The following is a 138,233-nucleotide window of genomic DNA, read 5'->3' on the forward strand; positions in this document are numbered from 1 at the left end:
ACGGTTTGGGCGTCCATCCTAGGCGCCAGAGCCACTCCGACGGTAAACCGTGAATTTTAACGGTGACTTACCTCGTTTTCCGTCGACGACGACGTACCTCCGGCGTCCCCCGCATCTCCGGCCTGCCCTCCGGTCTCCCCCGGCGAGCCAGTACGGCTCCACATTTTTTAAACCGAGATTATTTCAATTTTAGAAAATGGGCATAATGGTCACACCAAGTCATATTTGTGGGCTTTATATGGTAATTTGCGGGCGATGTTTAGCGATTCACATGGCTAGACCCTATGGTAGGGAACTATCCCTACACCCCCACAAAACACAGCGTACCATTACTCCCCACAAAGGCCACAATACACCCTACTATCCTAAGTAAAAAAACTGTCAGTAAACTCCCTTACCCCACACACAAAAAAAAAAAAAAAAAAAAAACAAAAACTTTCATTTCATCTCAATCTCTTTTCATTTTCTCTCTCCATTTTCTCTCGCATCTAAAGCTCTAAAACTTCAACAATGGCAGATTTCATAGACGAAATCAAACAATTGAAGCAAATTTCACCAAAAAAAAAACAAGCGGAAATCAAAAGAGTAAGTATTAATGTTCATGTTTATAGCAAAAAAAATAAATAGATATAAATACAAACCCTAATTTTTTGAGAATTTGTTTGTGATTGTGTTCCGAGAAACAAATTGATAGTTTAATCGCTGAAAATGTATCAATGTAAGTGTTTATGTTAATTATTGATCAATTTCAAAGCGACTATTTAATTTCGAATAATTAGTAATATTTTTTTTTGAGGCAAATAATTAGTAATATTAACATATACTTGTTTCAATTCAATTTTCGGTTCGGAAAAATCTATTTCAGAGAAGAAAAACAATGATTCTTCAGAAATGTAAATATATATTTACTCGAACTTTTAAAATTTACAAATATTTCTTCAAAAAAATTATTTATAAATAAATATATAATGTAAAAACAGTGATGATGAAACACCTCTACATAAAATTAGAAAAAGAAAAAAAAAAGTGAGAAAAAATGTCCTATTGTAGATCCAACACTTTTAAAAGATATACAAGCATCGAGTGTTGCAGTTGAAAAAATAATATCTCGAATGCATAGGTAAATTGAACAATTACAAAGCACTATACGTTCATTTCCATATAATGAAATTATTCACGTGTTTACCTATAATTACATGTTAATATGTATTCATTAACATATTCTAATTTGATTTTTTTTTTAAATATGTGCTAATGATTAGTATAAAATATTATGAATGCATACAAAACTTGAAATACCATTCATTTAAATGTTAATTAATAGTTTATATATCTGCTTTTACATTTATTAATGTGTTCATGATTTTAAAATATAGTGAACATTTCTACACACATATATGAACATTTATAAAATGCATAACAAACAAAGCTAGATTGTAATTTTTATACTTCCTCCGTTCTTTTTTTTATTGCACCATAAGCTGGATTGTAATATATGAACATTTATTAGTATAAAGTGTTTCACGCTTGTCAATGCATTACTTTGGCTATTAATATCTTTAATTATACTTTTGTGAAAATTATAAAAAATTGATATTTGAAAAGTAGATTTCAAGACGAATGTAACTAGATCCCACATGACTATGTTTTTCCTAAAGGATAAATCACAAAAGATGGTCAAAGAAGATAAAGTGAATAGTGTAAAAGTCCTTATGGTGCAATAAAAGAAAAACGGAGGAAGTACCATTTTAAGTGAAATGAAGATAGTATACCTACGTACAACTCAAGATACACTTTTTTTTTTAACAAACTCAAGACACACATTCATACATAATTACAAAAGTATGTTCAAATATAGATAACTAAATGTTCATAAATATAACGCTTAGTTATACTTATACATTCTTATCATAAAATAAATGAAGTATATATAAACCATCAATTCAACTTTGAAATTTCTTAAAAAGCTGGGCAAAAAGAGAACAATAAGTCGAAAATCTAGGTTTGTGCCTTTAAAGCTAACATTTTAAGTAAAATTTAATAAACAAGTTATAGTATTTAGTGTTCAATTTTGTAGCACATAATGTTCAATTATATAACACTTAATGTACTGTTTATTTTAATAACAATTCATTTTCATTAACATGTAGGCTAAATCACAAGGTTGGGGATGCAAATTGCAATACACTGCTCAACTAATGCTACTGAAGAAAAACCATGAGTCTAAGAATAATAGAATAGCATCAAGAAGATTTGCAAAGGCATAATATAATATGTTCACTTATGGATAGATATATGTCCATAGCTGGTTGATAAAACTTATACTTCGTAGATATTATTTGTTTACAGAATTACTCTATGTGATTAACTATTTAATTTTATACGTTTAAAGTTTGATACGGAGTAGATATTATTTGTTTATAGAATAATTCTTACAATTTTATATGAAAATTGCGGATTTTATGTAAAGTATTATGTTAATCAATTTTGATCATTCACAAAAGCTAAATGATTCTTTACAAAAACTTAATGATCATTTTTAAAAACTAAATGCTTAATTACAAATACTAAAATATTCACTTATAGAAGATTTTAAAAAAAATTAATATTCAATAAGAAGAATAGTACTTAATAACAAGGCAAAAGCTAATGAGCGCCCCCGGGGCGTTAGATAAGAGAATTAAAGTGCAAATATTAGAGTAAAATTAACATTAATTGCACCGAACGACGCATGATTTTGTCATGAATTCCTAACTTAATACTATTTCAACCAATATAATTTAACCTTATCTAACGCCCCGGGGCGCTCATTAGTAAGATCCTAATAACAAAAGGTTAAAGATATTCTTATAAATATTAGAACCATTTGAGCATTTATAGGAATTTTTACATTTTTGGAAGATAATGGGAGGAAGTTGAGCACTCGATCTTTTGAACACTAGTAGCAACTTGATTATTTGCTTGACCATATAATTGGAATTTGAACACATTTCATAAACTTCATCAGCAGTTTTAAATTGTTTCGTTCCCCACTAACTCAGACTTACTTGCTTCTTCAAAAATAATAATATCCTTTTTTCCCACTGCAATAATGTAACATGTAATAAATTACATTAGCAATAATGTTCAATTATAATGATGCATTTGGTCAATTACAGTTGAATTACCAAATGTAAAACATAAATGATCATCTATCTTCATATAACTGAACATTATTTCTGAAACTACAAAATAGTGATAATCATTAAAAAAAAGTCACATGTACAACATATAATTCCATAAACACAAGTATATATATAAATGAACATTTATAATTACATAAATGAACATTATTACAACAGAACAAATATAAAATATATTCACTAGTTAAAATGTATATGAGCATTTATAAAACAATGAAAATAATTGAAATTCACATGTACAACATAAGTATTCAAATACAACTACAATAAACATATACAAGTATTTTAATACATAAAAAATACATTAAATATAAATGAACATTTACTGTTACAGAAGTTATCATTATTTTAACTAAGATTATTTTTTTACGACGCACAAAACTGGTAAAAATAATCGAATAGCAAAATTAAAACAACAATATATACTCATACGAAACGCACAAAACTGGAATAAACAACAATCAAAAATACAAAAAAAAAACCCCGAATTAGATGAACAATACAAACTAAATTATTAATCAACTAATAACAACAATAACAAAACCAAAGCATTATCAAAATTAAAGTCAATACAACAAAATCTATGAAATCAGATCATTATAATCATCCAATTACAATTGTAAAACAAAGCATTATCAAAACAATTGACTAATTATCATTAAAAGTAAGAATTACTTATATTGATCTCCATGAAAGAAGAGAGAGAAAATTGAAAAACAATAAATCAAAAAAAAAAACCAAGAGAGAGAAAATGAAATTGGTGAAAAAGAGGAGAGAGAAAATGAAATTGGTGAAAGAAATGAGAGAGAAAATGAAGTTTATAAAAATATTTATATACAGTACTTATTTGAAGGTAAAGAAGGGAAGGAAAAAAAATTATGCAAAAGTAGCTGCTTGATAAAACGACGTAGTATAGAAAGGGGGTGTAGAGAAAGCTACATACACTAGAATCTAGTTAAAAATTTGTAAAGCTAACGCACTACTTATTTTCTGCCTACTAGCCATGGCCGGCCCTTACCCAAAATCTGTTGAGGCCCATATTAGTTGAAATGGTTATATACTTGTAGTGTGCTTTAATGCCATAGGAGGTTGTTTAGCTCAATGGCCAGGTTATGCGCTTGTGTTTTGTTGCTGGAGGTTCCAAGTTCGATTCTTATGAGAGGTCTTTTTTTATTTTTTGGCATGCATTTTTTCTTTTACATAGACAATTTTTAATATGCTCATTTTTAGTATATATTTGATTTTTTCCTCAAAAAAAAGTATATATTTGATTTTTGTATTTGACAAATATTTTGTATCAATCTAGAAGTGTCACAAATAAAAATTTGGGAAAAAAAACTTAATTGTGTACACTCAACTAATATTAAAATTTATTTTGGAAAGAAATTTGTATTCTTAAGATGTCGGATCAAATTGCATTTAAATATCATATTATGTCGTTAATCTCCTACACCAATTAATTTTTTTTATAAAAGTAAGCATTTTATCTATGTTTGATATTTTCATTTTGAAACAATGATTTAAAAGGAGGGCCTAATCATATCTTAACTACACAGGGCCTCCGTAATGATTGGGACGGCCCTGCTACTAGCAATGCAACTACTCCAGATAAACTGAACTAGTTTCTCTCTCTTCCTTGCTTGTAGAAAGTCAAAAAACAGATCAATCGTCGACGCCTATACTTGAATTTAGAAAGGATTTGGTTTAAGAAAAGAAAGATTGCGTGGGATTCCCAATTCTTGGTTACTTGGGCATTTTGTGAAAGTAAAGATCCAGATTTAAGTCAATTACTTTATGAGTCTTATTCCTTATAGTCACAACTGTGATGCAAACTTCAATTATAACTATGAAGCAAACTTCATGATTCGCTTTTTTCTTTCATACGGAGTTTTTTCTCGAGTTTTTGAGTGCCATGTGGGATTATAATTTTTTAACACACCATATAGGATTATAAATATTAGTTATAGCCAATTAAATAAAAGATTTGTGATTTCTGTTAGAATTAAATAATTCAAGTGTCACATAACCAAAATTGGAGAATAAGATTTTAGAGTTAATTAATTAAATATAAAATATTATCTTTTGACATTAGGAATTTTATCTAAATATATAACCACAGATTCTTATATGTGGCTGGTCATACAGTGTAACTAGCCATCATAGGAGTTATTTCGTTAGTGTAATAGGGAATACTTGATCATATCAATGTTAAAGAGATTACTTGGTCAGTGTTACAGGGGCTACTCGGTCAATATTATAAGGATTACTTGGTCAGTGTTATAGGGGTTACTTTGTTCTTTTATATGTGGCCACACGGTGTGGCCAACAAGACGAATTGATATATAACAAATGAGAGAAATTTACTATTATTTTAAAATAAAAATAAAAATATTAAATGATATATTAAGTAAAACGAATAAAATAATACATTTTATCATATAAATATATAAAATATTTGTTTTAAAAATACAAACAAAACGTGCGATCACATGGGTTTATCTAATTTATAGTATACAACTAGTTTAAGGTTCCGTGCAATGCACGATTTTTACTATGTTAATTGAACAAGAATTTTAAAAAAATCAATATTTTAAATTGAAACAAATACTTGAATTTCTTTTCAAAAAAAACTAACTTGAATTTTATGTTATATTGATATCAAAAGTTACTCGTATTGATCATTAAACATTTAAAAAAAACACAAATTTCATGATTATAGGATTTTAGATAAGAATAAAATTTTATGTTATTTATAACCCGTGCAATGTACTTATATACTCCATATGTCCCTATTTTGTTGGCATGTTTTGACCGGCACCATATTTTATAGCATACTTTGACCTGCACGAGTGTTTTATACAAATTTAAGCGACTTATTTTTTGTGCAATTAATAATCAAGGTTATTTTTATGTTTATTTTATATTTATAGTAATTGAATTGTAGTATTATTATTATAAATAAATAAACAAATATATAATAAAAGTTAAAGTGTTAATCTTCTTTCAAAAAAAAAAAAAAAAGTTAAAGTGTAATCCTGGTTGGAGCAAAAAACTTTCAAATGAAAAAATACGATGTAGAATGATACGGAGTATGGGAGTAGTACATTATTCTAATAATATTACTTTATATACGTAGTATATGTTGTTTATTAAAGAAAATACGTATTTTAAAATATATGAAAGATATGTTAAGATATTTTCATTGAATGCATATAGAATATACTTAAAATATAGTTGCCAAATTAAAAGTTAGAATATTATAGGATATATCAATTAATATGCATGAAGATTTGAAAAAAAAAAAAAAAAAAAAAAAAAAAAAAAAAAAAAAAGTGAAAGTAGCAGGAAATTTTTTAATCAGACTATGACAAGTGTCATGTCAGATTTGCTTTTAGTATTATTTAGTTGATTGATGCTTACCCATAACGCTATGACTTTATTGGCTCCTAACTTCCCATCCCATAATAACTAATTAATTGGCTCATCAAAAATTTAAATGCAGAATAAATGGCATGGCTTTCTTCGAAATTTTTTAATCAGACCATGACAAGTGTCATGTCAGATTTGCTTTTAGTATTATTTTATTGATTGATGCTTACCCATAACGCCATGACTTTATTGGCTCCCAACTTCCCATCTCATAATAACTAATTAATTGGCTCATCAAAAATTTAAATGCAGAATAAATGGCATGGCTTTCTTCGAAAAATATACTTTGAGCGATAGTTTGTACTTCCTCTATTCTTTTTTATTTGACCTGTTTCTTTTATCACGCTTGCCAACGCAAAACTTTAACGATCAATAACTTTTATTCTCCATAAGTTTTAATTATAAAAGTTATATATTATGATAGTAATTATTAAGACAATTTCAAAAAGATCTCACATGAATATGTTTTTCCTTACATATTATTCATAAAAGACGGTCAAAAGAGTGGTGGTGAATAGTGTAAAAGTCAAAGCGGGTCAAGTAAAAAAGAATGATACTAGCTAGACATTTGGCCATAATTTGGGGCCACATTAAAAGGTAACGATCATACAATACTAAACCACAAATCCACAACCCTTAACCTTTCTCAAATCTCAAGGACCAAAATTACATACTCCTGAATTTTCTGCAATACCAGAGAAACGATATACAGCACCAACAACAGCCAATTAGAGTCTTATTAGAGAGTTTGAATCCTATTTCAGAGACTCGGAGGTTGCGCTTTCACAATTTTTGGAGCCCATATAAGAAAATATGATAAGAGTAAACAAATTACTCCTGCATAGACTTATATTAGACCCAAGTATATGTGAGATTTGTGATAAACAAATTTCATCATCATCGAGTATAATCTAGAATGAACTAGCCAGAGGTTGTAAGCATGAAGGTTGGAAAACCTGCAAAACACTCAAATGCCATGGAAAACAACTGCCTTATCATTATTCTGGATTACAGAATGAATGTATGGAGGATTTGTGAGCAAGCATGTGTATGCGAGGCAAGACCACAAATAAGAACAGATACAAATGTATCCACAACTACGAAAAATTTAACTTGATCTTCCAAGGAGCCCAAACACAATAGCATCAACTATACAGGATCGCCAGAAGTTTATTGTTTTAGCAAAGCATTAACATATAATACCTAATGAAAAAAAGGGCAAAAAAGAAACACTAGAAAAGTTGGAATCCCGCATAGGCATCCACTACATATCATGTTCACAAAAACTTCTCTATGCTGGAGGTTAAAGTGGATTTGGGAACAGCACCAATAATTGCTTCTTTCTTCTCGCCATTCTTGAAGATTATAACTGTGGGAATGCTTCGGACTCCATAATCAGATGCGATGGTTGCACTCTCATCAGTGTTAACTTTGAACACCTTAAGCTTACCAGCAAACTCCTTCGACAACTCATCAATTACTGGTTGGACGATTCTGCAAGGCCCACACCATGGAGCCCAAAATTCAACCATGACAGGTAAATCCGACTCCAGGACTAGAGATTTCCATGTTTCTTCAGTTACAGAAGGCACTGCATTCCTCCATCCAAAAGCAAGTATAATTCAGGGTGATGTTTCCTTAAGTATATACTAGTAATACTACTAACAAAGTAGAAGATACATATTTTACTCAAATACTTAGGCACGTAATTTAATAATACTCTCAAATTGGTACAATAACTAAAGTAGTCTTTACAAAAAAAAATCCTCAGAATTTAGTGCAATAATTAAATGAAAGGATAAATGACATCCCAACAGCTTTTAATCTCCACACCCTCTCCCACAGTTACTTGCTTGGCTTGTGAGGAATACTAGAAAATTTGGTACAGCAGAGATGGGGGAAAAGGCAATAAAAAGAATCGATCACTGATATTGGTCGTAAGCAAAGAGTGGTGTTTGCAAATGAATACCAACAGGCAACATACTATAATCATCAACCCTCACCTAAACTGGTTGCTCTCCCAAAAAAGAGAGGCAAACATAAAAGGAACCTTTAAAGCATCCCATTAAGTGACTACACTTTAGTTCCACATCCTCCAGACCTCCAGCCTGGTCAAAAAATAAAGGCCAGTGATACATGTGTGTCAAGAATTCTAAAATAATTTCGGACTAAAGAACACACCCTAATAAGTGAATCCAGTTTATTAAAATTTTATAATCATAGATTGAAATCAGTTTTAGTTAGGAGTCTTAGGATGCTTGTTTGAGTGTCCTGAATAAACCTTAAATTGTGAAACAGAGAATTACAGATAAGAGCGTTTCACCTCCAACAAATCTAACCCATTACAATCACCCAATGAAACCTCTAACAAGTAAAAAATAACACCTAGTCAAACCTTTTCTCTATACTTTATTCAACCTTATTCTGGCAACAGCGGATTAATAGATCAAGCATAAGGAAATTAAACATATATAGCCCATAACAAACACACCATCAAACCTCTAACAAGTAAAAGCAACACCTAGTCAAAGCTCTGCCTATATTTTACTCAACCTTCTAGCAACAGTAGAATAATAAATCAAGAGTAAGGTATGCTAAACAGATCAGCAAGGGGGCAACAAAAAATTACCTAGTAATATCGTTTGATCCGTATGTAGTATGAAACTGACATCATTGTCACACTATATTATAAAAGTAATACTAATATTGACTCAAAAGAATAGGCTACATTTGTTTTGGTGGGTAAAGCTCATTAACTTTATTTATAATATGACCCAAATTGTAGTTTGATTTGTAATGTGAAGTTTTCTAGGCTTTCATGAAATATATTCCAAACAGTTACTCAACTGAATTAATATGAAACAACGAGATATTGACAGTTTAATTTCAAAAGATTCAACTATAAAAGTCAAAAGTGGCCTGTTAATCCATTATCTTGTAACAAAGGGAGTAAATAGTAACTAGGAACGATACGAATACTATAGCTGAAATTACTTTAAATTTTCTATAAGTTTCCTATAAGAATATATTTTTATAAACTCTCTCTAACATTCATAATAATGAACAACTTTAGAGGTTACACACTTTTTTCATAATTTTAGATACCATATATAATTTTTATTTGGAAAAAAAGAAAAGTATTTATGGAATTTTTTGGACATAAAGTAAACCATTGCATTGATAAATTGTGACAGAGCACAGAATTCTTTGTACATAATTATTTATTACATTGAGAATATAGGTAATACGAAGTACTATTACTTTCAGCCAATTTTTCCAAATTTTATGGTACTAAAATGTACTTTGTATTTATGAAGGCCCCATAACTCTAGCAGAATCTTCACTCAAGAAAACAATATATTTTTTAGGTTAAGAACTATTAAATTTCCAACAGAAGATAGATGGCAGGAAAAGAAAAAGAATCAAGACAAGTCATGGCCCTTCAATATTACTAATTTGAAAGGGATTAAGTAATAGGACATATGAATTCTCGTTATAGCTCAAGTGACCTATGTTCTCATCAATGCTCTTCCTTCCCCCAATGTCATACATCTTATTGTTTAACATTTTAATTCAACATTCATAAGCAAGTCCTCTAGGCCCCTAAGAGCTCACCATAGCAAAGCAATGCATCTACCCAAGATAAAAAGGATATAACTTCAACAGCAAACATCACGGCAACTGTTACGTACTCGGTGCACAAAAGATGATATTTTAAGAAAAATTAAACAAAAACACCTCACATTGGTACATACTTGTGGGTCAGTAAAGGTGAAGCTCTTTTATTGCCTATTGTTTGTCAAGCCCTACAAGGAATCACACTTCTAAATTATGAAGTCCAAAAAAGTAATGTTTACTTTCCCCAAAAGCATCCACTCAACCATTAGCCATGTTTTGGTACAGTGGTAGTGTGATACTACATTTTCCTAGTATGACTAACACATCAAATTCTTTATCTGTTTTCATTCACTATTAATTTTAAGCAATGTGCATATTGTAAATGATAGCATAATGCCCAACAAAAAAAAGCTAGTGACATTCTTAAGCATCCAAGTTATTCATATACAACAATTTAAACAGGTCACGTAGATTTTCCTAGAAAATTGCTGAGTAATGCACTCCAATAAGCTTATTACTTTTATTGTCACAATATATCTACAATATATATTCTGAGCAAAGGTGCAAATAGCCAAAGAAGGTTACTGTTGGCAGGTTGGAGAAGGTGGGCTACTGTTGATTATCTGATGAAAAAAAACTATTTAGCAATTTAGGTGCCCAAAACTTATGCTTCAAGTACAAAATTTGGAGAAGATGTGGCACATTTATTCTTTCAGCAAACACCCCAAAGGCTGTGTTTTCAATTTAAGGACATGTTTGGAACGACAAAAGTAAGGGCCGGAAACTGATTCAGGCATCAGATTCCCTTATCTACTGTTTGGTAGGGACACATTGATAACCATTTCTGTTACTTGAAGGTAACTGACTCCTCTCAACTGTAGTCATTCTGCCACCCACAGAAACAATTTATGCTTCCTAACTCGAAACCGAAATCCTTTAAAGTGAAAGCCTCCCTCCTCCTATTTTCACCCTTCGACCCTCTTCTCTTAATCTCCTCACCCTCACCCTCCGTCTCACATCTCTCTTTCTTTCATAGTTGAATTCCAGAAAAGTTAAATGTTATCTTTTTGCCACCTTACTTTACTATGGTATGTGGGCCATATTTTGTTGTGTGTAGTGCCTTTGCTACTGCTAGCAGTGGAATCTAGATTATACTTTGTACAATTGATTCCATTTCATTTCATAGTTGAACACCTTACCAAAAACTCCATTAAAGTATTGGCTATATCTAGTGTAGGAATGTGACCATAGGAACACATGTTATTCTTACACATACTTCAATCGGCCATTTGCTGAATCTTTTATTAGAAATAAAGAGAAAAGGAAAAGTGGTCAAAATTTTGACAGGGAAATTAGATTCTCACTGCAATAAATTGTGACTACAAGCAATCCTATGAGACAGTGAGGCCAGGAAAATACATACCGACAAAATCACACCAAAGACCAGGTGAAATGTACAGCTTATACCCAATCAAATCAATTCCAACAACACATCTTCAGTCTTTCTATGCCATCCTATGACGGAGTCCAATGTTTCACCATCGACCTCAGGATGCTCAAACCTCAAAGGATGCCTAACACTTACAACAATATCTTTAAGTCCAATATCTAATAGTAACTATAATAATATGGCTTCTAATGAATGCTCTTCTTTCCCACAATGTAGCATCGTATTAAATAGGACTTTAATTCAGTGTTTCCTGGGAAATTTCCATTCCCCCGCCCCCCCCCCCCCCACCCCCCTTCTCAACTTTTCCAAGTAATTCCATTTCATTTTGGACTCGGGCATGGGCTTTTCAACCCATCAAATAGGCTGTGCAATTCATCATCTCTAAAATCAAAATCAGCCCATGAGTCTTCCAATATTTCCTCCTCCTCCTCCTAGCAAGAATGTCCAGTCCAATAACTCAATATTTAAATAATCTTCTACTTCAACGGCCCAAGCAAGATCAACCTTTTCCACATCATAGAGGATAGGATTTAAGGGTTTTCTAAGTGATGAACCATTTGCCCTTCCCACATAGATGGAATTTGAAAGATTGTCAAACAAGCTATAAACTTAGACTTATATCACTTAGATCTGATAGTAGCTTACTTGAACAACAGTTATGGATAACCCTCTTTTACTCTAATTGTTGTGGTTAAGGAAGGGATAAGTGATCCATTTGAACTAGCTTATTTGCTGTCCATCCTTATGGTGAACATAACGTCTATTCAGCAACAATTTTTCCATACAACATGCATAGACTCAAAGAGGCAATGATGATCAACGATTTGGTAGCAATGAGAGTCAAATGATTGATAGTAATCAGTGACCAGGAAGTCTGGTGAAGTCCTTTGAGTCTTTGACACCACTCTTTTTAGTGAAACACTTCCTTTCTTTACTACTCCCTCTATCCCTTTTAACTTTCCCTATTTCCATTTTTGGTGTCCAAAAATGTATCTACCATTTCTTTTTATGTTATAAATTATTCTCATTATGCCTTCATTGGAAAATGTGTAAACACAAATATCCTCAAATTTTCCCTAAAAATGTGCCCACTATGAATAAAAGAATTCATGGGGACCATCAATAGTCACTAAGTTCCAAAATGACTTAAAAGCAATCTCTCCTTGTCATAGATTAACTTAAAAAAAAAAAGAGGGCGGGGGGGGGGGGGGGAGGGGAGGGCCAAATTTACACTTTAATCTTTCAAATTACTTAATTCATATGAAAAACCCAAACGAAAAAAATAATGTGGGACGGAGGGAGTATGACTAATCAGACCATTTTCCATGTCCTTTAGAACCTTAAATTCAATACTCACACTGTCACACCACAAATTCTAAGAACTCACCAGGGTTTAACTTCAATAGCAACAGCAAACAACGCAGCAATGGTTATGTACTCAATACACATAGATGAGATTATATATTCAATTTAAAAAAAAAAACAGTCTCAAATTGGTGCATAACTAGTGGAATAGTGGATCAAAAGAGGTGAAACTCTATTATGGAATCGCACTTCTAATTTATGATGTCCAAAAGAATATTGTTTACTTTTCCTAAAAGCATCCATTTGCCATGTTTCTGGTACAATGGTACTACCTTTTCCTAGTATGACTAGCAAATCAAATCCTTTAATATTTTTTCCTTCACTATTATTTCAACACAATGTCCACATTCTAAATGATGGCATAATTCCAAATAAAAGAAAGCTTGTGACATTCTTAAATATCCAAGGTCTTCATGCACAAAAATACAAACAAGCCACCACAGATTTTCCAAGTAAATTACTGAGTACTGCACTCCAATAAGCTTAGAACTGTTACCATCACAGTATATCTACAGTATATATCTTGAGCAAAGGTGCAGATAGCCGCAAAGCAAAACATATTTTGACTTTGCATCATAATGGATAGATCCTTTCTCAGTAACCCATACTTAAATTGAACACAATATGGAAAGGCTTGCACTTTCTAGAAATCAAATATCTACTTGGTTGGCAGGTTGGAGAAGGTGGGCTACTATTGATCATCTAATAATAAAACCTATTTAGGAGCGCCCACAATATACGCTCCAATTACAAGGTTCAGAGAAAATATAACACATTAATTCTTTCAAAAATTATCTCAACGGCTATATTTTCTTCACTTTAAGAGCATATTAGGAACAACAAAATAAGGGCCAGGAACTGATTGACTGCCTCTCTCCTCCTATTTCCACCCTTTGATCCTCTTTTCTTTATCTCCCTCACCTCCATTTCACCTCCCTATCTCTTTCATACTTAAACTCCAACAAAGTTGACTATTATCTTTTTGCCACCTGATTTTATACGATGTGTGTAGTGCCTTTGCTAGTATTGGAATCTAGATTATACGTTTCATTTCATTTCATAGTTGAACACTGAATCAAACACTCCATTGTAGTAATACTTATTTCTAATGTGAGAATGTAATTTTAGGAACACATTTTATACTTAAACATAACTCAATCAGTCATTTTCCGAATCCGTCGTCAGAATTAGAGAAAAAAAGATGACTGGTCAAAATTTTGATAGAAAAAAATTAGTTTCTCACTCAATAATTTTGTGACTACAAGCAATTCTTTATGAGATAGTGAGGCCAGGAGGAACTGTAGTGACAATATCACACCGAAACCTCATAAAACCATACCAGTTGAAATGTACAGCTTATAACCAATAAAATCAATTCCAACAACACAACTACGGTCTTCCCAAGCCAAAGTCCAATCTTACACCACCAACCTCTGAATGCTCAAAGGACACGTAATGCTTACAACAATATCTCTAAGTCCAATTTCTACACGTAACCATAAAAAAATTGCTTATAAGAATGTTATGCAACCATGGTATTTGCATACAAAACACAAACATGAACCATAAGAAGTCATTGACGATTGTTTTCCTCATTGCAACTCAAAATCAATTCAGATTACGAAGTACAATTTAAATCAAACATGAACATTGACATTATCTATTCGTATATGATAGTATTATCATCAATTATTGACTCCACATTTCCTAAGCTAAATCTCATCCATTCAATCTACACTTTGAAATTTTTGATCATTTCATAACTGAAATTTAGGTCAAATAACATATCATATCATTGTATTCTCGTATCATATCATTTCAGCATTCAGAATAGAAATTCCAGGTCATATTCAAACTGAAATTTAGGTTATATATCACTATAATCATAGTATAATCAGCGATCAATTTTCACATTATAATTTTAGAACGGAAACATAGGTCATGTCACAGTAAACTCATCGAAATATTCCTAAATTCAGAATCGAAATTGAAATTTTAGGTCATTTTATAACATTCAAAGCATCGTAAACGCCCAAACTAAAAACCTAGCGACAATCAATCCAAACTCCAAAAAATTAACGAAAATGGAGAAGAAATTATATCATACTCACATTGAAAAGCAGTATCAGAGCTCTCGCAAACGATTCGACCAGAACGAGGAACGATTCTAGCGAGCGAACTCACCGATCTAACAGCGCGAGTTGAGAAATCGGAGCTGATCTTCAAGCCTCTGAACTCTGGTAATTTGAGAGAGGAAGAGGAGAGAGAAGAAACTGAGGAAGAAGATGAAGTAGAAATCGGAGATAATACAGCAGAAGGAAAAGCTGAAGCTCGAGGAAGAAGGAGAGAATCAAGCATAATCGCCATGAAAATGGAGGAGAGAGAAAATGGAGGAGAGAGAAAGAGATCTGCGTGTAGAGAGAGAGTGGGGATGTGGAAATGTGGTAAGTGGATGAGGCAAGGTTTTCATTGTGTTTGTTTTTTGGTATTTAAATTTTGCTGTTTTAAGGAATTTTTTTTTGGAATTAACAATAGCACACAGGAAATTTACAGATTCTACGATCGCAACAGAATGGAAAATTTTTAATTTGACAACTCTGTTGAAATTGACGTTATTAGTTGTTTCCCCGATTTTGAAAATGATATTGGGTTGGGCTGATTAATCTACAATAGGACGTGATCCATCACATCACAATACGGAGTAGATAGTAAACACATAGGATGAAGATATGTCTATGGATCACCTTTTATTGGATGAAGTAATATAACATTCGACATGACTCATGAGTTCGTGATACGTTATGTCACAATAAACCACGATAAAATAAATGATATTTGGGTTAAACCTACAAATATGACACGGTGGCGTGGGTGGAGCCATGCCAATGTTGCCCGATTCGAATTTTTTTTAAAATTGTTAGACATTACATAATATTGTAGTTATTTGATTCGATTGTGGGCCGAGCCTAGCCAAAGCACAAAACACAAGGCCACAACCATCTTTACAACTAATTATTTATTTACTCCTAGACTCTAGGGAAGCTGCATACACTAGACTAAGGAAAAATTTGTATCTTTTTAACTTTATCCAACTTGCAAAACTGAACTTGAATAACTTATTAAGTGATCAGAGTAATCACAACTTTGATTAATCTGTATTATCTAATAATCCGAATTTCGATATGCGTTTTCCTCCAATAGGTCTATATGTTATGAAGAAGTTTACAGAAAGTTGGACTCTAACTTTGACTATAAATACCATGTACGACTGTACGAGTAGTATGTATGAAGTATCCATATCAAACGTTGCTCTCAGAATCACATGATTGGGCTGCGTCAATCCTCCAAAAATATGAAAATTCATTTTGAATTTATTGAATTTTGACTAACCTACTGTCTGTTTCATATTTTGGACTTTATTGAACATTTAGATCAGATTTCTTTGCTTATTTAAGCACGCATCAAGGTTTCAAAAAATCAGATTTACAGGACCACTCTTTTTTTTTCTTTTTTTTTTTTTTGGTAATTTAACTTAATTCTACATTGGCAGATTAAACTTTTCAATAAGTATAAAATAATCTACTTTTTCATAAAAAAAAATTAAAAAAAAACACACACACACACAATCTACTTCCTAGAGGGTTGAATTATTTGAGGTCATCAAAAGTATGATTAATTAGAAATTCTTATGAAACAATAATACTTACAAATTTTCTTACAGATAATCATATAATATAGGAACAAATTAATACAAAATTTACTAATAATTAAAGGTAAGGAAAAAGGAATATTAATAACCCTCCTCACAAGTCACAAGAGTATAACACAAAGTGCTCTTACCTTTGTTTCTATAATTGATACGGAGTAGTTTCTAACAAATTATTCCATAATATGCTCAACCATTGATCCTAATGATCCATGTTTAGTTGATTCTAAAAGTTGAAAGGAACTGATTCTAAAAGTTCAAATTTAACAAATTACTCCTTTTTACTAAATGACTACACGTTTTTTTTTCTTTTTTGTTTTGCAAATATGCTGGTTTTGTTGTGTTACATGTGCATGATCATTTTAGATGATGTTAGTTTTGCTCAGAAAAATTGTAGGAATCTCAGGGTATGTTATCCCTTATCCTTTTACTAACTCGTCGAGCATTGCTGTGTTGGTTATCTTGGATGTTCATGGTCTTATGCTCAATTTGGACTCGGCCGCAATGATTTGCGCTTTGCTTGAGTGAGTATCTTGAATTCTCATGTCAATAACGACGATCTCAAGCAAAGCATAAATCAGTTGGTAAGTCTAAATCGACCACAGAATGAATTTGAAGCAACCAAGCAAGTCAATACCCCTAAGTATAGGAATCTCATTGTTTAGCCGAGCAAGTCTGATTAATGTCTGTTTAACTCTAATTACACATTACACTATAATCTCTCATAAGTTATAGTACTTGCCACTCCTGAAGAGAACCCCTCTTCTCCCAGCTAACGTCCCAATATACCTAAAAACAGATTGGCATCGAACAGCTTGAATTTAAAGACATAATAACTGATGAATTTAAGGTCGATGTTTCGGAAGAGAATGCAGTAAAACCATTAAAGAGATTTATAGAAACACATTACAAACATGTTCACTGATTGGGTTTCAACATATCAATGACAACAAATAGCACACCTCCATCTCAAATGGCTTTATTACATCGTGTATAGAGATAGAATTGAAGCTAACAAGAAGTTATGTAATCCATTATAAACTGAGTAGAAACTGTCAAAAAGGGTTCTTCACACAGTTCTTACCTATCTTACTTCCTATATTCAGTGGAAAAAAAAAAAATCCAAAGCAGTTCATCAACAAATATATTCTTCTCTTCAATTGTCTAAGCATAAGGACAGCAAGAAAACCAAACCTCACTAAAATCACACCGAGTCAGTCTGTAATTCTGTGATGACACTCTTGTAAAACTATGATAAGTTCTTTTCACGCATGAATCTTTCTATCTTTTCTACATCTTCAGGAACATCGACTCCATGAGCTTCATGCTCAACCTTTATAACCTGAGGATTAGAGATATCAAAGAATGAACAATTGAGTTCAAAATTCAGAATGCAGCAATAGAAAAGGGTGATAACACAATGACCCATCAAACACTGTCATATTTATTGTTAATCTCTTTTGACGAAAAGATTAACAATAAATATTGTTAATCTTGACTGTACATATTTTTAATAATAATAGTCCCTATTCTAGTACTTCAGTACTTTGTAAGAGATGCACAGCGGAAAAAATTAGAAAAGAAATACACACCCTTGAACCAATCGAATTGTGCAGTCCGTGCTCAACAAAATTAAATTTGAATAAAAAGCTAAATCAGTTATTATTTTATAATTTTTTGATATGGAGCCACATCAACTTAAGCAAAAATATGGATTATAATAAATGAATGGAATTTGTAACATGATAGAGCACCTCCCCCCTCCTCTTCAATAACCCCCCCTCCCCCAACCACCAGACACACACACACACCAACCTTCAGTTTATAGCCGTTCTCAAGGACTTTGAGTTGTTCCAGATCTTCTTCTAGTTGCAATGGTGTAGGTGGCAGATCTGGATATATTTTGAGGAATTCAGCATCATAGCTCTGTAAATACATGGAAAAAAAAAAGTGTCATAGACATACAAAAATAGAAGGATCTAAATTAGTCTGTACTCCTCTAGCAGTATCGTCTGTGAAAGGCATATTCAACGTGTCATTGCCATACCTGAATACCAAGATGGAGCAAATATGGGAAATCCGGATTAACCTGCCCAGATCTAGAAGAATAGGCACAAGAAAAGTTCATTAATAGAGCAAACAGAAACTATGAAATTTAGGAAAAGAAAAAGATCAGAAATGGTACTTGTTATATGGGATAAGTCCTCTGGAGAAGTAGATAGCATAACCAAGATTGTCAACAACACATTTCACACGGTTTGTGTCAAAGGCATCCCCAGGCTTTAAAGGTGTGACAGCAGTGCTGAAGACTGCATCTGGAGCAGACTGCAAGGATCGGGAAAGTACATATAAGACAAACCTTACAAACATGAGCCTGCACATTATCACTGGCCAAGAAAGCATATGAATCATATTTTTCAGTGTGCCAGCAAATACTGGGAAGCTTACCAACAAGAATGTCCTAGATTCACATAATAATAGGATGATCGGAATTGAATTTAGTGCACAAGAATAACAATATTCAAATATGTACATCTCTCATGTACTCCTTTGTTCAGAAACAATTATCTCAGTTCTGAGTTCAATGTGCATGCAGAAAATGCTTTTGACACAGGGTAGCAAAAGAAATTAAGGTGGATTTTACAGTCAATATATAGACATGGTGGACATATGTTCAGCTCACCTCAAGAAACTAATGTTAGATCTTGAAGATGTTAAAAAAACTAACTACTTGCCCGAGAGGCTATAAATGTAATAGCATGCATTTAAAGTTTTTTTTTTTTTTTTTTTTTTTGGGTCACAACTGTAATAGACTGAATTTCTGACTTAGTATTTCGGATTTAACCAAGCAAATGAGTGAAGATAATAGCTTAATGTTTTGATTGAATGGCTGAAAGCTAACAAAGGTAGTAGGTTTAACCTGCAAATTGCCTACTAGCAACTTGAGGCTGCCACTCTCCATTTCCAATAACCCAATTCATGCCTACCCCCTCAAGGCTAGTCCTCTTTCTTTATATACTACATCAATACTACCAGAACTCCAGAAGTACCCTAACATTAATTACTATTTGTCTCATCCTACAATGCATTACACTACTACTCCCAGGCTCCACTACTCGTTGTTGCACCCCCTCCCTGTAAACATTAATTTTGTATTTTTGTTTGTCCCTTGCGCCAGTTGTGCACCTCCCTGCTGTGATGTGGCTGCTTGTTTGCCTTTCTTCCCCTTCCTATCATAGAAAACGTGTATTGGTGGCTTGAGTGCAAGAAACAGGTCCATTACAACAACATGCAACTACAAGGTACCATTTAAGTAGTTCACATCATGTCAGTGATTCGAATCTCAAACTACACGCAAAAGACTTTAAAATGAGTGAACACAACAAGAAAATGGGGAAAAAAAAGGATATTTTTTACTCCTATGTTCCCTTTTGTTTGCCCCATTTTCCTTTTTTTTTTTTTTTTTTTTTTCCGGTATCTCATCAGCTCCGCCCAATCGGAAAAAAAAGTAGCCAAACCCCAATGGGCAAGGGTCCGATTGGGAGTAGTGTAATGAACCGGCCTAAGGGAGGGGCATTACGGGTAGTCTAATAATGTTAGTAGGGCATCAAATTTAGTATAAATAAGGGAGAATATGCAATGAACTGAGAGATGCCACCTCTGGTCCTAACATATACTAGGAGAAGAAGACAAAAACAACCCAACCAAGATAGAGAAGTGCAACACCGCACAGCAACAAAAAAATCAACAAAAAAAGGTGTTCACATGAGAGATAAGACAACAATTCAGTCTAGAATCTTCCTAGCCTCAATCAATCAATCCAAGCCTTAATCCCATAAGTATCAGTCCAATCTTACTACCCCTCCATGCAAAGCTTCCTAGCCTCAATGTAAATAAATAGGGAGATAGAAGAAATGATTAGGCAGGCATTGGTGAGAGATTTCTAGGAGATTTGTGACCTAAAGTCACTAACATAAAGAGTGGTAGCCAAAAGCTACTAGTTTGCAATCAAGAACCAATCTTTCCCTCTCAAATTTCCAGTTATGTTGTGTGAGCAAGTTAGCAGTATTTTGAGTTTATTACAAGCAGCAAACACATTAAAGGGTAACACAAGCAAGTTTATCCAAGAAAGGACAGACAGAAGGAACTACCAGAGGCAGATACAAATTTCCAAAATAGACTCCGGTAAGAAGAGATGAAGCATCTCAAGGAAGCAGGGAGACTATGAAATACTGAAGCCAAAGTAGTAGCTATTACTCATTCACTTTTGTTTTCTACCTGGCACTTCCACAGATTTGAATGCACCAACAACAAGCTATTAATTTGCACACACTGCATTTCGTAAAGTACATATAGAACTTTATGAAACGAATGATTCGTGCAAATGTTTGCAAGTGAAGCAAATTGCTGATTCCTAATCGGCTATATATAATAAAAAAGAAACTAGAAAAATCAACACAATGACATTAAGAAAGGGAAAACCTCTGAAGGATCATGCAGCAATAACAGGTGAATAATTTGTTTTCTTGTTCAGTTCACCTTTATTGTCATAGTTGGCATACTTGGCGAACAATGCACATTAAGCCGATTGAGGAGTACTAAAAATGGTCACTGGTAGTATATTTAAATAGAGTTAAGCATTGAATGCATAGAGTAACATTAAGCATATAGTAAAAATATCTGTATTAAAAAAGTAGGGCAATCAACAAGAAAAAGAGTGATACAATAAAAGTGACAGAGAGGACTCCAGGGGGCTAGAATAACAGAGACAAACCTGCAGAGCTTTAACTATCCCATCTATTATCTCAGGTTCAATCAAAGGCTCATCCCCCTGAATATTGACAACAATGTCATACTTCTTGTTGAGCTTCTGAAGTGCTTCACTGCAACGCTCAGCACCTGCAACACATACACATCATCCTTAGCAAATCACTATGAAACTTTGACCTTATGAAAATTGATTAAGTAATACTCCATTTTTTTGCCAACCAAAAATGAAATGAGAGACAACTCCTGACTGATACCATTACGACAAGATTCGGCGGTCATTATTACATCTGCACCGAATCCTCGGCAGCATTCTGCAATCTTATTATCATCTGTTGCCACAACTGCACAGAAAATTTTCTAATCTTATTCAACATCAGAAGACCAACATTCAGCTCTCACATTCTACAACACTAGATAATCTGTTAAATAACCAAGTCAAGAAAGTTACCAACTTGATCCAACATAGAAGCCAGCTTCGCTCTTTCATATGTCCTCTGTGAGAATGAAACAGCAGGCAGACGTAAAAAGTCAACATACAAGAAAGTCTCAATTTGTGACTAGAATAAACAACAAAGAAGAAATTTTCCTATGACTAACAATATAGGATTCATTTCCTCAAAATAATAAACTATTCAATGCAACAGCTGTGTTACTAGTCTGTCACTAATCAGAGCAAGCCACCTATGCTTTATACAAACAGAAGCCAGCAGAGGAAAGGACAGGGTCTGAGACCTTTGAGCACTATCTCAACCAAGGTGGTGAGGCACAACCACACCACGCAGCAGCAACTTAAAGCTGCAGCCACTAGTTGGCACATTGGGATAAAGACAAAGGGTAGTAAAGTTAGTAATTAAAGCTGTACTATTTAGCTAGGTCCTTTAAATAGGAGAAGGGGGGTAGAGAGAGGGGCAGGCAGAAGTTTGTATCGAAAGGAAATCTTAGAGAGTCATGGCCTAAAGCCATTGTTAGAGAGTAATAGCCTCAAGCTATTTTGAAAGTAATAGCCTAAACTCCTAAAGCTATTAAACCTATCATTTTGTAAACCTTTTGCCATTTCCAATCAATATTTAAGCTCCCATCTTATTATTTCTTCGTATTCAATCAATTTACAAAAATCAGATTATCCAGTTTAATCAAAAAAACCAATCTTTTCTCTCTATTTTACTGTTATTTGCGTAAGTTAGCAGTAATCTCACTCTATTACATAGTCTACTCTTGATGATACACTAATATGGGTCATGAGTGAAATTCGATAATGGACAACTCGACAATTCAAAATGAATCTCACATTACTCTGCAATGAATGGATATTAGGGGAGAGAGACACTTTACGTAGTATAGTTATAATTAAGTTTATAGTAGCTTGAAGTTGGTAGTTTGTTTGTTAAGGAAAAGCTATATAAATAGAGCTAATTAGAGAACGATAATTATGCTGAATAATGTAGAATGTTTTGGAGTAGCTTTAGAAAGCTATATTGGGATAGAATCCACCTCTCAGAAGTGGAATTATCATACAAAAGTGCTGTAATCCAGTTTATTAGTCAAAAACTCACCATCTTCTTCCTATTTTCTGCCATATGATGCTAAAGCTATGTTAATTCATAGCACACTCAACAAAATAATTTAGGAAGGGAATAAACAAAAATGAAGAACAATTTAAGATAAAACCTCTCATATTAGAATGAGGTTAGTGGAAGAATTTGGATAATATTATTCATATTACTTGTACAACTGGAATTCCATGATTTAGCGAGAATTGTAGGAATAGGACAACTAATCTTATGCTAATAAAAATAATATTCAGTATTTCAGTTAGCTTAGCTAGGCTAGTCTTCCTGAGCTGCTGCAGCTCTCTCTCTCTCTCTCTCTAAAATGAAGTTAGTCGAAGAATTTGGATAATATTATTTATATCACTTGTACAACTGAAATTCTCAGATAATTTATCTGAGCATAGATAATTCTACATGGTATCCAAGCAGAAAATTTGCGATCCTTTTCCAAATGTTTGCCGATTTTTTTTTTTCCGTTCTCTTTTTGAGATTGAAATTTTCTAATCATATCTCAAGTTTTCTTCGATTATTTTTTTGGAGGAATTTTTTTGTAGTTTCAACAAGTCTAATTCTACATGGTATCTGAGCAGAAAATTTGCAATCCTTTTCCAAATTTTGCTGCTTTTTTTTTTTTTTTTTTTTTCTGTTCTCTTATTGAGATAGAAATCATCTAATCATATCTCAATTTTTCTTCAATATTTTTTTGGAGGAATTTTGTTGAAGTTTCAACAAGTCTAATTCTACATGGTATCCGAGCAAAGATAATTCTACATGGTATCCGAGCAGAAAATTTGTGATCCTTGTCCAATTTTTGCTGTTTCTTTTTTTTTTTTTTTGAAAGATTGAAATCATCTAATCATATCTTAATTGATCTTCAATTTTTTTTTTTTGGAGGAATTTTGTTGAAGTTTCATCAAGTCTATTGAATTTGTCTTGAATTCATTTGCTGTTTGCATTTTGATTGTTGAGCCGATCAATTTGATACACATTATACGAATTTGAAAAATTTACAGTTGATACTCGAATGGAATTCTCGGATTTGTGTTCGATCTTGAGTTGATAGTCATAATCATGAGGTGTTTGAAGAGAATTGAAGTGTGTCTAGTCTTCTTGAAATTATTGAAGAGTTTTCAAGATTTTCTAAGTAAGAGATAATGCCGAAAGTTTGAGAAGAAAGTAGAGAACCTCATCAGACATTGAGTATGAGTAATTGCTTTAATGGTCCTCTGTTTTTAGCACCATCTGATGATTTTGACTACGCCTCTTGTTTCTGTGGTATATGATGACAAGAATTTCTTAAATTGGCCTAGAAATGTTAAACTTATGGTAGCTTAAGGAAATATAAACAAATTAGGATTCATATAAGGATTCACTTATAAACCTGGAGAAAGTGATCCTAAGTATCATCAATAGCTAAGGTATTATTATATGGTGATTGGATGGCTGTTGAACTCAAGGAAACCAGAATTTTATTGCGATTTTTCTCTGTTTGAGTCTGCTGAGAGTTTATAGAAGGATGTGGAGGAGAGATTTGATCATGGTAGAACAACATGGACTAATCTTCTTCACGATAAAGTTCAAGTTTATAAGACCGTGACTGTAATTCATGTTGAAATTCAGTTTGGAAAGAATATTTAGGCAGTAATATCTGATATTGGTACTGAAATTGTGAGAAAGGGATGTTTGAATTTGTTATTGAACTAAGGGATTATTCATCAAAGAAATATTGTTGGTGTACCACAACAAAATAGGAGGGTTGAGATAAAGCATAAACATTTGTTAGAAGTTGCTAGCGCATTAAGAATTCAAGCTAATGTTCCTAAAAGATTTTGGGGTGATTATATTTTGGCTGCGATCACTTTGATTAACAGAATGCCTTCTTCTGTTTTGAAATGGAAGACCCATATAAAATCTTGTTAGGAAAATTACCTACTTAAGGGTATTAGGATGTGAATGCCTTCTTCTGTTTTGAAATGGAAGATCCCATATAAAATCTTGTCAGAAAAGTTCCTACAAACAAGTCTTGCAATGCTGTTATTTTAAAAAGGATTCCATTTAAGTTTTCATTGGAAATGTGAATAGTCAAGGATCCCACTACCTATGAAGAGGCAAAGGGACATCAAGTGGCAAGAGGGTATGAAAAAGGAGATATATGCATTGGAAGTCAATAGGACATGGGATATTATTGATCTGCCTAAAGGAAAGAAGAATATTGGGTGTAGATGGGTTTACTACTAAATTTAATCCTGATGGTAGTGTGGATGAATTGAAGGGCAGGTTTGTTGCTATAGATTACCAATAGGTAAAAGAAAAAGATTTTAAATAGACATTTAACCTGTTGCAAAACTGGCAATGGTTAGGGTTCTAGTTGCTTTAGCAGTTATGAGGTGGCCTTTGTGTCAAGATGTGACCAATGCATTTTTGCAAGGTTTATTGAGGAAGAATATACATGAAACCACCTCCCGAATGCACTTGAGCTGCACCAAAAGTTTGTAAACTGAAGAGAGCAATTAATGGGTTGAAGGCTTCAAGAAATGGAATGAGTTATGTAAGTTTTTGAGTGGTATTGGTTTGTCCAATCCACTCAAGTTAACTCTATGTTCACTAGAGAATAGGTCAATCAGTTTCTGATTCTATTAGTGATATATTGATGATATGATTAATACTGGAACTGATGGACTCAGATTAATAAGGTGAAAGATCATTACATAAAGCTTTCACTATCAAAGACTTCGGACAATTGAAGTACTTTCTAGGTTACAACTCTTTCTCAACAAAAGTATATTAGAGATATCATTGAAGAATTGAAGTTAGAAAATTGTAAACCCACTTTAAAGCTTTCTACAGAGTATGGTGAGGTGAGGTGAGGTGTTGAAAGAACCTGAGGTGTACAAAAGGTTGGTAGGCAGACTTTTATATTTAGGAATCACAAAACCAGATCTGAAGTATCTATTTCGCATTTATCTCAATTCCTCAATTGTGCTAGGGAGTTGCATACTACTGATTTGGAATTGTTCTATTTTGCTGATTTTGATCTCGTTTTGAGAGCTTACTCTGAGCACATTGGAGTTCTTGTCAATTAGTAGCAGATCTTTAATCACGTATTGTGCTTTCTTGAGTTCAAACTTAGTTTCATGGAAAACTAAAAAGCAGAAAACAGTAAGCAAGTCTTCCGCTGAAGCTGAATATAGGAGTATGTCAGCTACCGCAGGTTTGTTATAAGCTTTGAGAGTTGAAGTTCCAATCCCAGTCATCATGCATATTGATAACAGATCAGCAGAATATATTGCACATTCCACGTTTCATGAGCTCACCAAACATATGAAAAGGGATTATCATTATGTGAGAGAACAAGTAGTAGAAGATTTTACTGAGACAAATTATGTTCCTAGTTCCATGCAAAAGGCGGATTTATTAGCAAAAGCTCTTTTACCTGTGCAACACAACAGCTTGACTTCCAAGCTTAAGTCCATCTTGAAGGGGGTGTAATATTATAATATTGTTATTTATATTACCTGTACAGTTGTAATTCACTGATTTTGTGGGATATAGTAGTAAAATTAGGACTGCTAATCTTAACGTTGTACATAAATTTGATGCTAATAAGAATAATACTCCGTATTTAGTTAGCTTAGTCTTCCTGAGCTGCTGTTCTTCGATAATCTCTCTCTAAATTTTGAAATTCTCAGACAATTCTACATTTAGAAACTCCTAGAACCAGCAAAATTTATTGATGAAAGACCCATTTCAATATATTGTCTTTGTTTAACGGTAAGGTACATAGGGAGGGCCCCCACCCTATCACAGGAATGGGGGGGATGAGGAGTCGAAACCCCAACCAATTGGGGGGAGATGGATCCATCTCCTACATCCTCAAGACCCATTTCAATATATAACACTTGTAACTGATAAAAACACCCATATAAGCCTTCTGATCACTTCTATAACCCTCCAACTAACAATTATCAGATACACCCTGATTTCTAGATTATAAAGTCTACCGTTGGTTTTGTATACAACGAGTGTATAGTAACATATTTACAGTTATCACTATATCAGGTAAAATTCAACCATATGCAATTTTTTTTTCTTTTTGAATAAAACCATTAGCAAAATTGGTAAAATAAGTTTTTCCCAAAATTCTAAAAAACAGAAATCATTAAGATAATAAGACAAATGTATAAAAACACCAGTGTTAAAACTTAATCCTCATGATTTTTCACCATCCCAAAATATCAGGATTATCAAACAATAATCAAAATGTACTATTAAATTCAGCAGTAACATCAACAAAAATCATAACCCAGATCCAGTTATTAATCAATGATTAAAAACTAACAACAAAACTTTACAAAATTCAAAAAGCTGAAATGGGGGCAAATTAATTTGAATCAAAATTACCTGGATCATAGGTTTGCCAAGAATATCAACAAGAGGTTTCCCCTCAAATCGAGAAGAAGCAAATCGAGCGGGAATAATTCCGATAACCCGGGACCTAAACCTCCGAGATCGACGGAAGTAGAAGTATGTGTGAGCACCAATGGCTGCCGCAACCGCTGCTCCAACTACCAATCCATGAACAACCCACGATTTTGTGGAGCTCGACGATGATGAAGATGAACAAATTGACATGGGATTCATTGGATTTGATTGAATTTTTAATTTCTCTCACTTTGATTAAGGATTTATGATGATACAGTTATGGTTGTCGGTGCATATTTGGGGATTTGTGGGAGAAAAGTGAGAAAAGATAGTTGACGAAATAACCTTGCAATATTCAGTACCTGGGTTCGATTTACCGTATTTATTTCTCCATTTTCAAGTGAGTGTGATTTTGATTTTCAGTACCTTCGTACTCTTGTTTATTTCACCATTTTCAAATGAGTGTCTCCACATACAACTGTTGTATGTGGACCAACTATTGTATGAAAATAACAACTGAGCATTAGTTAGAAAAATGAGTGAAAAAAAAAATTGGTTTTAAGCGCCATCTAGCATAAATAGGCGGAAAGAATTTTATTGGCGCCTAATAACAATCTTGTTACTGAAAAAATATTTTACGTTACTAAAAAAATACAAAGTTGGTACTAGAGATAATAGCGTCCTAGTCAGCATCATTAATGAAAAGAGATGTTTATCGTAATAATCAAATAATACTTCATTAGACGATATTTTACAAACTACAAATCAAAAAATTATTATAAAAAATCAATGAAATTAATTTTTAAAGATCTTTCTATAGACATCCATATCGATATATTTTCGAAAAAAATTATGAAGTTGAACAATTTTAACCTTACTATAGTTATTATTATGAAGTTGTTATGGTTACTACAAAAATTTCAAACATACCAAAAATATACAGATTATAACTTTATTACATATAAAGTAACCGTATAAAAATAAATAGGTGTTAAATACAATCATAAAATTATCAAGTGTTATTGTTTGTTTGAAATGTTTTCTTATAGTTTGTGTAGTTATTTTAGCAAGGTTATCAATCTTTGAAATCGGTAACTCAAGGGGCAGCCTCTTAATACTCTAGAACAAGATATAGTGTTTAACATCATTGTTAGTTATTCCTTAACCCCCTATGTGTATATGTTCCTAGAAAATTACAATTTCATGAATATGTATTTGGTTGTAATATAGGATGGATTATTTCATAACGTTGTTTTTGTAATTTATGTTACTTATTAATGTGTATATTTTGAAATTTCATATTAAGAAAAAAAATTTAAACATACCCAAAAAGCAAAATAATTTGCAAAGTTCTTGTGACACTCTATATTGCTAATTACTTGATTGAATTTACTTAAATAATTTCGAGTACTTTTGTAATAATTGTCATTCGTTGTATAATTACATTTAGAACACAATTGCTTCGATATTTCTCTCACCATAAATTATTTCAAGCAATAACACATAATCAAGGTCGCTATAAGTACTAAAAATCAAAATTACTTTACTAAGTTATAATCAAGTGTTATAAGGTTTAATCTATACATTTGAGGGTTTAATTCAAATAATAATACATACGAGGTATATAGTTTGAATCAGATCACTATGGGTTACACACAATCAAATCACTACATGTTTTCGACTTCTTTCTTGAATCATAAAACGTTTCCGAAAAAATGTAATTTTACAAAAGATATATAATTTCAGTTACTATATTTTCATCTTTTGTTACTATTATTTATGGACGATTATAAATTTCATATTAAGGAGAATGGAAAAAAAAATGGCATTAAGGGAATGAATTTGAACCTGGTACCAAATTGACAAATTAGTAATTTATCAGTAATCAAGTAACCAAGATTACAAGATATTCACCATGTTAATAAATTATTAAATTAATTATTTATTGCTCAATGCAACTTCGTTTATTGATCTTTCACTTACCAAAAATTTTGTTACCAATTAATTAAGAAATTAGAGCGTTCGTCATATTTTGGGGTTTTCTTCCATTTTCGATGTTCTAATATTTCAGCCATTTTTGACATTCTAGTGTTTCTTCTATATTTAATAATTAAGATAAATAATAATGTCAACAGTTGTTGTCGTATTTATGTCCCATGAATCATATTATTTAATTATTAAGGTTTTATCTTTCAACACTCTAGAAAAAAAATCTACACTCAAATTAAATTTTAATGGAGACAACAAACAATTAATGGAGGACAAGATGAAATAAAAGACAAATATTTTACAAATTAGAAAAAAAAATACATCGAGTAGTTAATTTCATTGTACAGTATAAAATTAATTATTCATGTTCGACAACGGTTAGTCTTTTTTTGGGGGTTATATAATTCATTGAATTATACTCCATATGAAAGAAGAATATGAAACCTAACTCTTTAAAAAAAAAAAAGGAAAGAATCTCAGCTATACATGTGAAGAATTTAAAAATGATTAATTTGAAGAACATGAAACCCAAACAAATATTGAGTCAACATTGAAAAAGAGTCGAGTAAATGCAAAGAAAAAAAAAAGCTTCAATGGACAACAATGGAGAAGATGAATAGCCCAAATTTAAAAAATAAAAAAATAAATAAAAATAAAAAAATAAAAAAATGAACATCAAAAGAATTAAAAAAAATATATGATACATTAATTTTACATTGAAAATTACAACTCTATTTGAAATTCAAATTTTACTGTTTGAAAAATCATTTGAAATTCAAATGAAATGTGAATATGAATGAGAATTGGGGCCTAATTTTTTGCCCAATGTGAGAGTGTCATGTCAAATTGTATGTGGGGCTCACATACAATAGTAGCATGTGTAGCCTTTGTCGTGTCTTATTTTGATTTTTGCATTATCAGAGTGATTTTGTACGCACTCTCGATGCATTTGGAATGTGGGAATGGGAGTTTGGGGATTAAAAGGTGGAAATGGGAGTTTGGGAATTAATTGTTGGGAATTCAGGAAAATATGTCAATACCTTTCTTTGGATAGTGGGTGGAAAAATATATAGGGAATAAATAACAATTTTACAATAATACCCTTACTAACATTTCCTTTTCATTCTTTTCAATAATGGCAAAAATGTCATTTTAAACTCATTTCCATTCCCATCCATTTATATTACCTATCCTCCCTAGGTAATAAAATGGTGGGAATTCACCCCTAAATATTCTCATCTCCAAACCTCTTTTCATTCCCATTCCCATCAAACAAACAAGACTTTTTATTTCAATTGGGATTAAAACTCCAATTTCCACCCTCAATTCCCACATCATAAACCCCCCCTCTTTTATTTTTGTAGGTTAATCAATTGACTTAAATGTAAAAAGATTTTTAAGTGTTACATTTTACTTATCTCACATATAAATTTATGTTAATTATTGACTTGAATATTAAAAAAATGTAAGTAGGGTGACAGGCAAAAGTCTTATCACCTAATCAAAAGCAATTCTTAAAATCACTAACTAAAATAGATAGGGAAGTAGGGTCGAATCTACAGGAAAACAACGTTTTATCTAAGAGAAAAATCAATAATAAAAGCCTAGGTCAGAGGTTTACCAATAATTAATACTCTGGGATAAAACATAACAATCAATAATTAATATTGCAAACATAACATGATTAACAGGCTCTCGCAATTAATTAATCAACATAGATCTAACAAGCTCTCGCAATTTACTAGATCTAAGTTATTATTGAAAATAGTGTTTAATAACAAATTAACATCTGCTCGATTCATCAATTCAATATTGCTATACTTTTACAATCAAATCACATCTGCTCGATTCATAATCTAATTACAAAGAATTAAAACAATTCAATAAGAAATTATCATGCAATATCAATAATCAATAATAACATATTATCCCTTCATATTTATTACGGATCCCCCAAAAACCCCGGAATTAAACTACTCGCACATAATTAATATTAAACTAAACAAAACAATTAAATTAAGCATGATTAAAAGCAATAATATTAAACTAAATATGAAAACAATAATAAAAAGAACCTAAAGGAAACAATAATAATCAAACTAATACGAAGTAATAACAAATAAAAGTCAACATTAACTAAAATCTAAAACTAAAACTAATCTCCAACCCCTAAAAGCCAGAAGAACGCTCGGATTAGCAAATGAACAATGTTTTTCAAAAGGAATAGTGACTTGACGGCTATACCCTCGATTTTTTTTTCTTTTTTTTTTAAAAAATTTTCGAAATTGCCCTTGTTTTCAATCAATGACTCAGGCCTTGTTTAGTTCACCTTATTTTTACTTAATTAAGAAAAAATAAGTTCAGATCAGATCAGATAAAAAAAAATAAGTTCAGATCAGATCAGATCAGAAAAAATAAGTTCAGATCAGAACATCGTTTTATGTGCGATTTTTTATCGCTAAATATTCTTAATTTCATAATGAGAAAAATTGTGAAAATTACATATTAATAAACTACACATTATTAATCTAACAAGATCCCACTTGATATATTTTTTCCTTATAGATTATCGTACACTTAAGGTCAAAGTTTGGTCAAAACAGACAATCAGATCAGACCAGACCAGATCGGCAAAAATAAGGTGAACCAAACAAGGCCTCAGCCTTTTTTTTTCCCCCTTTTTCTGCTCCACCATGCATTTTTGCCATTACCTTTCTCTCTCCATCTCTCCTTTATCTCATTACTAAAGCAGTTTGCGAGGTAATTTTTTTTTCAAATATTTCCTCTATTTGATTTTGTGGGTACAATTGAAGTTACGGGTTGATGTAAGGGAAAATGATGGTGGTCGAATATAATTTGTATAATATGCAGGTACTTAGCCCTAATTTTTATTTGATTTTTCTTTTTTTATTATTTGTTTATTGAGGGAATAGACTGTTGCATAGGAACTATTTAATTGCCTCTTTTTATAGTTGTTTGAGGTCAAACCATCATCGTTTCCATGTCAAAGTTTGAAAATTGAAAATTTAATTTTGTTCAAGTCACTTAAATTGTCTTTTGGTTGTGTTATTTGATAAACGAAACAAAACTAAGTCTAAAACTAAGCTAAAAAAAACTACCTAACCTACGTACTACTACCCCTTTATATAGGAAAAGAAATCCACAAATTCCACTCAAAATAAAACTCCAAAAGCAGCCCACGTTTACCACTAAGCCCGGTAATTCACGCCCATCAGTTAAGGGATTGGGCTTTTGTTAACAAAGCCCAGCTGACTTTCAAATCAGTGTGAATGTTCAGCGCCCGATCGGGCCCGGCTATTTAAGCGGTTCTCGAGTCTAGTTTGATTATTTGACTCTTTTCATTTGGGCCTTCGACTTGGGTCTTAAAATATTCGATCATAAAATACGATGAAACTCTAATATTTTCATAGTGGCTCAATAAGCTCATGAATCGTCATAAATCTGTAATTTTCTACAAAATAATACCAACTCTACAAAAACACTAGAAAATATATATTAGTAATAAAAATAGCTCAGCAGAGCTCAAATAAGAACAAATATGGCCATGAGAAGGGGAATAAAAATATATATAAAATAAACTCATCATAGGATATTTAGCGTATTATAAAATTAAAAGAAATATAGTGTGCTTAATACTTTTTTTAAAGAGTAAAAGATGTTAATGGGAAAGAAGTAACTAAAAAAGATATTAGGGTGTTTAAGTATGACCATCCATGCGATGATATAGAATTAAATACCCCTTATGTTATTTTTAATACTACATTTGGGATTTGTACAGTTGTTGAGGCATAACTTGAATCATCAATATTTTTAATTAGATATTGATTTATAGAAATTAATTTTAAAAATAGCAAGAAACTTTAAGTCGAGCTTTGATCCAACATTGGCCGAGCCAAAATCAAATTGTTTACTAACAACCTTGACTTGTTAATATCTTATATTACTTGTCTTCTTTATTTTAATTATTAAATTTAAACTTTACTATAAGTTTCTTTCCTTAGAATAAAAGTACTAACTTATTATTGTGTAATATCTAGAATACATACTTACTAATAAATACTCCCTCCGTTTCACTTTGTTAGTCCCAATTATTTTGGGCGTTTCATTATTATTATAACACCCCAATAATTCCCCCTTTTTGAAATTATTTAAATAAAATAGAGGAGAATCATTGACATGTTAACACCACGTGTTAAAACGTTAAGGCTTTATCAAAGTATCGCATCGGAAAAACTAAACTTAATGTAATCCCCTATATTTTTAAATAATTTATAAATGAAATTTTATTTTATTTATAATATTTATTTGTATTTTTCCAGAATTTTATTTTAAAAGTTTCAAATTATTAATTTGGGTTAAAAATTATTTTAGGCTAGATTATTTTATGAATCTATATCTTACAATTCATGATCATAAAAACAAAGCTAACCCATTTGTTTATTTGATTGGCCCATTATTTTCATGAGGCCCAATTCTATCCTACAATCTCTCCTATAAATACCCCATGAATCCCCAAATTTTCCCCACATAAAAAGGCTAGTCTTATTTTCTTTCTCCTTTATTTTTGTCAATACTCCATAAGTGCACGCTTTCCAGAGTTTTATTGTTCATCCATGTTTCACTTTACGTGATTACAAGTTTAATTAATAGCCGACTCATTCAAGTAAACCATACATAATAATCATACATATAATTCACTTTTAATCTTATTTAGGACAATGATGATCGCATCACAAATTGACCTTTAATTCCATTAAACTTCCAAGATATCCAAAATTGTTGAACATAGTCAACCCACCTAGCCATTTCGGCTTAATCCACCTTTACTCAACATACTAACAAGTCATGCTTGAGAAATAATTAAAATAATAATAACCTCATGGAATAATAATGTGGTTAACAAACCAATCCAATAAAAATATGTTTGTATCAACATTCCATACAAACAATTAATCCAATATAATTAAACATACATGCTTGCATCCATAATTCCATACAAACATATCAATTCACCAAAACATGTCTAATAAACATAAGCACGTGAATTAATTCAATGTTTAACCAAATAAAACCCATTCAAGTGTTCTCTAAACATGAAACTAAGTTATTTCCTTTTGGTACCTAAACATGATACTACTTACAACGAAGTAAACATGTACGTACCTCGTATAAACAATCCTTTGTGTCACTTTTAATCAATTGAAAGTTTTCTAGGGAATAATCACTTCCTAGAAAACAACCAACAATCATAATTTAATACCCAAACAAATTTCCAGCAATATAACTTGATTTATAGGTCACTAAAACTTCCTTAAAAACATGTTTTTATTCTTAATTAATCATTAGAAATTCAATAGGAACAAAAGCTCCAAATTAATTGATCATTAGAACCCTAAAATCCCAATTTAACTAAATTAAAACCCTAGGTTTTAATATCACAAAATCTGAAAATTTAACAACATTAAATATTTGAAAATTATAGTTTAAACCATCAAAAATATAGTTTTGATACTAAATTAATCAATTTCAAACAATCAAAACTAAAATCCAAAACAAATTAACAATTTTAAAAAGAAAAAAAAAGAAAATAAAAGAAAACAAAGGAGGAGGAAGGAGAGGGAGCCACGGTGGATGGGTGGTGGTGTTCGTTGACGAGCAGGGGGCAGCGGCCTGTCAGGGATGGCGCTGGCAGATGGCTCATGTGAGGCATATTAGTGAGCAGCAGCTCACGTAGGAATGGAAAAAGAAAGAAAAAAAAAGAAAAACAAAGGAAAAAAGAAAGAAAAAAAAATAAAGGAAAAGAAAAAGAGATAAAATAAAGAGAAAAGAATTAAAGATTAACCTTTTTGTGTGCGGAAAATTTGGGGATTAATAGGGTATTTATAGGAGCGAATTATAGGGTAGAAATGTAGAATTAGGCCTCATGAAAATAATGGGCCAATGAAATGAACAAATGGGTTAGACTTGTTTTTATGATCATGGATGGTAGGATATAGGTTCATAAAATAATTTAACCTAAAATAATTTTTGACCCATATTAATAAATTGAAACTTCAAAATAAAATTCTTGATACAAGTAAATATTATAAATAAAATAAAATTTCATTTATAAAATATTTAAAAATACGGAGGATTACAATTATAGGGTGAATAATTTTCATAATATGTGAATAAACTATGTAATTGGGTGTTTAAAGAGTCAAATGATTTTGATTGGTTAATATATGTGTTAGTGGATTGCTGATATGGCTAATTCTTCCGATCAATATTTATTATAGGTGATTTAATTACAACCAATTTCCATTAAAAAAAAAACAGGAAAAGACATAACATTAATTACAAAGATGCAATCAAATTCCAAATTACTAGGTTCCTCCTTTTCTTATTTTAAGTGATTGATTCCAAAGGGGACTAACAATGTGAAACAGAGGGAGTATTAATTAAATAGAATAAAATAATTGAGCTTATTCACAAACTTTGAGTCGAGCTTGACATATCTCATCTCAGCTCAGCTCGTTAAGATCTCGAGCCAAACTCAAACTCAAGTTGACTAAAATGGGCGATAATAGACCTCACATGTTCATGAATAGTTTGAGCTTATGTATATTTCTATTTTACAAAAATATTATAATAAGGGTTTAAAGATGTTTTTTTTTTTATTTCGTCCTATAATCTTTTTTTTTCTTTATTTACTAAAATGTTAGTAGATTATATTCTGATCTCATCTTCTTTACTTAGTGGCGGAACCAGGGGGCACATATAGGTAGAGCTGTGAAGTATGTTGATTCTTCTGAAGCTAGGCTTAATAAGTTTGAGTGGTGTGTTTCTAGTTGTAATTTAGCTACAAGTGTAAAGCTATGGATGGATATTCCTACTAGATGGAATTCTACTTCTTAATGCTTCGTCGAGCTCTTGATCTTTCACCGGTACTGAAAATTGTTCGGTAGGATAGAGAGCAATTATCACTTGGCACTTACTGCTCATGAATGGGAAATAGTAGAAAAAATGTGTGATTTTCTTGAACCCTTTTATGACATTACTAATTTGTTTTCCGGTCTTGAATATCCCACTTCCAATCTTTATGTTGCCAACATTTGTAGAATTGAGTCACTATTAGTGGCTGCTTCTAAAGGGGATGATCCAAAACTCAAAGAAATGGCAGATCTTATGCGTTCCAAGTTTGATAAATATTGGTCTAATTACTCTGGGCTATTATCTTTTGCTGCAATTCTCGATACTCGGGTTAAGTTGAAATTTTTGAGACATCTTTTCAAGGATTTGTATGAAGCTCACATGGTTGAAACAAAATTTCAAGAGGTGTATTATGAATTTGTTCAACGGTTTAACCATTACAAGGAGCCTCTTCCTACTTATTCTTCCCAAGGTAGTTCAAATTCAGATGCATATCGTCCACGCAAGACTAGTAAAGTTTATGCGGTAATATAATGACAAATATTATCATTATTCAATATGTAAATCACTTTTCTAGGTTATTCTGTTTTGATCTTTTTTATTTGTTTTTCAGAATTTTGTTACTGATGTTGCTAGTGGTGACATGGGTAAATCTGAATTAGAATTATAATTAGAATTGCCTTTAGAACCTTGTAAGTTATATTTGATTTTTTTAAAATGAATGTAATGTTTTTGAATCTTTATAACACTATTATGTCTCTTACTCTGTTATCTGTTTGTTTGCTTATCTTTTTGCATGTGGATGTCACTCACCTTCATTGGCTCATTGGTTTAAAACCTCAAATTAATTCAAGCCTACTGCCTGCCTGAGCCAAACTGTCGCTTCAGCATTCTAGTTTAAACTCCTTACTTAGTTTATATTCTTGTTTAATTGTAACCACCTTGTTTTGGTGATGATGTATTGCACACTGAAAGTCTGTAAATGATTAGTCAGGTTCACAAAGAAGGAAGAAGTCATTGATGAGTGGGAGTCGAATCATAGGAAGAAAGCAGAGTTAAAGCTAGAAATGCTTCAGGTATAAAATGCCACAGAATTCATTATTTTGCTAATTCTTGTTTAATTTAACTTATGTGTGTTTTTTATTTTAAGCTTAGTCTAACAGCAGGTTGATTTTATATGGCACATTCAAATATACTAATGCTAATAGGTGTGTTTCTGGGGTTAAACAGAGGAAGCTAGAGCAGAAACAAACAGAAGCATTGCAGAAGGTACAGAAGAAATTGCAGAGGCACCGCTTTAAGAAATTAATTTGCAAGCTTATTTTGAGAATTCTGATGTGTTTATTATGGTTTTTAGTGGGATTTTTTTTTCTGCCAAACTGTGGCAGCTTTTGCTTTCTTTGAACTTGGTTAATTGATCAATGTATCTTGGCTTCTAATTAATTCATTTAATGCTCTTTTTATATAAAAAAAAAAAAAAAAAAAAATTGACAATAGCAAGGCTTTACCACTCATATTCTGAAGGATTTACTTGAACAAATAAGAGAAAAAATCTAAAACTAAAGTATATTTAATCCACTTGGTTATAAAGATTGGCACAGCTAAATCTATATTTTATATTCACACCAACACACACTTACAAACCAAGAAATGAAAAACAAATTGACCTCTGGAATTGCAAAATCAAAATCTATAAATTTGATCAATAGCAATTAGTGAAAAACTAAGTTCGATTAAGCAATTATACTTGCTCAGTTCAACTTTATGAGTAACTTTTTGAATATATGCTTTTAATCATATCAACCACCATTTAACTATATGTGCTAGGAATAACCAAACATTGATCCTAATCATCTTATAGACCACAAAAATTTAGAACAATAATTTCTAAATTGTATCTAAGTTATTATATATATCTACGTCTTTGTGTATAATTTAATTATATATATATCTATTCCCTCTATATATATATCCTTTGAAAGATTGAGGGAATATCTTCATTCCTTATTATTAAGAAAATAACTGCATATATACAATGTATATGTCTTTGTCAATCATCATAGGCTAAACTTTAGCTAACTATAAACAGATAATTATCATTTTTATCAAGCTAATTATTTCCTTTAACTATATAACAATATATATGGCAACATATTAGGGAACTATAGCCTATAATTTTGGAAGATAATTATCTCCGTTGACTGTATATTTAACTCTTATTTTAGGAATGATGCTTCTTTTCTTTGCTGGCCTTGACCGACTTGGTCTCCCTGCATCCAAGACAAAATGCGTTGATCAATATTAATAAGGTGGTCTAAATTGAATTTAAGGTGATTTGAAATCAGGTTAGGAATAATTTGGGTTGAATTTAGGTAGTGTTAATAACAAGTCGTGTTGATTTCGGGTCGGTTTAGTAACAGATCGGTTTGAATTTCGGGTCGGGTTAGTAATAGGTCTGGTAAAATTCAGGTCTGGCCAATAACAATTCGGGTTGAATTTGGGTCGGGTCAATAACAAGTTGGGTTGATTTCGGATCGAGTTTGTAACATGTCGAGTAGAATTTCGCGTCAGGTTAGTAACAGGTCGGGTTGAATTCGGGTCTGGTTAGGAACAAATCGGGTTGAATTCAGGTCGGGTTTTCGGGATTTGACGGTTAAAACGGGTTTGGGTCAATCTCGATTCAGGTCGGGTTCGGTTTAGGTCAATAATTTACGGGTTACATTCGGGTCGGTTCATCTCCAGGTCAATTCATATTCGGGTTCGGGTCTCAAAACCTGGGTTAACTCGGATCTAGGATTGGTTTCAGGTCACCATTTTTTCGAGTTCAGACGGGTCGGTTAATAATCAGGTTCCAATCAGTATTTTAAGTCGGGTCAAATTTTGCCAGCTCTACATATAGGTATAGTTGTACACCCATTACCCCAAAAAATTGATATAAAAGAGATTGCCTGTAACATATAACAGGTCTCTTAGGGTCTTTATATACACAACCAACCCACCAAATCAAACTATCAAAGTGCGCACTACTTTTTGTTAAAATGAAAGATACCACTTAAGCCAAGATCTGGTCTCTTAGATATTGTAGTATTTAGATGTTTTGTCTTGTTTTCATTTGCTATTAGTTTTTTTCATCTTAGGATAATTCTTTTTTCACATTAATACACTACTTTATAGTGACCTTATTTATACTCCTTCTTGTCGGGGAATTATTCAACATAGTATACACAAAGACTAATATAATAGTGAAATAAATTAATACTTGTCGTAATATAGTTTCCAAAAAATAATAATACTTCATATATTACTTTTTATTTTTACTAAGCTTAATTTAGTACCCTCATAAATTCCTAAATCCGCCACTGTCTTTCTTATAAACTAAAATCTCAAATGTTAATATTTTATGTAAGCATACTTTAGCAAGCATATTATAAATGTGCATGTACTTAAGAATATAGAATTTTCAAGATTTTAAAAATATTAGGTCCTATTCACTTCACCTTGAAAAAAATAATTTCAGTTCTGTAAAAATAATTCCAGTTAGTAAAATTCAGTAAACTTAAAGAAGAAATATAATAGAAAATCAGTAAAAATAATTTCAGTTTAGCAAAAATAATTTCAGTTCAGTAAAATTAATTTCAGTTCAGTAAAAATAATTTAAGTTCAACAAAAATAATTTCAGTTCAGTAAAAATAATTTTAGTTCAACAAAAATAAGGTGAAGTGAATGGGGCCTTATTGCACATTTTATTATTTTATAAGGTAATGTTATACATAGCTCTTAGGGCTACGTACATATAAACATTAAATACACTTTTGAAAATTGTATAAAATTAGAAATTCATGACAAAATATGCGTAAATTAGTGTAACTAGTTTATTTTTATCATGATTTTCTAAATTTAAACAATTTTCTAGAGTATATTTAATGCTTATATGTAACCCTAAGGGATATGTATATCATTTTCCTTTTTTAATATGCACATTACTGAAAAAATGGTTAAAAATATGTGAACAACATTTGTATAAGGTTATTTTTTTATATTTTTTTCTACAGTGAGAAGAGAAAAAAATGCATAGGTTTTTTTTTTTTTTTAAATTATATATATATATATATATATATATATATATATATATATATATATTATCCTTATAAATCAAGAACATAAATATTTTATATTGACCATATTAATAATAAATGCGTTAAACTTCAGAATTAGAAAGAAGTATTTGTCCCATAAGGAAGGAAATTTGGAGAATATATATTTATCAAAAACTACGGAGTAATTTGCTTGATAGAAGCCTTAACCAACTATATCTTTTGCACATAGCATATTATAAGGAAAAATTACTCCATATCAAATATCAACTTAAAATAGGAAATATAATACTTTGTTATAAAATCTGATTTGGCCTACGAAGTAATTTGCTTGATAGAAGCCTTAACCAACAATATCTTTTGCACATAGCAAATTATAAGGAAAAATTACTCCATATCATCAAATATCATCTTAAAGTAGAAAATATAATATTTTGTTATAAAATCTGATTTGGTCTTAAAATACGAAGTATATGATACTAGATAGAAGCCAGTGCGATGCACTGTTTTTTTATCTAAGATTTTTAATTATTTGATTTATTGTATTAAATAATTTCAGACAAATTTACAAAAGTTTAATATTTATTTTTTTACTATAATTTATAATGAATTTATTAAATATAAATAAATTATAAATATGATATTTTTTCCGTATATTAAATCTTTAATGTGAAATGATAAATTTTTAATAATATAAATCCTAAATCATTATTCATTGTTTTACCATATCTTTTATTTCGATAGAATCACCAACCTCGTCCACAACCAACCTACTATATCAATGGATAAATTGAACCGTGAAATGTTAACCAAACTGAAATTGATATAAATTAAATCTTTACTTTTATATAAACTAAATCAATAAATTTACCAAAAATGAAAAATTGTTGCGATATAAAATCAAATCTATGCATTGGAATTTTTTCATCATCTCCAAAATTACCAAAGCCATCCATATATTAAGTATACAACATCTAATAATCGTTAAATATCCTAAATAAATACAATGTAACTAATAATTACAAATATAAATTTAAACATAAGATTTTGAAAATTACCCGGACATTGATGACCTAAAACTAACACAAAATTACTAACACAAAATTCGCTTGATGGGGTTTTGTATTGATACGAAATTTTATTTGTGTCGTATGATGTGTTAGATCTGAATGTAAAAAAACATTTAGTAAATAAAACATAAACATATAATCATTGAGTATCCCAAATTAATACAATGTAAGTAATATTAGAAATACTAATTTAAACATAGGATTTTAAAAATTAAGCTAAAAATTACCCGGCCATTGATGACCAAAAATTAGCACAAAATTACTAACACAAAATTCGCTTGATAGGGATTTTTATTAATACGAAATTTTGTTTGTGTCGTATGATGTGTCAATTTATAATAATAGGTATCACAAAATTTAATTTAATTATAATTAACGAATAATTTGTATTTCTTATCATAAGTACTATCAAAATTTATCTTATAATGATAGGTATCAAACTTTATTATAAGCGTTTATCATTTAAATATTTCTTAGTATATTTTTTTTTTGATTTCTTATACTCGTAGTATTGAATTATTAAATTTATCTTTTCCTATATTTTTACTTCATTTTTTTTCATTAAAATAATTTGATTTGTGGATTATAATCTACGTGACATTAAAAATTTAGATGTATCAAATCTAATTCGTTACTTTTATCTAGGTGGCAACATAATTTTTTAATTCAAAAATAAAATACAAATCTTTCTTCTTATTGGTCGAAATAAGTATATTTCTTACGTGGCGCTCCGAATGCTCTCCAAAAATGCCTACTTTATTTATATATATTAGATTACTGTAATTTTCTTAAGATCTTTATTATATATAGAAAGAAAAAAAAACATTACAAATATGCATTGCTCGCTCAATTATATAAGCACCTAAAGTCTTAAACAATTCCATCACAAAGCAAAATTTTTTTTTTTCATTTTTTCCCTAACCCCCTCAATTAACCAAATATTGTGACTACATTTTGCTTAATTAACGAGCTTATTTTTTTCAATATGGCCGAAAAGTCAGCCTTTGTTACCTTGTTTCTGGTGATAGTTTTGGTGTGTATGTCTTACGGTGAGTTCAATTGTCTATTCTTTAGATAGGCATATATTTTTTTTTTTGACATTAAATTTATATGTTTCTTACCTAAACATAACTAGACCATATGATCGCAGCAAATTAATTATGTACTATCTTCAGTTCGCATTACTCGTATAAAAGATATTTTATATTTTACAAATAATACCCCTTTATTGCGAGTAATAAGAATCGGAGATAGTATATTATTAATACATATGTTTATGATATATATAAACACTAAATTAATTTTCTAAATAGATACTCTTTATAAATATGGTATTAATGTATTTATAATAAAATCACATGTTATTAATTAGTCATTTATGTAAACTTAGCTTTTTATGTTTTTTTGTTAATTGTGACAAATAAATTATTATATTTATATAACAGGTGGCATGAGCAGAGAAGTTTCTCCATTGATCAATACAATAACGAGTGGGGTGGAACAAACGTGCCCAACAATATGCGTAGGCATGGATCAAACTTGTTTTCAGGAAGATTGCAATAGTATTTGTAGTGGCTGCCCTAATGGCGGACACTGTTTTAGTAGACAGTGTTGTTGCTTTCCACATTAAACTTAGACTAAAAACATTGAAATTTAATTTATGAATCAAATAAAGATCATCAAGTTATGATTTACAATTTCTTTCTGTTTTTCCTACTCTCTTTCATATTGTCTTTATTCTACTCCATCCTACGTACTGTTTATGGTATTAATGTATTATGCATGTGAGTTAATTACTAAATAATATTTTTGAAGCAATTAATTACTAAATAGTTAAAGCCAGAATAATTTTTCATTAAGTTGAAATATACGTAAATATATTGAGTCGATGCAACAAAATCATTGGATAATTTGGCAGATGTATGGAAAGATAGAAATAATTTGGAATATTACGACTAAGATATTTTAATTTGATATTACGGAACTTAAATGTAAAGCGTATTTTTCCAATACAAAGTAATATAGGAGTATTTTTCATTACACAGTAATGGATAAAAACCGTTATACGAAGTCTAGGTAGATAAAATTATAGAAAAAGTTAGAGTGTAAATTGGACTAAATATTTACAACTAATTTAGGTCCTGTGCATTGTATGGTAATTACTTATAAGTTATTACAAAGTATAATATTGTATATACATAGATTATGAAGTATAATATTGTATATACATAGAATATATATAGGGGTGAGCAAAGATCCAAGGTACCTGGTACCGGATCTGGAACCGGTTAGGACCTGTCGGGTTCGGACCCAGAACTGGTCTCATCGGTTTCGGGACCGGGTTCAAAATCTCGGACCCGGTTGTAACCGGTTCCGGTTCCAAAACCTAAAATTTTGGACCCGGTACCCACTGGGCACACGGTTGTATATGATACAGTATGTGGATTGTTTGTGTTTTTAAGAAACTAAAGAGTTATGTACAACTCATTCTAATTTCTAAGCCTAATTGCTTATAAAACTCTCAACCCACTATCAAACAAAATCCTGAAACTTCTAGATTTTTCTTTTTGCTCTACTATACCGGTTACCCAACATATATTGTACAAAATATATTTAAAAAAAACAAAAATATGTTGAACGTAACTAATCAGTAAAATAAAAAATATTAATATTTAATATAATTAAAATAGTTTAATGTATATAAAAATATAAGTATTAAACGCTAAAAGTAAAAATAAACCAAAAAAAATATTATGATTTTTATTATATTTCAAAACTTATATATATAAGTGGGTACTCGAAATCGGAATCGGTACCTGCTGGAACCAATTCCAATTCCTAAATTTTAGGACCCGGTTGTATCGGTTCCAATTTCGGTTCCAAATTTTAGGAACCGGTACCAACCAATTCCGGGTCCGGATCCTAAAATTTTGACCGGGTATTCGGTTTGCTCACCCCTAATTATATACTCAGATAACTTGACAAAAAAACATTGTAAAAAGATGTCATATGGGACTCATAATCTCATACCATTCTTAAGGAATCAGAAGTATATTTTTAGAAAATTAAACTAATCATGATATTTCTATAACATTTGTATCACTAATTACGTGAAAAAAAAAATTAAAAAAATAAAGACATACTAGAAGATGACATGTATCATTATTGGTGTGTTTTTTATTATATAGTTATTGATTGATTTATTAAAAGCTTCTTACCTGACTATTACAAATTAAAACTAATCATGATATTTCTATAACATTTGTATCACTAATTTTGTAAAAAAAAAAAAAATTTAAAAAATAAAGACATACCAAGAGATGACATGTATCATTATTGGTGTGTCTTTTATTATATAGTTATTGATTGATTTATTAAAAGCTTCTTACCCGACTATTACAAATTAAAACTAATCTAGGTAGATAAATAGAAATACTAAGATTTGTACCCAAGTAACAATAACCAAACTACAACCTGTAGTGTATGATCCACTAATATGGTGGAAGTGGTCGATCCATTGTCGGAAAATCTTGATTTCTGCTTCCCTTTGCTCTATCAACCATTTTGTATCAACATAATTGATGTTTGGGGTGGTCAAATCAAGACAACTAGTACCTAAAAAAAATTTGGGAAAATGTTAATACACAATGGTTTAATTAAAAAAAAATCAATCAAATTAAAAACTTACATAATGCTACATACCTTTTGTCGTTGTAAGTACAACGATGGTATCAGATAGATCATCCAAAATTCTGTACAAAGTAAAGATTTAAAGTTATTAATATGCTAATTATGAATTTAATTAAAAATAATGATGAATAGGTGATGTTTTCTTACCCTCCACTAGAGAAAGGATCTCTCAACCCATTGGAGAAGATGATGTTTCCTCCAAATCTCGTGAGAGACTCAACAAGATTCTGAACAAGAATTTAAAAGTTAATATAAATCAAATAACACTATATTGGAATAGAAAGGTTTTGAAATTAAGTAATTGTGATATGAAATCAAGATTAAGTACTAAATTACAAAAAATATACCTTACTCTTGAAAAAGCTAATGGGAGTATGTGGATTCGGCGAAATTCCAAACCTTGACCGACATGATTCTTTGAATTTGACAAAATTGAACGGTCGAGCCGGAAGCATTGTATCATTTTCACATCCGATGGGGAAGATTAGCTCAGAACAACGCTGCGTCAAAGCATTATATTATAAGTTAATATAAGAATATTTTGTTAATTACTACCTCAAAAACAAAGGCTTTGTGAATTACTACCCCTGAAAAAAAGGGTTTATAATTATTACCCCTAAAATCGATTAATTCAAGTGATTGCTACCCTTTTCCCTAATCAGTCGCTAATTAGGTGAGAAAAAGCTCTTAATGACATTATTATCCAACTAATTTATAATTAGTTGTTTTTAATCCATGATTAATTTAATAAACCCTAACACCACCTCTAAACCACCACTGCACCATCTTCGACAGCCCTCTAACCCCATCCCTGCTCCCACCGGCAGCACCACCACAAGTAGAGGTGGGCAAACCGGGTACCCGGTCAAAATTTTAGGATCCGCCCTAGAAATTGGTTGAGACCGGGTCCTAAAATTTGGAACCGGAATAGGAACCGGTATAACCAATTCCTAAAATTTAGGAATTGGAATTGGTTCCACCGGGTCCCGGTTCCGGTTCCGGGTACCCACTTATATATATAAGTGTTAAAATATAATACAAATCATAATAATTTTTTCGGTTTATTTTAACTTTTAGCGTTTTATACTTATATTTTTATATACAATAACCTATTTTAATTTTATTAAGTATTAATGTTTTTTTATTTTACTAATTAGTTACATTCAACATATTTTTATTTTTTTTAATATATTTTGTACGATATATGTTGGGTAACCGGATAACCAACCAGTTCCAATTTCAAAAATTTGAGAATTGGAATTGCAAACGGGTCCTTAAATTATTATCCGGAATTGGAACCACCGGACCCAATTTCAGTTTTGGACCCGCTGGTTCCTAACCAGTTCCAATTTCGAATACCGGAATTTTTGCTCATCCCTAACCACAAGAAGCCGCGCTCCACCAACAGCCCCGTACCACCACCATTAATGGAAGCCGACAGCCCAATCGAACAAACAACCAGCATTCCCACAGGCACACATGCTTTCCCCCACCCACGACAACTCTTCCCACCGCACCACCATTACTCACCTTTAACCTCTCGCAACACCACCAAAATGCGCCGCTACTACTGCTGTTGCTCCTCCTTTCGAACAAGTCGCCCCACTCTCCAGCACCAAAAATCAGCACCTCTAACCCTAAACCACCAGCCCGAAACCACCCTAAAGGGGATATAGGGTTTCATTTATGGTGGTGTTGGACTGGTGTTTAAGGGTTAGGGGTGACTGTTTTGGTGGGGGAAGGGGAGGGGGATTGATTCAGGGTGGGGGAAGGGGAGAGGGCCCGATTCTGGTGGGGGGATAGGGAGGGAGGGTTGTTTTATGATTTCAAGGTGGGGGTTGGGGCAGCGAGAAGGGGATAAGGGAGGGAAGTGGGTTGCGTAGGTGGAGGAAAGGGAGGGGATTGGAGTCACCGGCGTTGGGCGACGCTTTGGGCGCCAGCAGGGGGAGGGTGGCTTATCGGAGGGGGCTGGCGATTGTGGGTGGATGGTGGGCGGTGGTGGTGCAATGGTGGTGTGCAGGTGAATTTAGGGTTTAATTAGTTAATTAAAGTTCAAAAGTAACTAATTATAAATTAGCCGGATAATGATGTCATTAAAAGCTTAAATCACGTTTAGGGGCTGATTAGAGAAAAGAGTAGCAATCACTTAAATTAATCGGTTTTAGGGTACTAATTAAAAACTTTTTTTCTTAAGGTTAGTAATTCACAAAGCCTCTATTTTTGAGATATTAATTAACAAAATATCCTTAATATAAAGATATTTGTTAAAACAAAAAAAAAGTACCTGCCATTCCCAAGCAATAGTCCGATTGGTAATAGGTTTAAAGGGGGATTCAACTCCAATCAACATATTTTGAAAATAATCTCCTATTTTCAATTTTCCAACAAATTCGTACGCTATATCTTGAATGGACGATGGTTCATCACCATCAATGTTACGGCAGAGGGACTTAATCCCCAAATCACTGGGTTCATCAATTGGGTAGGTTGTGGTTGGTGAATTTGGCTAAGTGGTTGGAGGTGGGTGGCTACGACTGGTGGGTGGGTAGGTAGTAGGTTGTGGTTGGTGAATATGATTTGGGTTAGTTTTCCGTGGTGGTGGTGGTGTTCTGGTTGGTGATACGTCGTGCCGGTGGTCGCACGACTTTTTTTTTTTTCTAATTTCTAAAAATCTGTTTCCGACGGAATATTCCGTCAAATTCTGACGGAATATTCCGTCGGAAGGCAATGCGTAACGACGGAAACAGTTCCATCGGAACCTTGCGACGAAATTCCCCATTGAGTCAAACCGGACTCCGATAACCCCAATTCCGTCGAAAATTCCGTCGGAACTGACCGTTACGACAAAATTTCCGTCGGAATATAGCGAAATACCTACAAAATGTTTTGAGACAGCGTATTCCAAAGGAATTCCGTCGGAAACCGACAGTTCCGACGAAATTTCAAGATATTTCGAGGGATTTTTTTCTTCGTTGATTAGCTATTTTCTAGTAGTGCCACCATATGGTGATTCGTGCCATCTTGTAAGTACACTATGGACTTCCCATTCGGGAACACACCTGCGAAATAATCCATCTGCACACTCACGAAACAAAAAATGATCATCCTAAAAATAATGTTTTACATCATACATGAACCTCTTTTTCTGTTGGTAGGACATATCAGGAGGTAGAGTATCACCCGCCAAATAATTAGCATAATCTGCATACCAAGGGTGTTGCTCTACAACTGTAAACAAGTGGTCATCAGGGAAGGAATCATCTATAGGAAGAGTATCCTTACCCTCATCATACCTGATCCTTGACAAGTGATCTGCAACAACATTCTCTGCTCCCTTTTTGTCCTTAATTTCCACATCGAAATCTTGGAGCAAGAGAACCCAACGGAGGAGCCTAAGCTTAGATTCCGCCTTGGCTATTAGATAATTCAGGGCTGCATGATCAATAAAAACAATAATTTTAGAACCAACTAGATATGATCTAAATTTTTCTAAAGCATATATCACATCAAGAAACTCCTTCTCCGTGGTGGCATAATTGACTTGGGCTTCATCCAAAGTTTTACTTGCATAGCATGCAAAACTTTGTTCTTTCTCTATCCTAACACGGCCCCTACTGCAAAATCACTAGCATCACACATAATCTCGAAAGGAAGATTCCAATCTGGAGCACATATGATAGGTGCCAATATCAAAGCCTGCTTAATCTTGTGAAAGCCTCAAGACACTCATTAGTAAAATCAAATGGGGCATCCTTGAGTAAAAGCTGAGTCATAGTTTAGCAATTTTAGAAAAATCTTTGATAAAACGACGATAGAACCCCGCATGACCTAAGAAACTTCTAACCCCCTTAACATTAACTAGTGGAGGTAATTGCTCAATCACAGAAACCTTAGCTTTATCTACTTTATACCCATATCAGATACAATATGACCAAGAGCTACTCCTTCTGTCACCATAAAGTGACATTTTTCCCAATTGAGGACCACATTGCATTCTTCACATTTTTTAAAAATTTTAGTGAGATTATCTAGACAAGCATCAAATGTAGACCCATACACACTAAAATCATCCATAAAGACTTCCATGATAGACTCTATGAACTCAGAAAAGATACTCATCATGCAACGTTGAAAGGTAGCGGGGGCATTACATAGACCAAAGGGCATCCTGCGATATGCAAAATTACCATGGGGCAAGTAAGGTCTTTTCCTGATCTTCAGGGTGAATCGGAATTTGGAAAAATCTTGAGTACCCATCTAAATAGCAAAAGAATTTATGATTCGCTAACCTTTCTAACATTTGATCAACAAAAGGGAGAGGGAAGTGATCTTTCTTGGTGGCAATATCTGATCTACGGTAATCAATACACATACGCCATCTTGTCACAGTTCTAGTGGGAATCAATTCATTTTTATCGTTTTTAATCACAGTCATCCCACCCTTTTTAGGAACTACCTGTACAGGACTCACCCACTTTGAGTCAGAAATAGGATATATGATACCTGCATCAAGTAATTTCATAACCTCTTTCTTAACTACTTCCTTCATGTTAGGATTCAACCTTCTCTAGGGTTGAATACATGACTTGTGATTGTCCTCTAAGTGTATCCTGTGCATACAAAAATCAGGGATAATACCCTTGAGATCATCAATATTGTACCCAATTGCCTTTTTGTAGGTTCGAAGAACCTTAAGAAGTTGGGAAATTTGTGGGTCATCAAGTGCTATACTAATAATTACTAGGTGTAATTACTGCTCATCAAGAAATACATATTTTAAATGAGAGGGAGAGGTTTTAATTTAGTTTTCTTAACCTCTACAGGTTTTGATTCCTGAACTAACTTTACTACCTTTTTGCTCTCCTTAGGGTCAAGTTCTTCAAGTGCAAGAGCTTCCTCTATAGCATCCACCTCACTGCTCCAAATACCAGCGTCACTTGTAGTAAAATCACCACAAAGTACTTCCTCCAAGGGATCCCTTGCAAGGATCTGTAATAAGCTATCTTCACAAATAACATCAATCACATCAATACTACAACAATTTTCCTCTAACATAGGAGCCTTCAAAACCTTCCCTAAATTAAAAGTGATATTATCATCTCCGACAGAAAGGGTTAGTTTTCCATTTTTTACATCAATAATGGCTCCTGCAGTGTGGAGGAAAGGTCTTCCTAATACTATTGGAATTTGTGTATCCTCAAGCATGTCAAAATCAACAGGGATATAGAATTTACCAACTCTAACAGGGACATCCTCTAAAATACCTGAAGGGTTATTAACAGAATGGTCTGCCATTTGCAAAGTAATGTTAGTAACTTTTAAATCACACATATTAAGCTTTGAACACACAAACGATGGCATAACACTAACACTGGCACCCAAATCACATAATGCTTTATCAATAAAGACATTACCAATATGACAAGGTATAGAAAAACTACCAGGATCCTTTAATTTGGATGGAGAATTATTTTGCAATAAAGCACTACATTCCTCTGTAAAAACTACAGTCTCTATCTCATTAAAGGCTCTCTTCCTAGTCAAAATATCTTTCATAAATTTAGCATATGTAGGAACTTGTGTAATTAACTCTGTAAAAGGAATTGTTACCTGCAAGTTCTTCATCACAACCTCCAGAAACTTACCAAACTGCTTATCCAACTTAGTCTTCAATTGTGTATTAGGGAATGGTAGTTTGATAACTGGTTTTTGTACATCTCCACTCTTATCTTGAGTTGTACCCTGCAATGTATTATCAGAGGTGTTAGCTTTATCCTAGAGCCCTGCTAGGTTAGTAACAAAATCATTTGGTATAACAGAAAAAGAGTTAGCAATTTTTGTTAAAACAGGTTCATCATCCTTGGGCATAGGAGGCCCATCATAGTGTGAATCACTCCTCAGAGTAATTGCACTTGCATGATCCCCTGTTGGTAATACTAGTTGCGATGGTAGGGCTCCCTGTTGGCGACTTTATAGAGTAGAGGAAAGTTGCGCAATTTGATTATCCATGATTTTATTATGAGCTAAGATTGAATCAATTTGTGCAAACCTACTCTGCATGTGCTTTTGCATACTAGCTAACATAATTTTAGTTTCTAACAAGGCAGGGTCAGTAGATGGAGGTGGAGTTTGTATTGGGGGTCCTTTGGTTAGGTGGTTGATAATATTTTTGTTGTGGTTATTGTGATTCTTGGTGTTGTGGAGGTGGAGGGTTTTGAACATTGGTACCCCGGTAGGAAAGATATGGATGGTTTCGGAGACCAAGATTATATGTGTTGGATTATGTGTTATTTTGCTTATAGGTTTGGAAGGCGTTAACTTGCTCCATGGAACTACTACAATCTTATGCCCAATGACCTACGATTCCACATTTTTCACAAAAAGCATCGTTAGTATTATTGACAACAGAAACATTAGCTATAGGAGCAGGAATAGCAGCATTAATATTATCTAATTTTTGGGATATAGAGGTTAATTGAGCCTGCACAAAGGATACGGAATCGACATTATGTTTTCCCTTGTTTGCATAACCTCTTGGATTCCCGTATTGGGAATTATGAATTTCCATCTCTTCAATCAATGTTTCTGCTAGATCTACTTGAAGATTCATAAATCTTCCATTTGCTGCTGAGTCAAGAATTGATCTAGATGAATATCCTTGTAGAAGGCTTGGATTATCTGCCACTACGCTAAACCATGATGAGGGCGTTCTCTTTGCAAATCCTTAAATCTTTCCCAAGTATCATATAGACTATTATCAACTTCTTAGGAAATTTTTTGAATTGAACTCCTTAATAAAGTTGTCTTCTCTGCAGGGTAATATTTATTATAGAAATTCAAAGCAAGAGTATTCCAGTTGGTATTACCAAGGACATTTCTATTCAATCCATTGTACCACAATTTAGCTTTACCACATAAAGAAAAGGGAAACGGAATCTCCCTGATTTGGCCCTGCGTGACCCCAGCTTGCCTAATAGTGTTGTAATATTGGCAGAAATCCAAAATATGAAGATTTGGATCTTCACCCTTAGCTCCGCTGAATTGCTTCCTCTCGATCATGGTAATAAATCGAGGTTTAATCTCGAACTATACTCCCTCAAGATTGGGTGTAGGAGTAAGATGTGGAAAATCTGTAAGAGACGACTGCGAATAATCGCTGAGCTTGCGAGGTGGTTGGGCCGTCATCTCTGATTCTTCAACTGAAGAAACTTCTGCGTCACTAAAATCAAATGGGGGTTTTAAAGGTATAATACCATCGGAATTATAGTAGCTCGTACCTGTCTAAAAAGGTTCTTTCGTCTATGAAAAGAACGTTTGATTTCAATGTCAAATGGAATGCAACGTGATCTAGAATTCCTGGGCATAAACATAGAACTAAACAAACAAGTATGAGTAATCGCCCCAAAAAACTTGCGTTCTCTGAAACGAAAGAAAATAATCTAGACTACAAAAATAATCAGAAATAAAAATAAAATTGTTTCCCTGGCAAGGGCGCCAAAATTTGACAGGCTAAAATCGTATCACCTAATCAAAAGTAATTCCTAAAAACACTAACTAATAAATATGGGGAAGTAGGGTCGAGTCCACAGAAAAAACAGGTCAATCTATTTCCTAATTAATTAATATAATCTAAATTATAAAGTAACCAAATTGTTTTGGTGAGAATTAAACTAATAATTAAACTAAGCAAATTAAATAGGGGAGGAAATCAATAAGAAAAGGCCTATAGTATAGGTTCACCAATAAATAATATTCCAGGGTAAAACACAACAATCAATCATCAATGCATAGATTAATCAGATCATAAAAGGGCTTTCACTGCGTATTATAATCACATAATTAATCTACCGGTATTAAATCGCATCTCTCGAATCTTGACTTAACCATTTATAAATTAACCTGCCTATTGAAATCAAGCCTAAATATCAATTCTCATCTCTCGAATCTCGAATTAATATTGCATAATTCATACAATTAAACCTGGCCAAATATAATTGCATAGCATTAAATCAATCAATAGGAAATCAATCAAGCATTAATAACCAACAATAATAATTTATCCCTTCATATTATTTATGGATCCCCATAACCCTAGAAATAAAACTACTCACACATAATTAAATCTAAGCTAAGCAGTTTTATCACTTTGAAGTCAAAAAATTAAGTAGTCCCTCGTCTAGGGTTGGTAGTCCCTCGTCTAGGGTTAATAAACTTTCGAGCGAAATTGCCCAATTTCTTCCCTGATTCTACGAATCCTTGAAGAATTTTAATCAATTTCCCAAGATTGATCCCATGGCAGACAAGTTGCTCAATGATTTCGAAAAAATAAAACTGACGGAAGAGGAATCGAAGGTAATTGGAGAACGGTTGATAGCATCGGAGGATGAAGGCACAAAAAATCAAATTGCTCTATCGTTAGTAGGGAAACTGCTCACATCCAAACATTTCAATGTGGAGGCAATGAAACGCACGTTAACATCGGTCTGGAAACTGCATAACAATGTTGTGATCAAAATGGTGGAGTCAAATCTCTTTGTTTTCCAGTTTTTCAACGATGTGGATAAGGAGAAGCTCATTGATGGTAGTCCGTGGTTCTTCGATGGCAAACTTCTTCTGCTGAAGGATATCGATGGTGAAGAGCAACCATCGGAAGTAGTTTTTCAGTACGTCCCTATGTGGGTGAGACTCCTAGATGTTCCTTTTAGTAAGCGTAACAGAAGGAATCTAACTGAGATTGGGGACTTCTTAGGTATATTCTTGGAGATTGACGAAACTGAGCCCTTAGGAATAGGGGAATTTATGCGGATGAAGGTGATGATCGATATTGATAGACCGTTACGACGGGGTTTATTCCTAGTAGTTGGTGCATCGGCATCGAAGTGGATCTCTTTAAAATATGAAAGGCTGGAGGATTTTTGTTTCTTTTGTGGGAGGCTGGACCATACAGAAGGTACTTGTAGTTTTAAGGATGAGATAAGGGGGGAGGGGGATGACATCGTCTATGAATACGGACCCTGGCTCCCTACTTCGCCTAGGAGACCTATTCAGAAATCAGAATAGGAGATTGCAAATGAAAAGAGGTGGAAGGAGGGGTTAATGTCGATGATGAAGTGTCGTATTCCGTCGTACAATGATCCTGATGCTGTGAAGGTTGGCCCTCCAGGGGCTGCACGTAAATTGCATTTTTCTTCCCCGAAGGAGAAGGAGGCTAGGCTGGTTAGAGTAGTTGATCCCAAGACTTCGAAAACAGTATTGCGCATTAGAAGCCTGGTTGAAGAAAACGCACCTGCTCCCAGGTTTGAAGAACAGGCTGCAGGGCAAGTTTTAGATACCCAAGGTAAAATTCCATGTTCAAGTGTTAATGTTGTTTTTTATGAGATGGAACATGACCTCCTTCAAGCACATTATAGTGAGAACGTTCCTATTAAAGAACAGGGAATAGCTAGGAATGATGATAGCAGGAAGTGTAAGGGTGGTTTTTTTGAGAGGTTGACGTCAAAGAAGAGGAGCCTAGAGACTTCCCCCTTTGAGGTTTCGGGACTAGGCACCCAGCATAGTACAAAGAAATAAAAATTATCATCAGTTTTTCGAGCCAGAGACGGGGTGAATCAAGTAGGGGGTGTTGGAATGATCCAAACCCCCGAAGAGAAATGAAAATTATATGTTGGAATTGCCGAGGGGCGGGCAACTCTCGTACAATTCGAGCCCTCCGTCATTGGAGTGGTAGTTTAAGCCCGAATTTAATTTTTTTGTGTGAAACTATGATTAGTGGAAAAAATTCAGAAAATTTAAAAAATAAGTTTGGTTTTTCTTTGTCTTTTGGTGTAGATAGCAGGGGAAAGTCAGGTGGTCTTTGTGTGTTTTGGAGGGACAATGTCTAATTCTCTTTGGTCTCTTACTCTGATCACCACCTTTGCGGAGACATTTCTGAGGTTGGAGGCCGAATATGGAGGTTTATAGGGGTGTATGGGTGGGTGGATAGGCTCACAAGAAGAACACATGGACTCTTATGCGTGATCTCTATCAGAGCTCCCCTCATCCTACGCTTTTTGGAGGTGATTTTAATGAGATTCTTAGTGCTGATGAGAAGGTAGGAGGTGCTTTGCGTGATCAACGAGACATGGATGCTTTCAGAGAAGTCCTTTATGTCTGTAGTTTGCGGGACCTAGGCTACGATGGTTCGTGGGTGACTTGGGAACGTGGTAACAAGCAGCAAGGCGTGGTTAGGGAGAGGGTGGATAGATATGTGGCATGCTCTCGGTGGTGTTCATGGTTTGACCAAGCCCGAGTCTTTAACTTAACAAAGTTTCGATCGGATCATGTGGGGATTATGTTGGACACGGAGGCTGGTGTGCGCAAGAAAAGGGAGAAACAAAAGAGGAGATTCCATTTTGAGACTTGTTGGTTGTTGGCCGAAGGTATTGAAGACGTGATAAAGACCACGTGGAGTAATTCCAGCCATCTTAATATGCCTAACAAATTGCTGAATATAGCTAACGATCTTACCAGATGGAGCAAAGACGCTTTTGAGAATCTTGGTGGGAAGATAGAAGAAGCGGAAGAGGCTTTGAAGGAAGCTCAGAAAAAGGCAAGTTTCCAGGCCAGCTTTGACGCATGCCATAAATTAGAAGGCTTGCTTGATGATCTTCATGACAAAAACGAGGCGTATTGGTTTCTGAGATCTAAGGTATCTGAAATTAAGGATGGGGATCGTAACGCAAAATACTTCCACCACAAGGCTGCTCAGAGACGAAGCAAGAATTTCATTTAGGGTCTCAACAATAGCAAAGGAAAATGGTGCTCAGGGAAGACTCATATTGAAAAATAGTTCTGGATTTTTACAGGTCCTTGTTCGCCAGAGGGAAGATAGACGAGGCCTTGATGGATGATGTGTTAGAGAGTGTTCTGTTAAAGTGACAGAGAGTATGAAATTGTCCCTCTGTCGTCCTTATCTCAAAGATGAAGTCCACACGGCTCTTTCTCAGATGAGTCCTTGCAAGGCCCCGGGTCCGGACGGGCTACACGCGATATTCTATCAGAAATTTTGGCACATTGTAGGGGATGACGTGACTTCATTTGTGAATGATATCATTTCGGGTAGAGCCCCATGGAGTACATAAACCGCACCAACGTAGCCCTCATCCCGAAGGTTCAAAAGCCTACATGCATCTCACAGTTCCGACCGAACGCTCTTTGTAATGTTCTCTATAAGTTGGCCTCAAAATCAGTGGCCAACAGACTAAAACCCCATCTTCATTCCATGATCACAGAAAATTAGAGTGCATTTGTTCCTAAACGTCTGATAACTGACAATGCTCTAATTGCCCTTGAATTATTCCACACCATGAAGAAAAGATCGAAGGGTAGACGTGGGGCGATTGCAATGAAGTTGGACATGAGTAAGGCGTATGATAGGGTTGAGTGGGACTTTCTGAGACGCCTTCTGACTAAGCTTGGGTTTGCAGGAGCCTGGGTGGACATGATAATGTCTTTTGTTTCCACAGTGAGATACTCGTTCCTCATCAATGGAGTCCCTTCGGACCCCCTCATTCCGACCAGAGGTCTTAAGCAAGGTGATCCTATATCCCCTTATCTTTTCATTCTAGTTGCTGATGTTTTATCAAGAATGTTACAGGCAGCTTCAGAGAAGAGATTGATTCATGGAGCTCGGGCTAGTAGAAACGGTCCGAAAATTACACATTTGTTCTTTGCAGACAATAGCCTTTGTTTACTAGAGCCACTCGACAGGAATGTTCTATCATTGTTGACATACTCAACAAATATGAAGCAACATCCGGGCAAAAAATTATTTGGAGAAGTCGGAGGTGTCTTTTAGCAAAGGAGTTCTTCTATCGTCCAAAATCACTTTTAGCTCCATTCTTGGGATGGAAATGGTGGATAGTCACACCAACTATCTTGGTTTGCCGACGGTGGTGGGGAGATCCAAGAAAGCGGTTTTTGCCTTCGTGAAAGACCAAATTTGGAAGAAGGTCCAAGGATGGAAGGAGAAACTTTTATCAAGAGCCGGCAAGGAGGTTCTCCTCAAGTCTATAGTCCAAGCCATTCCGACGCATTTAATGGGTGTCTATAGATTTCTGAATACTCTCATCTAAGATATTCACGCTATGATGGCCCGATTTTGGTGGGGGACAAATGAGAAGGGTAGAAAGATGCATTGGAAAAGTTTGGAGTCTTTATGTCAACCTAAGTTCCTTGGGGGAATGGGATTTAGAGATTTGGGGGTCTTTAATATAGCTCTACATGGTAAACAGCTGTGGCGTTTAGCAACAAATGAAAACTCTCTCGTTAGTAGGGTACTCAAAGCAAAATACTATCCAAGTACTTCCATTTTTTAGGCTGCTTTAGGCCCTGTTTCGAGCTACCCTTGGCAAAGTCTATGGAGCGCCAAGGCCCTTGTGAAAGAAGGCTTGCTTTGGAGAGTGGGAGATGGGCGTACCATTAACGTTTGGTCGGATCCTTGGCTTATTGATGATGAGAGCCGATTTGTTACTACGGATAGTAGGAGGGACCTTTGCTCGACAGTTGAGGAGCTTATTGACAAAGAGCAATGCACCTGGGACCTACCTAAGATCGAGAGCATCTTCAATGACCGAGACAAATCAGCGATTTTAGCCATCCCAATCAGTGAGCAATTGCCCAATGACACCCTTACCTGGGCATGGTCGAAAGATGGGTGTTACACAGTGAAATCAGCCTACATTTTGGGCAAATCTCTCGATTTGGATCACTTTGAGAACTTCTGGGTCGAATTATGGAAGGCAAAGATCACCAAAGGTCCACCCCTTTCTTTGGAGGTGCTGTTCAAATACTCTTCCCACTCGTAGCCTCCTGGTTCACAAACATCTTTTAGATGTCTCTCAATGCCCCTGCTGTGAGTCGATGCCCGAAACAACCATCCATGCTGTGATCTTATGTCCGAAATCACTTCAATTATGGAGGAGGAGTGGCTGCCATGACGCTCTCCCTTTCACTTCATCAGACTCCTTTGGTGAGGTGCTTCTAGGTTGGGCTAAAAATCTCTCGGCTGAGGTGTTCCAGAAATGCTTGTTCCTCACTTGGTTCATATGGTTTCGTCGCAATAAATTGGTATTTGAAAACGTGTGGGATCCGGACGAAGCCATCCTTCTCAGACACAGCAGGTTGGTAGCCGACTTCGGGGAGTATACTGAACGAATTTATGGGGGGATTTCTCCATCTTCTGCCCCAGCCAGTAGGTCGAAATGGGATCCTCCTTCTTTCGGTCTTGTGAAGGTGAATGTAGACGCAAAAATTACTGAGGATGGATGGGTGGGACTAGGTGCCGTTGCTAGGGATAGCAGGGGCTGCGTCCTATTCTCAGCTGTTAGACGGGTTTGAGCTAATTGGGAGCCTCTGATTGCAGAAGCAAAGGCAGCGCTGTTCGAGATCAGGAAAGCTAAGGCTCATGGGCTCAGAGATATTGTCTTGGAGGCTGATTCCCTTGTGCTTGTCACAAAGATGAAAAAGGGATCCTTTTCCTTTGCGGCTATTGATGGTGTTTTAGAAGACATTTCTTCCGTTAGTTCGGATTTTTCATCCATAGTTTGGTCTCATGTAAAACGTGATGGGAATTTTGTGGCTCATCACTTAGCAAGGTTAGTGCCGAGTAGTCTAGATTATTTGTGGGAATTCTCAGTCACGAATGAGATCTCCCCGTTTGTACTATTGGACTCTCTTTCTATCAATTAATGCACTAACTGTTTTCTCTCAAAAAAAAAAAATCTAAGCTAAGCAAAACAATTAAAAAAGACATAATTAATTAAAGCAATTAAATTACTGAAAATAAAAAGGAAAAGTAATCGTTACCAAATTAAACAAAAAGGCTGAATTGCATAAATCAAAAGTATGGAGAGAAAACATGAGTGTTAATCGAAGCTCTAAACTAAATATGGATTTTTGCTAATGAGAAAAAGCGTAATGAAAAAACGTAATCCACTCTCTAAAAAACAAAAAGTATTTATACTCAAGCCTAAAAATCCTAATTAAAGAAAGACTAAAATCGATGAAACTCTTAATAAATACACGCATCCGGTCGAGCGAGGCTTCGCCTGGATTTGCTCAACCGCTCAAGCATCTACTCCATTCTTTGGCTTCTCAACTCAAGTGGGAAATGTTAGGTAATTGTGTATTTTTTTTTTATTCTTTTGTTTAATTGGTTAGAACTTTAAAAAATGGGGAATGATTGCACATCAATGATTGCATATAGATATATAATGGATTAATGGAGAAAAACTGATTTTTCTTTTAGTTTTGTTAAAAGGGAGGAAACAGGTTGCTCTGGGATTACATGTCCAATTCGTTTATATGCTACTCATAGTTTTATAAATTTATTCATGTTGCTCTAGGATTACATGCCAAATTTACACTGGTAGTTTCTTAGAATTTTTCTTTCTCGGAGTCGAAACTTGAATATGATGACCAGATTTACATCCAACCGAAAGATATAACCCATTTATTATACATTGTTAGTTGTACTTTCCAGCCTATGGTCATTGCCAAGAATAATTATAAATATGTAATTTAGTCAGTTACAAATTCATAATTTCGTACAAAATTTAATGATGGTGACTAAAGTAGAGCACATGATTGGCAAACAATGACTCTGCTCCTTGCGGTTGCACTTATGAAGAGGATATTCAGGCCAGCTCTACTTGATTACATTAGAGGATGCCTACTGCTATCAGTTTCTCTAGCTTGTCTAATGCTCTCTCTGATTTGTATGGACAGGAGAAGTTATTGGTTTACTTTTGGATTTTGTACAATGCTCCTTGGAGCATTTACTTAAGTAATTTTAATCTTTTCCCCTAATAAAAATATTCAATTTCGAAAAACTTTGGTAATATGAATAATTACATAGTATAATGTATGTAATCCATTACATCATTTTACAGAGAAATAAAAAAAAAATTAACTAATTAGTCCTAAATTATACCAATTTTTTTTGGTTCGAGTCATTTTGGCCTTTCGGGTATGGTATAAGGTAATTATAGTTCGAGTCACTTCGGGTTTCATGTCTGTTCAAGTCAATCACTTCGGGTCACTTTGGGTTAGGTCACTTCGGGTCAGGTCAATTCGGGTCGGGTCACTTCGGGTTTCGATTCAATTCAGGTCAATCAATTCAGGTTACAATCGGATTGGGTCATTTCAAGTTTCGGGTCAGGTCAAATTCGGGTTTCGGGTCATTCGGATCGGGTCATTTTGGGCATCTGGTCAATTTTGGGTCAACTCCATTTCGGGTCGAGTTGGGTTAGTTTGAGTACGGGTCATTTTCGGGTAAACTTTTGGGTCGCTAATCAGGTCATTCGGGTTAGGTAAGGATTGCCAGGTCTAGCTTTATATCATCGTCTATAGTTAGTGTATTGCTTTGTCAATTTATGTGGGAGTGTTATGAAACAAACAAATAAATTATGTGGGGTTTAGCTTTTAGAGAATATTTTCTAGTTTCTACATTTCAAGAAAAGAAAATTGGTGGAGTTCATGTAAATGGTGGGGGGTGGCTTCAAAATAATAATAAAAAAAAAAAGTAAATGGTGGAGGGTGGTCCTTTCAAACTAAAGTTTAGTATTGTTGGAATTTTGGGTTTTTTGTGATTCTTCAATCTTTGCATTGAAAGATAAGAGTGAGATTATTATTACTACCTTTATTTGATCCCATCATATTGTAGTTGTGTGTATTTCTTTATTAGAGTTTTAAATTTTTATGCATGCTTTTTTTAATAATAAGTTTTGTATAAGATATATTTTTGTTAATTCTATTATTATACGGTTGAGGATAATTTTTACGGTAATTCTAATTCATTAAAGGTAACATTTGATTTGTAATAAACTTAATTGTTTCTTAAGGGTAAAAATTATAGTAAAAACAATGGTAACTTAAAAAAATATATATAAAAAAAAATAACAAATATCTTCAAATATATTATTACGAAGGTCATAGATATGGATTTATGAATTATGAAGCAATTATTATTATGCATGACATGAACTTACACGTGAACCTATCTAGGATTCTAGGTTAAAAGAAGGCATCCAGCTCTACACGACAACATACAATCAGAAATGAGTTGGACAATGTAGGATTGTAGCCCAAATAAGAAAAAAAGTATCAAAGCACATTAGAAGATAAAGTTTGGGGTTTCCATAATTCAAATTAAAATCGAAATTTTATCCAATTCAAATTTAACTATCAATTTGGATTGGATCCGACCTTTAAATCGGATCGAATCAGATTGAGATTTTTTAAAAATTCAGATTTTCGGATTGGATCGGATTTACCCTAATCGGATCCAAACTAAACCGAATACCGAAATTTAAAAATAAAGCAAATTTATTGTGGACTGATGTGTTTTACAACTGGGTTTTACAATTGGGCTTTAAACATTTAGCCCAATTGCTGCTCTAAATCTGCTGAAAGTTGATACTGCCTTAAGCTTAATATAGCTGAAAGTTACTGCTTGTATGTTTATGTTATTGATATATAGTGCATGTAGATTAGTAATTATTGTAATGGACTAATGATGTTTCCTCATAGTTGTACTTTGAACAATTTATTTTGACTTGAAGTAGAACAATTTATGTTAATCATGATTATTTTCAAGATTTGTATTGGACAAAATATTATTTTTATATTTTTAAATTATATTATTGTACTAGTCTATTTATTAAAGAATATAATTAACACATTTTAATTTGGATTGGATCGGTTTGGATTGATTGAGTAATTCGGATCGAATCGGTTTGAAAAATGGAAAATCGAATTATATTTCAGATCGGATTAGTTTTGGCCTTAATCCGAACTGAAAACTAAACGGACAACCCTAGATGAAGTAGTCATATTAACAATTAACAAGTAAAATGAAATACTGATCGTTGCATCAAAAAAATAATAATAATAATAATAATAATAATAATAGTAATAGTAATAATAATAATAATAATAATAATAATAATAATAATAATAATAATAATAATAATAATAACTAAAACACATATCTACTTTATTGTTTTTAATATGTGGTGGAAACTAATCCTATTGTAATTCTTATAAGGCATTAAATTAAATTTTACGTTAAATTGGGTATCATTTATTTGAAGTATAAAATAGACCATAGTGTTGGTCTGATTTTGTTCTGCATCAAATTTTCAACTGTATAAAGTGGGATCCAGCTTGTAAATAATCTTTGGCAGTTAGCCTATTAATATAATGTCTTCTCTTTTATGTTTTAAAAAAAAAAAAAGAATTGGAGAGGTGCTCTGTATTTTCAATAAGTCTTGTGTACAATGGGTGTACATTAATTTTATTGTATAACGGTCAGTTTGAGCATAACTTTAACTATTTTAATGGCAATTTTTACCACTTAAAGGGTAACTTTTAATTTATCGTTGATTTGAATTTCATTTTAATGTGTAATTTCTTATAAATTCGTAATTACATACTATAAAAACTAATATGATTAATCTAATACATTACAAGTTTTTATAAGATAAAATTTATTAATAAAAAAATTTAACTTTTGTAGTATAAAGGGTAACTTTAATTACTTTTAACATAACTTTAACTCGTTTTACAAAAAATTAACGTACACCCGCCTTTTTAAAGAATTTGTATTGTACTTTTCACTTTTTCCTAATTGTTATATTCTACTTATGACACGTATAAGCAACTACTGTTCCAAACCCATTATGTTGATTGGTAAAAAAATAATACAAAAAAATGTTGATTTTTTTATTTGAAGCCCTTTATATTTGATTGGTTTGAAAAAAAAAATAAAAAAATAACCCCATTTAATTTCTAATTTTTGGGAGATTTTTAAAACGATAAGATGTCCTTGCCAACTAACAACTTAATATCTAGAACGTCATAAAAGTGATTAAGAGAATATATAATAAGGATAGGGATAAAAATTTAATGAAAAATCTATTAACTATTAATAAAACAAAATGTTGCTGATGTCATTACTATCCATATGTCAGTCTTATAATAAAAATTTCCCGAATGCAAGGATGATGTCATTTCTATTTTGAAGCTACCATATTTAACAATTTTGAAATTTGAATATTAGAAGCTTCCACATTACAACTACAATCTATCAATTTATCTTAAAAAAACGAAACAATTGTAAATAACACACTAATAAATAGACTCCTACATTCAAATATGTATTTGGCAACGTTGACCATGTATTAAATCATAATTTTGATGAAAATCTAAAATTTTAAAATTACAAATATTTTTGTACAAGATGCATAATTCTTATTTATAATCCATTTTTTGTAAAATGTACAAATTATAAAAATAGATTCTATATAAACCATGCATTGCACCGATTTTAACCTAGTTTATTTCTATAATCTATCTATAAATATATACTAAAGATGAATAAAAAAAAATAACACGTGTCATAATCTATCTATAAATATATACTAAAGATGAATATTTACTTGGTGGAGTTCAAGTAAATGGTGGGGGGTGGCTTCAAAAAAAAAGAAAAAAAAAATAGGGGGGGGGGGGGGTGTTGGTCCTTTTAAACTAAAGTTTAGTATTGTTGTAATTTTGGGTTTTTTGTGTTTCTTCAATCTTAGCATTGAAAGATAAGAGTGAGATTATTATTACTACCTTTATTTGATCCCATCATATTTTAGTTGCGTGTATTTCTTTATTAGATTTCTAAATTTTTATGCATGCTTTTTTGGTAATAAGTTTTGTATAGGACATATTTTTGTTAATTCTATTAAAATACGATTAAGGGTAATTTTTACGGTAATTCTAATTCATTTAAAGGTAACATTTGATTTGTAATGAACTTAATTGTTTCTTAAGGGTAAATATTATAGTAAAAATAATGGTAGCTTAAAAAAATATAAAAAAAAATAAAAAATCAACAAATATCTTCAAATATATTATTACAAAGATCATAGATATGGATTTATAAATTATGAAGCAACCATTATTATGCATGCCATGAACTTACACGTGACCCTATCTAGGATTCTAAGTTAAAAGAAAAGGCATCCAGCTCAACACGACAACATACAATCAGAAATGAGTTGGACAATGTAGGATTGTAGCCCAAGTAAGAAAAAAAAAGTATCAAAGCACATTAGAAGATAAAGTTAGGGGTTTCCATAATTCGAATTAAAATCGAAATTCAATTCAACGCAAACAGAATTTTCAATTTGGATCGGATCCGACCTTTAAATTAAATCGGATCAGATTGAGATTTTTTAAAAATTCGAATTTTCGGATTGGATCGGATTGACCCTAATCGGATCCAAACTAAACCGAACACCAAAATTTAAAAGTAAGCAAATTTATTATGGACTGCTGTGTTTTACAACTGGGATTTACAACTGGGTTTTACGGTTGGGCTTTAAACATTTAGCCCAATTGCTGCTCTAATTCTGCTGAAAGTTGATACTGCCTTAAGCTTAATATAGATGAAAGTTACTGCTTGTATGTTTATGCTATTGATATTTAGTGCATGTAGATTAGTAATAATTGTAATGGACTAATGATGTTTCCTTTTAGTTGTACTTTGAAAAATTTATTTTGACTTGAAGTAGAACAATTTATGTTAATCATGATTATTTTCAAGATTTGTATTGGACAAAATATTATTTTTATAATTGTATTTTAAAATTATATTATTGTACTAGTCTTTTTATTAAAGAAGATAAATTAACATATTTTAATTCGGATTGGATCGGATGGATTGATCGCGTAATTCGGATCGAATCGGTTTGAAAAATGAAAAATCAAATTATATTTCGGATCGGATTAGATTTAGCCTTAATCCAAGCTGAAAACCGAACGGATACCCTTAGATAAAGTAGTCATATTAAGAATTAACAAGGTTAAAATAATATATTGATTGTTGCATCAAAAAAAAATTAAAAATAATAATAACAATAATAACAATAACTAAAACACTGATCTACTTTATTGTTTTTAATATGTGGTGGAAACTACTTTTATTGTAATTCTTATAAAGCATTGAAACAAATTTTACGTTAAAATGGGTATCATTTATTTGAAGTATAAAATAGACCATAATGTTGGTCTGATTTTGTTCTGCATCAAATTTTCACCTGTATAAAATGGGATGCAGCTTGTAATTAATCTTTGGCATTTAGCCTATTAATATAATGTCTTCTCTTTTATGTTTTAAAAAAAAAAAAGAATTGGAGAGGTGCTTTGTATTTTTCACTTTTTCCTAAATGTTATATTTTACTTCTTTTTTTATTTTATTTTTTTGAAGAATTGTTATATTTTACTTACGACACATATAAGCAACTAGTGTTCCAAACCCATTATGTTGATTAGTAAAAAAAAATGTTGATTTTTTATATTTGAAGCCCTTTATATTTGATTGGTTTGAAAAAAAAAAAAAAAAAAACATCCCCATTTAATTTCTAATTTTTGGGAGATTTTTAAAACGATAAGATGTCCTTGCCAACTAACAACTTAATATCTAGAACGTCATTAAAGTGATTAAGAGAATATTTAATAAGGAAAGGGATAAAGATTGAATGAAAAATCTATTAACTATTAATAAAATAAAACGTTGTTGATGTTATCACTGTCCATATATCACTCTCATAATAAAAAATTTCCCGCTTAAATGCAAGGATGATGTCATCTTTTTTTTTTAGTTACCATATTTAACAATTTTGAAATTTGAATATTAAAAGCTGACGGGCTAAAGTCGTATCACCTAATCAAAAGTAATTCCTAAAATCACTAACTAATATAGATAGGGAAGTAGGGTCGAATCCACAGATAAACAGGTCTTTCATTCCTAATTAATTAATATAATCTAAATTATCAAGTAATCAAATTGTTTTTGTGAGAATCAAACTAATAATTAAACTAAAGCAGATTAAATAAGGGAGGAAATCAATAATAAAAAGTTTAGGGTATAGGTTCACCAATAAACAATACTTCAGGGTAAAACACAACAAGCAATCATCAATGCATAAATTAATCATATCATAAAGGGCTTTCTTTACGTATTATAATCACATAATTAATCTACCGGTATTAAATTGCATCTCTAGAATCTTGACTTAACCATTTATAAATAACCTGCCTATTGAAACTAAGCTTAAACATTAATTCTCATCTCTCGAGTCTCGAATCGATATTGCATAACTCATACAATTAAACCTGGCCAAATCTAATTGCATAATATTAACTCAATCAATAGGAAATCAATCAAGCATTAACAACCAACAATAATAATTTACCCCTTCATATTATTTATGGATCCCCACAACCCTAGAGATAAAACTACTCACACATAATTAAATCTAAGCTAAGTAAAACAATTAAACAAGACATAATTAATTAAAACAATTAAATTACTGAAAATAAAAAGGAAAAGAAATCGTTACAAAAATAAACGCAAATGATGAATTGCATAAAATAAAAGTATGGAAAGAAGGCAAGAATGTTAATCAACGCCTCAAACTAAAATTTGGAATTTTCGCTAATGAAAACGTAATTCACTCTCTAAAAACAAAACGTATTTATACAAAAGCCTCAAAATCCTCATTAAAGAAAGACTAAAATCGCTGAAACTCTTAATAATTACACGCGTCCGGTCGGGCGAGGCTTCGCCCGATCGGGCGCGCCTTTTTCTTCAATAACTCTTCACTCGCGCCCAGTCGGGCGCGAGACAGGGCGAAGGACTTCTCTTCTATATGCCTCGCTCGGCCGGGCGCGCCTCAGGACGAGGGCTTAACCGGTCGAGCGAGCTCTCGGGCAAGGGGCTTCTTCACTTGGGATCCTCAATTGGGCTATTTTCTAGGCCCAAACAAATTTCCTCTTGAGTCTTGAAACACGATCCATTGCCTTGAACTCTTTTTCTTCACCGAGCCCTTAATCACCGGTTTGATCGCTCTAACGCGGCCTTGGGCTTCGGAATGTGATCATAGTAATGCGTTCATACTCCAATGCTCGTAGTGGCTCAAATAAGTCCGAGGAAATGCTCAAAATCTGCAATTTCCTATAAACCAATACCACAACTACGGAAACACTAGAAAACGCATATTAGTAATAAAGTAGCTCTAAATAGCCAAAAATATTCCTAACTATGACCAAGGAACGGGGATAAAACACTATATAAAATGAACATATCAGAAGCTTCCACATTACAACTACAATCTTTCAATTTATCTTAAAAAACACGAAACAATTGTAAATAACACACTAATAAATAGACTCCTACATTCAAATATGTATTAGGCAACGTTGACCATGTATTATATCATAATTTTGATGAAAATATAAAATTTTCAAATTACAATATATTTGTACAAGGTGCATAATTCTTATTTATATTTATCTATTTTTTAAAATGTACAAATAGATTTTATATAAATCGTACATTGCACGGGTTTTAACCTAATTTATTTCTATAATCTATCTATAACTATATACTAAAGATGAATAAAAAAAATAACACATGTCACAATCTAGTTAATGAATTCCCAACAAAAAATTTCGGGTTTTTTTTTTCTTTTCTAAAAAATATTAGAAAATATTTAATTCACTGAAATATTTTCCTTTCTACTTTAAACTTAAATCTATAACTTATTTATGCATAGATATTATTATTATTATTATTATTAAAAAAAAACTCAGACGACCTAAATCAAATTCATGACAAACAAACTAATAAGTAAATAAATTATCTAATGTATATTGGATTTATTTTTGCACACCCTAACCAATTTTTTTTTTTTCCAAAACTTCTACTAGTAGTATAGACTTTAATTTGGTACTTAATATATGAATTTTGATTGTAACACTTTAATTAGGTTGCAAGATGCAAATGCATGTCACATCTACCATTTTTGTTTGTATGTAGTTTATATGGTGTGTGTAATTTCCTTATGAATCTAAGTCACTCATTGTCAAAAATTCCTTGTTGACAAGGACCTATACATATGTTGACTTTCGTCTAACCTTACTATGTAGTCAATGAATAATTATTGGCTATATGCCTACAAAAGACATACATCTACCTTTTATCTTATGTTATTACATACGTAAGGATTGAAAGAGTCAGAAATTTTGATTAGCTTGCAACTAGATACTATGTATGTAGTACTTTTTTCCATATTTTCCTTTTTCTTCAATTAGTGAACTAGTACATGATAAGCTAAGATGTCTTACTACTTGGATAATTCCATGGAAGTATATTGGGGGCTTTTACTAGCATTTGATCCCGTGAGCGGTGAGCATGGGACCGTGAGGGGCTTAGCTTGCTCACTTCGGAATGATGAGCTACCTATTTTAATTGTACTTAATTAATATATATATCTCCGTTTTAATCTAAATTAGTTGACACTCTTTGAAACTATAATTAGTCACATACACTTAATTTCAACTATATATATTATGTGATATATAAGTGAGATAAAATGTAATTATGTGGATCGGAATTTGTTTGATTTATGTTATTGTATACTTTTAAAAATATTCTAATTTCTACTTATGAGAATATAGGACAACTCATTGTCTTATATTAATAATTGGAATATATATAAGAATACTGGATGAAAATTTAAGGCCCGGAAACAGGCTTGTACGGACGTGCCAACTTAGGCACGACGTGCAAGGCTCTGCACGGAGTGCCAAAGTTGGCACAGTCGTGCAAGAGAGGTGAAAATAAGGCAGAACCGACTTCCAAGTCTAAAGCAGGTCTGCACGGACGTGCCTTTTTGTTGCACGCCCGTGCAAAAACCCCTGCCTGAATAGCTTGACTTTGGGAGGCTGTAACTTCTTTAATTCTTGTCAAAAATGAAAATGTGACCAATCGCTAGAAAGTTCTTGAGACGAATTTCAATCTCCAATTTGAATCACTTCAAACTGTTGAGTAGAACAAAAGCTATGGCCAGTTGAAGTTGACCCTTGTGCAAACAACCCTTCAAGGCTTTTCAAAAGCTTTCATTTCTCTTTAAGGCACTCATCCTTCTTCCTCCATAGCTCTATTAACCAAGTTTACCTTTCTCCTTAGCTCCTTGCTCACTCACGCTTGTTTGCCTTCATAGTGCTAAAAATAGTTACATTACATCAAAAACACAAACAACCCGTGAAGCATGGATGGTAAAAAATTTGCATAAAAATAAGATAAATAATGAACTTTGATACCGAATAATAACGAAAATAAAGTTCAAAACTACCCTAAAATCATACCAAATAACAAGTTATCAATAGCCCAAACATTCATTTTATCTTTGTCTAAACCTCTTTCTAGCCCGATCCCTTTTTTTATCCACTTACTTAATTATTAATTGATCCTAAATGGTAAAATCAGAAAAACCCTAACCTAAAATGAGTCCAGAATGACGCCTAATTATCACTTGTTTTATGAAAAATCAGATAATATTTCATTTAAACAACATTTAACAAAACTGGGAAAGTAACGTGCCACGGCACGTGTGCCGTGACTCGGTAAAGGGTATCACGCCACGGTAACACTACCATAACACGGTACTTGTGTTTCCAGGGTTTTGTCTTTATATGTATTTATCTCTGAATGATAAAATTTGATACCACTATACGGTATGAGTACCGCGCCACGGTACCCGTGCCGTGTCGCGGTACTTTTTCCTTTTAGCGGCACCTCAATTCTAGAGTTACGAACCTCATTTCTCATTTGATATCATGACTCACTTCGTACCATCATCCCTGATCCTCAATTTGTTGTTCCAAACCATATGGAGTTAGTAATCTCATGGATTATGAATGGGGTATAACTTTCAGGGTCAATCATTGTTGCCTAACATTGTCCTTTATCGTGATTGCCTTAAAATGATCCGTGAATGATTTACAAGTTCCTTTAAAAATATGTTGGCGGCTCACTACTTTTTCGTCCCTAATCGTATATGTCAAATCACGCTTCCTAAGATTGCCCAGCATATTCACAACATGCTTAAGTAGGCGCGCTTTAATCGACGACTATAATTTGGCGACTCCATTGGGGAGGATTCTTGGTTTTTTTATTAATTGAGTGATTGATATTGAATTGAGATGAGTGGATGAGACTTGAAAAATTCTTGAATTGTATTCTTGCGTTTTAATTGACATTGTCACATATGCATATGCATTTTAGCTTACCTATTTTGCCACAATACTATGTGTTCTACATATATAGGTAGCCCTGGGGATTTATACTTTACCAACCCAAAAAATTCTCATGGCAATAAGGGTTCGTCTAAGATTTTAAATCCACCAAGCCATGGAGTCGAGTTCGATTTTATCACGAACTCGTAGAGCCACCCATAAGCATACACCCTTATATTTAAGAAGACTGGGTAAAGATTTACGAAGTACGTATTTTTGCCAATTTTTTCTTTTTTATGCACATCTATATCTATATCTATACTTTAGTATTTAAAAACACAAACCATCATTCTCATCATGTCGCATGTAAATCTAATTTTTTTCACCAATGTCATATGTCACCTCATTTAACCTTTCTTAAATTAATCCCTTTTCTCATATTAAAAAGAAAACACTAGCTTTAGTTCAATTCATTTATGAATGTTGTTTGGTTCACTTTCCACCAACTTAATATAAAAAATTACATTAAATTTTAACCTCTTCAATTACAATTACATTCAATTTTCACCTCTTCTTCTCATTTATAAACTATTCCCTTTTTCCAATAAAAATATATTATAAACTAAATTTTTTATTGTATAATTAGAAATAAATTATACCTTGCACGAGCCAGAAGGCTAGTGTTAAAACAAGTACTGTACATCGAAAATAGATACTAATAATACCTACGTTAATGGTTATTTACAACTTTGATATTATTTGTGATATATAAAAAATTCCAAAGTTGCAGTTAAAGCTGGGCACGGCCCGGGGTGGCCCGCGTGCCGCCCGGCAAGGCCCGCCCTTCGACGGAGCACGACACGGCTCGACCCCAAGCCCAGCCTGGCACGCCAATCGGACTTCGTGCCACGGGCCGTGCCACAGACAACCTTCTGGTTTTCCAGGCACGGCCCGGCATGAGCACGGCCGGGGCCCGGCATGAGCACGGCCGGGGCCCGGCGTGCTGGCCCGACACGTGGCACAGTCACCAGGCATGGCCCGCGTGTCGAACGTTGCAACGGTAATATTACCGTTTTAATCCAACGACTAATTAAAAAAAAAACGGCTAATTTTTCAAATCCCTCCCCAAATTCCCTATAAATACCCACTTCCATTCACTTCCCAATTCACAAAGTCACAATCTCTTCTTCTTATCTCTTATATTCTCTAAATCTCTAATAATCCTTAATCTCTTATATTCTCTAATAATTCTCTTATATCTCTAATTATTTTCCTAATATCAGAAAAAATTAAAAACTTCGTAATCGTAATTAGTGGAGCGTTGAAGCACGGTTGTAAGATCTAAACTAATCTTTAATTTATTATTGTTTTATTGTTATTATTAGAATAATCTTGTTTAATTATTATTGTTGTTAATTGTTATTGTTATTGTTATAATTGTTCTAATTAATTACTATTATTATTACAATTATTGTTATTATTTATTATTGTTGTTATTGTTATTGTTATAATTGTTGTTATTAATTATTATAATTGTTATTTTTATTGTTAAAATTGTTGTTATTAATTATTATTATTGTTAATCAGTTTTTATTAAAAATCTAATTGTTAATTATGGCATTGAACAACCCATCATCTAGGAAGGGGAAAGGCCGACTTGGCCGTAGTAGTAGTTCTAGGGAATCACCTAATACAACGAGCCCCCAAATTCCGAGTCCAACCAATGACCCCGGTTACTCCCCCTCCGGGCTATGAGTCATTTAGGCATGATGGTACTTCCAGATCTTTCGGTTTTCAACCTTATAATATGTCGGGATTTCCACCACCAAACCAATTTCCACCACCACATCAATTCCCACCTAATTATTTTGGTGATCAACAAAACTATTATTCTAGCCAAAGTAGCCAAGAAGATACCCAAAATGTCGCCGGTTCTACCCCTTTTTCTACTACTAACCCAAACACACATCATGAATGGTTAACCGAAAGTGAGATGCTACTTTTGAAAAACCGAAAGAGTGAGTATGGCGTCATTTCCTCCTAAATAAAGCCCAAACACATGGAAAATGTAAAACATGTAATGTTGTATTCTCGGCACTATCCAAATCCGGGACGGGACACTTAACTAGACACATGAATGCTTGTGCAAAACCAGCTAGTGATCCAACCCAGCCCAAAATTTCCCAATACCATCCACACAACTTCACCTACAACTATGAGAGGGATAGGGATGAACTAGGGAAAATGATAGTACACGCCGAACAACCTTTTTCTATTCTCGAAAAGTGACCCATTTAACACCTACATTAACAAAGCACTACAACCCCAACATAAAAGAATCTCTAGGAAAACCGTTCATTCCGCCGCAATGAAAAATTTCCTAGAGTACAAAGCCCGGTTACAAGATGAATTAAGTAGACTTAACTGTAGAGTGTCTTTAACAGCCGATTCTTGGGATAGTGGTTATAAATATCACTATTTATGTGTGACTTGCCATTGGGTAGATGATCAATGGTTGTTACAAAAAAGAATAATACATTTCAAAATGCTAGAATACCCACACACCGACATTAACATTGCTCACCATTTAATGGAAGCAATAAACGAATACAACATTCGAGACAAAATAATGTCAATGACTTTTGACAATGCAACCTCTATGACATACACAACTAATCATGTCAAACAAAACTTAACCGATGTAATATTAGATGGTGATGCTCTTCATACTAGATGTGTTTGCCATGTACTTAACTTATGTGTAAAGGATGGAATTCGGGCAATTGGCCCATACTACAGCAAAATCAGAGATGCTATTATGTCTATTAATAGCTCAAACATGAGATACCAAGAATGGAAACGTTTTCTAAAACAACAAAAGATAAGGGCAATAAAAATTAAAACCGATTGCCCAACTAGGTGGAATTCCACCTACGACATGTTAACCAAGGCAATTGAGTACAAGAATCCGTTAACAATATTTTACAACCAAAAATTTCCACAAAATGCTTTATATGAGGATGATTGGTGTAACTGTGAAAGATATATGCAATTTTTATAGTTATTATATAACATGACGTTTTGTTTTTCTTCTGTTTACAAGCCTTGTGCTCAAAACTTTCTTTCTAATGCATGTTTACTCGCCCAACTTTTCGCTGATCATCGCAACCAAAGTGATTATGATTAGTATCTTAGCTTCCAGCAATGGAAACAAAGTGGCGTAAATATTATAGTGAAATTCCTTTGATTTATATTTTTGCTTCCATATTAGATCCTATGCAAAAGTATGAAAACACATTTATGTTAGTTGACGTTTATTTTCAATGCATGGCTCATGACAATGATGTAGAAACCTATAAGACTCATGTGAAGGATCAGTTTTTTGCTTTATATAGAGTCTATGAAATCAAATATGGCATCGTTCCTCGCTCAGGCCCTTCCCAACCATCAGAAAACGTAAGTAAGAAGGCCAAACATTTATTTTCACAAGCTACTAACTTGATTTCAAGGTTTTCCAGTGATTCATCAATTAGGAGATCGCAAAGCGACGTCTCGGAGTTGCAGATGTACCTGAGTTACGAATTCACCAAAGGCATGGACGACGATGAGATAAACAGCCTCGACCTCCTTGCATGGTGGAAACAACAAGGTGGGAAGCATCCATTTTTGGCGGCAATGGCATAAGACATTCTTGGCATCCAGGTCTCCTCTGTTGCCTCCGAACGAGCTTTCAGCGCATCCGGGAGGGTTCTGGACGATAGAAGAACAAGTCTAAAACTCGAAACACTAGAAATGTGCGTGTGTTTCAAAGATTGGTTGGATGCGGAAAATCGCTCACAAGACCGTTCTTACGAGGACAACGATAACGACGAAGGAACCTATGCTTCTGGGTCGGCTAGTTCCCAATCTATCCAACTAGCCGATGAAGCCGAAGCCGAAGACGAAGACGACGACGACGAGCAACAACAAGAAGAAGAATAGACAATTTTTGTATATTGTACGATTTTAATCATTATCATTTATCAATATTATCATTATCCAATTTTTGTTTAATACCATCATTGTACGATTTTTATCATTGTTATCATTGTACAGTTTTCTCAACTCAAGTATAATAATATGAAGTATGTATTATTCACATCCAAAGTCCAATTTGCCTTTTTTTTCCCGTTTTGTTATAATTTGTAAATTAATATAACAAAAACAAAATTAAACCAATTAATAATACAAAAATATATTTAATAAATCATAAACATTAAATTTACAAGTAATAGTATAAACTAAATATATAGATATAAATATTGAATATAAAAAATAATAAAACATAAATATTCAACTTAATAAATTTTATAACTTATAATTTTGTAACTTATAACTTATAAGTTATAATTATAATTTTATAACTTATAAGTTATAAATTTATAACTTATAAGTTATAATTATAATTTTATAAAATATAAGTTATAAACATTGATATACTACCTCTGTTTTTTTTTATGTGCAACTTTTGCCATTTTAGTCCGTTCACTATTATGTGCAACTTTCTATTTTCTTTCTATTTTTAGTAAACAAAAACCTGAAAATTACAAATTTACCCTTACTTAAAAATTCAGATTTTCTTAATGTTACCCTTATCTTATTTTAATCACAATAATTTTTTTATCTAATCTAAAATCATTAACCTAATTTTACCCACCCAGTTACTCATCTACCCACCACCCATTCACCCTCTTCATCTTCTTCTTTCTTCTTTTTCTCTCCTCCATCTTCTTCTTCTTTCTCTCTTCTCCAAAAATGTCAGGATATACCCACCAATTCACTCCCAAACACCCCAATTTCTCACATTCACTCAATTCATCACAATTCAGCAACTAACACTACTTCCCATTATAAGCCACTTCTTCCACCACCCTCTCACCAGAAAAACAAACCCCACAAACTCCAATTTCTAGAACATTCTTCTGCCATGGGAGGACCTTCAAGGTGGACCTTCACCTTCACCATCTTCATCCTCGCCATTACAATGATCTCAGTTCAAGCAGGCAACGAAATTCGACAACGAAATTCGCCGCTGCAAAATGGGATCTACACTTCCGATTTGTTTCGTTTTTCGTTTTTGTTTCATTTTTTATTGTTGATTATTGTAGATCTACAATTTTTATTGTTAATTTTCCGTTTTGTAAGCTTATTGTATGTTTTTGTATTGTAAATTTTCCGTTTTATTGTTAATTTTTATTGTTGATTATTGTATTTCTATTGTTAATTTTCCGTTTCATTGTTAATTTTCTACGTAGATCTACAATTTTTTTACTTTCAAAATTTCTGGGTTTTTTTTTGGGATTTTGTTCGATTTTTTCGGTTAGGGTTAGTATGGTGAGTTGGTTACGGTGGGGTGACTGTGTGGGTGGAGCTGCCGGATTTTTAGGTGGTCTGGGGGTGGGTCTGGGTTGGAGGTGGTCGGGGCTGGTGGTGGAGGGGAATATTAGATTTCTGGGTTTTTTGGTTAGGGAGGGGGCTGCCGGAAAAAGGAGGGAAAGACGTGAGGATGGTGGTGGTTTTGTGGGGGTGGTAGTGGTGGTGAAGGGCGGCGGCGGCGGTGGCTGGTTTTGGTGGTGGAAGTGGGTGGTTTGATTAATTATCCAAATATTCTCTCTCCACCTTAATTACATATTCCTATAATATATTAATCACCATTATACTTTCTTAAACTTTACCCTTCAATCTTTTGCTTCGTGAACCGCAATATGGCTCAAAGTTGCACATAAAAAAACCGGAGGTATTAATATAAGTTATAATTTTATAACTTATTAAAAAAATAAAAAAAATTGAAAACAGGCCAGCTCGACATACCAGCCCGCCAGGCCAGCACGCAGGCTGGCACGGCACGAGCCCGCCAGGCACGAAAGCCGTGCCAAGCTGTGGGCTGGCCTTTGAAAATCGCCGACACGACACGACACGAATACCTGGGCACGCCGCCACGTCGATGACCGTGGCCCGCCAGGCACGGCCCGCGACGGCCCGACACGACACGATGTCCAGGTTTAGTTGCAGTTAACTATTAATATAAAGTTTTCACAAATTATTACTCTCCCTAAAAAAAACCAAAGCAAAAGAAAAACCCTAGTTTTTTCCCAACTTAACGGAACTCTTTTTCACTGTATTCAGTACTGTATGAAACTGAAGGAGCAAAGAAGATCCAAATCAATTGCAATGGCGGTTGGCGAATACTCCTATGAAACCCTAAGCCCTTTCCTTCCTCCCTCCCCCGCCGTTGAAACCACCATTGCCGGCGGCGAAGACGCCGGCGACTACGTAGTGTTCCGCAATGAAATCTCTCTTACGTCATTGGAGCCCGCCTCCACTGACACCGCCGCAACCGATTACTTCTCCCTTGACGTCGATGATGCTTCGGATGAAGTAATTGATCCAACTCCTCCGCCTAAGATGGTTGCTGCGGAGGAGAGAGAAAATGATGCTGAACGGACACCGGAGTGGACGCTCGAGAGTGGTTGGTTTCGGGCCGATTGCCGGTTCAAGAGTCCTATGCTTCAGCTTCATAAAGGTAATTTTAGACAATTATATGATTAGTTTAATTTGTGCAATTTGTATCAAAGATTGTAGTTTTATTTTATGTGTAGCAAATATATGTATGTTATTTGTTTTGGTGTTATGGGTGATTATAATTTAGGAGTATAGCCCTTTTTTGGATTGTTATGAAGTAGAAGATTGTATATTGATATGGACATTATTGGGTATGGACTGTTAGGGAATAATTTTCTGTGTGTTGGGCATCAATTGTAATTTTGAGGATTGAAATATTTACTCGAGTTTCGAGGCGTGCAAATTTATCATTATGTGGGGTTGCTAACTTGCTATAAATTTTGCTAGAAGTTTCATGGGAACGGGAGTTTTTGGGAGAAAGTGATTTTTTTTATAGTTTGTGAGTTCATGCTACTGAGGATGAAACTATGAGTGAGGCATTCTGTTTTGCTTATTCTCCTCATTCTTACCTGGTGAATAGAAGACCAGTAGCCTGTCTTTTGGGCTTGTTTTAATCATATTTGCCATATTTGAATGGAAGCATACTTGACCTTGTTTTGTATAAGCAAATGGGATATGAGAATAGGCTATAGCAATCCGTGCTAAATTTTAGATGAGGAGTAAAGTTCAGACATTGCTTGCTGATTTGTTGCATGCAATTTTAGTAAAAGCAACAAATAAACCATTTATTGTGAGGCGTGACTTTCTTGTCGGTGCCTTATTAGTAGTGTTTTAAATACTATTATTTTACATCAATTTGAAGAAGCAGCATAAACGAATTGCTCTTCTTCTCTTCCTTGAATAACATGGGATGCAGGCGTAGATGTGGTCTGTATTGTGATAAGGTTAATATTCTGTATATGAGCTTTTACTGTCTGTAGAAGACTTTTCATGAAATTAACGCTTTATGGTAGACTTATCAGCTCTCAGTTGAACTCTATATTTGGTCATTCATGTGGTGTGAATGTTCAAGCATGAGAAGCTGGTTGTTGTTGGGCTCTATGAATATTCACAAGAAGGCATCATCATTGTTGGGTATGGGCTTTTAAGGACTAAAAGACTAATTTCATGCGTTTTGGGCATCAATTGTAATTTTGATGATTGAAATGTTTACTCGAGTTTCGAGGTGTGCAAATATTTCATTAAGTGGGTTGCTAACTAACAAGCGTTAAAACGGTCGCACATTCTACACTCCATCAAACACATTATTAACAAACTCCTCACAAACCAAGCATAATGACAAGTAAGGGTTCGGTCCACAAAGAACGGAGTATTAATTGCTAAAGACTTTAATACCTAAGCTAATTCGAAATCGGTAGTCGAAAGGGAGACTATTAACAAGTAAACTACAACTAAGGATATAAATCAAGCGATTAAAAGCACTAGGTGAATGAGATTCACTCAACCATGGCAATTAGGCAAATAGGTAAAATAGAGACAAAGGGGTAGCAAGGACCATATGAAAGATTAACCTCATGCAATAGGAAAACAACTCACACTACTAAACTTGGATTCCTCATTAGTTTAGCAACAAGAGATTCATAGTCAAATTGCAATAAGTAATGAAATACCCAATCCACATTTCCATGTCAAACTAAGTATAACATGCCATCAAGTTCTAGAGTCAAGGTTAGCTACTCCTATCATGGAGAACTAACAAGCAAACTCACACAATCAATTTAATCACAACCCAACGTCAAAACTACTCCTAAATCTACATATCACGGGCTTCACCCAACCCCTAGCTAGATGACTACTAACTTCTCATTTCAAATAGCATAATAACTAAAGTTAGGGTTTCAACTAGCTCAACAAACTTGGAATAGTACCTTGCTAAAAATAGAACTAACATTCAATAACAATCATCAAAGAACTAAAAGGGATTCAAATAACAAGCTATAAAATAATAAATAAGAAACTAAGTAAAGGGGAATGAGAAAAGTTACTAAAATGAAGCTTCAAAATCTTAATTACAAATGTTGCCAATCTTGAAAATATTCTTGAATGCTAATGCAAAGTGTCAAATTTGATGAAATCTAAGCAAAAATTTAAAGGAAATTGTTTAAAACCAAACAAGGGTGCTATTACAAGCTTTTCTTTCTAGAATCTAGTGTGCTGAATTTTGAAATGTGAAAAATGTTTTTTTTTTTTTATTTTTATTCTCTCTCCTCTTTGTTGTTTTAATCTGATTTCGGGTACGGGTCGCAGCAGAGAGGCGCGGCCGCGCCTGCTCCAAAGATGGGTATCACGGGATTGGGCCAGCTCAAGTGGCGCGCCCGCGCCCTAGGTGGTGGCCCGAGCTAATACCCTGGTGCAATGTCTTCGATCCTTGCTCTAGTTCCTTCCTAATCCGAAGCAACGACAATAATCTGCAATTACAAAACAGGAAGGTAAAGCATAATACAACGAAGGGGGAAGGGAGTAAAGACTACCTAAACCATATAAAAACACATTACGCAACACATAGGTGGACTACTCAAATTAGGCAAAACATAGCAAAAGCACACTACAATGAACCAAATTATTACTAAAACTACTAGAAAAGACTACCTTACGAGTGACATACATTTCACTCATCAAATTCCCCGAAGCTAAATCTTTGCTTGTCCTCGAGCAAAGCTAAGCTAAAGACAAAGAAGAATAAGACAATTATTCAAACATAAGAAAATAGAAAAGAAGGGAAAAAAGTATACACTAACTCACTTTCGTAAAAATCACGGTTGTTTTTAGCGTAAAGAACAAGCCTTTTAAACCTCAAAATCGCCCATAGGGATGTGTATGCTCTCGTGGCGGTTTCCTAAGAGTTTAACCCTTAACTCTACATGCAAGCATAATAATCACAAGGCAAGGCATAAGCAATGAGAATACACAATGAATGCAAAGCTTTCTAAATAGATAATGGTAAGCATACTCCAAGATGTTTGAGGTAAGAAACACAAATTAAGCTAAGCGTAGAGAACTAAAAAGTATACCATTCACCTTTCACCCCAAACAATCTAGCCACAATCTCTCCACTAGCTTCAAGTCAAACCTTAGGTAAGCTTCTCATGATTCCTCGAAGGAACCGGAAAAATATAGAAGTTAAGCCATAAATGAGAAGGGTATCTCGACATCTTAGCTATGCATAACCTCTCTATAAGCTTGAAAACTATCTCCCTACACCGATGAAGACTAGACTCTCTAAGGTCAAAAGGTCTTTAAAGGTTTTATGGAAGGTTTAGAATGTGAAGTGGAGGAAAAATTTTGAAATTTGTGGGGTATTTGTGAAATGAAATAGAGTAGTGATGTGTATATGACGAAATATAGGTCAAAACACAAAGTACCAAGCAATGTACTCAAAAAGTTGTCTCCCCTAAGCTTATTTGCGAACATAACAAAAGAATATATACAAGGGGTACGATCAAGTCCATCCCCCTCAAACTAGAATGGAGCATTGTCCCCAATGATCATCAACTAGAAAGGAATGCTTGATTTTCTTCTTTCTTTTTGGATTTTTCTCTTTTCGTCCTTTTTTTTTTTTTTTTTTTTTTTTTTTTTTTTTTTTTTTTTGGTTAAAGGCTACTTATAAATTGTAGCAATAAGAAACTACACATAGCGAGTCAAAACTACGCTTGATTTATATCCTTAGTTGTAGTTGTTAATCGCCTCCCTTTCGACTACCGATTTCGAATTAGCTTAGGTATGAAAGTCTTTAGCAACAAGTTTCCGTTCATCAACGAGCAACCCCATTAGAACAAGGAAAGGAAGTAGAATAACAGAGGAAGGGGAAATGGAAGAGGAAGCAAGCATAATCAAATATTTGCCAATCGACAAACAAGTGGTCGTTAGATATAACATCAACGACCCCCAAACCCACGAGGTGTTAATAGCAAACATTCTCGAACCATTCAACTTCCACTATACTCCAACTATCCTAAAGCACACCAAAAGAAATAAAAAGAAAGAGGAAAAGATCTCACCAAAGACGCTTGGCAAGCATATCCAAGCAATAGCACGCATCCCAAAAGAGGTGAGTATCCAAAGAAAGAAAGAAGAAGAAACAAAAAGACAAACTATATATACAAAGGGTTAGCACAAATGAGGGTGAAAAGGAAAGCAAATACGAAGGAAAATCAGAAAATAAAATGAAACCCTCATTCCCTTTTTTTTTATGGCTTTTATTTTTGCTTCACTCTAAACTAATCTAACACTGACAAATTTTCTTAATCTCCTCAAAAATCAAAATCATCATAAAAAATCATCGAACAATATATACACGTACCTCTATGGACCAGGCCTTGTATATCCAATCGAAGCTCTTCTAGCTCATGTAAATCCAACCATCTTTGCTCTCCTGCACTTGCCAAATCGAAATTTATTTTCTTTATGGCCCATTGTGCTCGGTGCTCAAGCTCCACCGGAAGATGACAAGATTTGCCATACACAAGTCGGTATGGGGTTGTGCCTATACGGGTCTTGAATGCCGTTCTATATGCCCAAAGAGCATCATCAAGTTTTTCCGTCCAATATTTTCAATTCCTTGCAACCGTCTTCTCAAGAATCAACTTAATTTGACGATTGGACACTTTCGCTTGCCCACTTTGATTAGGTGGTAAATATCTATGATTGTCATTCCTAGGTCTATTATCATAAGACTAAGCATTGACATGTTCATTTTCAAGCTCATTACCATCTTCATTTTGGGGTTGGGATTGAGAATCATAATTGCAAGAAGAGATATCATGATCATAAGACCCACAATTATCACAAAAGAGACATCCACTATGTATGCTATTAGAAGTAGGAGGGTTTGAACTCATACCTCTCCCCTTAAATTAGGAAAAAATGCTCTTGGCGTGAAGAGGAGGACTCAAGCTTCGCTTTGATTGATGACATCTCCTTTCCAAGGTTGGTGATTTGAGATGTCAAGTTGTTTATGGCATTAAGGTGGTCTACGGAGTAAACCGCACCTCCACTCTTGCTTGAAGACTCTATCTCTCCATCTTGCCAATCCATGTGGTGTCTCACAACATCTTCAATGATTTCCACCACTTACTCTTCCGTCTTGTTCATTATTGGGCCATTGGCTCCAGCATCCAAACTAGTTTTACCTTGGCGGCTCAAGCCTCCATAGAAAATTTGAAGCACTTGGTATGTAGGAATTCCATGATGAGGACATTCCCTTTGATACTCCTTGTACCTCTCTGATGCTTCATATATGGTCTCACTAGATCTTTGTCGGAAACCTTGGATTAGAGCTCTTGCAACGACCGTCTTCTTTTGAGAGTAGAATCTCCCTGGTGACTTTATCCCAAGTTCGTAGGGAATTAGGTCTCACTTTCTTCTGAGAAGTGAGAAGGGGAAAAACTTTAGTCTCACAAATTGTTGAGTAACCCCATTCACCTTGATGGTGTTGCAATACTTCTCAAATTCGTTCAAGTGCGCTAGAGGGCTCTCATGCTTTGCTCCACTAAATTGCTTTCTCTTAATTAGATTTATCATTGCGGGCCGGATCTCAAAGTCATTGGCCGGGGTATTTGGGGTAGCAATCCCACTTGGAGCTCTATAAGCTCCCGAAGTTCCCAACTCCTTTAAAGGTCTTGGAGGTGGTAGCGGATTGTCACCCATTGGATTTCTTCTTTGTCTCTCGAGGTTAAACTCTCTTCATGGGGAAGTGGAGGACTGCGAACGGGATCTCCTTCTTCTTCTAAAAGTTTGTTCAGGGATTGTAAGGCATCAAATCTCAGTTTTGAGTCCTGTGCATACACACTCAACAAGTGCAATTAGTAGCAAGGCTACAAGTGTAGCCAAAACGAAAACTCTCTCTCTTTTTTTTTTTTTAGTGAACTAGACTCAAGCAATCAAATAGCCAATAACACCGTTCCCCCGCAACGGCGCCATTTACAAAAAAAAAAATTAACAAATAATCCGGTTCGTCTCGAGAGATTTTCGATAGATTTTCGCACAAAAGGTTAAGGTACTCGGAATTCCCTTGTTATTTTTCATATCTTTTGATTTTTTTGAAGCAAGGATTTCGGTTATCTTTTACTGTTATTGTGGAATTTTGTTCATTGTTTTTTATTATTGTTGGTTATTATTGATTATCATTTGATATTGTTGGAAATTATTGCTGGGATTGTTGCTGGATATTTGGTTGTTATTGTTGGTTATATTTGTTAAAACAGGTACATTGTAGTTTGTGTAGGTTGTGGTTGGAATTAGCTGGAGTTGCCTTGTGTTGAAAAAAAAAAGTAGTCATGAGTTCTTTGAGGATCGGAAAAAAGAGGAAAACCACAAAATCGGGACAATCGTCCCAAAACCCTGGATAAGATTACTATTCTGTATGAACTTTTATTGTCCGTAGAAGACTTGTCATGAATTTAAAGCTGTATGGTAGACTTATCAGCTCTAAGTTGAACTCTATATTTGGTCATTTAAGTGGTGTGAATGTTCAAGCATATGAGATGTCTGAGAAGCTGGTTGTTGCTGGGCTCTATGAATTCACAGGAAGGCATTATTATAGTAACATATAAGGCTATGTTGTTTATGAAGTAAGGCACCATAACTGTAGTGAATTTGCAAGAAGTTTGTCTTTTTATTATCTTTTAGTTTTCTTTTGCGTGCTATAAAGAATTCTGAAGATGTTATGCCTTGTCAATGTGATGTTGAGCCTGGTGTACTATTGGGAATTACTTCCTTAGGTTCTATTTAATTGCAACCAAACCAAATGGCACACAATCATAGAAAGAGGAGAGAGGAAGTGAGAAAGGTATGGGATTTGCTAAATTAAGAGGGTGATTTGCTGGCAAAGTGGTATAGTTTTGGAATTAAGAATGAAACTAGGTGGTATGGGGTTGGAGCTTGATGTCTATGATTATGTTTTTGGTGTAGTTCATTAATGCATATAATTTTCATCCGCCAAAAACAAAATTATTGCTATGGGTTTCAACCATTCCAAACCCCTATCTCATATGGTAATCCGCAATTCATTTACCTGCTTAGTTCCCCTGTTGATGATAGGGAATAAAAGCATGAGGGGTTAGGTATATGAGGGGGCATTTGGTTCGACATATGATATCGAATATGGGGTTTGGTTTCAAATTCTTAGGTTTAATATGATTGATACCTAGAAATCCATTCCTGATTCCATTTATTTGATCTTGTTTATATAAAACTCAAAACCTTAAGAATTGAATTCTCATTTTAGCTACCCTTTATCCTCTCCAGATTCATGTATGCCTACTGATTCCAACTTTATCCTCCCTCCTTCCCCTCCCCGTATTTTGTAAACCATCCAGACCATCTGCTACTCCATTAATGCCTAACTCTCCATCCTCTTCATCCTTTATCTTGTTGCCTATGTGCTATGTCTTGCCCTCTCCTCTGACTAGATGCCTTGATAGTAGAATAAGGTGAAAAAAGTTTACTTTTAATGGCTGTTTTTTACCATCTAATTTCTAGATCTAAATTTTGGTGATAATAAATGGCCACACAAAGATTTAGAAATTAGATGTGTTGACAAGGGTCATTTGCTTTGGGGATGGTGGAGGTTATTTTGGCTAGTTTTCATGGAGTTAAAGTGTATGAGATGTAGATGGCTAGGGATGTTGTGAAATTGTTGGGGGCTGAATGCTGAGAAAAATTGTAATTAGCAATTGTTCTTTATTTTTTTGTAAAAAAAAGTTTTTCCTAGAATTTGATGGGTTTTCTCCTAATCCACCTCCCTTGTGTGGTTCTGATTTTTATAGTGGTGGAGGTTATGTTGCTTAGTTTTCATGAAGTTGAAGTGTATGTGATGTAGATGGCTAGTGATGGCGTGAGATTGTTGAGGGCTAGATGCTGAGAAAAAGATTAATTGGTAGTATTTTTTTTTTTCTGAATTTTTTTTTTCATAGAATTGCCCAATTCTAAATTTCTAAGGATGGGTTTCCTCCAAATCCACCTCCCTCATGGGATTCTAATTTGGCAGTGGTGAAGGTTATGTTGGCAAGTTTTTAGAATTAAAGTGTAAGGGATCTGGATGGCTAGTGACAATGTGAAATTGTTGAGAGCTAGATGCTGGAAACGTGTAATTAGCAGTTGGATTCTAATAAAAATTTAATTTCATGTAATTTTGCCAATTCTAAGGATGGGTTTCCTCCAAACCCACCTCCTCACTCGTTCAGCAGTATGAGAACTGATACGTCGGGGGGATTTTGATGGTGGGCTCCACAGGTATGAAAGCTGTAATAATTATGAACCAAACAAGGAGTATGGGTTTTGGTGATTCCAATCCCATACAAACCCATATCTTATAGCTAACCAAACATCCCCTAAGTGTTTAGTTACTTGTTCAACTGGTATTTCATCAAAGCAAAATTACTAAATTTGACATGATTGCAACTAATGTAACATTTTCGAAGAGTGAAAATGTTTAATGAAACAGAAATGGAGAGAGTATTATTGTTGGGAGGCAGTACTCAGTAGTCAACAGATTAGTGAAGGTTATAGAATATGTGGCTGCATGTGTGTTTATGATCTTCTCTGAGTAATGTTGAATCTGCAGTAATCCTTGCCTACTTTAATGATTTTTCCTTTTATTTTACCTCAAACCATCTGTGTGTTGTTGACTATTGTGGGCAGAATATGAGCTCAAGGTTTTAGAATATTATAGTTCCCAAATTCCCAAGTAAGATGCTCAGTTATGGCTTGTCTATACATTTTTCTAAATATCCCTCTGCTGTTTTGCTTTCCAAAAAAAAAAAAAAGTTAAGAAGACAGGCTGGATTAATTGTGTACTTGTATTAGAAATCTTTGGGGTGATGATTTCTGAAAAGGAAATGTACCAATTTTGGAAATCAAACTTGTTCCATGTAAGAAATGAATTGCCATCTTGAAAGAGATCTCTACCTACAATGAGAAAGATTTAGGGGCCTCTTGCAAGCTTTTTCCTGGCCTTTGTAGGCCATGTTTTGCCACAATAAGGCTATGTAGGTAAATTACTATGGTGGTGAATTTATAAGTGGTTGATGAGTGCTGATGGCTGATGAAGGCAAAGCTACGCTGCAACCCTTTGTTCATTCTCTATTTTCCTTGCTAAATAGGCGAGAAGGGTCAGTGAACTTGCTATTGAACCTATAGCCAATATGAGGGTCAAGAAAATTTTGCTGAAATTGGTGTAATGACATTGAGTCTTCTTCTAGGTCACTAGTGAATTTTGTGTATTTTATTTAATGGGATTAAAATTTTGGACTTGTTTGCTGCAATTGCTGTTGCCGGTTGATTGTCTGCTGCTTTCCTGGACCTAGTCCTAGATTTGCCAAGTTGAGTTGACTTGTTGAAGGACTAGAGCTAAGAAGAAACTAAGGCATGCACTTCTTGTAAATAAGAATACTTGGGCCACATCTTTACCAACAGGAATGGTAGTTTAGGATCCTTTTAGCAGTTTATATAATGAGAAATGTATATAATATGTTTGTTTTGTTTTGCCTCCACTCTGTTATTGAAGGACCAAGGTTTGTTGCATCTTCTTTCAATATTAATAAACTCCTAAAACAATAAACTTTTCTCCCCCACTATACACCAGGTTCTTTTTTACAAAGAGATTTAACTTTCTGAATGTATGAGTGCTATGTTCTGTGTTGCATCTTTAAATTTGAAATACTTTTATGATTGTATAACTAGTGGAATAGAGAATTTGCTTATAATATGACCTTTGACTTGGCCTCGCAGAGATCCTGGACTTCTGTGATTTTCTCTCCCCAACTCCTGAAGAAGCTGCAGCACGCAATGCAGCCATTGAACGTGTGTCTGATGTTATCAAATATATATGGCCCTATTGCAGGGTATTTTTTATTCTCATACATGGCTTTGCCTTTTTTATTTTTTATTCATTTATTGTTGCACCTTCCTATTGCAGGGTATTTTTGATTCTCATACATGGCTTTGCCTTTTTTATTTTTTATTCATTTATTGTTGCACCTACAGATCTTCTAAGTGTGGTTCATTATTCTATTGGTTTTCAGGTAGAGGTTTTCGGGTCATATAGAACAGGGCTCTATCTGCCATCAAGTGACATTGATGTATGTATGTTGCCTCCTTTTTTCAGGCTTAGTTCCTTCAGCCATTCAGTTTGTTAGTTTCATAGAAAAAAAATTGTGGATGCGGTCGCGTTGTCGCGAGAACGGCTTGTAACTGACGAATATAACGGATCGCGGCAAGCGCGGTGTGAATTTTTCGAATAAATTCACATTAATGGATTAAGTGGTGTTTATAGTCTTTAAGTTAAAAATGTATTCTTTAAACATAAAATAACCATATTTATCAAAATAAAAGCAGGTAACATATTTGGTGAATAAAAACTACTAAATATCATGTTTTATAGACTATATAATCAATTTCTAATATATTAAACCGATGTAACGGGTTAAAAAACGTTCTAACACGGTGAGTCACCGTTACAAAACGGATGACTCGGGGTGAAAGATGTGTTTTTTGTCGCGGCGTTATATGACGGGGTTTTGCGGAACGGCAAATCCAAAATCCGTTACATAACGGCAGTTATATAACGGAACGACCGAGTTTTAATTCCATGGTTAGTTTATTTTTCTGTTTAATTCAACACTCTATTATTTAGTTAATCTAGTGAAGCATTCTTACTAATATGTGTTTATTGGGCAATTAATGAGTAGTCATGTGATAATATGTAATTAAAGAGCTCTTACTCTTAGTATGTTTGCCTATGAGATAAGATGTACGGCTGTATGCTTGAGTAAAGCCTAGTTTTGTAGATCATTCAAAACAATTTATATAACAGACTAACACTAGAGCTGTGATGTACTCCATGTTGCTGTTTACTGTTTACTTCAGATCCATCCACTACCTATTTTCTACCTATTCGGGGGTGGGGGTGGGTGGCTCATGGGTGTGTGTGTGTGTGTGTGTGTTTTTAAAAGATAAATATGGGATTATGAAATTTTTTTGGCCTTACATTAGCTATAACCCCACAAGGGGCCAGGAATATATAAATTCATTCTTATAGCTGGATAAAAAAAAATTGAAAAAAAATTGTTCCCGTATAATAGGAACCATTTTTTTTTTCTTAAAATTTTTTGCTGTATGACTTTGATGCGTTAAAATTTTGTTGTGTACGTCTAACATAAGTTTTGTTGTTAACTGCAGGTTGTGATTCTCGAATCAAATATCAAAACTCCACAAATTGGCTTACAAGCTCTGTCTAGGGCATTGTCACAAAAGGGTATTGCGAAAAAGATGCAGGTATATGCCATTTCAAGAATTTAGCACAAATGTAGTTAGTATGAGTAGTTGTGGTATTGTTTTACCGTTATCTGAGATCATTATTAATATTTGGAAACACTCAATCAGCTAACTTGTAAAGGAGCAAGGATATTGAGTTGGTATCATTATATCTGGAGAATGGATTTGTAGTCACTGAAGTCTTACATGGCACATTTGCCTTTTAAGTTAGTCTACTCTTAATTTTTTCAAGTTATTATCTTCGGAGTTCTAATCGAGGATTAATACTTGGAAGCCGAGTAGCTGGAGAGAGTGGAAGAGTAATAGGTATAAGTTTCCCATAGGTTTTGGTGGCCAATGGATGATTACAAGTTTCTCCTATTTGTTATCCTTTTATGAAACATGAAAAAGGTTCACATGCTTTTATATATATTTTTTATACTGAACTTATGGATGTAACTACTATCAGGAAACATATCCAAGAATGATTCTGGCTTAGTGTTTTAATATGTGCATGAAATACATGGTTCTTTTTTTTAACATAGATGACCCTAGTCTTTGAATTTCCTGTTAATCTGCCCTCTCATCCCTAACACACTGGTCACTGGTGCTGAACTTCTGACCAATGCCTTGTTGTTTCTTGCCGTCAAACTATATTACTCACCACTAAGTAGACCTGCCATAAACCAACCCAAAATGAAATTGATTTGAGAAAAGTGGGTTTGTCCTCTGCACTATTTACTTGATACATCCTGATTCCTCTTATACTTTACATGAAAACGTTGCATGAAAGGCAAAGAAATGAGATCATGTGAATGTTCCTACACAAGTCATCATGAGCTATTTGTATCCATGGAGCTGACTTTCATTGGACTCATTTATCATTTGTATGATTGGATCTGGCTATGAAACTTTATTACGACATGATTTTATGAGACACATTTTGCATATTACAATGCCATGGTTACATCTGTCCTACTCAAAGAAAGGAATGGAATGGGCATCTTAAAACTGTCCTCTGGCTGGTCAAACCTGGATATAAATGCTTTGAGTCCTAACATTTGATCCTTTCTTGAAGTTACTGGCTAATATTTGGCCCAAACATGGCGATACCATATCAAATCCTACTGTATGACAGGTCCACTCATCACCTCACTTTACTCAGTGATTCTCTCTATCAAGGTGCTGGATAATTTTCTGTAGTCTGTAGTTCACAGGGACTCTTCTTCTCTCCTTGGGTCAACTTCTTTAGTGTAATCCAACAAATTAATATATACTAACATTTACTTTTGTATAAAGTCAAAATGTTGCCATAATCAAAGGACGGGGAAGTATTATTTCATTCTCCGATTCAAAAAGGAAATCGTTTTGTGGAATTGTGCTTTCTGAAATTTTGTTAATAATTTTATTTTCCATTTTAATTTATGATCATGAGTACCTCTTATAATTGGAATTTGCTTAATCAATTTGTAATTTCATTTTTATGTATACTGGACACACAGTATTTAACATGCTGTGAATGGATTTTCAGGTGATTGGTAAAGCTAGGGTGCCGATTATTAAATTTCTGGAGAAGGTGACTGATGTTGCATTTGACATTAGGTGGGGTCAAAATCTCTTTGTAACACTTCTCTTGTCTTTATTAGTTTATTTACAAGATTTAAGTTACTTTTTGTTGCCCTCATTCTGTGTCTTGAACCTAATCTTGTGTTTAGACTTATCTCTCAATTAAATGAATGGAAAGTATGATACTGCTTTGGCTGTAATACTGTAAGTTTTGTGGGTAAATCTTTTCCTGAGTACCTTTGTTTTTACTGGTTTCTTCCCAATTTCCCAATTTCTGTTTTTTTTTTTTCTTTTCCCTTTCAGTTGATTACTTATCTTCTCTTGAGTAGTCTTCTATTGCTTGCTCATGTGTTGCTTTTTCGTGAGCAGCAATTGGTTCTAGGCAGACTAGAATGTGAAAGCTCGTTTTGTAGCAGTATTTTCTGCTCTTTGTGCTGTCCTATTGCTTAGTTGTCCTCTATGTTGGGAGTGTGTGAATTGGTTTGTGTAATGCTTGGTTGTATTCTACTGTTGGGAGTTTTGGATCTGGTATGTCAGAGTGCTATGCTATTCTACTGTTGGGAGTTTTGGATCTGGTATGTCAGAGTGTTTGTGTGTGTGTGTGTGTCTATGTTGTTTAATGTGAAAAGGAGTATGAACCAATTACTAGATGTGCTTGTGACAGTGGGCGGGGGTGCTGTTTGGCAGAACATAGTGTTTTTAATGATGAGTTTGGCTCTGGCTTGCCTTATATAGTTGATACTTGCTCAATATTCCCAACACTGAGATTCTTATTATACAAATCACCGCTACCAAGAGTTTGACTTTGGCATTATTGTATATGTGAATCACACCGTTTCTGTATTGTTGGCGCCTGGACCTTTTAATTCTAAGACTTGAATATCTTTTTCTAAATTCATTTGTCTACCACCCCTGATCATCTGTTACACAATACTTTGCCTGGTTTCTTTACTTGTTTGTAATGCAATATAAAGGCTTCTGAAATTTAGTGACTATAATATGACAAAGTTTTATTAATGATGGAATTTCAATATTTTCTATTCTCGTAATGAGTTAATTAAAAGATTTTGTGGCTGCTTTTATCTTAACAGCTTTTAATGGCAGTCACTTGTTATGTAATGACACGTTGATGGGAATTTCGGAAAAGAATATTTTCTTTACTGATAAAATTATCTCATCTTCTTCTGTAACTGAATGGCCTTTATTTGCTACCTGTGTATGCTTGGATATGATCCTTGGATTATAATCGAAAAACATTCTAAAGAACTCTGATCTGCCAAATATTTTTAACAATTTTGGCACCTTTGAAGATTCCAAATAGCATAGCACGTCATGCCTTGGCTGGTTTTGCTTCAGGAGTTAAGTTAATGAAAAAGGGAAAGAAATGTTCATCTCTTGTTAATTGTATGACTTTCTTTTTCCTGGAAGCTATCTAAGGCTTGTGCAGTATTGTTTCCATGTTTGTGTAGGGTACTATAGAGGGAATTAATATGTAATTCTAGAGCTTCTGGCTGACTGCTGTTTTTTTGAGATTCCTGGTTTGTGGTTATTTGGTTGTGGTTTTGCCCTGTAGAATATATGGATATTCTGTTGTCTTTATGGTGGGAATCAGATGATGTGTTCTGTAGTACTTGCCTTGGCTTTAATTGGGTTTTGGGACTATCATGCACCTACGAATTAAGAGAATATTCTTCGGTTATTTTGTTCTGGTTTCCACTCAATATCATGCGCCTTGTTTTTTTGTTTATTTTTTTTTTCGTTTTTTTTTTTTTTTTTTTTTTTTGACAAGGTAATTTCTGCAGAGGGCTGGATTGTTCTGTTTGAAAGCCTCCCTTTTGCTTTCTTTCTTAATTTGATTCCTCAGTTTCCTCTGCTTGGATGCAAAGTTTACAAAATGACTAGCCTTTTGACTTTGGATATTATCACAAAGGCTCTTGAGGTTGTCTGTATTTTATGTTTGTTATGGAGTCATAAATGATATTGCTTTTCTGAATATGGTTCAAAAGAAATCTTACATCCAATCACCTATGCGTGGTGGGCATGGTAGCTGTTCAGGGATTTTTTTTGGTAATGTTGATTATGATGCATTAGAAATTTTGAGGTTGCTTGTGGTGTTAATAAATACGGGAAACAATCTGCATCTTGCTGATTATGTTGGTGAAGATAATTATTGTACTTGTGGATTCTATTTTACATGGATATTTCGCCAAACTTGCTGCATTCGTGTTGGACATGGGTGTGATACTTTGAAGATTAGCAGAATTTTTTTGGAAAACTAGATGTATCAGTGTCAAAGTGCCAAAGAACGTCTTGTGAGTTTGACACTTTTTGGTGAGTCTGAGTAACATAGCATCTATGTAAAGGAATCAGTGGATCATCATAAGGAAGGTGTATGAGCTGCTCTTATTATCCTGGTTTAGGTGTGGACTTGTGGACCAATTATATATTTATATCTTGACTTTTTGGCGATGGTCCTGTATATGGATTGTGGGATTGAGTTTTCGTCTACTCATTTTTCCTTTTAGGAGACTAGTGATGCATTGAGTCACTGGCATGATGTTTTATTTTTTATTGTAACCCTCCTTTTGAATAAAGTTAACACCTTCTTGGTAGCTTAAAGTACTATTCTGTTTTGCCTATTAAAATAAAAATGTAGGCTGGAATGATCGAAACATTCCGTTTGAGGCTACCAAATGACTTCCAGTAGTTTCATAGGAAGAAAAATTAGGAGTGGTGGTTGGAGAGGTCTAATGCATTAATTTCAGTTTATTGGAAATTAAACCTTCACCACTCAAGCCATCACCCTGTAATCATCTGAAATATCAAGTCATCAGTCTACTGCTCTTAAAAAAAGTTATTTGATTATGTAGTATAAGAGAGTTGGTGAAAAGCTTGATTGGGAAATAGTAAAAAAAACATGAGAAGAAAAGATGGTCAAGGTGTATGCAATAAAGTATAATACTAAAATGTGCCGGCCACTTCAATGAAGTACCATGTGATCCTTATATTCTGGATGTGAAAATGAATTGATTAGTAAATTTTGGATTATAAATGTTTACTTGATCATATCTTCATTTGCTTTGGAATCTAATGGATTTTTGCTGTTGTAGTTTTGATGTTGACAATGGTCCCAAAGCTGCTGAGTATATCCAGGTTTGTGAATCCTATTTCTCATAGAAAGTTCAATATTCTATTATGTAGCTATTCTTCTAAAAAGTCATAATATTTGCAGTTTTTAACTATTATATTAAGACCATCATCCTTTACAACTACCTATTAGTCCTTGTTATTAGTTAAAACTTATATTCACTATTCAAATTTCCTACGTAATTACTCTCTCTTTTCTTTTTTCTTCTACCCTCTTTCCATTGAATTCCAGAAGTACTGAACAAAAGTTTACAACTTTTGCGGTAATTGTAAATTGCAATGGGTTAATTGAACATTTTCTCCCAATGATTAATCCAAAGAATAGAACTATTACTATCAATTGAATAACTATCTCAAGATTCTCAACAATTGTAAACCCCGATTTGAAACTCAATAGATTTTTAATTTTATTATGTTGGAAAATGAAAATTACCAAGTTTTTCAATTTGCTGCATGAATGTTGAAAGATGGTGGAAATTGAGTAAAAGTTTTTGAATTTCAATGGAGTTTGTTGGACTTGTGAAGAGAAGAAGATTTTGAAAGGGGAGGGAAATTTTGTTAAGCGAGGTTTATCATTAGAAGCTGCTAACGATTTCTGTCTTTTGGTAGTTTTGCTCGAATCAAGACTTGATAAATGGTAGTTGTTTAAATAAACACAATTATTAGGCAATTGTTTTCAAACCTCGATAACTAATATGTAGTTTGTTCTGAATTACCTAATTTATTTTTGGAGAAGTGAATAGCATGTCTTAAAAACTAGCTAATTCAATCTGATGAGCTCTAAACCTTTTGGATGTAAGTAGCTGCCTTCATTTTTATGATTAAAATATTCAAATATTTGATCTGTCTGCTCAGATTGTATCACTATTCTGTGAAATGGGTAGTTTGGGACGTACATTCCTTGTTTGATAAATTGCACAATTTGAAGATACAGACTGGAATGGTGATCTTAACATTTGGAGACTTTCAATGGCTGGCTGTGTCCCAAAAGAGTTCTCTATATGATAATTGGCTGATGTGACATTATTGGGTTTCTGTTTGGCTATAATTTGATTTATTTTTTACATAAATTGCTTCAGCTGTCCAGACTTGTGATGTATGGAAAATGTAGGAAGATATCTGGATCATATCCTTACTTTATCCTTGTGGGTGAAGCAAGTAGATGTGTTTGGAGGCATCCTTAGGCACCAAAGACAGTTGTTGAATATGGGAGCTTCCAACCTGGATGCAACAAATGGATAGATAAACCCAATATTTCTCTGTTTCTCATTCCATTTGGTTCCCCGCCTTGTAGCATCCATGTAACTCTTTACTTTCAGGGACTGGGTTTTGGATCAAGATTTAATTGATGCATGGCTATTATTTCACACCATAATAAGTATTAATAACTTGAAGTTTGCCGCATACCTTGTATTGGATATAAAATCTTGAACACTAATCCACTCTTAAATGATGGGTTTTTCAACGTTTACTACCATCGATTTTAATTTAATTTCTTGCTTTACTGATTTGGCTACATTTATCATTTTTATTGTCTAATATGAATAGCTCAATAATATATTTGTAATATATTTCCCAGGATGCAATATCAAGGTTGCCTCCCTTGCGGCCTCTCTGTTTGATTCTTAAGGTTTTCCTGCAGCAGAGAGAGTTGAACGAGGTACAGTATTGCACTTTAACCTATGCATCAATGTGCTGTCTACTTCTTTTCAATGCTTGGGAGTTGAAGTTCCATTTGACTTCATGATCTCTGCTCAATTATAGGTTTACTCTGGAGGAGTTGGCTCTTATGCACTGCTTGCCATGCTGATTGCTATGTTGCGAGTAAGTGAAACTTTAATCTTTAGAGTTGGTGAATAGGAGGATTTATTGTATTGTTTTTGTGTGAGGCCATAGAGATTCCATTGTAAGTATACAGAGCAACGAACCAATTTGATTACTTGAAGTAGCTTTCTCCCTCATTCTCCTCTTGATCACTCTTTCTAAAGTTTCATATTATCTCTGAAGAAATGAAGAACATCTTTAAATAAGAAAATATTCTATATTCTCTTGTCCCCACTCCCCCCCCCCCGGTATTGTAAAAAAAATACAAGAATGAAAGACGGAAAGAGAAGGCACTTTGTTCCTTCTGTTTGCTCATAGTTCCCTCCTCATTCTTAGTGTATACTATTGATCTGTTGAATAATTCATCAGATTTATCCTTTGAGGAGCAGGGGAGCGAATGAAAATTGATAGTTTAAACCTAATGTACTCTACATATCTGTTCATTTGATATTCGTTTTACCAACAAGATATTTATTATATTGGTTTTAATATTTACTTTTTCATTATTTATTTCAAAATGAGGCATCTTCAGGAATAGCTCACCAAATTCGTTCTTAATTTCTGCTCACTGGATCACTAAAATGAATTATTTCTCATATATGTGATATGATTATTAAGTGTAAATAGAGAGATTGCCATCTTATGCTTGGGAATCTGTTTTGTGTCATGAAACCTGTAGCACAGTATGAGGGAATGCCGTGAAAGTTTCAGTGTTATTGCTCTTTTATGGCTCATGACTCCAAAGAAGAAATTTAGCTTGTTTATTCTACTACCTCCGTTTCATATTATTTGTAATGATTAGACAGTTTCTACTCACACTTTATGTCAAATAGTTTCAAATAATATGAAACAGAGGTAGTAATTTCTGTAAGACTATCTTTCTTCTTTGTACTTATTAGCCAATTATAAGTTAGCGCCTTTTTTACTGAACCTGCAATATTGACTTTGTAACCTCTTTTAATTGTATACAGAGTGTGAATGACTGCCAAAGGTCTCCAGAGCAGAACTTGGGAATATTATTGGTATGTTACGATGATAAAAAATTTAAATTTTCTCTCTCTTCATTGTTTACAGGGAATGGGAGTCACTGGATTTCCGTATCTATCATTTACCTTATTACGGTTTATTTTTCTTACAGTCTTTTCTTTTTAATAAACTAAAATTTACTAGCAATTGCTACAAGTCTGAAATGATGAGGACCATGTGTTTTTCTCTGAACATTGAGACACATGGTATTGATGGTAATTTTTTGAGGCCGCTTCGTGCAAGTTCCTTTCTTTAATCATTTTGAAGTTTGTCAAAGCGATTTTCTTCTGTAGTGAGGTTGTCCTATTTTCCTAACTGGCATTGACATTCTATTTGACCATTAAAGATTGAATCATGACGGTTATTATGAAACGGATGTAAAAGGAAAGTGTTGCAATTATTATGAAACGGAGGGAGTATTATTTTTGTAAGGTGAAGAGATTAGGGCCTAAGTAGCATTTTGTCTCCAGTTTTTCAATAAGACAACCGATCATTTTATACTTTTTATTAAACACAACCCTGCCCCGGGGGGGGGGGGGGGTGGGGGGATTTGCTGTTGCACAGTTTTTAAGGAGAGGAGAGATGATTAAGGGCAGCTGTAAAATAGTAATACAGTTTTTCAAGTTTTTTTCACCTTTATTTGTCTCCATTTTCCTTACTTTCCATGAAAGCAGAATTATCTCTGCACTCAATTAAATAGGAGGAAGAAAGTGGGGGGTTGATCTCAGTTAGACGAGAGATTTGATTGTACCTAAATACTCAATTATTGCTTTGAAGTTTCAACCCAAGACCAACAGTTACTGATTCAAATTGTTCTGACAAGAAAATCAAGGAATTGGTTGGAGTTGGCTGATGACTTGACAAAAAATTTGCATTTATTTTAGTCTTTAAATGTGCATTTCGAGCTCAAAGCTATATGTTCTGGTGAGTCTTCAAGTAGACGGTAATTTAGGGAAATTTCGGCTTATTGTTTAGAGATGTAGGTAGTGTAGGATAGAGAATATGGACTTGTTGAAATTGTCAGTTTTCAACTTTGGAGTTGTTCAATTTGAGGATTGAAAGCCTTTTGATGTGTTGTCTTTGGTGTGTTCCACTGATTTTCCATAAAAAAAATACTATTTGAAGCATAGCTTTTTGAAATTATAGACCTCTGTTTTTAGTCAGATATGTTGATTAAAGAAGGGAGGAGAAGTAAAGGGATTCATATAGGATTGAAATGAAATTATGAACTTTATGCTTTTCAAAGGCTTATTTAGAGTAGAGGGGAGAGGGGAGAGGAGAGATGGATGGTGGTGCTGGATATAGGTTTTTACATGTAGTATTGTAAATGGACAAATCAATCAGAATAATTTATACATGTAGTAGCTAACCCTTGTCTAATCTTAGTAATCAAATTATTTTGATAAAGCCGCATGTTTACCCACTCTAATCAAATCCTAAAAAGCGTGCTAAGGAAGTTTGCATTTAAAAAAAGTGGAGGAAGTAATTCATTTATTTTTTGCAAATAGGTTAAGTGTGAAAAGGTAATACTATACTCATTGTAGCTTATATCTATTGGAAAATATGCATGGTTTGTTTATTGGGGAATACTGATTAGAGGTATTTTTTGTACAATATCTTAACTTTGGGATAGCATTGTGAATTAAGATTGAATTTTCTCTCTTTTTTGTTAATTTGTTTTTTTCCCTAATAAATTTTAAAGGACATTGAAGCATGTGTGAGTCTTAGCTATTACTGTTAATTTGCATGCCTTTCTACATATGTTATAAGCAGTTTTTTCTTTTGCAAACAGGTTAAATTTTTTGAGTTTTATGCTCATAGATTAAACACTTGGGATGTTGGTGTGTCCTGCAATGGAACAGGAACCTTTTATTTAAAGAGTCGCAAGGGGTATGTTTCTTTCTTTGCTTGAAACTCTCGTCTTTTTGAAGAATCATGTTTTGCTATGTAGTTTTGGCCATTTGACAGATTGATGGCTTAAATTTTCATGATGATGGTTTCCCATACTTTACACAACATGTCATTCTCTGTTTGCATTCCAGGTTCCAAACTAAGGGACGCCCATTTCTTATATCAATAGAAGATCCGCAGGTCAAATTTACGCTTATTTATCTCAAATTTACTTCTGCTGTTCTTCATATTTATTTTTTTTGGTGCTTGCGACACTTGAGAAATTTGCTTTTTCGCATTATACTCTGAGGTTAAAAATGGTTTGCTAGCTCTCTTAGTTTCCTTAGAAAGTTGAATTTTCCTTTTACTCAGCAGACACTATCTTTTGTTTGTATGCAGACACCTGGAAATGACATAGGGAAGAACTCTTTTAACTACTTTCAGGTATATTCTTTTCCTGGACAACTCTGTTCTTCTCTCCGTTCACATTTTGAAATAGTCAGATTTGTTTAATCTGCTGGTAGTTTGTGATCATTGAATTCTCTGCAGTGAAAGTTTTATAAGAATAAGGATTCATTGTCTGCATGCAAATTCCTTTTCTAATCTTGCATTATTGTACATGCCATGAGAGGATCTCGGTAATTATAACAAATTGAGGTAGGGTCCTGTAGGCACCATTACGTTAAGTGCTTTGTAGAGAAAGGAAATTAATCATGACTTTGTGACTTTATTTTGGGTTTGTTTTGTCTTCATATCTCCCCTTAGTCACCTTCGTCTCTGTATCTTCCTGCTCCTTTTGAATGGAGAACTTACTGGTTTTTTTTGGCTTTGTATTATAATGATTTAATTAAAATTTTAAGGCAATGGAGTAAAAATATGTTGACGAGAGCCTGTCTTTTATTGAATGGGATAAGCACATCCAGCTCCCTAATCTATCCAAGATGGTAACCCTTGAGTTTTCCTATGCAGCCTTTTTTTCAACTTTTTCCTCCCTTCAACCCTTTATTCCTTTTCTTAGAAGATTTTATTTTAGTGCCAATTATTTTAATACTTGTCATTTTGCTCTACTTGCATAGTATGCGGTCTCTAATGCACATCTTTGGACATCAATATCTTTAATTGCACACTAGTGACATTATAAAAAATAATATTTTAAAGATGCACATTAAATAAATCTAATGAAATCATACATGATATGAGTAACATTTTTTTCTTGTATGCAAATCATAAATTATAGTCAAACTTATTTACTTTGACCGCATGAATATCAATTGTAAGAACCAAAATTGGCATTACAGTTATCATATCTTTGGAGACTTCCACCTCCGGATATATTTTATTTTAGAATTTTTCATGCCCAACTCTCAGATCCATACCCAAGTTGGATACTTGTTTTAGTCCAAGCATTATAGGTGGTGAGAGAGTGTTATCATTAGCTCTTGATTTCCAAAATTCCGAGCAAATGACTTTCGATCATCTAACTTTTGGCTCATTTTTCATGGGTATTGAATTATGCTCCTTCCATATTTTCTGTTCTGTTTTAATGTTTGATTGCCAGCTTAAGGGAAATTATTTGGTGGCTAAGACGGATGCTACTTTTTGGGAACTTTTGAGATCCTTGTACTACCTCCGCTTCATATTATGTGCAACAAAGGCCTTTGCATGGACTCTAGGCAAAATATGTTTGTGAGTGTTTAATGGAGAGAGAAAGATAGAAATGCATGTGATGAGGAGAGAGATGGAGAGAAATGACAACTTAAAAGGAAAGAAAACATTTGTTGCACAGTGTGTAACATCCATTTTTAGCAAATGTTGCACATAATATGAAGTAGAGGTTGTATATGATATAGTTACATGCATTAACTCTCTAATAATATCTTCTCAAGAGTGAGACAAAGAACCCATTAGATGCTATTCGAGGGCATATTCTCCTGTGATGTCTTTACATAGAAATTAAGAGCTTAACCGTTCTAGTGGTTTTTTTTCCAAGCTTATAACAAATTTGCAACCATTTAAAGTGTCTTAACTTTGCTGAAAGATAGGAATGCAAACTGAAGAAAATTTAATTGTTAATTTGGTTTAATTGTTTTTAGAAGTTTTAGAATTGAACAATGGCCATACAAACTGTAAGTGGGACAGGTAAAATATGAAATTGTAACCAAAGAAGCCAGATTAAGCATTATTGCACTAGTACAAAATGTTAATTTAGAAGCGGTTCAAACCCCATAATTGGAAGCGGTTTTGAACCGGTTCGGTTTGGGGGGCTTGCCATTGTCAGTTAGAATTGGAAGCGGTTCAAACCGCTTCAAAAAGTGGAGAATTAGAAGCGGTTTGGCGCCAAACCGCTTCCAATTCCCATTTTTTAAAAACAAAAAAATCTACAATTGGAAGCGGTTTTGGCGCCAAACCGCTTCCAATTCCCATTTTTTAAAAAAAAAAATTCAACAATTTGAAGCGGTTTTGGCGCCAAACCGCTTCCAATTGTAGTTTTTTTTATTTTTTATTTTTTATAATTTATTACTAATAATATTAATATAATAATTTTATTAGTGACCTTTCACAATAATTTCAGTATTTGTAATTAATAATAAAATAATATTATTAATCGATACAAATTTATTATTAATAATTAATAATAAAATTAATATTATTAATTAATAATAATATTAATATTAGTTACAAAATAAAACAATAATATATATAACACGAAATAATTATATATATAAAAGGTAACATCATTTAATATATTTAATGAACAACAATATTTAATTACACCAAAATATATTAAGATTACAATTAGAAATACTACGTACATACTAATGCGTACTTAATTAAAATAATGTTGACAATAATAAGTAATTAATAAAGTCAAGCTAACAAACCAAAAATATAACCATTACGGCAATTCTACATGGCATCGAATGTGTTGGAAAAAGCCCACATGTCGCAAACTTCATTGATCGAGTTCATTCCTTGTTAACGGGCCTTCCCTTTGAACCTTGCAAAACTTTAGAGAAAAAAAAAATAAGAAAAAACCAAAATTGTCATGAGTATCAAAACATCGAAATGCACCAATATCACAGAAATTCACCGAAAATCACGAAAATGGCCGAAATGCACAAAAATCACATGCATCACGTGCGTGTGCAGGCTGCTGGGCAGGTCCCTGCCTGGCTGGGCTTCCTGCCTGGCTGGGCAGTGCCTGCCTGGCTGGGCTGCCTGCCTGGCTGGGCAGGTCCCTGCCTGGCTGGGCTGCCTGCCTGGCTGGGCAGGTGCCTGCCTGGCTGGGCTGCCTGCCTGGCTGGGCTGGTCCCTGCCTGGCTGGGCTGCCTGCCTGGCTGGGCAGGTGCCTGCCTGGCTGGGCTGCCTGCCTGGCTGGGCAGGTGCCTGCCTGGCTTGGCTGCCTGCCTGGCTGGGCTGTGCACCTGCCTGGCTGGGTGAGCTACTAACTTACCCAAATTCTTTGTTTTCTTTGTAAACTAACATGTACTAATTCTAACATACCATATTTAGTATATTTAACATGTTTATAGGTTGACATAGCTTAAAAGTATTCATTTTCATGCAAATACAACGTTATAGGAGCATAAGTAGGAGAAAATGGCATAAGTTAGCATCTTACTTACCCAAATTCTTTGATTTCTTTATAAACTAATATCCAACTACTCTAACATACCATATTTAGTATATTTAACATGTTTATAGGTTGAAATAGCGTAAAAGTATTCATTTTCATGCAAATACAACGTTATAGGAGCATAAGTAGGAGAAAATGGCATAAGTTAGCTTCTTACTTACCCAAATTCTTTGATTTCTTTAAAAACTAATATCCAACTACTGTAACATACCATATTTAGTATATTTAACATGTTTATAGGTTGAAATTTCTTAAAAGTATTAATTTTCATGCAAATACGAGGTAATAGGAGCGTAAGTAGGTGAAAATTTCTCAAATGAGCTTCTTACTTACCCAAATATAACCATTATAACCATTACACCGATTCTACCTAGATGCCAACAAACGTGACGAAAAAAGCCCACATGTCGCGAACTTCATTGATTTCCTTGCTTGACAACGGACCTACTCTTTCAACCTTGCAAAACTAAAGATGACAAAAAAAATCAACCACTGTCATCAGTATGTAGCACCCCCCCATGTGTTACGCTTGTTTTATGTTCGGTACAATAATGGAAGCAAGGTACAGATTGAATACAGTAAAAGCATACCTCATCTACTTGTGCTTCCGAGCAATTGTTGACTATGTCAAGCATAAACCTCATCACGTATAGGGCACAATCAAGTCCGTTGTTTTGTTGCGCACACTGACATGCCACAAAGGTACTGTTATCATGCGTTGCCATTACCGAAGCCAAGTATATTAAACAAATCACTAACTCAAGGCATTACCTTTGCATATTTCCACTTAGGACCCTCAACAGAACGACAGTTTAACTTCTTCATAACACTTTAGGAAAATAAGTTCTAAGTTAGAAACATAAATTCTCAGTGATTAAGTTTAGGGCAATCAACAAAGGGAAGCAATATGTACCTATTCAGTAGGTTCTTCACTAGCAACCTCCGTGGTGGAGTCTGTCGAATAGAATCAAAGTGGTAGATTGTGTTACTGGATACGCAAATCACCAAAAGGGTCCAATGAGAACTGCAGGTATTTACATAAACGTGAACATATTATACGCCTCAGCTAACTGCAATTTCAGAATTTGGAAAAAAGGAAAAAACTAAATTATGACATTTTGTGACGTACTCCTCAAAACAAGGGGCTAATATGAACTTATCTCCACCACGAGTTGATTCCTTCATACTCCTTTCTAGGTAATCTTCCACTTCACGAGGGTTGCTTAAGCATTTGGTAATGGAGGTTTGCTCGGGGCATAACCACCCAATTGCAGCCTCGGAGTTGCATCCACTAACAAGGTGATCTCGTAGTGCCCTTCACGACAGTAATGTAGGGATTACTTATTAATTACATTGTTTATATTCGAAAATGCAAAGCTAGGGTGATTATGATTAGTGGAAGTGAATTACTTCATGAAAGCTTGAATGATGGAAATGTTAAGCATGGCACCCGATAGAAATTCCTTCACATCCTCTTTTGTAATTGGTGCGATCCCATCGTCATCATAGTGGAACATTGCCTTAGGTAAAGTCACTTCAATAGATCTACCCCTAGGCAACTCGCTCACACGGTTGTGAAGAAAAGTACATGCTTTGGACAACGAGTTCAGTATGTCAGCTTCTACTAGTGGAGTACAACTCGCAGTCGAACCTCTCGAACTCTTCGTCAACCCTTGTCCTTGTCCTTGTTGGACATTCTTAGATTTTGGCTTCTCCACCTTCTTCATTTTGGATGACTGATTTTCATTTGTAACACAAAAGCACATGGTTAAATTACAAGCTGTTTGGGACATGTTTTAAAAACCAATAATGTTGTGTACACTTACCCCTCCTATCAACCTCACTCGATCACGTGGCCATTGCACAAAGCTACCTTTCGCATCAAGTAGCGTGATGAAGTCATATTCCTCTCTAGGCACCGGTAGTGGCAAGTCCTCAAACCCAGGTACTATGGAATTGATGCCGACGGAGATGTAGTGGGTATTAGTAGTAGACTTGAAATGGACCTTGTCAAACGGTTGTGCGCTACCATACCCCACCAACTCACCATCCATGTTTTTCTCGGGGTGAAGGAGCTCACATGGCGTCTCTTCCTACACATTTTATTAGGACAAGTTATAACCTAATTAACCAGCGTCATGCTAATACAAGGACATATTAGTGAGACTTGGAAATTACCTGAACATCTGGAAAAGGATCAAGTTTTTGGTTTGCAATCCCTCTTGAATCTGCATGCGTCGGACTAGGATTCTGCAAAAGTTCAAAACAGTCATGCTAAGGCCTCGTTTGATGATATGGAGGCCATTGAACTCAATTGTAAAACAATTACCTCGCTGCCAACAAGTGGATCGTCCATGGCATCCTTGGGTTGACTACATGAGTCAACTGGGGTTACAGGGGCATAGACAAGGTTGGCAAGTTCATATGCTTCAAAATAGCATTGAATTGACTTTGCAACTGTTCTTGCACCTCTTTGCGAATCTCCGCCTTTATTGATTCTTTTTCCTTGGCATCCATTCGGATGGGCGAATTAACACTTGATCTAGATCTTCCTGATCTAGTGTAATCTGAACCCATAACCTTTTCCCACCCATGTTGCTTGCCACCCGCTCCAATTACTCGCCAGGGTGGTATGGTTTTCCCAAAGCTTGGAGTGAGCTTGCCTTCAACTACTTCTGACGTATGCTCGAGCTGCAATAACACCAAAAAAAATGATCATTCTAAGTTAGACGTAGTCGTTATCGAAATATTAGATAATGATAACGGTGAAATATTATCATAAATGTCATAGATTAGGGTGCTTACAAGTGCATCTGCTATAGTTTTGGTATCCGGGTGCATGACGTACTTCCCGGTGTCCTTGTCGATCCCATGCATAGCACAACACCAGTCATTGGCACGACTAACCAAAGATGTCACCGTGGAGGGAATCAGTGTATCAGGTGAAGATATTTTGGATGTGGGGTACAAACCCTCTTTGATCCACTTTTCTCGACTTTCCGCAAATGTCTTACAACCCATATGATGGTAATACATTTTCTTCTCAGCATTGCGCGTAGCTTGTTGACTTCTTTCCTACACATTAGCAATTGTTCGCATCATTATATGAAGTGAGCAAATTTTTCAAACTGTAATTTATATAAGATTACATACAAGTGCAGTAGTAGTTGTTGATTTCGCTACGAACTTCTCCTAGTCCTCCTTCGTTATTTGTGGATATGCATCCCACGGTTTCTTCTCAACTTCATCCTCTCCTGCATTACCCATCGAAGTTTTCTTGGGTTTATGCCTTTGCTTCTTATGGATCCATCTTGTTCTTAACAAACTTTTGAAGTTTTTGAATCTCTCTTGTACAAAACCTTCAACCGATCTCCTCTTGTCTGGGTCATCGGGAATATTGAACACACTCTGTAAGAATTGCAAACTTCCATGTCAGTAAAGTGAAAAAAAAAATTGACGAAAAAATGGAGAAACGAAAAAAAAGGGACCTGCCTAGCCAGGCACCTGCCCAGCGAGGCAGGGACCTGCCCAGCCAGGCAGGCAGCCCAGCCAGGCAGGCAGCCCAGCCAGGCAGGCACTGCCCAGCCAGGCAGGCAGCCCAGCCAGGCACCTGCCCAGCCAGGCAGCCCAGCCAGGCTGGGCACTGCTCAGGCAGGGACCTGCCCAGCCAGGCAGGCACCTGCCCAGCCAGGCAGGCACCTGCCCAGCCAGGCAGGCACAGCCCAGCCAGGCACAGCCCAGCCAGGCACTGCCCAGCCAGGCAGGCAGCCCAGCCAGGCAGGGACCTGCCCAGCCAGGCAGGCAGCCCAGCCAGGCAGGGACCTGCCCAGCCAGGCAGGCAGCCCAGCCAGGCAGGCACTGCCCAGCCAGGCAGGCAGCTCAGCCAGGCCTGTCATGCTGCACCAACAACGAGGCAGGCTCGAAGTTTGGTTTTTAGGCACGATTTTTTGTTTTTTGAACTCGAAGTTTGGTTTTAAGGCACGAATTTTTGTTTTTAGGCTCGAAGTTCGGTTTTTACGCACGAATGCATACATTTTGACTTGAATTTTCATGAACAAAACTGAAATAATAAACACTTACAATTGTATCATCCCAAAACATTTGAAGCAACCCTTTTGGAATCTCTGGCCAGTCAAGTGTGATCGGTATTTTACGAGTTAGGATGCCAATGTGTGGAATATTTGCTGCGCCATTGCCCAGTAGGTTGACCCAACTCGTCAAACTCTAGAACCATCTGTTCCCCGAGCTTCTTAAATGCTTTTGTTGGACCCCTAACCTTTCTCTTTCCCGATGGCTTTTGTGTACTGCTGGTTTTCAGTTGACGTTGCTTCTCCATTTGGCCGTTTGAATCTTGTACAAACTCGGAGACAATATCATAAGCGTCAAACCTGCGCTGCAACTCATCATGAGCTTGGTCTTCTGGTTCGCCCAAATCTTGCTCCTTATTCACATCATACAACTCGTCACTGAGAACTACCATGGTCTTCATCATCCATAACCTCTGCGTGGTGAATGTGTTCATCACGACCCATTTTATGTACACACCTACCACCACAAGCAACGCAAATAATTAGTACCCAAAACATGTTTACAAGCTGAAAATACTAATACAAGAACGAATTGAACAAAATATGTACAGAATGGCAACCGGAGCTTCTACCATTCCCAACTTCGTTATTTTCATACCTATCACACAACTATCCTTGTAACAACTCACATTAGGTATACTAATAAGTGTTTAAAATATGAAAATGCGATAAATGAAATGATTCCATGCTAATACAACAACGAAATGAACAAAATATGTACAAAATGGCAAAAAAGGGCTTCTACCTAGTCCCAACTTCGTTAGTTTCATTCCTAGTTCACATCTAATCCTTCTAACAACTCACATTAGGTATACAAAACATGTTTACTAGTTGAAAATGCGATAAAGGTAATGATTTCATGCTAATACAAGAACGTAGGTAGAAAAATATGTACAAAATGGCAAAAAAGAAGATTGACATTACGATGCAAAAACAAATGTACCTCATTCGAGTATTCCCTCATTGTGGTCTGCTCGAATATAATTTGCATCCTTGTCTACATCATTTGATACGTCAACTCTAGGGGCAGTGAAAGGGGGCGAATCATCAAACGCATCATATTCGTCCTCGTCTTCGACATCTCCAACCCCTAAGATTCTTCTCTTGCTAGCAAGGACGATGGACCATTTAGGATCGGCTGGGTCGGTGACATAGAACACTTCCTTAGCTTGAGATGCAAGGATGAATGGTTCCAAACTATCCCGTAGGTGGCCAAGGTCTACAAGAGTGAAGTCATCGTGTCTGATGTTGCGCCTAATATTATCGACCCATTTACATTTAAATAGACCTACCTTGAACTCACGATAATCTAGTTCCCATATTTCCTGAATTCGTCTGTAGTAGGATAATTGTGCGTCAACTGGTGATGTATCCTTCGTACTGACAAACTCTATTGATGAAGCCACAAGCGTGACACCACTATTTTGAGTCGATGAGGATTTCTGATCACGATGCCCAGTCCAGAATGTATACCCATTAATGTCACATCCCTCAAAAGAATAAACATCTTCCTTTGGACCATAAGCTAGCCACTTTATAGTATCAGAGACACTCTCATCCAATTGACGCATGACTCGATCATGGAACCATGTCACAAACATCTTATTATGCAACTGCATTAGTGCCCTTTCCCCTTTTGATTGAAATTCCGCACGCAAACTATCCATGTGCTCTTCTAAATATGGGTGAACCTCCGCAACATGATGAAGCACAAATAAGTGAGCTTGCAAGAACTGATCATGAGTAGGTGAAATCCGTTTCGACCCGAGTGTGCCATGACCATCAAGTCTCCCTTCATGTCGGGAAGTGGGAAGCCCAATTGGTTCGGCAACGGCAACATACTCCGCCACGAAATTACCAATCTCCTCCGCCACAATCCCTTGAATCATACTACCTTCTGGATGGGCTGGATTCCTAACTTTATGTTGTAATGTGCCCATGTGTCTTTCAAAAGGATATTACCACCTCATAAAGACTGGACCGCACATCTTGATCTCACGAACCAAATGAAGGACCAAATGCACCATGATGTCAAAAAATGATGGTGGAAAATACATCTCAAATTTGCACAATGTTACAACTACATTCGCCTGGAGAGCATTAAGTGTAAAAGGATCGAGCACTTTGCTGCATATAGTGTTGAAAAACGAACAAAGGCTCGTAATAGCTTCTCTCACGTGCTTTGGTAAAATACCACGAATGGCAATCGGTAGGAATACTTGCATCATCATGTTACAATCATGAGATTTCATACTAGTCAACTTCAATTCCCCATTCAAGGAAACGAATCTTTTCATGTTTGACGAGAAACCAGAGGGAACCTTAATGTCATACAAACAAGCACAGAACTTCCGTTTTTCGTCCTTTGACAATGTGTAGCAAGCTGGAGGTAAATACACCTTTTCATCTTTCTTCTTTGATACACCGATGCCCTTTCCTTTACGCTCCCCCTTACGTTTACTGCCACCATCTTCCCTTACCTTTTCCATTACCATTGCCTTCCCTTCCTTTGGCTGCACCCACAATTCCGGACGAACACCCCACGCTTCCAAATCTAATCGGGCGCTCTTCCCATCCTTTGTCTTGCCATGAATACCCATTATTGTCCCAACAACTGCATCACAAACATTCTTCTCTATATGCATCACATCGAGACAATGTCTAATATCATGTTCTTTCCAGTACTTAAGCTTCCAAAAGATCGATTCCTTTTTAAATAAGGCATGTGGGTCTAAAGGTTTCGAAGTTTTACCAAAAACAGTTGGTATACCCTTCACTCGACCATACACCTCATGTCCACTCAATGGCCTAGGCGCAACCCCTTCTTCAACTTTCCCATTGAAGGCCTTTTTCTGCCTACGATATGGGTGATCGCGCCGAAGCAATCGTCGGGTCCTCACGTACACATCTTTGCCGTAGTGTTCAAGGTACACGTTTGGTGTGTCATCGATCCAAACAGGACATGCTTTATGCCCTTTGTTCTTATACCCGGACAGGTTGCCATATGCGGGAAAATCATTAATGGTCCACATCAGGGCTGCACGCATTAGGAACATCTCGTTCTTATGGGCATCATAAACAGAAACTCCTTCGTCCCACATCTTTCTCAAATCATCAACAAGGGGCTCAAGGAAAACATCAATGTCATGTCCAGGTTGCCTTGGACCAGTTATTAAAAGAGACAACATTACGTATTTTCGTTTCATACACAACCACGGAGGCAAGTTGTAGATCACTAAAAGTACCGGCCATGTGCTATGTTGGGTACTCGGAGTGCCAAATGGATTCATACCATCGGTGCACAACCCAAGCCTCAAATTTCTCACTTCATCACCAAATGCCCTGAACTTCATATCGATGTTCTTCCAAGCCGGAGAGTCAGCCGGATGCTTCAGCAAACCGTTTTTCTTTCTTCCCTCTGTTCTTAGCATCTTTTGGTATTGAAAATAGACGCTTGAACCTTGGAATGATGGGAAGATACCATAACACTTTGGCAGGAGGTCCCTTCATACCAGCGTTGCAGCTCTTTCGCTTGTAACGCGACTGACCACAACGTGGACATTCCTCCAACTCTTCATATTCATTTCGATAAAGAACACGGTCATTAGGATATGCATGTATCTTCTTATACTCCAAACCAAATGGACACATGAGTTTCTTTGCATAATAGTACGACTTAGGAAGTTCATTCTCATCAGTCAACATGTCACATAACACAGTCAACAAAGAAGTAAAACTAGTGTCGCTCCAGTTATACTTTGACTTAATGTTAAAAAGTGTTAGCACGGCTGATAGTTTGGTGTATTTTTTTGACCCGGGATACAAAGGCTTTTTGGCAGCCTCTGATAACGACTCAAATACATCACATCGGTCACCAAATTCACCTTCAACATTATGCATCATCTCATCCAAGTGATCACCACCACCGTCCTCGATCTCATCCCCATCCTCATCTCCATCTCCACCACCATCACTACCATAATCATCTTCCACACGAATCTCGGCTTTGTTATTGTGAGTATCATTCCCAACAACATTCTCCCTATACGATCCCTGTTCACCGTGCCAAACCCACACATGATATTGAGGCCTAAACCCATGACATACCACATGATCTCTTATTGTATCAACACTGTCGACCATTGTCACATTATTACAGTTGACGGTCATTCACACCCGTTTTGATCTGATATTGTGAAGCACTCTCGCAAAACTCTTGGACCCCATTAAAGAAATTGAACGTATCACGTCTACCATACATCCAACCGCGATCCATCAACGTTTTCAATTGCCTTTACGCAAACCAACACATTTTAAATAATGTAAAATTGCAACATATAATCAAAGTACATCGTTTGTATTTATATCATTAATGCATATAGTGTAAAAATGAATGCTCCTAAAAAGGTCCTTATCACTCCAACCTAACCCATTCTTGAACGTCTAATCTCACTAGTGAATGTATGTCAACTTTCCAATTTTAAGGAAAATCCGGCAGCATTTCGCCCCAGTTCTCCAAGTACACAATGTAGGTAAATAATTACCTACATATGCACCCGGAGAACATGGAGACGAAATGCTAGGCCGAGATATTCCTTAAAATCGAAAAAGAGACATACATTTACTACCTAAGTGAGATTAAACGTCCAAGAACAGTCCCAACCGGGAACTATTCAAGTCTTCCTCCTAATGAGAAAGACTTGAACGGGTATCTAGGCAAATGATGATGCAAGCATTCAAAAATTTCCATTTGTTTGACATTTAACAAAACACAAGTTAATTCATACATACAATGCTAATTGGACTACCTACAAGCAAACTAAGCTCACTTACAATCCATATTCAATAATTCATCACTTTTTAGCTACTACTCAAATTCAAACAACTTATAACATTATACAATTAAGGTAAGAATTAACATTTTGTATACGAATAATTATTAAAATAATTAACATAAAATATGATTAACTAATATTGAAACCCTAAAATTTGGGAAATTGTTAAGAACATGTAAATAAGGTAGTAAGATTAAGTAAGCATGAACTCACCCTAATTTGCGAGGGACAAAGAGAAGGAATGCCTGTGGTGGTGGTGGTCCTCAAGCAACGTCGCAGCAGCAAAGGTCGTGGTGAGGCCGAGTGTGGTGGCTAGCAGCGTCAATAAGCAACAGCAGCAGCAAAGCGTCCACAAAGGAAATGCTTGCTGTGGTGGTGGTTGTCGCGGGGGTGGAGGCGGCGACAGTGCAGGGTGTGGAGTTCAACAATGACCTAAAACAACGCCAATGGTGGTGGGTGCAGCGGCTTTTGGCAGGTTGTTGCTAGTTGTTGTGGTGGGGTTAAGTGACGGTGGTTATATATGGTGGTTATGGTGGAGTGTAGGTGTGTGAGAGTGGAAGTTGAAGGGAAGCAATGGTGGAAGCGAAGAAATGGAGGGGAATTCAGAGCAAGGAATACGTTGAAATGGAGGGGAAAAATGGAGGTAATGCCGGGTTTTTTTTTTTTTTTTTGAAAAAGGGAAGCGGTTTGAACCGCTTCAAATTGGTTTTTGGAAGCGGTTCAACCTAAACCGCTTCCAATTCTTCCCTTTTTTTTTTTTTTAAATTTGGGCGGGTATTTGTAAGGAATTGGAAGCGGATTTGATAAACCGCTTCCAATTATTGGCTTCCATTTTGGTTTTTTCTACTAGTGTTGAGAGATTTATTTACATAGTATACTTCTATTATTCCTATGTTGGTTGTAATTAACTAGATTAATTTTGGTGAATCAACTGTTTCATGTACAATTGCACTCTTTTTTTGTTTTAGGATCGTAAAATTTATTTCTAGGACCATGTGTAGTTCTGTTTTGTTTATAACTTTGTTCTTACAGGTGCTCTAGAATCTAGATGCATATCTAATTTTTATTTGGAACTTTGATTGCTTGAACGTCTTTACTCTCTGATTCTAGTGCTCTTGCTGTTTCATAGTGAGCTGAATCTAGATGCATGTCTAGCGTTTATTTGGAACTTTGATTGCTTGAACGTTTTTACTCTTTGATTTTAGTGCTCTTGCTGTTTCATCGTGAGCTGAATCTAGATGCATGTCTAGTGTTTATTTGGAACTTTGATTGCTTGAACGTCTTTACTCTCTGATTCTAGTGCTCTTGCTGTTTCATCGGGAGCTGAGCTCTCAAACATAGTTTGTATCTTTTGTACTGGCGAATTGGTGAGTCATTGCTTATTACTCTGCTGCTAAATTCTCAACTGTTGTGTTTCCCTCTTCAGATAAGATCAGCATTCATGATGGCTTATGCGACACTTACAAATACCAAGACCATCATGAATTTGGGTCCTAATAAAAGTATACTTGGAACAATTATTAGACCAGACCCAGTTTTGCTGGAAAGAAAGGGAGGAATTAAAGGCGAGTTGACTTTCAACAATTTACTTCCAGGCGCTGGTGAGGCATTGGATTCACAGTATGATGAGAAGCAGGATATCTTATGTAATTGGCAATTTGACAATGATTATGAGGAAGAACCACTGCCTCGTGGTGGCAATGCCGAATGTAGTAGTCCCTCTTCCTCTGGTAAGAAGAGGAAGACTTCGAAATCAAAATCGTTTGTGAAGGTCAAAGAGAATGGAAGCACCGGTAAGAATGGTTACGAAGAAATTGGATCCAGAAAAGAGAGGAAGAGAGAAAAGAAACGATCCAAATTCTTATGATGTTGAGAATCCTATATCCATGGAATCACAAGTCATCCTGAGAAGCCTTGGAGGTTGGATAGATATGTTTGAGGTTAATGATGCCGCTACTAAGATATCACTGGCTTATCTTCCTCTGTTCCTCTCTGGACAGCTACTGCAGCCGATTATGTTAACAGATTTCCTGTAGTATCCAGTATTATTGGGCAGAAATCGTTCACAGGAATATGGGAATATGCCATATATATGGCATGTGCTGAATTTTGTTGTAATACCTAGTTTCATTTATATACATACTTACATAGGATTGGTAGAGGGATAGCCTGGTAGGCAGTTTTTGTTTTTTTCCGATGAGAAGTGAGTTGATACACAATGAAATGTAAAGTGATACCTTTTTCTTGTGGTTGTCAATATTTATTCGTTATTCATATTCTTAATCCCGAAGTGTTGTTCAGGGCTTGGAGTTTTTACCTGCGAAACAGTGATGGATTAAAATTAGTTTTGCAAGATGCATGCACCTCAATACAAAGTGCCATTCAGATGGAAGATGGTTTTTAACTTTCGAAAGTCTTAGGGAGCTATTAGCATTTACTTTCCCCTTAATCATTTGATACACTCCCAACCTAAAAATTGTATAATTTTTGCCTTTTTGGTTCTCTTTTGAAATGAATTTGTTACTCTTTAGTTCAAATTTAGACATTTCTTAGTCCACATGATTGAATAGGCAGTACATGGGATAAGGAAAATGAATCAAATAGGAAGAGTTGACTAGCGTCAAGGTAGCTCAATCGGCGAAAATGCTAATGTACAAGCTGAACAACAGTGTCACCATGTAAAAATCTTCCCTTCTCTGTTTCAAATAACCATATTAAGAATTTTAGAAGAGCCAGCACCATAAGTCTAGAGGAAGGTAAATGGAACCTTATTCCACAACTAGGATAAGTCTCGTGCCATGCACGTTCATAATTACGGTTTATAACAAATAAATTATAAATAATGGTGTTAATTCAACAATTATTTATCCAAAAATAATATTTGTAACAAAATAACTTGAATTTTAATTTATACTAATACCAAATACGTAAAGGTTATTGAATTGGATTGTATAAATTAGTAATAGAAATTAGAAGCTATAAGGTTTTATATAAATGAATGAAAATATTAGCTTAGGTTAGTACCCCTATACAAACTCATATACATTTGTCCTTATATTTTGTTGGCACACTTTGACCGGCATTATATGAAAATTTAGTTGAATTTATTTTACATTAGGATAATTAGTATTTCGTAATCAATTTTTTAAAATATATTTTTAGTGAGTAGTAGGGGTTTTTAATTTTTTTTTTAAATAATCACACAAATGTTTATAGTAATTAGCTTGAATTTTCCAATATATATGATTTTGTTCGATTGTTCTTATAAAAGTTATATATAATTTTAAGATTTACACAAAGTATGCTACCATAATGATTTTTCTTCTTTAATTAAAATAAATTTTATTGTCAAATGATAAAAGTTGGAGAAAAAAAGTTGATAATATTATAATAATCTTGGATAATAATATATTATAATACCTTATTTTTAATCTATATTAGTATTTTTGTAACTAAAAGTTTCCTAGTATATACAGTAGGATAAATGTAAAAAAAAATTAATTGAGTAATTGGATTAAATACGTTGTCAAAATGAAAATAAGTATTATTATAGGTTATAAAAGGATGTTATTAAAATTTGGCCAGAAAAAAAAAAAGAAAAAAAAGAAAAGAAAGAAAACTAAAGCGGGAAATTTTTTAACCAGAAAATGACAAGTGTCATTTTTAGTTTCGCCTTTAGTATAAAGTTATTGATAGATTTAAAATACTACCTCTGTTACATATTACGTGCAAATTTTAGGTATTATTTGTGAGGTATAAAATATTCAAAAGCTGTACATAATATGTAACGGAGGTAGTATTATTTTAAAGGTATTTTCCAAACTTTTATCTTTGAAACTGATTTATTGCAACACGCTGATGTTTACTCTTTACGCAATTTCTCACAATTCACACAATTTATGAACCCTATAAAATTCTATGGTTTTTTTATTTTATTTTTTTTGTTTTATTATTTTTTTTATTTTTTTAATACAACACTTTAATAATATAAACTTTTTTTTAAAAAATAAAAATAAATGAAGCACACCCTTTAATGGAAATCTACTGTTTAATTATATTGTATATCTCCTTCATTTTATTATAATTGTATATCTCCTTCATTTTATTATCCCAATTCTCATCCCTATGCATACTTTTTATTTTTATTATTTCTCTCACATCCTTTACTTTTACATAAAACATACATAGTATAACCTACTGTTTAAAAAAATAATTTAACCATACATACACAATATTTTAACAACTTTAACTCAACCACTTAAAGCTACATGCCAGTCAAAGTATTAAAAAATCGGAGAAAATATAAAAGAAGTTGTGTTTTATTTTTCTAGATGAATTAATAGTTGTTACATTTCCTTTTTTTTTTTTTTTTTCTTTTTCTTTTTTGAGGGATACCTTTGCTCTAACATACTTGTCAATTTGTCATAATCCGACATAAATGTTAGAGTGAGCCCAGTGAGGTACCCCAAAATCCAAATAGTCCAACTAATAATAGCAAAATAAAAAAAATTTAAAAAAAATTATAAAATTTAAAAAAAAAAAAAAAAAAAAAACAATCAAGAAATCCCGTTGCATGCACGGAGTCAAGGACAATGGAGGAGAGAGAAATTACTACTTGTAAGATTTGCATTCTATTTTTTTTCTTTTTTTTTTTTGGGTAATAAAAGTATAAAACTCAATCTAAATTAGTGTGAGCTACAAATCAACATCACAAAAAAGAAAGGTTGACCTTGTTTTCCGGTTTGATTAGAACTAAAAAATTCTACCATCAAAATCTCTGGGTTTTTTTTTTTTTCTAGCTCTACCCAAAAATTTCTCCCTCCAATCAACATCATAATTTATCATTATAAAATCTTAAAGATAAAAATTAGGTAAAGTAGAAGGAAAAGTTTCTATTAATTTATCATATCCTTTCAAACTTTCTCTTCTCTTTTTCTGCTTAATTTCCTCCTTAATTTTCAGCTTTACCCTTCTATTCATTGATTAATCAAAACCCAATTTCTTGGATTCCAAAAAAATTCCCAAAAATAAAAAAGTTCCAATTTTTTTTGGTGGGGTTGTAATTTTGAATTTTTCTGAGCTGGTTTATTGAAATTTGGGTTGAAATTTTATCTGGGTAACTTCTGTTCAAGCTTTTTTTTTTGTTTGGGATAACTTTTACAATTTTGAGTTGCCAGCTTAAAATTTTAGAGATTTTTTGCTGCTGGAAGTTTGATTAAGGTTAAATTTTTGTATGTGAAAAAAAGTTTTTTTGTTGTAATAGGAAAATGGGTACAAATATTGAAGAAAATCCGCAGATTTCTTTGGCACAGTCTGAGGAAGAACAATTCAACACAAAATCTTCAAGGTAATTTATGATCCATCTTGTATTAATTCAACTTCCTTTTTATTAATTTATTTCCTATTTTAGTATTGGTTTCATAAAGTGTATGCTTAATTATTGATATTGTCATAATTAATGAATTAGTGAACATATGGAATTGTCTAATGGCATACAAGACAATGCAAAATCTGGGGAAGATCCTTCTCCGCATAAATTGGATGACGGTACCGGGTCATCAGTACCAGTTGAAGGGGCTTCGGATAATAATTCGGGCGGTATTGATGGGTCAGATGGTCCATTGAATGGACAACTAGAGAATAATTTGGATTCAGGTATTATTTGTGCTTTGAATTTGATTAATAAATTTGTGTGTTCCCCATATTTTTTGTACTAGTTAGCAGTTGTATCAAAGAAACATATGTAGTTTTTTTGTAGAATTGTAGGTAAGGAGGCATGTAGGGTGAGCTAGAAATTAAATGATCTTTATATTGATGGTCTAGTAGTTTGAGGAAGGGCCAATAGGTATGTCATGTGTCATGTGAGAGGTTGGTGATGGATTTCGTGGTTGATGTGAAAACTTGATGGCATGAAGCTTGGATGGTGTGAATGATTGTTGGTAATCATCCTTGACAAGAGTATTACTCATGTCTGTTCTGCTGTACATGATCGGTTTGCAACCTCATGCCTGTAGCTAAGTGGCTAATATGTACTAGTTGTTGGGTTCATGTATGATCCTCCTATGTTATTAATGGGTTGAGGGGTCAACTGAAATGACAAAAGGATACTTGGGTCCAGGTGCTGTTAGTACTTTGAAGTTTGAACGTGATTATTATAGGTCAATTCTTACTTGCACATGGAATTTGTTGCGCACTTGCACTTCTTTGTTGTACTACTTTCAGTTAGATTTTTATTCTGGGATATGAGAACGTACATGGTTTCTTGTATCAATAAAGTTGTGTTCAGAAGTCAGAACAGTAGCCCAAAATAAGCAGAACCTTCTGTTTCCTCGAGTTGGAGTAATAGTTTGTGAGAAATCAGTTGATAATGTTGCGGTGATTTATTAATTTGATGAAAAAGTAGAATATTTCAGTGGTTGTTAGTGCCTGTCCATGAGCGTAGGATTATTTGTCTCTACATGATCGGTCTGCTGCTCATATTTTACATATTTAAGTGAGCAAATATTATCTTATGGAACAAGCTGCAGATCACTTGCCCTTGTTATTTGTTAGAAATTTTGCATTAGTGTCATTTTACCACCACTTCAAATTGGTTCATTTATAGAAAACTGCATGTCAAGTAAGGAATCTGAATGTACTATTATTTTCAAGTATGTTTTCTCCATAGTTGGAAGATGGATTTCAGTGTTCCCCATCTGTGCATTGTAAAAGTGCCAAAGTTAAATAAATAGTTCTAGAAAGAATATATGCCCAAACACTTTGAAGCTTCTTTTCCTTTCTTATTGCTCTTTTAGTTCTATGTTTTATCTCTCTGGGAAGGGGGGAGTTTCTGCTACATATTAGAAGAGAATTAAAGTAGGGAGGGCCGAGGGGATCCATTTTTCTGATTTTTTTCCTTTAATTTTCTGTTGCACGGTTTCCATAGTGCATCGGTTTCATAATGCATAATGGTTTATTATATGTGATTCAAATAGTGAATTTAATTAATCTAGGTCTTGCTAATTTCATGTAATATTAACATAGGATACAGTTTTGGGTGATTTAGGGGGGGTAAAATTTTTTTTAATTGCGTACTTAAAGTAAAACAAAAAAGCATTGTGAATGCTGGTGACAAAACACTCTCATACTTAGTACTACGTATTATTCTTGGTATAAAAACAATGGTTTCAAATAAACTATAGAGCATATTAAACTAGGAACATTTTGAGCTGATGTCTTTGTACCAAGGATTGTGAATATCATATACTTTAGATCGCATAAAAAATGTCGTTTTAGATCTGCTTGTTTTCGGAACCACATATCAGAACAGATTGCTTTGTTCTTATCTGTTTCATTTCATTCTCTTTTCAACACACTCTTACTTATGTCTTTTCAGGTTCTCCAGAACTTGCTTCTGTCAATGATTCTGTAAAAGACATTCAGGCTCCCTCTGTCGGAGATGTTGCCACAAATGGCAAGGTTGCTGGGGCTGCAGTTGGAGGTGGAACTCCTGTTAGTCCCTCCAACGTTACTGCTGAGTATGACTTAAACAGAATTCTTATTGATACAGCAGCGCCATTTGAATCTGTGAAAGAAGCAGTTTCTAAGTTTGGAGGCATTGTTGACTGGAAAGCTCATAAAGTTCAGACTGTGGAGGTTAATATATCTGATTTTCTGTTTCGAATTTGGTTTAGTACTTCTTTGTAGACCAGTATTTTGCCTTAAATTCCTGAACATGAGATTTTGATTTGACATATTGATTTCTAGCTATTTAGAAGTTCTGCTTATGGATGTGCAGAGGCGCAAAATCATAGAACAAGAACTTACAAAGGTACAACAAGAGATCCCCCTGTACAAGGAGCAGTCCGAGATGGCTGAAAAGTCAAAGATCCAGATACTGAAGGACTTGGAAAACATTAAGAGACTTGTTGAGGAACTAAAGTTGAATCTGGAAAGAGCACAGACAGAAGAGTGTCAAGCGAAGCAAGATTCTGAACTTGCCCAGCTCAGAGTTGTAGAGATGGAACAAGGTATTGCTCACGAAGCTAGTGTGGCAGCCAAGCAACAGCTTGAGGTGGCTAAAGCTCGACATGCTGCTGCAATTGCTGACCTTAAATCTGTAAAGGAAGAGCTGCAATTGCTGCAAAAAGAACATGCTTCTTTATTGACTGAGAAAGAAGAAGCTGTGAAGAAAGCTGAAGAGGCTGTCTCTGCATCTAAAGAGATTGAGAAGACTGTGGAGGAGTTTACCATAGAGCTGATTACTACGAAGGAAACCCTAGAGTCTGCACATGCTGCTCATCTAGAGGCGGAGGAACAAAGGATTGGAGCAGCTATGGCCAAGGACCAAGATAGTCTCTCTTGGGACAAAGAATTGAAACAAGCAGAAGAAGATCTGGAGAAACTAAACCAGCAAATTGAGTCAGCTAAGGAACTGAAAACTAACCTGAACTCAGCATCCAAACTTCTTGCTGATTTAAAAGCTGAACTAGCAGCATACATGGAGTCAAAAGTAAGTCAGGAAATTAGTGATGGTGACAATACACCAGTTCAAGTGAACAAAACTCATGCCGATATGCAAGTAGCAGTTGCTGCAGCAACTAAGGAACTTGAAGATGTAAAGCTCAACATTGAAAAAGCAACGGATGAAGTAAACTGCCTAAAGGTGGCAGCCACTTCATTAAAGTCAGAGCTTGAGAAGGAAAAGTTGGAATTAGCCAACCTAAGGCAGAGAGAAGGTATGGCTTCAATTGCAGTTGCATCTCTCGAGGCTGAGTTGGAGAAAATCAAGTCAGAAATAGCTGTGGTTCAGGTGAGGGAGAAGGAAGCTAGAGAGAAAATGGCAGAGTTGCCTAAGCAATTGCAGCATGTTTCTGAAGAGGCAGATGTGGCTAAATCCGCTGTTAGTTTGGCTCGTGAAGAATTGAAGAGAGCAAAGGAGGATGCAGACCAAGCTAAAGCTGGAGCTAATACCATGGAGAGCCGATTGCTTGCTGCTCGGAAGGAGATGGAGGCTTCCAAAGCTTCAGAGGAGCTAGCCCTTGCAGCAATCAAGGCTCTCCAAGAGAGTGAATCAACCAAAAATAATGTTGAAGACAATGACTCACCTAACGGGGTAACACTTTCTGTAGAAGAGTACTACGACTTGAGCAAACGGGCTCATGAGGCAGAGGAGCAAGCCAACTTGAAGATAACCGCTGCAATGTCTCAAATTGAGGTAGCTAAAGAATCTGAGTTGAAATCCTTGGCCCAATTGGAAGAAGCAAATCGAGAAGTAGAAGAAAGAAAGGAAGCTCTGAGAATCGCTTTGGAGAGAGCTGAAAAGGCCAAGGAAGGGAAACTGGGTGTAGAACAGGAGCTAAGGAAATGGAGGGCTGAGAGTGAACAAAGGCGTAAAGCTGGTGAATTAGGCCAAGGTGCAGCTAATAGCCCTAGGAAGAGTGCCGAGGATGGACCAGAATTGAAGGGAATCAAAATTGAGAAGGTAGTTGATTCATCATCCCCTCCTTTCCAATATGGGCAAGGACTTGGTTTGAAGAATGTAGAGCAGATAGCCCAATCTAGAGCTACCAGTAGCACTTCCCCGAACCCAGGAAGTCCTAAGGAAAACTTAAAAAGTCCAAAGGGTATGTTTGGGCTGAGTAACACATTGAAGAAAAAGCGTAGGTTTTTGTTTCCAAGGATCCTTATGTTCTTTACTAAGAGAAAATCTTCTCAGAATCAGAAGACATCATAAGCTCCTGGATCAGTGCTTTGTCATTGTCTGCTGCTGCATTCTTCTTCCTTCTTTCCGTAAAGTCCTCTTCTGAAGCGGCATCAACAGTTTCTATGCTGTACATGGTTATCAATTGTGTATCTACACTTTATACTTCTCTTTTTTGCTTGGTATATTTGAGCTTTACATTCATTCTTATGTACATGTTTATCGAACGACTGAGGGATTTTCAAGGCACTAAAGAAGCCTGTTTTTGGAGCTTGTTATAGTAAAGATTCAAAGGAGATGGAATGCCATGTATAGATGATACTTATAAAGGCATAACTCCATTGAGAAAGGAGTTGGGTTTTCTGTGATTGAAAATCTGAGTTCAGTCAGAGTGTATCTTTTATTCTATATAATAGCTCGGCATTTTAGAAATAATTCTTTTAATGTAGTCCTTGCATCTTTTGCTCATAATAACGCATAAATACTGGAGTTTTCAAGGTAAATCAAAAGGTCTATTGGACTAATATGGCCTTTTATACATAACATTTGAATGCTGGTCTTTTCTTGGTATGCCTCTCCACATTGTTGGCCTCACATCTTTGTATCTTGGAGATCAATAGCGACATGCCGATACATAGAGATTTCAGATGACAACATGAACAAGTCCATTTGATTGACCTTGAAAAATGGATAGCTTGGCTAGTTCATGCTATTACTAGTTAATTTTGAGATCAAGCTTGCTGAGCTCAAATGTTGGAGACTTGTAACTTAATTTAAAGTTAAGTAGCCTGCGTCATAAGGATATTATTAAGAATTTTCCTAAAATTAGCTTGGTATGACTTTTTTTCCCCTTATTAATAATGACTATATATTTATCAATAATCAATCAATACTATATACTAAATACTTACTATATATTAAAGTAATCACCTGGATTATCCCAATAGTACACATGTCGCGTCCACAATAAAAATTTTCTTGCCAAAAACTATTTTTTCTTTTTCCTTAAAAAATAATAAGATAATTGATAATAAAAAAAAAAAAAAGAGAGAGAGAGAGAGAATATGCAGCCTAAAAATTAGAACAATAATAACTTTAGATAAATAAAATATTTTTTAAATGGTTAATCTATAAAATGTATATTCTCTTGAATCTTTAACTGTTAATCTATTAAATAATTTCGTTTCCTAATAATGAAGGATTTTAACTAAATCTTAAATTCATAACTTGTAAGCAAATTACAAAATAGAAATACTCTACATTAACGTATCACATCTATAATAATACAATAGCATAATTAAATATTTAAATGTATACACAATCCATTAACAAATATTCGAGCATTGCTCGGGCAAAGAACTAGTCTATCAATGAATAACTATATACAAAAAGACACACCAGCAATGACACGTGTCATCTCCTGTGGTGTCCTTAATATTTTTTTTTTTTGAAAAAAAAATCAATTATAGTATAAAATAATAAAATAATCTTATACAAAAATAATTACTTGAAATAAATAAGATTTGATATACCTTTCCACACAAACATTTATGACTATAATAAAAAAAAAATAACATGATTTGCGACATATTTTGATTTACTTCAAGAAAGTATTCATATTTATTCCCTAATAAAAAATAGTTGTTTATTTATTGATTAGAATTCACATCAAAGCAGTGTGCATATGTTTTAATATTTTAAAGATTTTTTTTAACTTTTTAACATGAAAAGTTGATAGTAACTTTTAAAAATTACCGTGTATGGCACGGGACCGAAACTAGTACTATTTACTAAAATAATCACCGGATAGGACACTTGGCATAATTTTGTGAAAAAATTTTCCTCCAAAAAATGATGTATACCTTTTTTTAATAAAATTCTATTAAAAAAATCTTTTTTTTTTATGATTTTATTTTATATATAAGTCATTTAATTTAAATTAACTATCATTATTAAATCTTATTATTATGAATTCGTGCGTAGTACGAGGCCAAACTTAGTATATATAACAAATAAATCAAAGAACACCAATACTACAACATTAATATTACGTACAAACACATAAATTTGCTGATATTAACTCAAATACTTGAGTCTAGGTGACCTAATAAAACACATCACAAACCTAAATTTATACAAAAAAAATTAAGCGTCCACTAATTAAATTAAACACATAAATATAAAACAAAACCAAAAGTTGTAACCAAAATACATTGATAGGGTTGAGAGGCTGCCCCAGTTGATCTTCTTGATCAATTTACAAAACAAATCAAAATGGCAAAATTATAAATAACGTGAACAGTAGCCACATGCTATTACCATTTTGCCCCAAGTTTAATGATGGAAAAGACACTTTTACCCTTACTAAACATATGTTATTACCATTTTGACCCAGATTTAATGATGGAAAAGACATTTTTACCCCAGGTTTAATGATGAAAAAGACACTTTTACCCTGTTGATTGACAAAATAAATTGATCAACAAGATCAACTTATATTTTGCGGTCAAAAATATATTGGGTATATGATGAAATACATCAATCCAACCTCGAAATATCTTTAACTCAGCTTCCCTTGCATCTTCAACTCTTTTGGGACATTATCATAACCAACCACCCACTAGTCCGTGGAATATGAACCTTGATGAGATTGAAAAAACAAGATAAGATGTACTATAGTAGTGTAATATTAATTACTATTTGATAATATAATTACTATTTGAATCATAACATCATTATATATCTTTAAAAAAAAGGGTTTGGATATGATTGCAACAATGGTTGATGATATATCATCTAACATCCTATCAATTAGAGTGAATATTATGTTAGTCAACGAAATAAATAGTAAGGTTTTTGTTTTTTCTAAATTGAAGAATTATCCTCCACTTGATAAGGATCTCTCAATCCGTTGGAAAATATTATGTTTCCACCGAGTTTGAAGAAGTTGATGATATCCTAATAAAAAGGTATTTTTAAATTAAGCTAAATAAGTGAAAGTATGCACGAAAAAATCAAAATTAAAATTTGTTAGTACATACCTGATGCCCATAAAAGGTCGAAGGAGATTGCAGAAAAACTTTTCTAAATTTTAAACGACAAGCCTTATCGAAATGGGTTTGTACAAAAGGTCGAGACGACAACATAGTCTCGTCAGCACATTCGGTATGGTAAATTACATTTCTATTTTAAAAATTATTATTCTAAATCAATTTTATTTAACTAATTTTTAACCAAATGTAAATGAATTTATTATTCTAAATTATTAATAAAAAGAATAAAAACATTTATATAAACCTTTCATAATATTTAAAAATCCTAAAAACAAATTCAATTATATTATATATTATATATTATATATATATTGCACACATATATTACTACCTCTATTACTTATTATTTGCAATAACAGGATATTATTTGTGAGATAAAATATTCTTTTGTTACAACAATAAGAAACAGAGGTAGTATATACAAAGTAGCTACCAAAGCAACGTTCTCCCACATATAAGTCCATGTAGTGCACTAACAACTCCATCAATTCCAAAATCTTTTCCCATTTGAATTTCATCGCATATCACTTTAATGTTCACATTAGCGGACCAACATATTTAGCAGCATTTGAATACATTTGCCCTAGCCAATTTTTTGGCCTCGTCTACTGATGCGAAGGCAAAATAAAATCAAATCCTGAGTTTTTAAATTACTAGTCTCTATTAGAGTTCAACATGTCAAGATCAATTAATATTAAAAAAAATTACAATTTCATGAAAAAAAATATCAAGAATTTTCACCTCCAACGTAGCCGCTGCCGACAACTATTACAGGTGACGAATAGGCGGATAAATTGGCCTTCAAACTTTGAATGTTTATTGCAAAATCTTGAAGGGCTTGTTATGCTGTGAGGCACTTGCATATCTGATGATTAGCCATTGCTGATCCTCCCTAACGGTATGGAATCACCGTACCGTAGACACGATGTTAAATCAATTAGGAGAGGCAAAATAAACATGTCATACATTAGATTAAGTAAACATGTAATAATAAATTAAACAAACTTAATTTATGGTAAGCTACGAAAGTCGAATATGGTAATATAACATACTACCTCTGTTTTCCTAATTGTTACTCAGTTACCATGGCTACATGCCTACATACATAAACTAAAAAAAAACTTGAAAGTGAGACCATGTACGTAGGTATCTTTGTTTTAAAGGGTTATAGTTCTCATTTATATTACTTACATATATATATATATATATGTAACACACCAGTAATGACACGTTTCATCTCTTTGTGTCCTTAGTTTTTTTTTTGTTTTTTTTTTTAATTTGATTAAAAAAATCTATTAATTAAGGAAACAAATCATTTACAAAAATAATATTTTTTTTATACATATTCCATATTAATGTAGTAATTATTATATTTATAATAAATTTCACAAATAGTTATAAAAATAATTTGGGCAACTATAAACCAAAAAAATATATTCTTAAAATAATTTGTAACCTATTTTACAACAAGAAAAAGATTGCTTGAATAATTTGCCTACTTTTGTTTTAGTTGTGTATTAGAAGTTACAATAAAACATGCAAATACCAAATCAATCTATAACATACTTTTATTATTCCTCGACTAATTTATAATTGTAATACTTATCAATCAAATATAATAATCTAAAACTATACATAACTATAGATCACGTGCATGGCACGGGATCTAACATAGTATTTTATATAATAAAGTGATTTTAAGATTTTAACAATTCCTCCCTCAGCTAAGCTGATATATGACATAAGTTTTCAAGGTGAACTAAACCTGACATAAGATATTAATAAATAAAAAGTCCATACAACACATCTATACAATAAAATAAACAACAATCATTTTGCTCCAGAGTCTCTAATGAATAGTTAGTAGCATATGAATATTAGTGGACTTAAACAAGTTGGATGATCAAATTTCAACAAATGTCTAAGAAAATAATTTTGAAGGTTAGGAACATAAGCAAGTCTATCACTTGGGTGGTACACTTACGCACAACTTTTAGATATCTCATGCTTAGGGATGGCAATTGGGCGGTGTGGATACCCTCTCCCATACCCACACCCATCAAATATTTTATACCCACCACCTACCCGCCATCCGCGGTGGATAAAATTCAACACCCGCACCCGTCTAAGTGGGTAGAAACCTAAACCCACCCTTGCTCCACCACCCAAGTGGATATCCACCACCCGCCTTTTACCCGCCAACTCAACATTCTTTTTAAATAAATTTCCTATATAACTTGTCGTTATACACTTTAATTGTTATGAATATATATTATAATAGCATAATATACAATGTAGTAGGCAATATGTGGGTATTTGGGCGGGTATTCGGGTAAGTAGGCAGGTAGGCGGGGTGATGCGGGTAATAGACGGGTATAACTCAAAATTCACCACCTACCCACGGTGGGTATGACTTTTGTATCCATACCCGGCCTACATACCCGCCAAACTTGTACCCGTACCCGCCCCAATTGGGACGGGTGCGGTGCGAGACTCGCATTTTTATACCCACCTGCCATCCCTACTCATGTACCTTTTATAATAGTACGAGTAGTCATTATATATACCTTTTACTAATATACATAAAGTTCGAGTGTGATACCTCACCTGTAAGATTTTGTGGGGGGGGGGGGGGGGAAAGGACCTAAAGCTTGACAACTCTAGCAAATTTGCAATAGAAAAGACAAAACAACTCAAGTAAAAGGTATTAAAGCAGAAAGCAAGATAATAGTGGGAAAATGATCGAATGAATAATGGAACTTTCACAACGCCTATAAACAAAAGCAGGTCTGCTATTGACATTTTACAATGCCTATAAAAGAAACAAATTAATCTAATTTATGCTCCCAACAGCATAACTCGAGCATCTTGTTATGCAGACGTACATGGGATCTTATGCAAGCTTAAAAAACAATCGTACATGTGGATACGCGTAACAATTGTCAAGAACAGGCAGGCACCCAAAGCAGCTTATTGCTCTGCTTCTTCCCTTTCCCTGGGAACAGCGCCAAATTGGTTGATCAAAAGCTCAGCAACGATAGGCACCAAATCTTTACACGGAACTTGCTTTTTGTAGATTTCACCTAGATGTGAGTCACTGCCAATACGTCCTCCTACAAACACATCGGCTCCTTCACAAGGCTTACCGTTCTCATCCCTAGCCATACAACCCATAAATCCAATATCAGCCACTTGTACTTGCCCACAACTGTTAGGACACCCTGTCCAATGCATCCTAACAGGTCGTGTCACAGACACTAGTCGTTGAACCTCCTCTGTCACCTTGAGTGCCCTGGCTTTGGTCTCAATGATAGCTTGGCCGCAGAATTGGCTCCCAGTGCAGGCCACAAGCCCCTTCATCAAAATGGGTGGCTCAGGGGAGAACCGCTCTTTTAAGAGAGGCTCGTTTAGTAGTGCATCTACCTTGGAGTTTTCCACATTTGAGATGATTATGTTTTGCTCCACTGTCAGACGGAGCTCACCAGAACCATATTCATCAGCTATACGAGCTAAGTCTTCCATCTCATCGGCCTGGAGACGTCCAACAGGAATGTGAAGGCCCACAAAGCTAAAGCCTTCTTGTTTCTGAGGGTGAACTCCCAAGTATTCTCTCCTTTCCCATTGTTTCTGAACCAGTTCTTCAGAGGATGCTCTTTCTAGGACTTGGTTAGGCATTCTCTTTTCCACCTCAGCCCTGAATCCTTCCATACCCTATCATTGAGAAGAAAATAAAGAGCAGTAGAGTTAGAATCTCTTTGCATTATATTGTGACTTAGTGGGCACACATCACTGCCTCAAAACCGTATCCCAAGGTCTATTGGTATATCAGTTAGATGGTTAGACATTTTAAAAAGGTTAGTGAGGTCGTATTCAACTTAGTATTGATCAATTGGCCCAAACAAATAATCAAGGAAAAAGCAGAACGAATTTCTCCGTAAGTACATAGTAATAGATGTAATAAACAGTTAGTAGTAGGATTGGTATTAAGTACTCACTAGCTCGTCAATTAGCCACATCATTCTGCACTTCTGCCTGTTTCCTCTAAAGCCGAGATCCCTGAAAGCTTCAAGCATAGCTTTGCAGACAGGAACCACATCTTCTGCTGAGACCCAAGCATCTAGAGGGATCGCCTCTTCACATCTTTTAATGCTGAAGAATCCTCCAACCAACAAATTAAATCCGAATTTTCCATTCTTTGTTGCAGGCATATAAGCAAGGTCATTGATGTGAGGATGCTCATAAAGATCATGGGAACCAATAACACATGGATTCCACTTCCTTGGCCTGTACCAATGTTCAAAACAAACAACCAAAAATAAGAACCAAAGAATAGCTAATCAATTAGACTAATTTACTTCAAGGGGTCTCAAACAGACTTACAGATTGGTAATAGAAAGGTTTCCACGCGAATTAGCAGTGACAAATTGCGAAATCAGGTTGGTAAATGGTCGGGTGTCAACAATCTCATGAGGGTCAATTCCTGCAAGAGGATTGCCTACAGGGTTTCTTACATTGTCCATACCACTCTGTAGGCTGGTAAGACCAACAGCTTCCAGACCCTTGATGATTTCCGGCACATCAGGCAGAACAACCCCTCTAATCTGCCAGTTTTGCCTTGTTGTCACATCTGCGCACCCATCTTCCCCGTACTTCTTGATCACGCTTGCTAAGTACCGTGTTTGCTCACTCGTTGTTACCCCATTTGGAAGCTTCAATCTCATCATGAATCTCCCGTCTAAAAATATCACCATATTTACATTCATCCATCAGACTTTTACTCCAATTTGTTAAAATTCTCAATACCAATTCACCTACCTAGTCCATTATCATTCTATACAATCTATTGTCAATAAAGTTAACACTCAACAGGCAATGGTTTTACTGTGTACCAATCTAATTTCAGGATTCCGAATATTATTCATGTCCTTTCACTATGAACTGCTACGTATAATGCACGTCATGCTCGCTCTCGAATGTATGATCTAATCATATAAATTGCGACAAGAATTTGTTGACTTAACAATCAAATCAGAAACAATTGCCAAAATAAGTAATCAACCACTCAAAAAGTAACTAAATAAATCATAAAATCCGATCTAATAACACCAAATCACAAAATAAACAAAAAAAAAAATGATTAATAAACTTACAATGATGTTTACGACGATGGAAAAGACCAAGCCACTTAAGTCTAACATCAACATCATCCTTATTATGCTTAGCTTTATCAATCTCTTCCATTGATAAAGTAGCAAGATCATTAATCCCATCTTCAACAAACAATTTCATTGGGTCTTTTTCAATCTTAACTTTTTCAGCAGGATTAATCCCATCTCTAAACTTCTCCTTCAAAACCCAAAACCCATCTCTCTCCTCTACTCTCGGCTCCAGCCTCGCCGCATCGACAGACGAAGCCGGTGCCGTCTCGGCCGCAGGAGAAACAGCACCAGCCTTCTGGGGTCTAATCTGGTGGCATCTTATCACACTCGACGATAACGTTGTCGATGATAGGCTATTATTTCTCCTAGATGAAACTAATGTTGGTGGTATGATCTTGTTAACAGGAAGTAATGCCATTTTTTTTTTTGCTCTGTTCTACTATAAAAACAACAAAGATGGTGATAATTAATGGATTGAATTGTTTATGAAAGATTGATGAATGAATTGAGGAGGAAAAGAGAGAGAGAGAAAGACAACGAAAGAGAGGAGTGTGGCAACTAGTAAATAAGCACAAGTTAAAGGGACTCTTGGAAATGGTTAAGGGTCATTTTGGTTGAATGTTTGGTTGTGTTCGACAGTCAGTGGATTTGATGCCAGCCAAAACTAGCGGCTAAAGGGTCACCCCATGATATTTACCAACGCCTAGCCGCCAAATATTATTTTTTATGGTCCAAGATACAAGAGAAATCTTAAGTTTACGTTACTATGCCCAATTTTTTTCCAACGCCTTTTATATATACACCAGAAATGTTAATTTGGGTTGGGTTCAATGAGATCACATTCGATTCAAGTCTAATCTATTCAATTTTTAAATTTGAGTCATATTTACTCATTTTATTTATTTATTTATTTATTTATTTTCATTCTAAGATTTTAAAATGAGTAAAAAAAAAATATATTAAATGAACAGAAATCTATTGGGGTTTTAAAAATTCTGTCATGTTACAAACTTACAACTATTTTTGATGCTAACAAACTTACAACTATAAAGTGTATAAAACATATTGGAGAGTTGGAAGTTAAGAGTATGATTGAGTTAATACCGAAGGTGATAATCCCGTTGGTGTAGTCGTGTAGATCAACATTCTTTACGATATATGTGGAAGCAATGGCAAATCTAGATAATTGTCATGGGGCAGGCCAAAAATAAGGCGTGATAGTTTTATAAAATGGACTAATAAGAAAACAAAAAATTGGGGACAAAAGGGGTTCAAACAATCAACTAAAATTAGAGATGTTAATTTAGGTAATTTAGTGGAGTTCAATTGGCTCTAGTAGAATAGGGGTATAGTTTGGGTTTGAATTATGCTAAACCATTGCGGTCATACGGGTTGAAATCTGGAGCAAGTCACTTTTGGATTAGGTTATCTTTACTCAAGACGGATTAATTTCAATACCTTAAACGGCAATTACATGCATGAACCAACTAAGCTACTGCATCCAGTTATTTGTCCATGTGGAAGATTGAGGTATTGTATGTAGATGTAAGCTAGGAATTTTTGTGAAGGAAATAATGTAGCCGATTGAGTTGCAAATTTTTAAGCTACCTTAATAAATGATTAATTGATTAAAATTTGTATTAATTTTTCATTTTGGAAGTGTTTGGGAAGGAATTAAAAAAAAGGTTTAGGCACTATATGTGGCTTATATCAATTTGGTACTTAAAATAGCGTCTAATAATTTGTCACTGAATAAATGACATCTAACGAAATCATTCTTTTTATGTTATGGTGCATCAATAATTTAGAAGATCGCGGATCACATGTTGGCCCAATTAAGGTGTAATCAAACTTTGAATACTTTTATGAGCATCTTTCATGAGATGGAAAGTTGTTCGACCTAGAATAGACCAGGAAAAAAATGTGTTATGTCGGTCTTCTAAAAACAAACCCATGCTAGCCAAACCAACTTGTCGTGCCAAGCTTAAAGCCACATGCAACTAATATAGATCTTGTATAAACTAGTCGAAAAAGTGATCTAGCTAGTCATTCTCATGTTGGGTTTGTGTCAAAATTTAATATGATGTCTTCGTATGATTCATGATCCACCAGTGTACCTCATGCCAAACAAACCAATTTTGTGTTGGGCTAGGCAACTCACGTGTCTACCTAAACCATGGTCGACACTAAGCTTGCATCATCTCAAAATAAACGTCATGAACTAATGTAAATAAAACGACCTAAATGTACTTCATCATCAAGCTTTTAAAATATTATATTGTATGATAAACGAAATATACAATTAAGAAGTATTAAAATTGAACACGTATTACGGCAAAGTTTTTATTATTTTTTTGACGATTTCATGGCAAAATTCAATGTACTAAAGATCTCTGTTTTTTGTTGTTACACCAAAGTTCAAGTGGCTTTTGCACTATTAATTTTTTTATGTTAATGTATTGCTTATGTAGTTATGTTAATAGTGGTAAGCCATGACGAGCTAAGGGCTAAAAGGGAAGTGCATTCAATAATTCAGTTTCTAACTTTTAGTAGGGGTGAAAATTAAGAGCAATATAATGCTTACATGATTTTTTTTTAATATTGGAATTATTTAATTGTACAATGGTTTGTACCATTAATAATGTTTATTCAACTTAATGTATGTGAGTTTCTCACAATAATCTCACTTACCATCTAATGATTTTTGGTGTCCACTTTGGGTTACTTTCTTTTTACCCATGCGCCCTTAACCCACAAGGGGGTGAACCCAGAAAATTTGTATAGGGCATGTCAAAACAGAGGAAGTACTAATGCAGTATTGTTATGCATTTACAGATGCATAACAGATACTAAAATATTAAAAATCACATGGAAAAGAGTAAAAGGAGGAGAGAGAAAGGTAAGTGGGACCACTTTTAATTGTACCATTGAGAGCTTATATAATACCAATGGTTATATATATATATATATATATATATATATATATATATATATATATATATATATATATATATATATATATATATATATATATATATATATATATATAGTTAGTACCACTGAATGCATATATAGCACCACTACATACATACATAGTACCACTGAATATTCAATGGTACTATTGATCACTCAATGGTACTACTCTAAAGTCAAAATATACATTACGTATAATTACACCCTTACCCCTCGTTATGCAATTATTTATGCATAACAATACTCCCTTTAAACTCCCTCGTCAAAACATAATAACCAATTCCTCCATTTTTATATTATATTAACGCATATCCTTTTGGCATGACACACGATTTAAAGATGCAATTATGTAAATGAGCAGATTAATTAATTATAGAGAAAGATTTTGATAAAAACTGAGAGAGTTTAACACTTTATAAGGCTATGGGGCTACCCCTTTAGTCCTTCTATTGTCATATTTTTTTATTTTTTTTATTTTTTATGGTAAGGAAAAAGACCCTGACCGTACCTCAACCCGACAAGATAAAGTCGTATAACTGAATCAAAAGTAATTTCTAAAACCGCTAACTAAAATAGATAGGGAAGTACGATCGAATCCACAAGGAAACACTATTCTTCTATTTCTAATTAATTATTATAATCTAAATTATCAAGAAATTAAACGAGTCGGGTTTGAATGAATTAAAAAGATATCAATTAAATAAAAGCCTAGGGCATAAGTTCACCACCGACAAACAACAATCAAATATCAATGCATAAGTTAAGCAGATTACAACTGGCTTCTGCAACTTATTATAATCACGGAATTAATTTCTAAGTAGTATTAAATCGCATCTTCTGAATCTTGACTTAACAATACATAAATTAATTTCACCTATTGAAAATAGCCTTAATATTAAGCTCATCTTTCGCCTTGAAATGATATTGTGTAACTAATACAACTAAACCTGGCCAAAATCTTATTGAATAGCATTATAACAATCAATGGGAAATTAACCTAAATTAATAATCAACAATAATAAATCATCCCTTCATATTATTCATGGATCCCCAAGACCGTAGATAGAAAACTACTCACGCATAATTCAATCTAAACTAATCAAAACAATTAAAATAAACATGATTAAATCAAGAAATAAATTACGAGAAATAAAATGGGATAAATAATTACCGGGATAAAGGAAACTTTGAATTGCATAAATGAATGAGGAACAATGTTGAGAGAACAATTAACTAGAGAATCTTTAAAACTAAAATTTTGGAATTAAGCTAATGAAAAGACTTCCTTAACCACGCTTAAAAAACGTATTTAAACTAAGCAAGAGTATCCTAAAATAAAAGAATAAAAACAATCTAAAAAGCTGCTTGAAAAACGAGCGCCTAACAGGGTACCCACCACCCGACCGGGCTTGCCTTTGAGTCTCATGTGCTTCTTTTTCGCCCGATCGGGCGAGTGCATCGGGCAAGAGCCCATGCTTTCCTTGGGCTTCCTTGCCTCCTCCTTGTTCAATGGGCCCGTACTCCTTGTTTGGCCCATTCTTCAAATCTCTTCCTTGGACTTAGAAATTTTGGTCCAATGTTCTAAAACTAATCTGTCTTGCTAAGAAATGGTCACAAGTCTTGGGTTCTCCTTAGCCGAGCCCTTAATCATCGCGTTCATGACTCATACCACGGTAATGGGTTTCGGACACCGGTCATATGCTTGTGCTCCATATCCAATGCTCGTAGTGGCTAAATAATCGTGGAAAGTTCCGCAATTTCCTATAGAATAATACAAAATCTACGAAAACACTAGAAAATGCATATTAGTAATAAAAATAGGTACGAAGAGTAAAAAAAACTCCTGATTATGATCGAGGCAACGGGGGTAAAACACTACATAAAATAGACACATCATGGTTTTTTTAGTCCGATATTTTTAAGACAGACACTTTGAGAGTGAGGGGAGAAGGGTAAGGGATCCCCACCCTCAAAATGTCTCTAGTGGAGATTGAACCCCTAACCTCAAGATTGGATGGTATAATTTTTTACCACTATGCCAAACTTAGCTTGGTCCTTCTATTGTCATATGATTTAAAGAAGGAAGCCCCTTGCACTTGTAAAGTGATCTCTCTCTCTCTTTCTCTCTCTCTCTCTCTCACAAGTGCAAAATTGATGTTATTTTTGTCAAATTATTCGGAAAAAAAAAGATAAAGAAAATACATTCTAGATTTTAGAATTTTTTGAAAACAGAAATATTTTTTTAAAGGGGGTGTGTTCGAATTTTGTATAGACAACTTTTACAATTTTTGTTAAATGTAATTACATGATATGGAATAAGAAATAGTGAATGTTTAAGAGGCCACATGGCATGTAGACTTTGTTTTATAACCCTTTTTATTATATAAATAAACTAGTGTGTGGCCCGAGCAATACCTCGAGTTGCTAGTTTGTACTTCTTTAATTTAATGTTTGTCCTTCTTTAATTTGATAATTATGTTCGAATGTTTATATTGCTAGTGTGTGGTTTGGGTTATGCCTCGGCGGTTAACTACTACTTCTTCTTCTTCTTTTTTTTTTTTTTTTTTACCACATATGGATTTATTTTCTATGTGAAAAATGATTAAATTATATTACCTCTGATTTTCTTAATAAATGAAAGGAATACATAATGCTATGTGAAATTTAAAATGTTAATGAAAGTTGGTTGAGATGGTATATAATAATATAAATGTATGACCTTTATGTATTGGAGGTTATGAGTTCAAATCTACCTCAAAGCATAATTTATTTTGTTGAATGAAGTGGCAAGCTTACATGGAGCATATACTTTGGATAATAACTTGTTATTGTGACATGGCGCTATACTTTGAAAAGTGCCATGTGGTACTGTTCTTTTGAAATGAACGCCTTTTAATATGTTTTATATAATTGTCTACTAAAAAAGTAGGGTGTTGTTAAACGTCGCTCTCAAATTACAACCCTCGCTCGCATTTTTTTCATGAAATTTCGTATTTACCCCTCGTATATAAATACTCACGACACTTACAACACATTTCACGCTCGTACTTCTCTCTCTAAAATTTAAATTCTCTTCAAAAATTAAAAAAAAAACAGAAATTTTGGGAAAAAAAAATCTGAAAATCCAAAAAAAAAAAAAAAAACCAGAAATAAAAAAGAAAAACAACAACCACCACCACCAATCCAAGGAGGGTAATCCAATGGCGGACCGGAGGCGAATAAGGCTGACTTTCGGCGGTCGTGGCGACGGCGTGGGAGGCGGCTAGCAGGTACGTGGCTGCGTTTGTTCGTTAATTTGTTAAAAAAAAAAGTTTCGGAAATTTTGGGACATCAGCCTGAAATTTCCGGATGTCCCAAGGACATTCGGAAATTTCAGGTGGATGTCCCAAAATCCGATTTTTTTTTTTCTCTTGATTAATTTTTTGTTTTTTGCTTTTCGTGTTTAATATTTTTTTTTGTTGTCGTGATTAATATTTTTTAAATGACTGATTAAAATTATTCCGAATTTTTTTTTTGTCGTGATTAATGTTATGTTTTTTTTTTCGTGATTAGTATATTTTTTTTTCGTGCTTAATATATTTTTTTTTCTCTTGTGATTAATGCTATGTTTATTTTTTCGTGCTTAATATATTTATTTTTTCGTGACTAATATTTTTTAAATAACCGATTAAAACTATTATTATTAGTAATGTTATTAGTATTAGGATTGTTATTATTAGTAGCAATGTTACTATTACTATAATTATTGGTGTTATTATTATTATCGTTGTTGGGAATATTGTTGTTATTGTTGTTGTTATTAGTATTATTACCATTATTATTGTTGTTGTTATTGTTGTTGTTGTTTTGTAATGTTGTTAGTAGCTTAGTATGTTGCGAAATTTGCGGTTTATAATAATAATTATTATTATTATTGTTGTTGTTATTAATATTGTCATTATTGTAAATATTTTTTTTTCGTGATTAATATTTTTTTAATAACCGATTAAAATTATTATTATTAGTAATGTTATTAGTATTAGGATTGTTATTATTAGTAGCAATATTACAATTACTATAATTATTGGTGTTATTATTATTATCGTTGTTGGGAATATTAATTATTATTGTTGTTGTTATTAGTATTATTACAATTATTATTGTTATTGTTATTAATATTGTTATTATTTTAATATTGTTTATTTTTTGAATTTGAATATTAGTTGTTCAACTTTAATATCATAGTTATATTTATAATTATTACTGATATTTGATTTTGTACTTATTTAATGTAGATTGAGGGTTCGGGTGCTCGACATGCAATATCAAGACGTTTGAATGCGTCTGTTAGGAGGGAGTCAGGTCGTTCAGTAAATACGGGGGCACCGTATCATCATGAGCAACAATATGGGTCTCCTGGTACTTGGTCGGGGGAGTATCAGTCTCAAGGGAGCCTCCCCATGTACTCGTAGGGTGGAGTGCCTACATCTGACGATGAGGACGAAGAGCGGGCAAGTCAGGCTGATCGAGATGAAGAGTATGACCCTCAGGATTATCATACGGTGCATAGGGGTCAGAATGAGAGATTTGTTAGTAGTAGTCAAGCGAGTCAGCCTTCCACCAGCTCAGCAGAGACATGGGTAGTGCAGCAGCCGATGCCAGGTGGTCTTGAGGATGGTACTGTTATCCCCAGTTTAGGTGGTCACGTGGCTGCATATATTTGGGGCGGGCAGGAGCGTAATGTTTTGCGCTGTTTGAGCAGGACACAGTTGTGTTCAGAATTGGTTACCTGTGCACAAGAGCACCTGGAATTGATTGATGGTAGTGGTCTGTCTCACTTACCCATGTTCATGTTTAGGCGTTTTGACTGGCCGTTGATTTCTGCGTTTGTTAAGAGATGGCAGCCAGATACAAACACGTTTCATATGCCATTTGGGGAGATCACGATCATGCTGCACGATGTGTACCATATTCTTGGGCTTTGTGTTGATGGTTCCATGGTTTCCACTACTCCTAGCACGGACGCCATACGGGATGCGTGCTCGATTACCATGGACATGAATGCGGAAGAGCTGAATGAGAAGTGCGGTACAAAAACCATTTAGCAGGGTAGTGGGGTGTTGACCGAGAAGATTATGGACTCGACCTTGGAGGCGCAGAGGCCCTTCAGTGTCCATTATGGTGCCTACATGTGGTTAGTATTGGGCGGATGTTTGTTTTTGAACAAGAGTGGTAACCGTACTCATCTGTCCTTCCTCAACGAGCTTGTTGTTGATGATCTTCCGATCAATGAGTTCTCTTGGGGTTCAGCTGCTCTAGCATATCTATATTGCCAGTTGGGTACGGCGTCAAGAAATGATGTTGATTCAATCGCTGGTTGTCTCATGCTTTTGCAGGCGTGGATCTACAAGTACTTTCCGTGCTTCCGGCCTCAGCAAGGTACCTTGACGTGGGAGCTTAGTATTCCTCGTGCGTCTGCTTGGGATGTGGGATCGGGATGCCCCAACAAGAGCTTGGAGCGCCTCCTCGCTTTTCGTGCTAGATTGGATCAGCTAACTGACAATGAAGTTAACTGGCTACCGTACGGAGTTGATCCAGCACGACGCATGCCAGCCACTCTATTTATTGGGTGCATCCAGTACCGTAGCATCATTGAGCCATACATGCCTGATCGAGTGGTCCGAGAACTTAGATTCGTGCAGGACATTCCAAGGACCATTATCAGGCCTGAGAAGGCCAAGAGACCGACGGACTTGAAGATGTATCGAGTTGACTTTACGACCGAGATGACATCTGTGATGTGGACTCGGTTTGTCCCTGGCTCGTCTTTCAGTGTTATTTTAGGTGCCCTCACCAGACTTGGTGATGGAGCTCCTACGGTCGCTCCTGGTTACATGCAGTGACTGTACCGATTTTCTCATCCTCGTCTTTCTCCTAATGGGTCATCAGATGGGAGTACCAGACTACCTGAGAGGACTAACACGGACTATTTAAGTAGTTGTGTTTTATTATACTATAAATACCACTTAAACAAATTGTAATTTCTATAATTAATATGTTGTTCTCTTATTTGCAGTGGATGGGTCGGTCCTTGGAGATTCACCAAAGAGCACTGGATGAGTATCTCATCATGTCACCTGAAACAAGAGCAATGACTGAACAACTGATAGTTGACTGGAAGGCGATGATGGGGTTGTGAATTACTTGTCTTTTAGTTTTATATTAGCTGATAGTCATTGTTTTACAGTACTTTGTATTCGGCATGTAATTTAAGAATTGGAGACTTATTTAATATTTGGTTTTGCTGAAAGTTTGTTTAATTGCTTTTATTGATTTATATTACATAGCTACAACTGTTCAACCTAAGTCAAATTACATAAATGAGTTCACTCCCTAATTAATGCATCTCACATGTTCCTTCTAACTTCATATTGCTGATCCCATCCGTCAACAGTTGGCTCGTGGTGCTCGGTCCACCATCCTGCAATCGGGGGAAGAGGTGATGTAATCCCCCATATTTTTCTTAGTAAATAATAATTATATATTTTTATGTATACGAATATTTTTAATAATTTTATATTTATATAAATATATTTTGGAAAGATTTGACAAAATAGAAACGATAACTTATATTTCAATAGCATAGTTACTCACTTTGGGCCATGACTACCATTCTAATTCTACAAAAAAAAAAAAAAAAAAAAAAAGAGCCCATACCCTCATTTTAATTAAGTAAACTTTTCTCAAAACCCTCGTATAACTATTCCTATTGCCTTCCCCTTATTACTCCTCCTCTACTGCTTCCCCTTCTCCATTCACGACTCATACACAAGAAAAAAAAAAAAAAAAAAATTCGTTGCACTGCTGCCCTCGCCACCTGCTGCCACCACCAGCCGGTTTCCTTCATTTCCCCTTCTCTTTTATCTTTCTCTCTTTCTTGTTTTAATTTCTTTAAAGCTTTAATCTTTACATGAATTTTGCAATGATTAATAATTATTATGGTTTGATTATATTTATGAGTTATAAAAGATTGCGAATTTATGAATTATACTTTATTTGATTTATGGAATAAAATTTCAGATTTGGTTTATGTGAGAATTGAAGGTTTAAATATTGATTTTTCATGATTTTTGGGTTTAAAACGTGATGATTAAGTTACCTAATTATAGTATGTGTAAATTATGTTTAAATTCAATTATCTTCATTATAAGTTAAATTTCAGATTTAATTATGTATACACAT

At 34.4% G+C, this 138,233-nt stretch overlaps 10 protein-coding genes across 12 annotated transcripts; 6 read left to right on the forward strand and 4 right to left on the reverse strand.

Moving 5' to 3' along the window:
- Nucleotides 1-7,583: 7,583 nt before the first annotated feature.
- On the reverse strand, nt 7,584-15,632 carry LOC110693268 (thioredoxin 1-like). The gene is made up of 2 exons (XM_021870429.1): nt 15,156-15,632; nt 7,584-8,202 (listed from the first exon to the last, which is right to left on the reverse strand). The coding sequence occupies exons 1-2, from the start codon at nt 15,409-15,411 to the stop codon at nt 7,889-7,891; spliced, it is 570 nt and encodes a 189-aa protein (XP_021726121.1). The 5' UTR covers nt 15,412-15,632; the 3' UTR covers nt 7,584-7,888.
- Nucleotides 15,633-17,620: 1,988 nt separating this feature from the next.
- LOC110693270 (3-deoxy-manno-octulosonate cytidylyltransferase, mitochondrial-like) lies at nt 17,621-27,960 on the reverse strand. The gene is made up of 8 exons (XM_021870430.1): nt 27,472-27,960; nt 21,969-22,014; nt 21,775-21,861; nt 21,525-21,649; nt 18,936-19,075; nt 18,798-18,849; nt 18,566-18,676; nt 17,621-18,092 (listed from the first exon to the last, which is right to left on the reverse strand). Exons 1-8 carry the CDS (start codon nt 27,709-27,711, stop codon nt 18,000-18,002), a joined length of 894 nt encoding a protein of 297 aa, XP_021726122.1. The 5' UTR covers nt 27,712-27,960; the 3' UTR covers nt 17,621-17,999.
- A 16,421-nt stretch (nt 27,961-44,381) lies between these two features.
- Nucleotides 44,382-45,767, reverse strand: LOC110693274 (lysosomal Pro-X carboxypeptidase-like). Its single transcript, XM_021870437.1, has 4 exons — nt 45,616-45,767; nt 45,416-45,495; nt 45,281-45,330; nt 44,382-45,193 (listed from the first exon to the last, which is right to left on the reverse strand). Exons 1-4 carry the CDS (start codon nt 45,721-45,723, stop codon nt 44,988-44,990), a joined length of 444 nt encoding a protein of 147 aa, XP_021726129.1. The 5' UTR covers nt 45,724-45,767; the 3' UTR covers nt 44,382-44,987.
- A 7,644-nt stretch (nt 45,768-53,411) lies between these two features.
- On the forward strand, nt 53,412-54,354 carry LOC110693273. The gene has a single exon (XM_021870436.1). The coding sequence runs from the start codon at nt 53,561-53,563 to the stop codon at nt 54,326-54,328; it is 768 nt and encodes a 255-aa protein (XP_021726128.1). The 5' UTR covers nt 53,412-53,560; the 3' UTR covers nt 54,329-54,354.
- Nucleotides 54,355-55,277: 923 nt separating this feature from the next.
- On the forward strand, nt 55,278-56,039 carry LOC110693310. The gene has a single exon (XM_021870467.1). It carries the CDS (start codon nt 55,278-55,280, stop codon nt 56,037-56,039), a length of 762 nt encoding a protein of 253 aa, XP_021726159.1.
- Nucleotides 56,040-58,168: 2,129 nt separating this feature from the next.
- On the forward strand, nt 58,169-60,092 carry LOC110693311. Its single transcript, XM_021870468.1, has 3 exons — nt 58,169-58,586; nt 58,671-58,902; nt 60,035-60,092. Exons 1-3 carry the CDS (start codon nt 58,169-58,171, stop codon nt 60,090-60,092), a joined length of 708 nt encoding a protein of 235 aa, XP_021726160.1.
- Nucleotides 60,093-76,439: 16,347 nt separating this feature from the next.
- Nucleotides 76,440-112,428, forward strand: LOC110693272 (non-canonical poly(A) RNA polymerase PAPD5-like). Its single transcript, XM_021870435.1, has 13 exons — nt 76,440-76,940; nt 86,609-86,721; nt 86,902-86,958; nt 88,058-88,153; nt 89,664-89,734; nt 92,809-92,851; nt 94,425-94,505; nt 94,610-94,669; nt 95,641-95,691; nt 97,488-97,585; nt 97,738-97,786; nt 97,985-98,029; nt 111,572-112,428. Exons 1-13 carry the CDS (start codon nt 76,550-76,552, stop codon nt 112,010-112,012), a joined length of 1,596 nt encoding a protein of 531 aa, XP_021726127.1. The 5' UTR covers nt 76,440-76,549; the 3' UTR covers nt 112,013-112,428.
- Nucleotides 112,429-114,584: 2,156 nt separating this feature from the next.
- Nucleotides 114,585-120,271, forward strand: LOC110693271 (protein WEAK CHLOROPLAST MOVEMENT UNDER BLUE LIGHT 1-like). Of its 3 annotated transcripts, none has more exons than XM_021870431.1 (5): nt 114,585-114,762; nt 115,409-115,492; nt 115,613-115,800; nt 117,521-117,780; nt 117,923-120,271. In XM_021870431.1, exons 1-5 carry the CDS (start codon nt 114,719-114,721, stop codon nt 119,858-119,860), a joined length of 2,514 nt encoding a protein of 837 aa, XP_021726123.1. In that variant the 5' UTR covers nt 114,585-114,718; the 3' UTR covers nt 119,861-120,271. The 3 variants fall into 3 exon arrangements, with proteins under 3 accessions (XP_021726123.1, XP_021726125.1, XP_021726124.1); XM_021870433.1 differs by lacking the exon at nt 114,585-114,762 and adding an exon at nt 114,821-115,016; XM_021870432.1 differs by lacking the exon at nt 114,585-114,762 and adding an exon at nt 115,025-115,261.
- Nucleotides 120,272-125,608: 5,337 nt separating this feature from the next.
- On the reverse strand, nt 125,609-128,686 carry LOC110693275 (ferredoxin--nitrite reductase, chloroplastic). The gene is made up of 4 exons (XM_021870438.1): nt 128,031-128,686; nt 127,261-127,615; nt 126,876-127,164; nt 125,609-126,591 (listed from the first exon to the last, which is right to left on the reverse strand). The coding sequence occupies exons 1-4, from the start codon at nt 128,455-128,457 to the stop codon at nt 125,851-125,853; spliced, it is 1,812 nt and encodes a 603-aa protein (XP_021726130.1). The 5' UTR covers nt 128,458-128,686; the 3' UTR covers nt 125,609-125,850.
- A 3,933-nt stretch (nt 128,687-132,619) lies between these two features.
- Nucleotides 132,620-136,096, forward strand: LOC110693312. The gene is made up of 3 exons (XM_021870469.1): nt 132,620-132,685; nt 135,287-135,361; nt 135,464-136,096. Exons 1-3 carry the CDS (start codon nt 132,620-132,622, stop codon nt 136,094-136,096), a joined length of 774 nt encoding a protein of 257 aa, XP_021726161.1.
- The last annotated feature ends 2,137 nt before the right edge of the window (nt 136,097-138,233 follow it).

The sequence above is a fragment of the Chenopodium quinoa genome, unplaced genomic scaffold, assembly GCF_001683475.1.
Source record: "Chenopodium quinoa cultivar QQ74 unplaced genomic scaffold, ASM168347v1, whole genome shotgun sequence".
Lineage (NCBI taxonomy): Eukaryota > Viridiplantae > Streptophyta > Magnoliopsida > Caryophyllales > Amaranthaceae > Chenopodium > Chenopodium quinoa.

Excerpts from the sequence above, each read along its gene's own strand:
- LOC110693268 (XM_021870429.1), bottom strand. The coding sequence starts at position 15,411 with ATGGCGATTATGCTTGATTCTCTCCTTCTTCCTCGAGCTTCAGCTTTT. Across the intron at positions 8,203-15,155 it reads CTCTGATACTGCTTTTCAAT|TGCCTTCTGTAACTGAAGAA; the intron begins GTGAGTATGATA and ends GGAGGAATGCAG.
- LOC110693270 (XM_021870430.1), bottom strand. The coding sequence starts at position 27,711 with ATGAATCCCATGTCAATTTGTTCATCTTCATCATCGTCGAGCTCCACA. Across the intron at positions 18,850-18,935 it reads GGACTTATCCCATATAACAA|ATCTGGGCAGGTTAATCCGG; the intron begins GTACCATTTCTG and ends CTATTCTTCTAG. Across the intron at positions 18,093-18,565 it reads AGAACGGCTATAAACTGAAG|GTTATAAAGGTTGAGCATGA; the intron begins GTTGGTGTGTGT and ends TCTAATCCTCAG.
- LOC110693274 (XM_021870437.1), bottom strand. The coding sequence starts at position 45,723 with ATGCTTCCGGCTCGACCGTTCAATTTTGTCAAATTCAAAGAATCATGT. Across the intron at positions 45,496-45,615 it reads TTAGCTTTTTCAAGAGTAAG|AATCTTGTTGAGTCTCTCAC; the intron begins GTATATTTTTTG and ends ATTCTTGTTCAG. Across the intron at positions 45,331-45,415 it reads GATCCTTTCTCTAGTGGAGG|AATTTTGGATGATCTATCTG; the intron begins GTAAGAAAACAT and ends TACTTTGTACAG.
- LOC110693273 (XM_021870436.1), top strand. The coding sequence starts at position 53,561 with ATGGCAGACAAGTTGCTCAATGATTTCGAAAAAATAAAACTGACGGAA.
- LOC110693310 (XM_021870467.1), top strand. The coding sequence starts at position 55,278 with ATGCGTGATCTCTATCAGAGCTCCCCTCATCCTACGCTTTTTGGAGGT.
- LOC110693311 (XM_021870468.1), top strand. The coding sequence starts at position 58,169 with ATGCCCGAAACAACCATCCATGCTGTGATCTTATGTCCGAAATCACTT. Across the intron at positions 58,587-58,670 it reads GGATGGATGGGTGGGACTAG|AAGCAAAGGCAGCGCTGTTC; the intron begins GTGCCGTTGCTA and ends CTCTGATTGCAG. Across the intron at positions 58,903-60,034 it reads GTGGCTCATCACTTAGCAAG|GAGAAGTTATTGGTTTACTT; the intron begins GTTAGTGCCGAG and ends TTGTATGGACAG.
- LOC110693272 (XM_021870435.1), top strand. The coding sequence starts at position 76,550 with ATGAAACTGAAGGAGCAAAGAAGATCCAAATCAATTGCAATGGCGGTT. Across the intron at positions 86,959-88,057 it reads TGCCATCAAGTGACATTGAT|GTTGTGATTCTCGAATCAAA; the intron begins GTATGTATGTTG and ends TGTTAACTGCAG. Across the intron at positions 98,030-111,571 it reads ACTCTTTTAACTACTTTCAG|ATAAGATCAGCATTCATGAT; the intron begins GTATATTCTTTT and ends TTCCCTCTTCAG.
- LOC110693271 (XM_021870431.1), top strand. The coding sequence starts at position 114,719 with ATGCACGGAGTCAAGGACAATGGAGGAGAGAGAAATTACTACTT. Across the intron at positions 115,493-115,612 it reads TTCAACACAAAATCTTCAAG|TGAACATATGGAATTGTCTA; the intron begins GTAATTTATGAT and ends TTAATGAATTAG. Across the intron at positions 115,801-117,520 it reads AGAGAATAATTTGGATTCAG|GTTCTCCAGAACTTGCTTCT; the intron begins GTATTATTTGTG and ends ATGTCTTTTCAG.
- LOC110693275 (XM_021870438.1), bottom strand. The coding sequence starts at position 128,457 with ATGGCATTACTTCCTGTTAACAAGATCATACCACCAACATTAGTTTCA. Across the intron at positions 127,616-128,030 it reads CCATCGTCGTAAACATCATT|ACGGGAGATTCATGATGAGA; the intron begins GTAAGTTTATTA and ends TGATATTTTTAG. Across the intron at positions 126,592-126,875 it reads TGTGGCTAATTGACGAGCTA|GGTATGGAAGGATTCAGGGC; the intron begins GTGAGTACTTAA and ends TCTCAATGATAG.
- LOC110693312 (XM_021870469.1), top strand. The coding sequence starts at position 132,620 with ATGGTCACAAGTCTTGGGTTCTCCTTAGCCGAGCCCTTAATCATCGCG. Across the intron at positions 132,686-135,286 it reads CGTTCATGACTCATACCACG|ATTGAGGGTTCGGGTGCTCG; the intron begins GTAATGGGTTTC and ends TATTTAATGTAG. Across the intron at positions 135,362-135,463 it reads GGAGGGAGTCAGGTCGTTCA|GGTGGAGTGCCTACATCTGA; the intron begins GTAAATACGGGG and ends ATGTACTCGTAG.